We start from the raw sequence: 125,190 nt of genomic DNA on the forward strand, positions 1-125,190 counted from the left end.
AACTTTATTTTCTGATGTTTTCTTTTTGCATAATTATTCTCCTAATTACAGTAAATTTTACATTTGTAAAAAAAAAAAAAATGAACAGCTACAGAAAGAATAGGAATACATCCTACTAAATCCTGATTGTCACAGCTGGTAAACTTCAAAAATGCAATCTGGGTGTGAGGACACTTTAGAAGAACAGTATACAATATAATTATGTTTTAAACTTGGAAAAAAATGCCACAGAAACGTATGGAATGCTTCAGACTTATTTTGGACCATCTTGCATGAATCGAGCATTAGTTTTTGAGTTGCATAAGAGTTTCCAGGAAGGCAGGGAATCTGTGAAGGATGATGAGAAGCGAGAGAGGAGTAAGTAAATCAGAACAACAGTGTTGATTGGTCAAAGAAAGACTAAACATATATATGGTCTATAACACGATCAGCCGGTCACTTGTTACACTAAATGCCTTAGAAGTGGTCTCATGAAGATGTGAAGATGGCCAGTCATTAGGGTCTGTGTATCAAGAAGAAAATCATACCTGAGATGTTGCATGTGGGTGTGGCTCCTTTATTCTCTTAAGATGACCTTTTCACCCTGGTGGCATTCTGATTGGAATTTTCTTTCTTCGTCCTCCAGACCACTTCGTCGTTTGATGGAGGCATTCATGGCAGACTCAATAAAACACACAACACAACACAATCGTAATATTTATGATCAATCTTAACTATTGTATTTCTATACATAAATATATTACAATATTTTACAATGTTTTACAAAAAGGATCAAAAGCTATTAATATATCAATTTTAAAAATTATTAGACTGAGCTACATAGATAGTCCTGATGGAAAGCGGGTGTCCCCTGTCGTTCACAGAGAGACAGAAACACGCGTGCTTACCCCATATCATCCGGCCGAAAAAAAGGGTCGATCTAGAAAGGGAATTCTGGGATTGCACTTCTATATATATATTTAGCATAGATGGATACAGACGCAGTGCCATCAATAAGTTTCCAGACTGTTTTCGTATATGCACTTTTAATGATGGCTCGCAGCTGAAACTCTAGTCCACTTAGAAGTAATCTCCCCCGGCTGCAATGATCTTGTAGTACCGTTTCAACAATTTATGGAAGCACTCATAGAAGTCCTCTTGTGTGATCGTGTCAATAACCTTCGTCACAACCTCTTTTATCTCTTCAATTCTCTCATAGTGACAGCCTCAAAGGTTTTCCTTGAGCTTAGGGAATAATCAAAAAGTCACAAGAAGCAAGGTCTGGAGTATTGAGAAGGTGAGAAATTGTCTTAATGCCCATCTTGGTTAAATAGTCTGCGACAAGGATGAAGTTGTGGAGTGGTGCATTCGGGCAAATCTTCAACATTCTTAGTTCCGCGAGAATAATTTTTATGTTACAGTTCCCACACTGACATCAAACTGTGCACTAATCGTCTCTAGAGACACGCGACGGTCTTTAAACATTAAATTCTTTATCTGGGCAATCAACACTGGTTTTCTGATTTCCTTACTCCTCCCTCGCCTCTGATCATCCCTCACACTAGAAAACACACTGCAATGGAGTTCAGAAGGAGTGCGATTACTTACTAGGATTGCCAAGTGCACAAACAAAATGGCGTTTTCTATATTATAATCAAGCGTCGAGTCGCTCTTTAACAACATTTCCAAAAACATTACCTGTGTACAAGTCGACCTCCCCAAAAATAACCTTAAATCGTCTCCCAGAAATTAAAGTTGCACACAAGTATAAACGGTATTTAAAATTTCAAAAAAAGGTCTTCTCCCCTCCAAATATCTTCTTCAGAGGGGAGGATACGTACAGATTTAGGACCACGCCCGTTTTCTTTCTACTGTTACAAGGAAAGAGCCCTTTTCTTGTAGCTAAGAAAAACATTAGATAAGTAAAAATGAGATTAGGATAGACCGAGATTCGAACCTTGTAAGCAAGGTTCAGAAATAGATTCAGAAAGGAATTCGCATTGTTCAGTTTCACATAAAATAGTTTAGATATGTTGTTGTAAAAGGAATTTTTATTGTTCAATTCTTTTTATGAAAACTGAATTAAAATAAGGTCAGTTAGAGAAGAACGAGCAATAGCAAATTAAAAACGTATTGAAAAATAAGTTAGGTCGAAAAATAGGTTAGTAAGAATTCTTTATCTGCAGAAATGGTTTGGAAACATGTGCGAACCACGCATGTTTAGGCCACGTGGGTCGATCACGTTGATAGACACACGTATGACGTCGTGGCAGAAATGAATTCTCAATATAGGAGCTAGAGTCGAAGATGAGTGAGAGAGAGACGAAGATCGAAGTCAGCACAGATCCGAAAAGAGCTGACATGAGGAGCCCCCCCCCTTTAGAAGCGAAGGGTTAGAACATTAAACATGTAGAACCGACTTTGAATTCCAGAATGTCATCGTCATTTCGACCGGTCAAATGGAATAAAGAACATCTCATATTTTTGTAACTGCCGTCTTCGTGTTATCATTCTACCAAATTGAAGGTAATGTGAAATCATCGTTATTAATGAACTTTGTATAACCCATCTTAAGTAATGTGTTCCTCTTTCCATCATAAGTAATGACTGTCTCCTCTCATGTGTTAAAACAGCTGATCACCGAATCTATGTTATAAGGTCCACAGAACCGTATAAATGTCTCTCCTCTCACTTCTCCCCCTCATCAATATGAATGTCCCCATCCTATCTAATAAAAAGATCCCAGCTATGCAACAAAACATTTGAAATTTTACATAAAGGATATTCAGAGATAGGACAAGCTTTTTAATCGGTTTGGGTCGAAAATTTGAGTTACCAATATATAAATGTATGTATGTATGTATGTATGTATGTATGTTTGCATGTCTGCCTAAAACATCCTATCTAATAAAAAGACCCCAGCTATGTAACACTACTCTAATTTCCTCGAATTGCTTAAATTTGGAATTCATTCTATACTCCCTGTTTCCACAACTGTGCCAACGTGTTAATATTTTCAATGTAATGTAAATCAATACCTTGCTGCATAACTCCCCAATTAAGGTGCTCCTATTAATCTTACTCCTAATCTGGGTACCTCTTTATAGTTCAATGTCAATATGATTTAGTTGGGGTGAATAGAACTAGAGAAGAAAATGTCTTAAATTTTAATTCTTATTTGTTGAGATATTACGATTCACGCTTTAATATTGTTGGCTTTATATGTTAGTTGTGGAGTTATTCCCCTTGAAAGGATGTAATGTTGTGACCCTTTGGTTGTGATCATAGCGTAGTATCTGTGTTAACTGTGAAAGGCAAGGCCAAGGGTCAAAAGATTATTATTATTATTATTATCATTATTATTATTATTATTATTAATAATAATAATAATAATAATAATAATAATAATAATAATAATAATAATAATTGATTCGAGCGACGGCGGGTCTCTGGATCGATTATTTTGATTAGAAAAATAAACAATTAGATTGGGAAAAGGTGATTGACAGGAAATAATAATATCGCAACAAAGGAATGTGAAAATAGAAAATAGACGTAAATATGATTTTTGGTTTGCATAAACAAATAACTAGATTGAGGTTACATCAGTTGTTGGTCTGAGACACGTGATGAGATGTAGATTTGGGAAGATTCTAGTCAGTCGTTAGCTGAACATCAGAGAGAATGAACGACTCAAGGGGAGTTGGTCTCTCCATGACGCGCCGAGCGGCATTTCCTTTGGCAGCCAAAATGTGAAGACGTTGTAATCTCTGAAGATGCCGGCCGGATCATGAAAATAAATATTCGTATAAACTGTTTGTCTACAACTGTTTTGATATATCCACGTCAATTGTTTCCTGTTAGAACTGCTGCATAAATGTTAAAATATACACACTAGACGATCAACTAAATGATACGATGTATATACATACACGAAGGGGTCAAAGTTCAAAGGATTTAACTTTTGCGGTCTTAAACAAACTATTCAACCAATTTTGGGCCTAAACATTCGAAATTTTACATAAACGGTATTCAGACATGCAGCAAGCTTTTTAATCAGTTTTTGGGCGAAAAGGTTTACGTCAAAGTGGAAAGATCTCTCCTTTGCAGACTCTACCAAACACCTCCACCAATTTTGAGTCTAAACACTTGAAATTTTAAATGCAGGTTACCTGAACATGAATCAAACTTTTTAATATATGTACTAGCAGGACCTATGGGAAATCCACAGGGTACACATTCATATGTAATATATTGATGTTGGCATTCTGTAGATGTTCAGCGTAAATGGAAACGCTCTGGTATGATTGTGTCTTTTGTGTGAAAACTGCAAAAGTATTTATCTAAGCTAGCACGAACGCCTGGTAAAGCCCGGTCGTAAAGCACGCTTAAATATGATATTTTAATTATTGCTGATTTCGTATAAATTATTATAGAGTTAATGTTCTATCGATTTTTATACATTATAAAGTTGTGATTTCAAAAATAAAAAAAATATATCCAAATGACTTGGATGCATTAGTTCAAATCGAAACATAAATAAAAACTTATGAAAAAATATATGTATATATAACTTGAGTTCTTTCAGCCATAATCAAAACCGAAACCAAAATTTATGAAGAATTCTTGATAAAATTATTTATAAAAAAAATAGATGATTTAAGTGCCAACAGCTATAGTCGAAACCAAAACCAAACTTATGAAGAATTCTTGGTTAGATTATTTATAAAAAAAATAGATGATTTAAGTGCTAACAGCTATAGATGAAACCAAAACCAAAACTTATGAAGAATTCGTGGTAAAATTATTTATAAAAAAAATAGATAATTTAAGTGCCAACAGCTATAGTCGAAACCAAAACCAAAACTTATGAAGAATTCTTGGTAAAATTATTTATGAGAAGAAATAGAAGAACATAACAATCAAACGACCTGGATGTAAGCGTAACACACAAACGAACACACACGCTATCGTATTAATATATAGATATACATATGCACATAAAGTTATAAACACGTACATGAATATACAGAAAAAATATAAAACTCAACTATTCAACATGTACGTTGTTTTGGTACATATCTATATACACACACAACCTAACAAGAATACCACAACGATGACTATTTCGTATCAACGTAACATAGTGCATATGAGCGCGTAGAAAAATATCAGCAGCAGCAAAGGATGGCTGGCTTGCGAAGAGATAACCAGCAGCAGCAGCCGAAAAAAACGCATATGCAAATTAGAAAATGTGCGCGAACTGACACGACAAGAAAAGGGGAAAAAGGATTTTTCATTTATGTCTGGCTGGTGATCATCTATCGATTAAAATGGACAGTTAATTCATTTATCAATTAATACGAGACACTTTGTTTATAAAAAGAAAAAGACTTAGTTTATTTTACAATATATTTAATATACACACTTCAACAAATGACGGCGGTGGGGGTTCATGGTAGGGAACTGTGTCAATTTGTGTCCCTCAGCTGTCCTTCTCTCTGACTGTCTCCTCGATTTGTTTATCTCCTCTTTTTATTGACATCACTTCGACCTCTTAATCTATTTCCTCGCCAGCTTGTTATTGCAATTTTGCTGGTTTTCGGTCTGACCCATGACCGATTGACGTTATAGATCCAGGTGGCTACAAATACGAGGATTCCATTGTTTATTTTTGCTTGCCTAGATGTAGATTAGGTCACCTTTCCCTGGATTCCATCGTTTATTTTTATTTGCCTGGACATTAGTTTGCTCGCACCTCTCCTTAACAAGAAAACCACGTGGTTGCAGAGAAGCAAAGTGTGCGTCAAAGAAAATGGACGTGTAAGGTCGGAGACGAAAATGGGCCGGCTGTGGGCAGCATGTGCCCGGACGAAAGATGAACATCAACCAGCTTATGGTCTGAAGGAAGAGAAACGCATCCAGTAAGATGGACATGTTACAGTGAGAGACTTTTTTTTAAAGTAACGTGTATCAAAAAACTTTTTATTTATCTATTCCCTTTATTTGTTTACGTTACATCAATATGTGGTAACTTTTATTTTTGTCTTATTGTTGAACTAGCATGGATACCCGTCGTTGCCCAACATAAAGTTCCGTTTGGATACAGCTGCTATGCTAAGGATATTGAGCAGGTTTTCATCATTATGACATGTCAGCTTCATCGTTACCACCATAAATAAAAGAATAGACAAAAGCACGAAAATGTAATCTCCCCCAAAAAGAAGAAGTATGTGACCATCTCCCCACTAGATATTTCGGCAGAAAAAAGATACAAAGAGAAGTAGCTATTCTCTGGATATTGACCACTTCTTATTGCCCATACACTGCCCCCTCCCCAAAAATGAATCAAAACAACCTTTCTTTCAATCAAAATACTAGGAAGTGCCCGTGCGATGTAATTAGGATAAAAAAAGTGCTCAATATCCAAACAGAACTTCATGTCGAACCGGGCAACAAATTTACTAGCTTTGACAATCAGGCTTTAGTAGGGTGTATTCCAATTCCTGCTGTAGCCGTTCATTTGAACCTGAAATCATAAAAAATTGGTCAGTCATCTCATAAGATGTATAGCAATACCATACTGAATTTTTAGGAGTCTGCAATAATTTTAAATGCCTGTAGAAAAAAAAGTCTGGAAAAGACACCTTGTACGGGGTGGTACACATATTCGATGCCTCCGTTTAGTTTCGAAAGACAAAGGATACCCCTTGTAGGAACAGCTATGCGTGTAATTGTGAAGCAAAGGTTGTGCAACCACGCCTCTCTTAAATCGGCACGGAGAAGACCAGGACGACTGGAAACAATGCGAGAATAAGCAGAGAGCACATACAGCACCTAGAAGTCCCAACTGCTCACACATTTAGTGCTGATATGTTCAACGTTGCTTAACTTCGGCGATCCAGTAGGAACCGGTGTGTCAATGTGATTATGGCACACATATTACAGTTGCTAGAATGAGTGGCTAACACAGTTCACACAGTGTAATAACTCCATTTTTATATAAGGACTAGCAAAGGTACCCGGCGTTGCCCGGGTGTTTGGAGGTGTGTGTGTGGTGTTAGATAAAAAAGAACCCGGGGGTAGGATCGAACCTGAAGCCCTGAGGCGAAGTTTGAAAATAAAATCGGTAAGCCAGAATGAGTTAGTGAAAGATGTTTGAATTTATTTAAGTAAGAACCAAATTGACAGGTGCGTTCGAAAGTCGTCGAGCGTTACGACGATGACGATGTCAATGACCAGGTTTGTTTGTTATAAGCGAAGTAAAAAAAGAAAACAACGTTAACACTTAAGCGGGAAATAAAAACACAAAATAAACCTAACGTAAGGCAAACGAACAATGAAAACAGTAACGAACACGTGAAAAAATGGCTTAAATAAGCCTGTTTCGATATTAAAATTTAAAAAATCGGTGGGTACCCGGGTGTTTTGGGGTGTGTGGTCGGGGATGGATAAGCGAAGTAAAAGAAAAACAGAAAAACGAGCGTTTCGTGAAAATGGCTTAAATAACACTGGTTCAATATTTAAATTGAAAAAAGAGACACCTCACACCACGATTCGAACCCAAAACGTATAGATACCGAACCAACGCGCTAATCGACTGACCTAACGCGACGTACATGAAATTTGTTCCGTTTTTCAACTATTTAAAGTAAATCAGGTCATGGCGTCATCTGCGCATGCGTAGAACTGCTGGTCGTCACGAGAAGACCGTTTTTGTTGACCCCCCCTGTCGAAAATTGTCGATTTCGGGGTGGAAAAATGAACGTTTTTGGCCAATTTTTCGATATTTTTCGAGCGAAGGATGGGGCTTCGATGTGATACCGAGTTTGTGAATTTTCGTCGTGTCTGTCAAAAATTTTTAGCAGACACAAAAACATACACACATACATACATACATACATTTTCGCTTTTATATATGTAGATAATGTTTTAAACCCGAAAATGGTTGATGTTCCGTAACGGAACCGAAGTAAATAACTAAAAATATATAAACATTAATAACACGTTCATAGTATTGTTGTATTGTTGGTATCATACCGTGTGTATGATCGTCTAAATGTTGCTGTCTATTTGTGATATATTATTATCTAATTGTTCATATGCAGTTGCGTGTGTGTGTGTGTGTGTGTGTGTGTGTGTGTGTGTGTGTGTGTGTGTGTGTGTGTGTGTGTGTGTGTGGTACATGTGTTTTGGACATACCTTAACTTCGTGCGTAACCCCATTACTCTCTTGAGATGATGGGATGTGTCTCCTAGTGGCCTCGGCTGCAGGGAGACAGGGTAGTACCAGTCAAGGATTCGTCACTTGACACTCCGCCCAACAGGTGAGGGGCCGGGAACCGGCCCAGCACCTGTTGGACTGAGGTACACCGCCTGGGTAATACCTAGGAGGTCAACCCTCCCAGGCCTTGCCACCGGGCTTTCCGGTGGGGCAAGTTTATTGCTTGCTGCCTGAGGCGCCCCGACCGGGGAATGCCGACGGGGTTACTCAGGCAATTTTTTAAATTGCAGGAGTGCCCCTCCTTTAGGGGAGCCTGCGGGTATCCCACTTTCCAGGCCTTGTGCCAAATATTGCCGATGTGGGCGGCAATTAAATATAAATATATACCTTAACTTCATGCGTCGTTGATCTCGTCCACCTGGAATTCACCTTGTTCTTGGAGGGGAGACTGGAAACTTATTTTGGACGAAGATTCATTCACTCCAAGACGAAGATTAGTTTTATATAGATTTTATTCACCTTCCAGGTCTCGGTCGCAGAAGAATGGAAAGTGAATGTCTTTGCTTGCGTGGTTAATTCAAGGTCTTAATTTCAGACAGTCAGCGTCCCGCCCCAGTGAAAGGGGAGGCGACGACCTGTTAAGCCGACCGCTCTTCTTTACGTTCAAACCCCAACTCACTGACTCCAGCTAACCTGATCACGTGACTCACACGCAGATCCGATCATCTGATCCTCACTTCCGGTAAAACGTGTCTACAATATGATTAACCATATTTCTTTCTTATGTTCGACCTATTTCCTAACATTATCACGCTGCTCTCAGGGACTAAATAAAAGTTTTCGTTCGAAATTCCATCCAGATTCCCGAGATCGAGAGTCAGATTTCTAAGTTCAACAGAAAAAATTCCCGAGTTCGCCAAGATGCCCCTGAAGAAGGTCGGATGTTACATCGGCCGAAAGTTAGGGCGAATAACATTCAAGACAAGAACAGTAGTCCGAAGAATCTCAACATTTCATACGATAAATCCTCATCTAAAAATAAAATCCCGAAAACTTGTTGTCGTTCAGCAGAAGAAGCGAAAAGTTTGTTCAGCTGTTTAGGAACATTTATTTTTCAAGTGGGATCGGAAACAAATGTCCAAGAAATGTTTGTCGACTGAATCAAACGTGACAATGAAGGATGTTACGCCAACTCCAGCCTCAACCAGTTGGACAGGTTGTATTTGTCTGCTGGTCGAAACATTACCTATTGATAAAGATCCCCCTGGGGGTAGGGTTGATCACGGTCTGCAAACTAAATATTTGAACAGATAAGCTTCGCGTGCAATGAACAAACGTGTACAAACACAGGCGACACCATGTTCTGTTTGGTAGTTTTGTTTTACGGCTTATCAACCCTTTTCGGGTTATTTAATGTTGAAGAATGTAATTTTGGTAATTGTTTCAAATCTGTCTATCCATACTCCTATAAATTCGGTTTTCTTTTGTGTGCATCGATATTCATATTAAAAACCATTTTCTTATATATGGGTTGTGGAATTGCATTCACTAGCAAACGATCTAGCTAATTTGCATATTCTTTAAAAGATTCATTTTAATTAATTCCATATTAGTTTTTTCGGTTTTCTCATGAGATGATCATCTTTAGTTAACTATTACGTGTAATTATATTCATGCAGATATTCTACATGATTTATACTCGCATAATATTTGCGTAAAAAGTTTATAGTAAACACAAAATTGTTTCCATATATATTTATGTATGCGTATATATTTTTGTTTTTCTTTCTATCTATATATCTATAAAAGTGAACGTGTCTGTGTGTATATGTGTCTGTCTGTCTGTGTACATTTCCCTACACAATAACTCAGTCAATTTTTAGTCTACAGACTCGAAATTTGAAATACCGGGTATTGAGATTTGGGGAAATCGATGTGATCGGTTTTCGGCCAGAAATTTGGCTGTTAAGGGGTCGAAGTTCAACGATTTTACCTTTAAGAACTCTACCAAACTCCTCCGAAAATTTTGGGTTTAAACACTTGGAATTTTAGATATAGGTTCCTTGGACATGGGTCTAGCTTAATAACTTGATTTGAGCACAAAACAATAAATGTTAAGGGTTCATAATAGGCGTCAAATAAAAAAAAATTGACCGCTTTTTTTTTTTTTTTGCTCAGCATACATCTCCAAACATCCGGGCAACGCCGGGCTGAAATGCTAGTATATCTATAAAAGTGAACGTGTCTGCCTGTCTGTCTGTCTGTATGTATGTATGTCTGTGTACATTTCCCTACACAAAAACTCTATGAAGTTTCAGTCTACAGACTCGAAACTTGATATACAGGGTACTGAGATTTGGTAAAATCTTTGTAATCGGTTTTTGACCAGAAGTTTGGCTGTTAAGGAGTCAAAGTTTAACGATTTGACCTTTGAAAACTCTACCAAACTTCTCCGCCAATTTTGTGTCTAAACAATTGAAATTTTAGATATAGGTTCCTTGGACATGGGTCTAACTTAATAACTTGATTTGAGTCCAACCCAATAAATATTAAGGGGTCATAATAGGGGTCAAAGTTTAAAAGAATTGACTTTTTTTTTGTTTCTCGACATACACCTCAAGACGCCCGGACAACGCCGGGCTGAAATGCTAGTATATATATATATATACATATATATATATATATAAAGAGAGAGAGAGAGTGAGAGAGAGAGAGGGAGAAAGACAGACAGACAGACAGAGACAGTGAGATAGAAAGACAGATAGATAGGGTCGCCATAAGTAATTTTTGTCTTGTCAACAAAGTCCCCGTCGTTTTTATTCAAATTTAAAAGATTTAACAGACATTTTTTACCATGAATCAAACAGGTGCATTCATTTATTCATATATATATATATGTGTGTGTGTATACATATATATATATATATATAAAAGTGAAAGTGTGTGTGTGTGTGTGTGCGTGTGCGTGTGTGTGTGTGTGCGTGTGTGTGTGTGTGTGTGTGTGTGTGTGTGTGTGTGTGTGTGTGTGTGTGTGTGTGTGTGTGTGTTCGAGATTTCACTTACGGGGTATTGAGATTTGGAGAATCTTTTTAATTGGTTTTCGGCCAGAAATTTTACTGCCAAGCGATCAAGGTTCAACGATTTAAATTTTGGAAACTCTACCAAACTCCTCCGTCAATTTTGGGTCTAAACACTTGGAATTTTAGATGTAGGTTACTTTGACATGGATCAAAAAAAAAATTTGATTTGAACCCAAAACCTAAAATTAGCGGACGGTTTGGTACAGTTTTCAAAGGTCAAATCGTTGAACTTTGACCCCTTGACAGCCAAATTTCTGATCGAAAACCAATTAAAAAGATTTTCCTAATTCTGAATACCATTTATGTCAAATCTTGAGTCTGTAGGCTGAAAATTGACAGAGTAGTTTGGTAGGGAAATGTACACAGACAGACAGACAATTTCACTATATATATATATATATATATATATATATATATATATATATATATATATATATATACTCGCAGGCCAACCCGACGTTGCCCGGGATTGAATGATGATCAATGAATATTTCACACTCCTATATTTTTATTGTCATCAAAATCCGTGAAATCGCCCGGGGGAAAGATTCACATATTTCCATTCAGTAGCTTAGCCCAAAATATATGATATTCTATATATTGAACTCTGTGGAATCTACTTTTGCTTTTATAAAATTATTTTATACAAACTTCTTTCCAGTTAATAAAAAAAAAACATTAAGAAATTTACGTGCAGCGTTTGAACCTACAGAGTCCATCATAAGAAAATTGAAGAAAAAAAAAGTAACTTTCCAATCTTATAAAATTTCCAGCAGTTAATGAAAAAAAAAACAGTTAAGACATTTACGTACTGAGTTTGAACCTACAGACCACGTCATGCAAAACAAAAAATAAAAAAAAACACGCTATCAAGTTACCCACAGTATAATTTCTACAGCCCGTTATTCTATCGTTGTTGCTAAGCGACGATATGGAAAAAATGGCTTTACCGATGATAGATAAATTAAAATAACGGTTTCGATTATCGATTATCGGTAATTATCGGAGGTATTCTGAGACGAACCTCAACTAAGATCACTTCCAGACTTATACACTAAAGTTCTGTAAATTTTAAAGAAAATATGTTCAGCCGTTTCGGAGTCTATAAGGAACGAACTCACACACACAAAGTTGCATTTATATATATATATATAAATGAAAGCCCCTCCCCCTCTTTGGGTTGAGCACTTTGTAAATATATTTTCACCCGACGCGTATTTAAAAGCGATTAAGCGAAGCCCACTATTAATTTGTTTGTAAACAAGCTGATGGTTCGAGCACTGTGTGAATTTAATACACACTCTATGAGAAATATTTACGGCACTGATTCCTAGCCGAATGGTGAGAGCCGCCGACTGTCGAAGCGACGGTTGCAGGTTCAATCCACGGCTGGGGAAATGTGTTTGTCTAGCCGCACTGATGAGTTGTGATACAACGAAACAGTACTGTATGTGGATTACAATATATATATATATATAGTAGTGTTTGAATATATGGTTAAGTGACAGTTTTAGTCATTTAGAATTGCTTTAAAGCTTCACCGCTCACTCATTTTTCGACCAAATTTCAAACAATTATTACAGTTTATAGACCACCTTCTCAGCTTTATTGTGAAAATAAAAATTTCAATTTTCGTTCAGTAAAACAAAAGTTATGATTAATTTTCTGGAGTTCAAAGTCGTAAAAATATGTAAGACCGGGAGCGATGTTTTTATGACTGGCTTCCACAGCAACATCGTCCCTTCGGCGAGTACAGTCGCGAAAAGAGAAGTAACACGTGAAACGGAGAGAACGAAAGCATGAAAGGGAGATAATTAGGGGTATTTTATTGAAAGCAGACGAGTGCCGTACATTGTTATTACCTATGTGCTTATGGGGGCAAAAAATAAGACTGAAATTTAACAGTTAAAAAGAACAAGTGAATTTATTGGAAACTGGATTACAACAGAAAAAATGCGAGCATGCAAAGTAATATAGTTAAGCTTAAATATAGAAAAGTAAAAAGTAAAAGACTGGTTGTTAAAACTGGAAAAAGAAAAGGACAAGATATTCTAGTAAAAAATATAATAAATTTGTAACTTAAAATATTGCAGCATTAAGAATTTTTTTTTAAATTCAATTTATAAAATTATATAATCAATTCTTGTTGCTGCAATATTTTAAGTTATAAATTTATATTTTTACTAAAATATCTTGTCCTTTTCTTTTAGCTTGTCTTTTTTTTTTCAGTTTGAACAACTAGTCTTTTACTTTTCCATGTTTTAGCTTAACCATATTACTTTTCAGTCTCGCATTTTTGTCTATTGTAATATATATATATATATATATATATATATATATATATATATATATATATATATATATATATATATATATAGGTTCTGAATATGACTTCAAACTATATCCGAGAGTGAGGTCCCAGCTTGCGGGCTTTGGGGAGGGGGGTGGAGCAACCCTTTAATTGCCATTGCTCCCAGGTCTACTCTGACCGGAGTGGTAGTACCTGTTAGGGTCTTAACTATGGGTTAAATAGAAACCGACTTGAATATATATATATATATATATATATATATATATATATATATATATATATATATATACCGACTTGAATATATATATATATATATATATATATATATATATATATATATATATATATATAAAATGTCTTCTTTAAAATAACTGGATTCGGCATTAAATGACCTGAAAAGGGTTGATATGCCATAAAACAGAAACAACCAACAACAATCTCTATATATAGATAGAGACTACGATAGAAAGAAATGGATAGATAGATGAATAGATAGATAGATAGATAGATAGATAGATAGATAGATAGATGTGTATGCGAAAATAAAACTCAACAAAAGAACAATAGACCGAATAATCCAAATAAAACAAATTAAACAGTTTGTTTCATATATATATATATATATATATATATATATATATATATATATATATATATATATATATATATAGAGAGAGAGAGAGAGAGAGAGAGAGAGAGAGAGATATATAGATAGATAGATAGATAGATAATCCTGCACGGTACCCAAAATGGCCGACTTGTAACAACGTGGGGATGGAATGTCTTTTTCCCAAACGAAAACACATGTACAAAATTAACCTTCTGTTGGCAACATCGAATAGAAATATCATCTGACGAATTGGTGAGGAAAAGGGGTTTCTTATGAACATATAAAATCATAAAATTGCCATCCCATTAACGAAACGGCTGTAATGAAGAAATCAGATGAAATAAACAAAACTTATGAAAAAGAAAAAATGTAAGTCCTTGAATTTCAACAAAGTTTTGTACTGTATATATATATATATATATATATATATATATATATATATATATATATATATATATATATATATACATATATATAAGTACTTCATTTAATCACATCAATTAATATACAAAAGTATAAATTTATGTGTAAACTTTTAGTATTTACTTCATTAGTGATCAATACGTAGGTAGAGCTAGATAGTAAATTATAAAATATATATGCCAATTAAGCTGCACAGAATCTTCCGCGTTTCATCCACGCTAGGATTCATCAGGCTTGTGCGAGGTGTTTTGGTTGTTTCGCGTTTTTATATACGCACATTCTATTGAGTTTTTAGTTAGCCAATCAGCTTTCTAGTTTCCACCGAGCAATCCTAGCATGGATGAAACGCAGAATATTCTGTGTAGCTTAATTGCCATATATATTTTATGACTTACTATATGTATATATATATATATAGTCTTTGAAGTTTTTAACCTTTAAAACTATACAAAAAATTACTTTTTATCATTCGTTAAAAAACCATCTAGTCAGTAAGTCATTTAATCACCTGCAATCACTGCATCAACTCTCTCGAATTTACTATAATACCAATTTTTTTTATTTTTCAAGGGATCATCAGTTGTTTACCATGAAACACTGTTTCGGGGATTTAAAAACAATATATATATATATATATATATATATATATATATATATACAGAGAGAGAGAGAGAGAGAGAGAGAGAGCCTTAGAGCGGAAGAAATAGATAGATAGATAGATAGATAGATAGATAGATAGATAGATAGATAGATAGATAGATAGATAGATATGCGAAAATAACACTCCAGAAAAGTACAATAGTCGGAATAATCCAAATAAAACAAATTAAACAGTTCATTTCAAGAAACTGATTGAAGAAAGATCCACAAAGACAGAAATTGTACATAACTGAACGAGTGAATGAAGCTGAATGTAAATAATGACGAGAAGTGCAGCAAGTGTTTACAATGGGGTGAGACTGGCTGCATAAGCTCAAAAGCTGAGCGGACATATGGCTAGATTAATTATCGCGTCTTTTGTTGTTTTTCTGCATATTAAAACTATTATTTAATTCGGCCAATTAAACGTATATGCTTATGTGTGTATTTACACGCACGTTTGTAGTCGACATGAATCAATCATGACGATAATTTTTGGCGACAGCCGTCGGTGAACGTGAGTGATTTTACAAAGCGCTTCTAACGGACAACACACGCGAGACACTTAGGAAATAACAAGGGAGAACATGCCGAGCAAACGTCATTACTTCTACGTTTCCGCCTCTTTGTTCTGCCTGACCAGCCAGTGGTTATGTCATGCTGTAACAGAAGGGGTCGAACCGGTAAGGCGGAAGTCATACGCGCCCGAAAGTGGCAAAGCTACCAGAAATGCATCAGCTCCGCACGAATCAAGCACACCTCAACGCTCGAAGATCAATTCGAAACAAGAGCTAACCAATCCCGACCATGACGTTGCAAACACGGAAATAACCGGATCAGAATTCGAGAAGGTTCACCAAAAAGAGCGGGACGCTGACCGGCTTTTTTACAAGCAAAGATCAGCTCCTGGTAAACAGCTTGACCGTAAAAAATTCAAAAACCATGCCATTTCCCTGGTCAAAAGGTCGGCTCAAAACAAACTCACCACACTACTGGACAATCCGACTTTGATGTCTAACGCCACTGGCCAAAATATCTTGACCAATCTTCAGAAGAAAGAAGCGGGCGTAGCAAGAATAAATCGCGCTCTGAATACACCACCACTAGACCTGACAGTGAACGTCGCAAAGTTGGATTTGTGCGTCCTCATATGTCTGGCGCATGTGAGTTGCTTGGGAGCGATTTTCGATGTTAGAAAGTCGGTATGCAAACTGAGGAGTAGACATGGCGATCTCGCAGATCAACAGGTCCCTTCCACCGGGGTCATGATACATAATTATGACAACGACGATGTGAAATTCTTTACAGTAAACCATAAAATGCTTACGGTATGTATAAACTTAAAATATTGGGTTAGCTATTTATTTAAAACCGATATACATTAGAAGTATTTTAACTCCTTATCCTATAGGATTTCGATGTCTGCCATCTCTTCAGAGGAGAAAATATTAGCAATGGATAAAAAAAAAATCAATACGAAAAATATATAAATATCTTCTCTGTATTTATTTCCTATCTGTTGACGTGTAGGAATACAAAATGTCTTTCGAAAAAAACGTTTTCGTTTTTTTTTTCAAAAGCACAAAATTTTCGACCAATCCTTCGGTCTTCTTCAGTGTGAATGATAGAAACACGAATGCACGACAAAAGTTACTTATGGCGGACCTTAGAGTCCGCCATAATAATTTTTGTCTTGGCAACAAAGTCCCCGTCATTTTAATGCAAATTTAAAAGATTTAATAAACATTTTTTTACAACAAACATGTTACCCTGATCTTCATAGTTCTTGTTGCCTCTCCACGTTTCGGCCAAATCGTCCTCTGGTCTTCTTCAGTTGGTTAACCGCGACGGGATAGGAATGTTGATTTTCTACGGTTCCAGGTGAGCATTGTCTGAAGATAGCGGTTTCAATTCAACTCAAAGCCGGCCGGAGGCTTAGTTGGCAAAAAACGTGGTTAAACAACGACAACTATGGAAGGCAGTTATTACTGTGGATACAGTTAAGAGACTCAGCATTTCTGTCCCGTCGTGGTTAACCACCTGAAGAAGGCCAGACGATGAGTTGGCCGAAACGTGGTGAAACCACACCAACTATGAAGATGAGGATAACAATCCGCAAAAGAATTACTATACAAATTATGAAGCCTCATCTCACAGGATACCCCCCTCCCCGCCCAAAATAAAAATAACATATAAACCAAAAAGGGTATTATTTCGATTCTTCAGACTACTATTCTCAACTTGAGTGTGATTTTCACAACGTTTTGGTCGATGTAATCTCTGACCTTCTTCAAGTGTATCTTGTTCAACTTAGGGATTTGGACGGAATTTCGAGAGGAACCGTTTATTTACTTCATGGGGGGTATCATGCTCTTGTTCCGTCAGTTATGACTGGATAGAGGTCCTAAGTAATTCGCAATTGTATTTTTCGGTCGCCATACATTGAGGATTGAACCTTCAACCTCCAGGAGAATATCACTTTACAATAGAGTACTTGGAAAAATCAAATCATAAAAAGTGATATTCTCCTCCACTGACCAAGGACAGAAAAGGTGAAGCGTAGTATCAGAACAGATACTACACTTTGCTTCTAGTTAATGAGTACAATGGAATCAGCGAGACAACAGCTCAGTGACCTTTTTTATGGAAATTGGGCAGAATTGGACTATTTAATGGGACGAGATAGCAAGAAATTGGACTTGAAAACTACCATGTTGTAGTCATCAGGGAAGCAGGCCTGTGGAACAGAGTTCATCAGGCGGGCAGTTCTAGGAAAGAATCTTTGTTCATGGAACTTGCACTTAGATTTAGGCACTGATAAAGAGTGTGGGAGAATGTTGGTAGTGGTTGTAGCTTGACGAGTACCTTTTTTTAAATGTTTAGTGAGGGGAACCGTTGAATGAAGCCCAGTCGAGCACTTGCGATGTAAATAACGATAGAGCAGAGACAGGTTCACAATGTCTCTTCTGTGGGAAAGGGGTGCAGGGAGGAGAAAAAGGTATCGTTTACACTCATGAGCAAAAAAAAAAGAAGTAAGAAATCGATTTTTCAATATTTTTCCAAGAATTTTTGTTAATTTTAACTGAAAATTTCTATTTTGCAGATCATTATTATTATAGTATATAATAATAAGTGAGAAAATTAATTCTAAAAATGGTAAGACCGCATCTTGGCGAGGATATAAAAAACTGGATTGCAGGATTAAGGCAGTCCAAAATGGCTTACAAGCAGATTTTTTATATTTTAAGAAAAGAAAATATGAAACCATCTTTTTCTGTAGTGAAGCGAATTGGTCAAAGGTTCGAACTCAAATGCTTTTGAAAAGGGAAATCTAGATCTGGTCGTCCTAGAGCATCCACTTTGAAGGACGACCACAGGCTTAAATTAACTGTTTTGAAAGATTGAAAGAAAACTTATGTTGATCATTGCAAAGAATTCAAAACAGTGGCTGGAAATTCACTTTCTAGATATACAATATCTAGATGAATGAAAGAAATGGGATTTTCCCCTAAAAAGCGTGCAAAGAAGCAATTTTTATCTAAGAATATCAATGATAGAGATTTTTCTCATGTTATGGCAAGAAAGATACAGACTGGTTCAGGAATATTTTCTCGTCAGATGAATCAAGATTTTGTCTTGTTAGTGATGCTCCCAAATGGTGCAATCGAAGAACTGGAGAAAGATTTTCACCAAGTTGCATAATAAATGACAGAATGGAGGGATAATGGTATGAGAAACTTTTACTGCAGCAGGAATTGGGGAACTCATTAGATGTGGGGTCAATCAATGCACAGAAATACATTCGAATATTAGAAATAGGATTGTTACTAAGTATCCAGAAGCTGGGAATATCTCAGAACATTATTTTTCAACATGATAATGCCCCTGCACACACTGCTAAAGTCACAAAAAATGGTTTTCTGATAATTCAATTGATGTGATATTTTGGTCAGGTCAAAGCTCCGATTTAAACCCAAACGAGAATATTTGGTCCATAATATCTCGTGTATTGGCTGGAAGAACTTTTGAGAACAATGACAAACTGTGGGAAGCTGTACAAAGCGAATGGAACAGCATCTTCTCTTCACAGTGTTTCACTTTGGTTGAGAGCATGTCTAAAAGGATTGATCTTTTAAAGAAATCAAAAGGGAATGCGATTCCATTCTAAGCATTTATTAAAGTAAAGTAAGTTTCCTTGTTCAATATAGATTTCAGTACAATAAAATGTATAAAATTTGTTTGGCCCATTTTTTTTTTTTTTTTTTTTTTTTGCTCACGAGTGTACTTGTACCAGATTACAAAGCCAGTTTTGAACTCTGTCAAGGCAGGATGAGTATCTCCAGACAACTCCTCCCCTGACGTGACAACAGTACTCCTTACTCGTGCTACGAATGAATTTGCGTGTAGAAATAGGTCAGCAAGTTGAAATGATCATTTTGCATTTCAACTTGGCGGCATATTTTTGTATGCGTTGTTTATCCATCCAAACAAAGATTTCACTCGTTATAAACCATCCTTATTTTTAGTGTTAGATGATCAGGAGTTTACAATGGGGAAAGACGTGGCTGGTCACTTTTAACGCATCCAAAACCAAGCTTCTATCTTTACATCATCAACGCTCTGATCCCCATCTGGCATCAATTGAAATGGATAGCTCTCGTCTTGGGGAGACTCCATCTTTTGACAAGCTTCTGAGTTTGACCTTTACTCCTGATCTGAAATGGAACACGTACATCTAATCTGTTGCCAGGAATGCTGGGAAAATGGTGGGATCCTTCTACCGCTCCAGAAGATATCTCACTACTAATGCAATTCTCTTTCTATATAAAAGCCAAGTACGTTCCAAGGATGGAGTACTGCTGCCACATCTGGGCAGGAGCTGCTAAAAACAGCCTATCCTGCCTTGACAGAGTACAAAATAGACTTTGTGGTTTAGTGGGGGATGCCCTTTTCTCTTCCCTGCAACCTCTCTCCCACAGAAGAGACGTTGCGAGCCTGTCTTTGTTTTATCGTTATTTCCATGGCAGGTGCTCGTCTGAGCTCCAATCCCTCACACCCCCCCCTCGCCAATCTTTCACGAGAAACACCCGTCTGGCTGAAACTACTGTCAATAATTTTCCCCACTCTTTATCTGTGCCTAAATCCAAACGTAGATTCTATGAGCAAAGCTTTTTTCTTCGAACTGCATGCCAATGGAACTCTCTGCTGCTTTAGTTACCGCTTTTCGGTGTTCTTCCACCCTTACTTTAAGGGGGTGGCATGTTTCACCCTTGTAAACTTTTCTGCAACTGCATGGGATGGAGTATATGCAGTTCTTGGTCATGTTCTCCTCCATGTGGGGTTTCACTCGTACCAGGTGTCGTCTGAGTGTTGACTCACTCTTGAATACCGTTCTGATGTTGTAAGGGGCACATATTCTCTGAATCTTTTCGGAGATGCCTTGTATGTATGGTAGGCAGACCGTTGGAGGTTTTTGGGTTTCATTCTCCTCTCTTATACTATTAATACGTCTGGCAGTGAAAAGTAACATTCAAAACAGAGAATCAGCAACTATGTCCCAGAGCCTAGCTGGAGTTCGAACACGGTACCCCTGTAATAATAATAAAGGGTTGGGTTTGAGACTCCTAACAAACGGTTCCCCAGTTCGATGCGAAACACCTGATGAAGGCCGGAGGGTAAAACGGCCGAAACGTTGTGACTATAACAACCAAGATGAGGAAGTCAGTCAATATATAAATATGTTTTTTGTTTTATTCATGTTAACCCATTACAAAGCATATCGCCACTTGGACGTAAGGGGCTACTATTTGGGGCCATGTCTAGGAAAGATTAACAAGTTATTTGTTTATGTTACATTTAAACTTCTGCATATCAGTATAGCTAGGGAAGCAGGCAGCAGGAAGGGAATTCCTAAGTCTAGCTGTTCGAGGGAAGAAACTATTAGAATAGAAAGCTTTCTGGCATTTACGGACAACAATAGAGAAGGGGTTTGTCGGGGGATATGTACGTCGAGGGGGTACAAGTGAAACGAGTTCATCAGTACACATTCCATTAAAATATTTGTAAAACAGGCACAGTGATGCAACATTGCGGCGATGGGACAGAAGCTGGAGCTTAGTTGATAAAGTGGGACCGATTAGATTGGCAACTCTTTTTTGGACTTTATCTAAGAGCGAGAGACTAGTGGTAGATGCACCAGCCCAGATGTGGCAACAATACTCCATGCATGAGCGAATGGCGGCCTTGTAGAGGTACAGGATACTCTCAGGCGTGAGTAGTTTTCTAACTCGATAGAGGGAGCCCATCTTCTTTGCAGCAGCCTTTGGTTTGATATATTTTATAAGTTAATATGCTTCGTTATAGAAATAGGTTTTCCAGACCATGTACATGCAAACGGGTACATCATAGCATGTATGTGTCTATATTGCAAGAACATTCCGTTCCCATAAGCCCATTAGTTATTAGTGATGGGACGATTCCAATAAATTTTCCGATTCCCATACAATTATCGATTTCGTACCAAATTCCCGATTCTGATACAATTACCGATTCTGATTCCGATTCTTTATAAATCTCTAAATATTTAACTATAAAAGTTTTATTTTGTCCCGATTACCATAAAAACACACATGTTAAATGCGCAAATATTTTCATAAACATAAAAATATACTTGTGGGGAGACAATCTATCGATTTTAGCTTCCTTGGTGGTTTAAAATCAATAAATATTTATTATTTTATCATTATTACCAGCGATGGAAGATTTTGCGTTGAACAAAAGCAAATAAAAAAGGCAATTAAAAGAATCGTTTTGGTATCGGAAAAGCGGTACAAATTTTTTTTCTTCTATTACCGATTCCGATGCCCTCAAATGTTTGATTTTTTCAGATTTCCAATTCCAATTCCGATTAATCGTCCCAACACTATTAGTTATTATTTGAGATCAATTATGTGATTGGTTTCCGGACTTAATGCTGCTTTGCGATAATGCTTCTCGTAGGTATATATCAAAATTTTAGTTATAAGCGTGCTAGACCCAAACATTATTTTAGTCTATCATAATATAAGTCCTCAGACATACTTCGCCATCGTACAGTATATCGATACTCTATGGCTGACTGGGATAGCTTCTGTACATGAATACCAGATCTACCTCTACATTCCATGTTTAAAAAGAATGTGTCCATTAATGTATTGGACCTATTTTTCGATATTGACCCATTTTTGACCCCTTATAAACTATTTAAATCGGCTAAAGACCCATAAAAAGAACGGTTCGTTAAAAATACAATCACTGGAGGCCCCTAGCGCTGCTCTGCGACTTTTATTTTCGGGGGAGATCGACTTTGAAAATATGGAGACAGACAGACTGACAGAGAGACAGAGAGACAGTACAGGCGATTGGGCTTCGATCCTGGCTTGAGGTAGTTGCCTGTCTAGCCGCACTGATGAGCTGTGAGACCGACCCCTCATGATCATATTCCCTCTATCATAACAGCAGAAAATTATAAATATACTGCCGCATATTACCTCTCAGTTTTACAACCTTACTTAACCCTCCCCCCCCCAATTAATTAAAAAATTACCCACTCCATAGAAGATAGACACCACATAAACCGTTAAAATTAATTACCACACAGCAACAATACACCCCCTATTCAACCATAATACATATACCACTTAATCTCTATACTATGCTAAAGACAATTTTTATTCTTGTATATCATACTATATATAATAAGCTTCTCCTTATTTACTTAGAATCCACTAAAGCTTCCCCCAACACTCTATAACTCCTCTTATTCTTTTCATCCCTAACGAACCTTACGCTAGACGCCGCATCTCCCCCATGCTACCTAGCACCTTCTCTGCTCTTCTGATGAGAAGCGTTAGGCTTCGAAATGCCCTGGCATAAAGAGTCCCGTCTATCCCCCAAATTTTGCCTGTATTCCACTATTAAATAAATGATCCACTCTATATCTACCTATATATAGTTTTGTGTCTTCATTTCATACTCTTGTCTTATTATATATATATATATATATATATATATATAGAGAGAGAGAGAGAGAGAGAGAGAGAGAGAGAGAGAGAGAATGAGAGAGATGGTATAGAAGAAGAAGAAGAAGAAGAAGAAGAAGAAGAAGAAGAATAAGAAGAAGAAGAAGAAGAAGAAGAAGAATTTATGGATTACATTACGTATTCTCACTTCCGGTAAAGGATTTCAGAACGATGCAACTTCAAACGACAATACCATCTGCCGCCAAATTAGTATTCAGTCATTGTTTCATGGCGTACGTGCAACGCTTATTTCGGCGCCTATGATTAAGAGCGCTTCATAACATATATGGCCATTTTAACAGCTTTTAAAAACGTTACTTGCTTAATCGGCATGTCGGTTTTACGGGATATTAACCCTTTCGGACCTTCTCAGCATCACCATAAGCATCATCGTCATCATCATCATGGCAGACATAATGAGGACTTTTCGCAAATCAGAAAATCTTGAGGCATGATTTTCGAGAGCTTTAATGTAAAAGTCACTATTTTCTTGCTCGCGCTTCGTCCCACTCTTATCCTCCTCCTTTGCCCTTTTTATCCTGTTCCTTCTCCCCTTTTTCCTCTCGCTCCCATTCCTCAAGAACAGCAACAATAAATTCATCAACGTTTCGATCAATATAACCTTCGATCGAACCGTTAATTATAACTGATAGATAATAGACACAGCAATTAATAAACAATATAAATATTAAGATGAGATAAGACATTGGTACCGTCAGTTTCATTCAAACCTGATAATTAGGGACCGTTTTAGATACCCATATCAAGCTCTCTTAAGCCAATACTCATATATATATATATATATATATATATATATATATATATATATATATATATATATATATATATATAGTAAATTAGTGAATTGGATTAATAGTAGAAATGGTAATTAATAAAAACCTGAAGAAAGTGCTCAATACTGTTGTAGAGCAAATACTGTAATAAAAAATAAATCGTATATATATATATATATATATATATATAACTACTTCATTTACTCACACAAAATTAATATACAAAAGTATACATTTATGCGTAAACTTTAAGTATTTACTTCAAAGGTGCTCAATACGTAGGTAGAGCTAGTTAGTAAGTTATAAAATATATATGGCGATTAAGCTACACTGCGCATAAGCCTGAAGAGTCCTAGAGTGGATGAAACGCGTAATATTCAGTGTAGCTTAATCGCCATATAGGTTTTATAACTTACTATTATATATATATATATATATATATATATATATATATATATATATATATAAGAAATATAGAAATCTAATTTAATACATCGATAAATCGTATTAATAAAATATATTTAATGGGCATAGGTAATTAGTGGTAATATCGTTTTATATTTAGTTTGAAATTCGTTTTTTTTAATAAAGATACGAAAATAGGTAGATATATAAATCTTTAAAAAAATATGTAGTTTCAATTTTTTTATATAAAGATACGAAAATAAGTATATATATATAAATCTTTAAAAAATACTTTACAAAGACTGCAACAGATGTAAAGTGTTATAAGGGACATAATTACGGATAGCACCGGATACGAAACGGTGTATAAAAGAGCGTCTTGCATTGTCTTGGAGTCAGTTCAGTGGTACGCACTAGCCCGACCGTCTCGCGTCTTACACTCTCCAAGTGTAGTCAGGATTAACCAAGCTCCCAGGACGAGCGTTCCGCTCACACACGTTAAGTTACCTTTTTTTCCTTTACCTTCATTTACGCGTATATCAACTTCAAGGCGAGCAGCCATTTTGTATTGTGTATTTATTCGAAGTACGAATAAACCTTTTTGTTACGCATTCCACTCGGCGTATTTTGTCATGTTATTATATACCGTCAAAACGGGATATAACAGTTGGCGACAAGGATGATTCTTATTTCTTAACAGGGATAAATTACCGTACTAATAGGACTGTGTACTATTCAAATTTACAAGGATTTCGTTACTGAACACGTACGGCAAAGAACTATTCGAAATTGTCTTACATAAAGTACGGATTTCTCCGATATGAACTCTCGGAAAGGTAATAAAATTGTACTTGAAAGATATTGACAAGGTAAAGTGAACTTTATTTATATTTTTTGAAGAAAAAATATGTGAGGAACGCAGGCGGAATTCGAACCCGGCACCTTTGGATTACGTTTTTGGAAGAAGAAAAAAGAACTTTTACGATTTTTTGTTTCTCTAAATTAAACAGACTATTGTTATAATTTAATTTTTTTTTTCTTTCGTGCAACCGTATTTTTGTTGAAAAACAGTTTGCTCATTTTCGGGCATTATTCGTTGTGTAAATTTGAAAAGTATTATTGTGTAAAATTACGTTTAGGCAGAATTACAATTGCTAAATTGTATGAACTGTGTGGAAACATTTATTCTTGCAAGACTTGTTGCTAATTTGCGAAAAACGTATACTTACGAAATTTTGTGGAATCATTGTTGTAAATTTTAGAAAGACATTTTTTTTTAAATATGGAACAATTGGCTGAGTTGACGAAAGTGCTAACTCTTAGCGTTCAGGAACAGTCAAAAATGACACAACAATTCTTAGTGCAACAACAACAGCTGCAACAACAACAGCAAGAAATGACACAAAAAACTTTAGAGGCACAACAAGAACAAACAAAAATACTTCAACGCCAAATGTCGACTCAACAAAAGAATTTGGAAAAATGTATTCAAACCTCGACAACTGAGGAAAAAACGAATTTTTCTGCAGAAGGTATTTCAAATTCTTTGTCGGAATTTCACTACTCTCCCGAGACTGGCGTTACATTTCCAGCATACTATAGAAGGTATGAAACAGTTTTTACAAAGAGGTGTTCGGATTGGACCGACGAAGAAAAAGTCACGCTGTTGCTCCAAAAACTGGGTACTGACGAAAAAACTAAGTACGCTAACTTAATTTTACCCAAAAAACCAGAAGAAGTAACCTTTGAAGAGACAATTAATACGTTGTCTAGAATATTTGATAAAAGAGATAGCCTTTTCCACTCTAGATATAAATGTTTGAATTTACAGAAATCGGAATCTGAAGACTATTTAGAGTATGCTTGTATTGTAAATTGCTTATGTGAATCATTTAAATTAAATTAAATTTCTGCGGATTTATTTAAATGTTTAATCTTTGTACAGGGACTCACAGAACCAAGGGACAAAGATATCAGATCCCGGATCTTGACAATTATGGAGTCGGACCCAAATATAACTTTACAAAAAGTTACCGAGGAATGTCAACGTCTCATTAATATCAAGAGAGACAACACCCGCATTGAAGAAAAAAGCGTTTACAAGGTACAACATGTAAAAAGGCAAAGGACCCCTAGAACTTACAAGACCCAAGAACAAAGGACCCCTAGAATGCACAAGTACCAAAATTGTGAATGTTGCGGAAGTACGAGACACACCAAAAAGACCTGCTGGTTCAGGAATAAGATATGTTACGAATGTGGGTTCAAAGGCCACAAGGGAACGTACTGTGACCAGAAGAAAAAGCGAAGGACCGACGAAGTGAATGCGCTTCGCACAAGGAAAGAGAAAAGTTGCGAAAGGCGTAAGTATGTCAGTGTTCACATAAATGGACATCCTGTAACATTACTCCTGGATAGTGGTTCGGACATCAGCATCATAGATGAAGATATCTGGAGAAGGATCGGTCGACCCGAACTAATGGAAACCAGCAAGATGGCGAGGAGTGTGTGCGGCAAAAAGTTGGAATTTAAAGGAGAACTGAGGTGCAACGTGACATTTGATGGTCAGACACGCATGTCCAAAGTGTACGTGGTTCCAGGAAGGAACAAAAGTCTGTTTGGAGTGGATTGGTTTGTCCTGTTTAACTTATGGGAGCGACCAGTTAATTCTTTTTGTAATAGGTTGAACACAGAGAAAGCAAACCAAGTGGAAGATTTTCTGGACGATGTAAAAGCAGAATTTCCAAGGGTTTTTGCTGAAGGACTTGGACATTGTGTGAAAGTAGAAGCCAAATTTGAAGTGAAGAAAGATGCCACCCCAGTGTTCAAACCTAAAAGAAATGTACCGTTTTCATCGATGGACGCAATCGAGAAGGAGTTGGAAAGACTTCAACAGTTAGAGGTTATTGAAAAAGTTGACCATACGGATTGGGCCAGCCCGACGGTATATGTGAAGAAAAGAAATAACAAAATCAGGGTCTGTGCGGACTTCTCAACAGGCCTTAATGACTGTGTAAAGGACCACAATTATCCCCTTCCGTCGGCAGAAGATCTATTCTCAAAACTAAACGGAGGAAAAAATTTTTCCAAGATAGACCTCTCAGGCGCGTACTTGCAAATCAAGGTCAATGATGAATGTTCAAAGTACCTGTGTATTAATACGCACAAGGGTATCTTCAAGCTAAAGAGGCTTCCTTTTGGCTTAAAGGTCGCCCCTGCTTTGTTTCAACAGATAATGGATACGATGCTCGCAGGGTTGGAATTTGCGATGGCATACCTTGACGATATCTTGATAAAGAGCAGTAATTTGCAAGAGCACAAGAAGCACGTGAGAGAAGTACTTAAGAGAATAGAGGGGTTTGGTTTCAGATTGAGTCCGGAGAAATGCGATTTCTTCATGAAAAGGATCAAATACCTGGGTCAAATAATTGACGAAGATGGACGAAGGCCAGATCCACAACGGACCGAATCAATTGATAAGATGCCTGCCCCAGACTCAGTATCAAAACTACAGTCATTTCTGGGATTGGTACAATACTATGCGATATACATCCCTAATGTACATAATTTGAGAGCTCATCTTAACGAGCTACTAAAAAAAGGCAGTAGATGGAATTGGACAAAGGAATGTGAATCTGCTTTCCAGAAAATTAAGAAATGTTTATTATCAGATCTGGCATTAGCACATTTCGATCCAGAGAAAGAGATTGTACTAGCAACGGACGCCAATGATTACGGAGTTGGTGCTGCATTACTCCACAAGTATGAGGATGGAGCAACAAAAGCAATCTCTCACGCGTCAAGAACTTTGATTGCAGCTGAGAAAAACTACAGCCAGATTGAAAAGGAGGCTCTCTCAATAATATTTGGAGTCAAAAAGTTTAACCGTTTTCTCCATGGACGAAACTTCATATTACAGACGGATCATAAACCACTAATCACGATATTTGGATCGAAGAAAGGCATCCCTACGCATACTGCAAATCGACTACAGCGATGGGCTGTAACTCTCTTAAACTATCAGTTTAAGATGGAGCATGTCATCAAAAAGGTTAGGACACGCGGATGCACTGTCAAGGTTGATTCCAAAAAGAAATGAAAGTTTCGAAGAGACGGTAATTGCAGCTCTTAAAGATGAAAGCGAATGCTCAAATTCAATATGCAATATGATCCGTGAACTCCCGGTAACTCTAGAAGAGATTAAAAGAGAAGCTGCAAAAGACGTTTTTATAAAGCAAATGAAAAATCAAGTAGGACGGACGGAAAGAAATAAGATGGCAAGAGAAATTACACCTTTTTCCATTTGCGAAGATGTGCTTATGTATGCCGATAGAATCGTAATTCCACAGGTATTACGAAAAAGAATGCTAAACGAATTTCACACAGGTCATCCTGGCATTTCAAGGATGAAATCCCTAATTAGAGGTTACGTGTATTGGCCTGGTATGGATAAAGAAGTGGAAAACTGTCTCAAAGCGTGCAAAGGATGTCAGTTAGCAGCCCGAGATCCGCCTGTAAAAACGACCCCGTGGCCGAAGACGGACTTGCCCTGGTCACGACTGCATATTGATTATGCCGGACCCCTAAAAGGTTTTTTTTTTACTTAATTGTAGTGGACTCTTTCTCCAAATGGCCGGAGATATTCAAGATTAGACATCCAACAGCAAGGAATACTGTTAGTGCACTTGACGAAATTTTCAGCCGGTTTGGTGTACCAAAGACCATAGTGAGTGACAATGGTACAGCATTCACAGGTTACGAATTTAGAGAATTCTGCAACTCACTGGATATACAGCACATCACGACGCCTATTTACCATCCTAGATCGAATGGGTTGGCAGAAAAATTTGTAGACACGTTTAAGCGGGCATTAAGGAAAAACATGAACATTGACACAGATGAGCGGACAATACAAACATTTCTAGCGATCTACAGAGTAACCCCAAATCCAAACAATGATGTAAATTCATCCCCTGCAGAACTTATGTTCGCCAGAAAAATTAGATCCAATTTCGATAGACTTTTACCGGATAAAAAGAAAGTTACCAGAAAAGAAAACTTTAATGTAAAGTGCTATTCCCCAGGAGATAAAGTTTATTTTAAAAATTTTCAGAATGGAAAAAATCATTGGGTGGACGGTATTAAGAAAAGAATTGGGAACATGGTCTATACTATTCAAGGTCCCAATTTTGTCTGTAAAAGACATATTAATCAAATCCGTTCCAGAATTTCGGAAAATACAGAGGAAATCCCAATGGAAACGCTGTGCGACACATTTGACATTCCAAAACCGGTGGGTATACATGGACCCATGAATGTATCCCCTGAACATACCGCACGGGCTGAACAGAATTCTTTACCAAAGGAAACTCTGACCAAAAGGAAGAGCACACGTAAAAGGAAAGTCGTCAGGCGTTTAAGTCCTGATCCTAAACGGAAGCGATATTAAAGCTAAAATCGGGAAGATTTCAGCTTCAGGGGGAGGTGTTATAAGGGACATAATTACGGATAGCACCGGATACGAAACGGTGTATAAAAGAGCATTGTCTTGGAGTCAGTTCAGTGGTACGCACTAGCCCGACCGTCTCGCGTCTTACACTCTCCAAGTGTAGTCAGGATTAACCAAGCTCCCAGGACGAGCGTTCCGCTCACACACGTTAAGTTACCTTTTTTTTCCCTTTACCTTCATTTACGCGTATATCAACTTCAAGGCGAGCAGCCATTTTGTATTGTGTATTTATTCGAAGTACGAATAAACCTTTTTGTTACGCATTCCACTCGGCGTATTTTGTCATGTTATTATATACCGTCAAAACGGGATATAACAGTTGGCGACAAGGATGATTCTTATCTCTTAACAGAGATAAATTACCGTACTAATAGGACTGTGTACTATTCAAATTTACAAGGATTTCGTTACTGAACACGTACGGCAAAGAACTATTCGAAATTGTCTTACATAAAGTACGGATTTCTCCGATATGAACTCTCGGAAAGGTAATAAAATTGTACTTGAAAGGTAAAGTGAACTTTATATTTTTTGAAGAAAAAATATGTGAGGAACGCAGGCGGAATTCGAACCCGGCACCATTGGATTACGTTTTTGGAAGAAAAAAAAAGAACTTTTACGATTTTTTTGTTTCTCTAAATTAAACAGACTATTGTTATAATTTAATTTTTTTTTTTCTTTCGTGCAACCGTATTTTTATTGAAAAACAGTTTGCTCATTTTCGGGTATTATTCGTTGTGTAAATTTGAAAAGTATTATTGTGTAAAATTACGTTTAGGCAGAATTACTATTGCTAAATTGTATGAACTGTGTGGAAACATTTATTCTTGCAAGACTTGTTGCTAATTTGCGAAAAACGTATACTTACGAAATTTTGTGGAATCATTGTTGTAAATTTTAGAAAGACATTTTTTTTTAAATATGGAACAATTGGCTGAGTTGACGAAAGTGCTAACTCTTAGCGTTCAGGAACAGTAAAAAATGACACAACAATTCTTAGTGCAACAACAACAGCTGCAACAACAACAGCAAGAAATGACACAAAAAAACTTTAGAGGCACAACAAGAACAAACAAAAATACTTTAACGCCAAATGTCGACTCAACAAAAGAATTTGGAAAAATTAATTCAAACCTCGACAACTGAGGAAAAAACGAATTTTTCTGCAGAAGGTATTTCACATTCTTTGTCGGAATTTCACTACTCTCCCGAGACTGGCGTTACATTTCCAGCATACTATAGAAGGTATGAAACAGTTTTTACAAAGAGGTGTTCGGATTGGACCGACGAAGAAAAAGTCACGCTGTTGCTCCAAAAACTGGGTACTGACGAAAAAACTAAGTACGCTAACTTAATTTTACCCAAAAAAACAGAGGAAGTAACCTTTGAAGAGACAATTAATACGTTGTCTAGAATATTTGATAAAAGAGATAGCCTTTTCCACTCTAGATATAAATGTTTGAATTTACAGAAATCGGAATCTGAAGACTATTTAGAGTATGCTTGTATTGTAAATTGCGTATGTGAATCATTTAAATTAAATTAAATTTCTGCGGATTTATTTAAATGTTTAATCTTTGTACAGGGACTCACAGAACCAAGGGACAAAGATATCAGATCCCGGATCTTGACAATTATGGAGTCGGACCCAAATATAACTTTACAAAAAGAATTTCCCGCTTGTTTTCTTTTCCTCATAAAGGAAATGTTTCTTTCCTTAATGTTTAATTGTTAAAGTGTTTTTTATTTAATAAGTATGAAGAAAGGTTGTTCTTGTGAAAATTTTCAAACGACATATTGTTTGAATTTGTCGCAATGGTCTTGAAACAATTGTAACTAACAATGAAATACACTTTTTGTTGTTATCAACCCATTTCTTGAAGTCTTGGTTTTTGTTAAAACAGTACATAGATATATATACTTTATAATATATACTTTATAATATACAAACATTATTTGCAACTAATACGAAACTAACACTAATCGTAACATCTTTACAAGGTTGTTACGGCCATAATATAAATATAGATACTAAACTTTTTAAAAAAATTTTTACAAAAATCAATCATTGGGAAATAAAGGAATTTAGGAACCCAACAAATGGGATATATTTTTTAAAAAATTTTCTTTTTTTAAATGGTTTAGGGATCCCCGTAGAAACTTCACATAACTCTGTTCTTAAATAAGGTTACGAAAATTAGGCGATACATTAATATTTAAATGGGCTTTTCCGTGACCACAACCAAGGTAAATGTTTCTTGCATGCTTTTCCCGTAAGGGATTCCCCCCCCCCACCGCCTTTTTTTCTTTCTATTCAAAAAATGCTACATTGCTTAAAGTGTGTTTATTCATAAAGTCTGAAAAAATGCTGGTTTTTGAAAATTTTCAAACGATGTAATGCTTGAAATTGTCGAACTAGACATTGAAATAATTGTAACGTAAAATGAAATACACTTTTTGTTGCCATCAACACCTTGTCTTGAAGTCTTGATTTTGCACACACGGTATATATATATATATATATATATATATATATATATATATATATATATATATATATATATATATATATATATGAGTGATACTGACAACTAGACTAGAAATAAAATAGGTTTAAGGCTCCTAAAATTCGATCTAGAGAACCTGTGGTGCAGTGGTTAAATTACTCTCAAAATTCAATTGTAAAAATTAAGGTTGAAGGTTCAATTCTCAGTGTGGTTGATCGAAAAATCCTACTGCAAATTACTTAAGACCTTTATCTAGTCAATCTGGTTGGAGTAAATAAAGTGCCCCATTCGAAATTCAGTCCAAATTCTTCAGTTCGAACAGGAAACACCTGGAGAACGTAGGAGATTACATCGACCAAAACTTCGTGAAAATAACACTCAAGGTGAGAACAGTAGTCTTATGAATCCAAATCGTTCGAATAATTGATCCTCATCTAAAACAATTTAGAAATAGTTTGCATTCAATTATGTAGCACAATATTATTTTTGCATTGAACTATGTAGCACAATATTATTTTTGAGTAATAATTATTAACTATCGTGGGTGTCTGGCATTATCCGAGTGTTTGAAGGTGTATGTTGAGCAAAAAAAAAGTGGTAGTAGGCAGGCAGGCTCGAACCTGTGACACAAAGGCGGAAAAGAAAGTGAAAGAAAATCTGACGTCTTACCGCTACGCCATGACGCGACCGTAAGTTCGGAACGTAAAAATTTGGCAAAGTCAACCCAACCGATACGATGGCTTGCAAAAATGGCTCGCAAAAAATCGGACCCTTCTTGTAGAAAAAAAAAAGCCCAGTTGAGGGTGAAGGAATCATTGTTTTGGGCCAATTTTTAGATATTTGTCGTCCGAGACGTTGAGCTTCAAAATGATACCGATCTTTGTGAAAATCCGTCGCGTCTCTCGAAATACATACATACATACATTTAAACAGACAGGTAAGATTTATATGATGATGATGATGATGATGATGTGATCAAAAATTAAACAAAAAGAAATATACAAAAATTACTCATCTTTGTTAATAATGTGATTTTCAATTTCAGAACATAATCGGAAAATGTGCAGACCAACCTTGCAGAAACGGGACCTTCTGTTCCCATTTGAGTGACGCAAGCTACGCATGTCTTCCATTGGGTAAGTAATCACATTCTCAGATCATTCGTAGACATTTGCGCAGACGATATCACAATCAATTTTTTTTTAATTTTTTTTTTACAAAGGAGTCATCATTTATCAAGCCCTGGAGGCCACTCGAGGATAAAGGTAAATGAGCATCCAGTAATCAATGGGACAATAACATAGTAATCGTTAGTAGTGTAAATTTGGTAAATTGGATTACTTAAGGGGAACGGCTCATCAAGAACTTGTTTACATTCGACTTGAAGACGACTATATTGTAGTCAGCTGGAAAGCAGAGAAACGGAACAGAGTTGTACAGGTGTGAAGTTCTAAGAAAGAAGCTTTGTTCATGGAATCTACGGTTATGTTTAGGCACATGTAAGGAGTGAGGGAAATTATCAATAGTGATTTCAGCTAGATGAGTTTGGCAGGGGGTGGGGCAAAGATTTGAGCTCAAACGAGCACTTGCCATGAAAATAACGATCTATGGCAACACTTCAAAGACCAGCAATGACTAACATCTCTCTCTCTCTCTCTCTCTCTCTCTCTCTCTCTCTCTCTCTCTCTCTCTCTCTCTCTCTCTCTTCTGATATTGAGAACTTGGTGCAAAGGGGAAAAATGTGGCTGGTTAATTTAAATGCATGACATCACCACCTATCGACCTTGTTTCACATCTTGCTGAGGCGTGCAGAAAGTAAATATCCACCGCTTGATTACATAAAAAATATTGCAATAAAAACTTATTTACATTAGACTTGAAAATTACAAAGTTATAGTCAGCCGGGAAGCAGCTCCATGGTATCTTGCTCCACAGATGGAAGGTTGAAGGAAAAAAACCTTTGCTCATGAAATAAAAATCTTATTCACCTAAATAAACTGCAGACAATGATCATTCGTAGACCTTTATGCAAGCGACACAACGGTCTATGGCAACACTTCAAAGACCAGCAATGATCAAGATCTTTCGATTCTCTCTCTTCTGATCTTGAGCACGTGGTGCAATGTGGAAAAAGTTGGTTTATTAATTTTAATGCATTTAAAACCAAGCTTCTCTCTTTTCATTGTAATCTCTGTGACCCTCATTAAGCCCCAATTGAAAGGAATGGCTTTCATCTTGGTGAAGCACCATATCTTGACAAACTTCTGAGACTGACCTTCACTCCTGATTTTAAATGGAACACATATACTTGATTTGCTGAGATTTTATTAGCCGGTGTAATGTAAAATATTCCCCTGTAAAAATTCTTCTTTTTCATCTACAAGGCTGAATTTCTGTACAAAACATATCTAAATTACTTTTGTGTGAAATTTGCAAAAGATAGGCTCAGCCGTTTCGGAACCTATGAGGAAGGAACTCTCACACACACACACACACACACACAAATACACACAAATACACATACACACACATACACACATACACACATACACACACATATACATACACACACATACACAAACATACATACACACACATAAACAAACACACACATGCACACAAATACACACATATACACACACAAACACACACACATACACATACACATACACAAACACACAATTGGTAAAAAGAAAACTTTATTTTCAGATCACTAAAATATGTCCAAATTTGCCTACATTTATATATATATATATATATATATATATATATATATATATTATAAAGCTGTGTGTGTGTGTGTGTGTGTGTGTGTGTGTGGTCACAAATAGGCTCCTATATGGTTGACTATTTTAAAAAAAACTGATTACATATAATGATAGAAGATGTATTGAGACACAGGAATGGGTATGTTTGATCTGGCAAAACGGTGGTTCATTAAAATTGTGGGGTCTGTGTTCGCACCTAGTCCACAAAGTATGGAAATAAAAAATTTAAAAATAAAAAAAAACGTTTACAAGTGTTTTTGATATAGATGTACATACGAATACTTTGATAAGCATGTTTTAACTTAAATAGGGATGGTATAATAAAATTGTGGGGTCCGCATTCGCGCCTGGCCTCCATAGAATGGAAATAGGCGCAAACTTTAATAAAGACTTTTCATATCTATCTGTGTAAGTATACTTTGATAATTATGTTTCAGTTTGAAGAAATATGATATAATAAAATTATGGGGTGTTCGTTCGCACTTGACCTCCAAAGAATGGAAATATGTCAGAAAGTTTAACAAGGTTTTTTAATATAGATCCACAGAATATTGTGATAAGTATTTCAGTGTGAACAGGTATGGTATAATAAATTATGGGGCTTATCTATTTTATTTTTACTTTTATCATATTTTGCTTTGGTTTTGATACCCCTAAATTCAACCCAAATTTACAACCCTTCCTTTTCATAACCTATCATACTTTCATAAATCAGAGTCCATTTTCTGTAGGCTGTTTTTGAACCCAGTCAACGACGGGTACTTTTTCTAGTAAATATATATATATATATATAAGCTCGCGGTTTGTTTACAAACAAACGTTTGAGCACTTTACGAGTGGCGGACAGATGTTTATTTAAATAGATATTCGGACAGATTAATTGTGGCCACCGCTTCCGTAGTCAGGGGGTAGAACTGCCGACTGTCATCACGACGGTTCTAGGTTCGATCCTCGGCTTGGGATAGGTGTTAGTCTAGCGGCACTGATGAGTTGTGAAACAACGAAACAGGACTGTATGTCGATGACTAAAATATATATATATATATATATATATATATATATATATATATATATATATAGTGTCCTGCAGGCCTGCTTCAGCTGTCTCCCCTGTGGCGTTACTAGGTCACTAATATATTTATATATATATTTTCCAAGCTAACAATTTCATATGCTAGATAAAAACCAGCTACTATATATATATATATATATATATATATATATAGCTCTGAGTAGTCCTATCTACCACGGGAAACCGTTAAGTTGCAGAAAATTCCAGATAATCATTTTTTAAAAGTAAACATGAATTAAGTGTTGTTTTTATTTTCATAATTTCTTTACAATGGCTTCCCCACTGTGTAACACATTATTATGGGATTGCTTTCCTGTTGATTACAATCTAGTCGTCTTCAAGTTTACTGTCAACAAATACTTGTATAAATCAGTTAGCACTCCCACTAAATCGTCATCATCGTTCAGCTAGCAATTACGTCCGTCTATTCTTATCCTTGATTGGCTTTTGCCCTTGATAGGTGAGGACCCATTGGTACAAATGATGTTTAAAATTGCTTAAAACATGTTAGAGACATCACTTTCATTCTCTCTCTTTCTCAAATACATCCTGGCTGTCCCGAGCCGGCATAGTCCGAGAATATACATTGTATCTTCAATAAGTTTTCAGACCTTTTTTTTTTTGTACAGAAATTTAAAATTGTCATAGACTCTTTAATATTCAGTATGTTATGAGATGACAGACCAAGTTTCATGATTTCAGGTTCAAATGAACAGCTACAGCAGGAATTGGAATACACCCTATTAAAGCCTGATTGTCACAGCTGGTAAATTTCCAAAAATTGAATCTGGATGAGAGGACACTTAAGAACAGCCATATTTAATAAAATTCTGTTTTAAACTTGGAAAAAATGACACAGAACTTTATGGAACACTTCAGACTGCTTTTAGACCATCTTGCATGACTCAAGCATCAGTTTTTAAGTGGCATAAGAGATTCAAGGAAGGCAGATAGTTTGAGAGGGATGATAAGAGGTGTTGGATGAGTAAGAAAGCCAGAACATCAGAGTTGATTGGCCAAATAAAGAATTTCATGGATAAGAACCGATATGTTTCTATAGTCTACAGTTTGATATCAGTGTGGGAGCTGTGCACACAATTATTCGCAAGGAACTGAAGATGAGGAAGATTTGCGCAAAGTTTGTCCCAAGGGTGATCAGAGAAGATCACTGTTTGACCAAAATGAGTATTCAGACAGTTTATTCATCCTGCCTTGCCCCTTATGACTTTGGTTATTCCCTAAGCTCAAGGAAAACCTCAGAGGCTGTTGTTATGAGACAATTTAGGAGATGAAAGAGGTTGTGATGAGTCATTGACACAATAACACAAGAGGACTTCCATGGGGCCTTCCAGAAGTTGTTGGAATGGGACATGTGCCTTGCAGCAGGAGGAGATTACTTTGAAGGGGGACTAGAGTTTCATGTGTATACTATCAATAAAACTATCCATACGAAAAAGTTTGGAAACTTATGGCATCTCATACATAATTCTATTAATGTGAGACGACAACAGGAAGGTAATAGTGTCTAATACTGCTAGTCTCTTGGTTCGAGTCTCTGAAATAGTAGATCAAATGTCTAGGATCTTGTGGGGTGCTATATCCCAGCAAATACAAAAAGATAAGAATTTTTTTTTTTAAATAATTTTCAGCTTATTTAGAAATTACATCGAAAAATCTGTTCAATTTTCGTTTTTTTTGTTTTTCTTTCAGTACAATTTATTCATAGAATCCGGAAAAGAGACCTTCGACCTCAAGAAGAAGATGAAAAGGATGAAGATGAAGATGAAGAAGAAGCAGAAGAGACAGAGACTGGTAAGTAATTTGGATGCCAGTTTTGACCTCAAAACGCTATATATATATATATATATATATATATACTAATATATATATATATATATATATATATATATATATATATATATATTAGTATTTTAAAATTGCCTTCCCACTAATGAAACAGCTGTAATGGAAAAAAAATCCAGGAAATAAACGAAGGTTATAAAAAAGAAAACGTGGGTCCTTGAATTTTAAACAAAATTTTGCACTATATATATATATATATATATATATATATTGCAAACTTTTTATAACCTTCGTTTATTTCCTGGATTTTTTCCATTACAGCTGTTTCATTAATGAGTAGCAATTTTACGATTTATGTTTCCGTAAAAATATCCTATCCCCACCAACTTCTTCAGATGTTTATCCATTAGATTTTTACAACAAATGGTATATTTTTAACATGCTGGACATTGTATTCGGGTAAAAAGATTTCCACAGCCATGCTTCCTCACTTTCTCCATTTTTTTGATGTTATGTAAAGATATATATATATATATATATATATATACACTCATGAGCAAAAAAAATGGGTCAAAACTGAAATAAGGAAGAAATAGATTTTTCAATATTTTTTCAAGAATTTTTGTTAATTTTAACTGAAAATTTCTATTTTGCAGATTATTATTATTATAGCATATAATAATAATAATCTGAAAAAATGAATCCTAAAAATGGTAAGACCGCATCTTGGCGAGGATATAAAAAAACGAATTGCAAGATTAAGGCAGTCCAAAATGATTATAAGCAGATTTTTGATATTTTAAGAAAAGAAAATGTGAAAACCTCTCTTTCTGCAGTGAAGCGAATTGGTCAAAGGTTCGAAGTCGAACGCTCGGTAAAAAGGAAATCTGTATCTTGTCACCCTAGAGCATCCACTTTGAAGGATGACCACTGGCTTAAATTAAGTGTTTTGAAGGATTGAAAGAAAACTTATGTTGACCATAGCAAAGAATTCAAAACAGGGGCTGGAAATTCTCTTTCTAGATATACAATATCTAGACGAATGAAAGAAATGGCATTTTCTTCTAAAAGCTGTGAAAAAAGGCCATTTTTATATAAGAAGAACATCAATGATAGAGATTTTTTTCGTGTTATGGCAAGAAAGATACAGACTGGTTCAGGAATGTTTTCTAGTCAGATGAATCAAGATTTTGCTTTGTTATTGATGCTCCCGAATGGTGCAATCGAAGAACAGGAGAAAGATTTTTCACCAAGTTGCATAAAAACGACAGTTAAACACCGGAATGGAGAAATAATGGTATGGGGAACTTTTACTGCAGCAGGGAACTTATTAGATGTGAGAAGTCAATCAATGCAGAGGAATACATTCCAATATTAGAAACAGGACTGTTACCAAGTATCCAGAAGCTGGGAATATCTCAGAACATTATTTTTCAACACGATAATGCCCTGCACACACTGCTACAGTCACAAAAAAATGGTTTCCTGATAATTCAATTGATGTGATATTTTGGCCAGGTCAAAGCCCCAATTTAAACCCAATCGAGAATATTTGGTCCATAATATCTCGTGCATTGGATGGAAGAACCTTTTCGAATAATGACAAACTGTGGGAAGCTGTGCAAAGCGAATGGAATAGCATCTCCTCTTCACAGTGTTTCACTTTGGTTGAGAGTATGTCTAAAAGGATTGATCTTTTAAAGAAATAAAAAGGGAATGCGATTCCATTCTAAACATTTATTAAAGTAAATGTCTTGTTCCGTGTTATTAGTCTCGTTTAAGTTTCTTTGTTCAATTGTTCTTTGTTCAATATAGCTTTTAGTGCAATGAAATATATACAATTTGTTTGGCCCATTTTTTTTTGCTCACGAGTATATATATATATATATATATATATATAGATGTTGTTTGTTTTTGTTTTTGCAATACGTTTTGAATGAATTCAATTATTTACGAAAGTGCATTTTTACTTAAATGCGAGGTGGGAATAATTGTCCCTTTAACCAATTTGGTACACTGACATGGGGAGCAGCATATATATTATTTTTAAAACATAATTATCCACTGACATGTGTTTCATCGTCTACGACTCATCAGAGTGGCTGAATCTTTTTGTTTACTTGCCTTTTTTTCGGTTTTCTCATGGGATGATCATCTTTAGTTACGTGTAATTTTATTAATGCAGATATTCTGCATGATTTATATTTGCGTAATATTTGCATAAAAAGTTTATAGTAAACACTCTTTCCATATATATTTATATATATATATATATATATATATATATATATATATATATATATATTTGTTTTAAAAATTATTCCTACCAAACTCCTCCTAGAGTTTTTGGTCTACAGACATGAAACTTCATGTATAAGTTATTTGAACCCAAGTGAAACTTTATATTTGGGAAAAATCGGTACAAAAGTGTGAAAATTTTTAAAAAATTGAATTTGCCAGGTGAAGGTTGAATGCTGGCATTACGAATATGCATGCATAACGTTGTAGCTATTGGCTCATGTTTTAATTTTTAGCTCAAGCATTAACGTCCCAGGAAAAATTAAATCGTGAGCTAAATGTTTTGGTTTCAATTCTCAGTGGTGACGCACGAGTTATTTATTTTTTAAAACTTTTTAAATCATTACTATATATTGGGTGTGCGTGCGTTTGGATTCTTAATCCAGCAGGGGGGTGTGATGCGTCTAGTGTGTTAGGTATAAGATAGTGTTAAGTTCGTGCTTGCATGCCTTCTCGCTTCCAGCTAACACCGCTGGCTAACCTCGTGGTGAAAAGGGAGCAGCTATGCATAAGTCTTCCCTGCAAGTACCTAGCCTCTCCATCATCAAGACTCCTACAGTTCCTCCACATTATCCACGCACGGTAACTGGGGGCCTTGCGGTCCCAGGCTTAACTTGTAGGAGTTCTTGGAGTAGTAGGGGACCCCAAAGGTAGTGCGTTATGGCCCACCGATGTGTGGACATGCCCTGGCACACTACCAACCCCTACCCCACTGTCTTGTGGGTGCCTTTGGTTGGGCGAAAACTAGGGGAACCAACCCCAAAATTAAACACCACTGCCTTGTGGGCCTTATCACAGCAAAAGGCTAAGAGATGGGAACTCTGACTTCAAATCCTACTGCTGCCTTGCAGTTTTCCTTAAAAGGCTATGGAACCTCGTCAAGAAAAAAAAGGTGTAGTAGCGGACACGATGTGGCGACTGTTTACCTCAATGAGATTACTTTCGGCCAGAAGCTGCGGCCTCCTCTGCTGCAAGTCGTCGCGGGTTTGCTCGATGAGCATTGGAGGTTCAGAGGGTGTCTATCTGATGCGCAACAGATACTGCACCTAAACTGCGCAAGCAAGTTTGGAGCCAAGGTGGAAAGTCCTATGGTGATGGAGTGAGACTACACCAAACACCGAGGGGTAAAGACTGACGGACTGCATGATGATAGTATATTGGGTCCAATATAATATGATAATAAATACAAAAACTGTATTAATCAAAATATCGCATTTAAGTGTATTTTACGACTGGGAAATGGCGGGCGGTCTGCTAATAAAGAAGAAAGTGTCGAAGAAAGCGGGAGAGAAAATTGTTGTTGAACGTTTATGAGTGGCGACAGAGGTGTGATAAAGCGTGCTCCGGATGCTTACCGGAGGCATCAAAGCTATCGTTCAATGTAAAGATTCCCGACAAACCCGACAAGCAGCAAAATCCCACCCCTACACAGTAGAGATCCCTAGGTGTAAGAAAGCCTTCTATTCCAATAGTTTCTTCTCCAGAACTGCTAGACTTTGGAACTCCTTTCCGGGATTCTGCTTTCCAAACTGTATTGGCATGCAGAAGTTCAAGTGTAATATAAACAGACATCTTGTTGCTCAACTCCCTTCATAATATCCTTGCAACTTATGTCCCCGATAGTAGCTCCCGACTTCAAAGTGGCACTGTGCCTTGTTTGGGGTGAAAGTTGAATAATAATAAAAAAAAAGGGAGAGAAAATTAAAAAGAGAGGGAGAAGAAATGGATGGATGTTGAAGGTGAAAGAAAGGGGAAAAAGTTTAAAAGGAGAGCGGGATTCTCTGGCTAGTTCCGTTTGTTTACTTCGCTTCTCCGTCTTCTTGATGTTCATTTTGTGGTCTGTTGTGCCGGCAAAATCTACGATCTCGCAGGTTTTTCGCCCTTCCTGTTAACTATTATAACATCCGGCCTCCTTGCTTGGATTGATCCTTCCGCTTGTACCTGCATATCCCATAGAATTTTATAATTTTCATTTTCAAGTACTGCTACCTTATTGAATTTTTATTATTTGCATGGATGTCCAAGATGCAATTATTTGAATAGTTCCCAGTATACTGCCTTCCTAACCTGGTTGTGTCTATTCTTATATTGTTTTCAGACAAGTTTGCTAGATTCATTTATTAAATGGTTTATCATTTCGTCTCTTTGTCCATGGAGTTTGCATTTGTTGTTTTCTTGTCGATCTTAGCTTTGCAATATACATGGTTCAAATCGTGTTATCTTGTGCGACTGATAACAGTGATTCAGTTTCTTTGTTTAGGTGTCCTTTTCATAGCCATATCTAGGTCTTTTTTATCCCTTGCTTCTTTTTTCTTGTTGTTCATTTTTACAGTGTCTCTTGTTGCGGTGATTAGCCTTTTTTCGTTTTCTGTTATGTATAATTATAATTATTCTTATTATTGTTATCATTACGATTATTATTATTATTATTATTATTATTATTATTATTATTATTATTTTTATAATTATTATTATTATTATTATTATTTTTATAATTATTATTATTATTATTATTATTATTTTTATAATTATTATTATTATTATTATTATTATTATTATTATTATTATTGTTATTGTTATTATTATTATTTTTATTATTATTATTTTTATTATTATTTTTATTTTTATTATTATTATTAGTAGTAGTAGTAGTATTATTGTTATTATTGTTATTATTATTATTATTATTATTATTTTATTTATTATTATTTTTATTATTATTTTTTTTATTATTTTTATTACTATTATTATTATTTATCATTATTATAATTATTATTTGTATTATTTTTATTATTAGTATTATTATTATTATTTTATTATTTTTATTATTATAATTTTTATTATTATTATTTATTATTGTTATTGTTATTATTATTATTATTATTATTATTATTATTATTACTATTGGTGTTATTGTTATTATTATTGTTGTTATTATTGTTCCTATTGAGTAGCGCCCCACGAGAACAGAGTTAGACACAAGTCAGTTTTTAATGTGCAGAAAATCCAGCTCCTAGATAGGAACAAAAATAAAAATTGTCTCAGTCATGAAGGACTTCTTCTCCACTGATGAAGGTGCAAAACGATAATGATTGTTAGTATTATCATAAGTAGTATATTATTATTATTATTATTATTATTATTATTATTATTATTATTATTATTATTATTATTATTAATATTATTATTATTATTATAGTTTTTATTATTATTATTATTATTATAGTTTTTATTATTATCATTATTATTATTATTACTGTTATTATTATTGTTATTATCATTATTATTGCTATTATTATTATTATTGTTATTAATATTGTTGTTATTATTATTATTAATATTATTATTGATGTTATTATTATTATTATAATAGTTTTTATTATTGTTAAACTTATTTTTTCTATTATTATTGTAATTATTAATATTATTGGCATTATCATTAGTAAGACTTTTACTATTATTATTATTATTATTATTATTATTATTATTGATTAATTAATTAAGTAATTAACGGGCTAGTTGATTATTATTATTATTATTACTATTATTATTATTATTATTATTATTATTATTATTACTATTTAAGGGGCAACGCCAGGACATGTGTAGGCTAGTTATGTGTTGTTATTATTATTGTTATTATTATTATAATTATTATTATTATTATTATTATTATTATTATTATTATTATTGCTATTATTATTATTATTATTATTATTATTATTATTATTATTATTATTATTATTATTATTTAAGGGGCAACGCCAGGATATGTGTAGGCTAGTTGTGTGTTATTATTATTCAAGGGGCAACGCCAGGACATGTGTAGGCTAGTTGTGTGTCGTTATTATTATTATTATTATTATTATTATTATTATTATTATTATTATTATTATTATTATTATTTAAGGGGCAACGCCAGGATATGTGTAGGCTAGTTGTGTGTTATTATTATTTAAGGGGCAACGCCAGGACATGTGTAGGCTGGTTGTGTGTTATTATTATTATTATTATTATTATTATTATTATTATTATTATTATTATTATTATTAATGTTAGGTTGGTGCTAAAATAATGTCGTTTTTTGACGTATGTATATCTGATAAAAAACGTCATTATTTTTGCACCAACCAAATATATACCAGCATGCTAGGTAATAACTATGCAGTGTTCGGTTGCACTTTAGTGTTAACATAGTTGAGAGGCGAGACTGCTGCCGCAAATATGCGGTTGAAACGTTAGCCGCTGCCATGTGCAATCAGAAATGTCTTCTTTTTTTTTTTTTGCCTAGCCTAACGTAGGTTGTCAAATAGCCGGACTTATGCTCGTACCTTGGTATGTGTTCAGACAAAACGAATGTTTTTAGAAGCTGGAAAAAAATTCTGCCGCTTCGAGAGGTATTCCACTCACGACGCAATCTTGTATTAGAGTCAAATACGTCCTAAGATGAAGTACTGTTGCCACATCTTGAGAGGTGCTGCACAGAGCATCCGTTTCTGCATTGATGGGGTATAAAACAGACTTCGAAATCTAGTGGATGATGTCCTTGTCTCTTCCTCCATTACCACTTTCTCAAAGAAGAGACGTTGCTAGTCTTTCTCTCCTCTATCCTTATTTAAAATATTTACAACAAACACTGGTCTGAAACAATCTCTTATACTCTATATTTTATACTTTATATCTGCGCCTAAAACTAAATGCAAGTTCTATGAACAAAGTTTCTTTGATTGAGATTGTCGGACTAACTTCCTCATCTTGGTTGTTATAGTCACAACGTTTCGGCCGTTTTGCCCTCCGGCCTTCATTAGGTGTTTTGTATCGAACTGGGGAACCGTTTGTTAGGAGTCTCGAACCCAACCCTTTATTATTATTACGGGGGTACCGTGTTCGGACTCCAGCTAGGCTCTGGGACATAGTTGCTGATTCTCTGTTTTGAATGTTACTTTTCACTGCCTTTGTTCAGGATTGAACTCAGCACCTTTGGGTAACTGTAAACTTTTGATACAACGTCTACGACCACTCGGCCATTGTTTACCTAGGTGCTTGGTTAGACTTTACTCTATGGTCCGCCCCTGCAAAACACTCACAATAAACACCCGTCTACCTACAACCACAGTCGATAATTTTCTCTCTCTCTCTCTCTCTCTCTCTCTCTCTCTCTCTCTCTCTCTCTCTCTCTCCCTTTCTTTTTTCTCTGTCTTTCTCTCTCTCTCTCTCTGTCTTTCTATGCCTCTCTCTGCCTCTCTCTCTCACTCTCTCTCTCTGCATAAAACTAAATGAAACTTCTATAAGCAAAGTTTCTTTTCTAGAACTGCCCGTCGGTGGAATCCAATGCCGCAGGGCTGCTTCCTAGTTGATTATAACATGGTGGTTTTCAAGTCGAATGTAAACAAGTTCTTGTTGAGTCATCCTCTTAAATGATCATATTCTTCCCAATCTCCACCATTTTAAATCAGGATTGTCTCACTGTCCACCTGACAGACTCAAGGGCCTTTTATGCCTTGATAATTGGGAACTTTTTAGTGAACAAGCTGGCCTAATGGTTATCGTATTTGACTCACTGCCTTTAGGTTTTCATCTTGATCTCAGCTCGAGTAATTATTATTATTATTATTATTATTATTTTTTGCTTGCTTTAGAAAAAACATAATATTCACATATACATGTTTCAGTGTCTGTATGAATTTAAATGTAATATTTATGCATATTTTTCAACCGGGCAACGCCGGTCAGTCTGCTAGTCTATTACAGTTTTGTTTTCTGCGTGCATATCCAAATAGAGAGGAATGGGCTTGGCAAAAGAGAAAGGGGGTGTTTGGAGAAGGGAGGGGAAAGAGAGAGAAATATAGAGAGACGGATAAAGAAATAAAAGTTTTAATAGAAGTTATGTTGCACATTCTGCCCCAGGCAACGTTGGGTATCCCTGCTTGGTTATCATCTAAAAGGGCAGTTGCCAGTGTGTACACTTGTTTTGTATGTACAGCTAAAAGTAAAAACTTAGAGTACAAACACCCCCAAAGTTGGGATATTTTTGATAAGCATTGCCCTGGATGAATAATATCTCTATAACTAAAACAAAAAAGATGTTCGTTCTTTGGGGTATGGGGTCAACTAGGTCAGGTTTCGTCAAGCGTAGTTTTGTCAAGCGTAGTTTCGTCAAGCGTAGTTTCGTCAAGCGTAGTTTAGTCTTTTAACCAATTATGTGCTAATTTGGAAAGTGTTGTAGACCCGTGCTAGGGGTCACAAATGAAAGAAACCACAAGTAGTGTAAAGTGTATAAAATATAATATGTATTTATCATAAAGAATACAGGAGCCACTAAAGTGGTATGAGAGGAACGTGTTCGTAGCATGCGGTCAAACATGGTATGAATGTCCCCATTTCCTCTCTGAAACCAATGTTATTCATAGGACTGGATGATTCCACTTAGTACTCAAATAGGGGTGATTTGTACCTGCAACAGTATTTTGTATAATTTTTTAGTCTTGACTCATTTTCCCAAACTTAACATATTCAACTAAGATTCCACTCAAATAGGGGTGATTTGTACCCCACAACAGAAAGTAGTAAGAAGAAATAAAATGCCGACGTATTCCTTAACGAACATCTTATATGAGTTGTCGTAGACTCTTGAAAATTCAATACGTTATTGCTATACATCTTATGAGATGACAGACCAAGTTTTATGATTTCAGGTTCAAATGAACAGCTACAACAGGAAGAATGATCATCAATGCAGTTCCTCACCCTCCCTATGGTCCAGACTTTGCTCCTTGTGATTTTTTTTTATTCCCTAAGCTTAACAAAAACCTTAGCGGTTGTCGTTATGAGACAATTGAGGAGATGAAAGATGGGGCTTTCTAGAAGTTGTTGGAACCGTACAGCAAGTGTTATGTAGTCGGGGTACATATCGGGGACTCATATAACGGGGACTCAGAACAGAGAATGATAATGTCATCTATATACTGTTTTACATCATGACGACTGTGATGATAATTCTTTTATCATGTTATTAATCAGGAGCTTGGACATTTATACAGTTTTTGTTAACACAAAGAAGGGGCGATACTTCACTTATTGATGATGATGGCGGGGACATTACTTGGAAGGGGGTTATAAATATGTTCGTTTACAAGGTGATAAACAAAACACATTTACCTTTCAGTTGTAATGACGACGACTACAACGAAGACAAGTTTACAAATATTAGATGATTCTTCATTCACATCAGCTGGATGATTGATGATCATCAGGGATCCAAGCCTTTACGACTACATGGTCTTCTCTTCCTTCTCCCTCTAGCCACCAAAAGAGCATCAGCTCTCACTAAGTCGCTGTCCGACTCTCGTCTGCTAACTGTCTATGACTGTGACTGTGACTGATTATCTCCCAACTTTGAACCTTGTCTCAATATATTGAGAATCTCCTTTCTCGATGACATCAGAGTCATGCCTCGCCACGTGAAATTTACTCACTTAGATTTTACCTATATATGTCCAAACGCACTTTTAGTAAACAAAGAATTCCCAATTTTAATTGTCCAATATATAACATATTTGTAAATCATTATTTCTAAACTCGTATTGTCCATTCTTTTAACTGACATATTTAATCTCCAGTTATTTCTAAAAGAATGAACTATCGATTGCATTCCTAAATTAAATATCTATCTATGACATGAAGTTGGAACATTTATGTAGCGGAGAGATACATTATTGACGATGGAGGGGACACATTAAGATGATGATAAACAAAACACATTTACTTTTCCAGTTGAAATGACGACACAAAGACAAACAGTTAAAAAAATATTAACTAATTTCTTTATTCCTCAACCGGCCGATTGATGATGTCAGGAATTCAAACTTTTATAACTACATGGTCTCTCTTCTACCTTTCACATCTAATGGCATCAGCTCTCACTAAGTCACTGTTCGACTCTCGTCTGTGACTGTGACGGTGATTGTCTGATTACCTCATTCTAACCTCGAACCCCATCTCAATTTATTGAGAATCTCCTTTGTTTATGACGTCAGACTGTGGCTCTTCCACGTGAATAAATGTCATGTGGATTTTACATATGTCTGTCCAAACACATTTTGGACAAACAAAGAATTCCCAATTTTAATTGTTCAATATCTAAACTATTTTCAATTTATAAACTTGCATTGTCCATTCTTTTAACTGGCATATTTAATATCCAGTTATTTTTAAAAGAATGGACAATCGCTCTTTTTCTGACATAAATAATATTTAGTTATTTCTAAAAACATTAACAATCGACTGTATTCCTAGGATTTCAATTATCCATTATCTTTAACACTTGCTTACAGGGTTCGATTCTAGCCTTTTCCTTATATCATTTTCACTTATCTAATCTGCATTCTTACTTACATGAGAAGGGTATAGCCTTCCTTATGTAACATATATATATATATATCTTATATTATGCCCTTAACTCATCAGTTATATATATATATATATATATATATATATATATATATATAAAATAAAAATTACAATTAAATTTACCAAAATGATCCAAGATGGTAAAATTAAAGTATATTATAAATATTAAAGAAATAATATTTATAAAATTATCTCAGCCAGATATAAAAGCTCGATAAAACCAAATAGGAAATAGAGCTTATAATATGAGCAAACAGTTAATAAAATATGTTAAAAAACACTTTGAAATGAGAGTTAAAAACATATTTAATCTGAAAAGGAAACATTAGATAAATGGATAGTCCTTAATCCGCGGAGTTTCGAAGAAATACTTTCCTTCTCATCAGAGGGTAGGAATTAGCAAAATCCGGGATCGGATTTTGCATGCATAAGTATTTGATGAAACAACAAGTAAGTCAAAGATCTTACTTGAAAACAAAAAAGTGAAGCAGAAGGAATATAGTGAAGAAAATGGTGATTACACATGAATGGATAGTCTGGTGGAAAATAAAAAATCCAGTGACGGTAAAATCCAAATGCTAAACTTCAAGAAATATATATATATATATATATATATATATATATATATATATATATATATATATATATATATATATGTGTCGTGATGTTTATTGGGATAAATCTTTTGCAGTGGATTCTACCCTAATATTTCTTCTTATAATATTATAATACGGAGATGAGAGATATGATACAACAGTTCTTTTTAACACAGATAAAGGGGATATATATTATTAATGATGGCGGAAGGGGACACATAATACTTTGAAGGAGGTTATACAATAAGTTCGTTTACAAGATGATAGACTAAACACATTTACCTTTTAGTTGTAATGATGACGAGACAAGTTTACAAATATTAGCTGATTCATTATTCATTCCAGCTGATTGATTGATGATTATCAGGGATTCAAGCCTTTACGGCTACATAGTCTCCTCTTCCCCCTTCGCCTCTTAAGAGCATCAGCTTCTAGTCTGACTGATTCTCTCTGATTGTCTCTGGATGCGACTGTGATTTTGATTCTAATTCTGATTGATTCTAACTTCGAACCCTGTTTCAATATATTGAGACTCTCCTTTCTTTATGACGTCAGAGGCCTGCTGTTCCACGTGAATAAATCTAATGTGGTATGATCCACATAATCGAGAGATTCTATTTATAAACGATGCTGCTAGGAACTGATTAATCAAATTAATTCCCGTTCTGCTACTAATCAATCAGAAACCAGAATTGCTCCATAAATATTAAACCTTTTCTGTAACAACTTCGCATACGTTTTCTTTGTGTCAACACGGGAAGAATCTGTTGCTCTGTGGATTCCAACTCGAGAACTGTCTACTGAGAACCAGTCACCTCCTAGGACTTGTGTAGAACAACTAACCATCGGAAACTGTTCTGAAACTATACATGAGGCACAACCAGAGACATTATTTCTAAACTCGTATTGTCCATTCTTTTAACTGACATATTTAATATCCAGTTATTTCTAAAATAATGAACAAACAACTGTATTCATAAATTACATATCTATCTCTGACATAAATGATATTTACTTATTTGCGAGAACAATCGTTGTGCATTACTAGGATTTCAATATCTATTATCTTTTAACACTTGCCTATTGGGTTCGATTCTAACCTTTTCCTAATAACATTTTTCAAACTTATTTAGTTTTGCTTTCTTGCTCTCACTTTTCATAACACCCATGACCAGAGTCAATAGACCAAATTTACTGACGTCAACAGGTTACATGACTTTAGTTCCTTGGCCTTCTTAATATATTACGAAGGTTATTTCTAGGATTCCAATATGTATTTTAACACTTGCCTACTGAGTTAGATTCGAGCCTTCTCCTAATATCATTTTCAAACTTATTTACTTACTGGGTTGTGTCCCTTTTCATAACGCAAGCACGTTGCGGCCGGAGGAGATTACTTCGAAGATGGCTAGAGTTTCATGCTCGTATTATCAATGAAAGTGCCCATACTAAAAAAAAAAAAAATCTTATTGAAGGTATCTACACAATCAATCTTCCATTCGTCGTTGTTTGGCTCCAGTTCCAACTCCGACTCGAAGCTATCTTATGACTCCGACCGCGACTCCTTTAAACCCCCCCCCCGACACTGTAACTTGGCTTAATATCGTGCAAGATAAAACTGATTGTACATGGATGTGGTATTGTTATATCTACGATGAGTTTCTGCCAAGAAAATATGTATCCAATTAATGTTTTTATCTGCAACTCGCGTTAATATTTTGATGCCATGGAAATAAAATATGCGTCTCTGTATATTTCTTTTTCTCTCTCTCTCTCTCTCTCTCTCTCTCTCTCTCTCTCTCTCTCTCTCTATCTCTCTCTATCTCTCTCTCTCTCTCTATCTCTCTCTCTATCTATCTATCTCTCTCTATCTCTCTCTCTCTATCTATCTATCTATCTATCTATCTCCCTCTAATCCATTTAGGTAAATAAGTTCGATGGCAAACTATCACATCAAAATATTAACGCCAGTTGCAGACAAAAAATAATAATAATTATTAGATACATATTTTATTAGCAGAAATGGATTGCGTTGAGGGACGAGATGAACTCGTATTTAGATTGAAAGGGGGTCAGGACATGGAGTAAGGTTGTGAAACACCGCCTCGTCTATAATGATATAATTTATTAAGTCTTTCGTCGTGATTTCCTCCTCCTCCATCTGTGCCTGTGTGTATGTAAGTTTTGTATGTACAGCTAAAAGTAAGAATTTACAAAACAAACGCCCACAAAGTTGGTACAATCTTCTTCTTCTTCTTCTTCTTCTTCTTCTTCTTCGTTCCACATAGTTTATCTTCATTTTTTTCTTTTCCCTCACTCTCTTTAAATTTTCTCTCCCCATTTATTTTTATTTTACCTTTTTTTCGTTCTTCTTCTTCTTCTTCTTCTCCTTTTTCTTCATCATCATCATCTTCTTCTTCGTTCCACATAGTTTATCCTCATTTTTTCCGTTTCCCTCACTCTCTTTAAATTTTCTCTCCCCATTTATTTTATTTTACCTTTTTTTCGTTCTTCTTCTTCTTCTTCTTCTTCTTCTTCTTCTTCTGTGGTAGGTGAAACGATGGAATTCAAGAAATCGGTAACTGTTTGATCGACTGATTTTATCGTTGTCCACCCATGTGGATTGGATGCGACAACATTTGCACAGAATCGACAGGTGATTATAAAAAACACTCCTATGGTAGATCCATAGTGAGTTGATCCGTTTTAGTTCGTTCGTTCACTAACGTTTCTATTTTTTTTTTTTTTTTTTTTTTTTTTACACTTACAAGGACGAGTTGTCGTCGTAAGCAACAAGGCAATTCGTTGCAACTCTCAGGTAATTTTACTCAAAAGTCGCAAAGGAATTACCACACAAGATGGAGATTTCATTGTTTTTCCTTTTCACGTCGAGTTCGGGTTTTGGTGCTTCGAGGAAAGATGGGGGGGGGGATTGGACAACTTAGACAGTTGTCCAATTCCCCCGACCCCTTTTTCCTTGGGTAAACTCCGATACTTATTATTATTATTAGTAGTAGTAGTAGTTGTTGTTGTTGCTGTTGTTGTTGTTGTTGTTGTTGTATACCAAAGCCAGAGGCATTAACCGACTTCCTCTGTAGGAGGAAGTTGCATAGGAATATTAAGTTCACCAGCGGCCCCTAGTCACATGCATATCCTGTTTAAGGGACATAACGACATTAGACTTTTTGCAGTTATTGCAGTGAGGTGTCGACGTCTTCCTACATACAGTACCTGGTATTCCCAAATGGTCACCCATCTGTTACTGATTATTATTCACCCACTAGGAGTAGTCACGCAAGCCATCATCAAAGATTTTGTTCTTTGAGAACAGCTTATGGAGTCTAGGTGACAACAAGTCTCCACAGATTTTCAGTATTTCCACTTCTTTCGATAAACTTTGCAGATGAATTTGTGTTATCGCAACAGTCCATTACCATTGATATCTCATTGGCGGCGACCATTGGTCTTCACTGGAATTTGGATGGCAATAAGCCTCCCCAAGGTCCCAGTCCTCTTTGCACTTATCCAGCAGTAGTCTGGCTAGTGCTTCCTCTCGTTGGTCATTTCATCCTCAATGACCCTCCTCCATTATTTGGTGTGGTATTCCTTTGTATTTTACATCTGTGCCTGTAGGTCATGTATATTATTATCATTAATATTATTATTACTAACGGGGGAAGGGGCGCCCGGCTTTGCCCGGGCATAAAATATGCTTAAATATGATATTTTAAATTGCCCAGATTTCGTATATCTTATTATAGAGTCATGATTTCAAAAGTAAAAAAAAAAAACGTATTTAGGTGCCATCATGCAGAATCGAAACTGACACTGTAGCATTTAAAGCTCGTGACGTTACCACTGTAGCAACGTGACGTGCATACAAACCAAATAAAAATTAAAACAAACCAAATAAAATATACTAAGATGAAGGTACAAAATGTATAACGATTTTTTTCAATTTTGACCCATTTTTGACCCCTTAAAAACAAATCCAACGGACAGACAAGGTAGGACAATGTGTTGTTTCAGATGTGGTTCTATTAGGCATTTTGCCGGAGATTTTACTGGTTTTAGTCCTAGTGATATTAACACTGTTGTGGATTCAAACCATGTACACCTCTCATTAATTAATTCCGCGTCCCGTTCTCCGACATTGGTAAATGATTCCGATATAAAAATGTCCAATGAAAGAGATACTGAGCATGGCAGTGTTGGATTCTGTCTGTTCTAGAACTGTTACTGGAGAACTTTGGTTTAATGTATTTTTTGGTACATTGAATGACCGAGATAAGCGGTTAGGGAAGACTTTTAAATCCAACAGGACATTTGGTTTTTATGACTCCAACATGGAGTGCTCGTCTGACCTCCAATTTTTGGTCCCCCCCTCGCCAAACTTTCACAAGAAACACTCGTCTAGCTGAAAACTATCAATAATTTTCCTCACTCTTTATCTGTGCCTAGACCTAAACGTAGATTCCATGAACAAAGTTTCTTTCTTAGAACTGCACGCCTGTTGAACTGTCGTCCGTTTGCCTGCTTTCCAGCTGACTACAATATGGTCGTCTTCAAGTCCAACGTAAACAAGTTCTTGATGAGCCGTTCCACTTAAGTTTAAAAAATTTAACGAATTTCCATTACAAAAGATTACTATATTGTCCAATTGATTACTGTACACTCTTTAACCCTTATCCTCGAGTGGCCTCTGGGCCTTGATAAGTGGTGATGCCTATGCAAAAGAAAAACATGTAAAGGCAATTAAAGCAGTTTAATTTCCGGTAACTATAGGAGGCGTAAAAGGTGTCAGAGCAAACATAGAGGCTGATATTTTCAAAAATGGTTTACCCTTGTTGCTAAGTCATAAATCAATGAAAACTGGTGGTATTAGACTAGATTTTAAAAGTGACAGCTGTAAAATGTTAGGAAGCCCCGACAAACCCGACAAGCAGCTAAATCCCACCCCTTCACAGTAGAGATCCCTAGATGCAAGAGAGCCTACTACTCCAGTAGTTTCTTCTCCAGAACAGCTAGACTTTGGAACTCCCTTCCGGGTTCCTGCTTCCCCAACTGTACTGACATGCAAAAAATTAAGTGTAACGTGAACCGGCATCTTGCTGTCCAACTCCCTACACAGTATCCCTGATGCTTATGTCCCTGATAGTAGCCCCCTACAACAAAGTGGCTATGTGCCTTGCTTGGGGTGAAAATGTAAAAAAAAAAAAAACATCTGCACATTATAGTCTTCCATTGACAAACATGCTTTTACATGTTGGAAAGTCACCAAACATCAAAGTCAAAATATTGTGAAGATTTAAAAAATGTTTTAGAAAAGAACAAAGGTTTATAAATTACATAAACAGTTTGCTCATGCATCGAAAGAGCAATGTTTCGTTGGTGAGAGGCAGTAGGAACTTTCATGATAAGGAGTTTCTGGCTCTTATTAAAGATTTCTGTGATTCATGTTCAGTTTGTTTAAAACTAAGAAGACACCCTCTTAGTCCGGTGGAGGTATTGGCTCTTGGAAACCGGTTTAATGACACTGTATGTATTGGCTTAAAAGAATTCAGACATAATTAATACCAATTCTATTTATAACCATTTAATACCAATTCTATTTATAACCATTTAATACCAAATCTATTTATAACCATTTAATACCAATTCTATTTATAAACATTTAATACCAATTAAATTCATAACCAATTAATACCAATTCTATTTATAACCAATTAATACCAATTATATTCATTACCAATTAATACAAATTATATTTATAACCATTTCATACCAATTCTATTTATAACCAATTAATACCAATTCTATTCATAACCAATTAATACCAATTGTATTTATAACCAATTAATACCAATTCTATTCATTACCAATTAATACAAATTATATTTATAACCATTTCATACCAATTCTATTTATAACCAATTAATACCAATTCTATTCATAACCAATTAATACCAATTCTATTTATAACTAATTAATACCAATTCTATTCATTACCAATTAATACAAATTATATTTATAACCATTTCATACCAATTCTATTTATAACCAATTTTTTTTTTTTTTTACATTTTCCCCCAAACAAGTCACATTGCCACTTTGTTGTAGGGGGCTACTATAAGGGACATAGGCATCAGAGATACTGTGTAGGGAGTTGGGCAGCAAGATGTCAGTTCACGTTATACTTAAACTTCTGCATGTCAGTACAGTTGGGGAAGCAGGAACCCGGAAGGGAGTTCCAAAGTCTAACTGTTCTGGGGAAGAAACTACTGGAGTAGAAGGCTCTCTTACATCTAGGGATCTCTATTGTGAAGGGGTGGGATTTAGCTGCTTGTCAGGTTTGTCGGGGGTATTTACGTCGAGGGGGGAACAAGTGCTTGCAGTTCGTCAATGCATTCACAATTAAAGTATTTGTAGAACAGGCAGAGGGATGCAACAATTCGTCGATGGGACAGAGGCTGAAGTTTAGATGACAGTTCAGGACCTATCAGATTGGCGACTCTCTTTTTACGCTTAATTGACGCATCAGCTAGGTACTTTGCTACCAGGCTGATTAAAACCAAGAATAGTGAAGAAATTATTCGCAATATATTTTTAATGTGAATAACATATTTTTTTTTTTTTTTTACATAGGCATCACCACATTATCAAGGCCAAGAGGCCACTCAAGGATAAGGGTTAAAGAGTGTACATTAGAAATTGGACAATATAGTAATCATTAGTAATGAAAATTTGGTAAATTTGATAACTTATATGGAACGGCTCATCAAGAACTTATTTACGTTACACTTGAACACAACTATATTGTAGTCAGCCGGAAAGCAGGAAAACGGAAGACAATTCCACAGGCGTGCAGTTCTAAGAAAGAAGCTCTGTTCATGGAATCTACGTTTAGGTTTAAGCACAGATAAAGAGTGGGGGGAATTATTGATAGTGTTTACAGCTAGACGAGTGTTTCTTGTGAAAGTTTGGCGAGGGGGGACCATAGATTGAAGCTCAGTCGAACACTTTCCATGAAAATAACGATACATCAGAGACAAACTCGCAACATCTCTTCTGTGAGATAGAGGTTGCAAGGAAGAAAAAAGGACATCTCCTACGAGGCTACGAAGTCTATTTTGAACTGTATCAAGGCAGGCCAAGTCCTTTCTAGCAGCTCCTGCCCAGATGTGGAGTTCCCAAACGCTTTTTGAGTGATAATGGGGAGAATTTCATAACGATGATTACAGAGAGATGAATGAAAAACTGAATATTGAAACTTGCACTACAGCAGCTGAATGTTCATTCAGTAATGGCGCCGTGGAACTTCACAATCTAATATTGGCTGAAGCAAAATTTCCCCCACTCTTTATCTGTGCCTAAATCAAAATGTGGATTCCATGAACAAAGCTTCTTTCTTAGAACTGTACGCCTGTAGAACTCTGTTCCGTCTGCCTGCTTCCCACCTGACTAAAACCTGGATGTCTTAAAGTCCAACGTAAACAAATTCCTGATGAACCGCCCCCCCCCCTTAAGTAGACACATTATTAAATCGCCACACTAATGTACTGTACTTGCAATAACCCTTATCCCTGAGTGGCTTCCGGGCCTTGATAAGTGGTGACAACCTTGTAAAAAAAAAAAAAATAGCTTTGGCTTGGGTTGTTAGTGCCAAAAATGCTCTTCAGAATCATTCTGGACATCATAACCCAAATGAGTTTGTTTTTGGATCCAAAATAAATGCGCTGTCAGTTTTGATAGATCAGTTACCAACATTAGACGCGTCAACAACTGGTGATATGGTTAGAATAAAGGTTCATGGAGGCTGAATCAAGTGAAAAAATTCGAAGAGCACTGCAATTTAATATAAGACATTATTGTGGATAAACGATTTGTGATGGGGGAGAAAGCGTTTACTATAGAAGACAAAACTATAAAGGATGGCGTGACCCGGTTAACGTTTTGGGTAAAGAGGGTCAATGTGTATTGATCCGATATGGAGGGGCATTCTTTTTTTTTTGTTTTGTTTTTAATTACATTTTCACCCCAAACAAGGCACATTGCCACTTTGGTGTAGGGGGCTACTATCAGGGACATAAGCTACTGGGGTACTATGTAGGGAATTGGGGAGTAAGATGTCGGTTCACGTTACACTTGAACTTCTGCATGTCAGTACAGTTGGGGAAGCAGGGAGCCGGAATGGAATTCTAAAGTCTAGCGGTTCTGGAGAAGAAACTACTGAAGTAGAAAGCTCTCCCACATCTAGGGATATCCACTGTGTAGGGGTGGGATTTTGCTGCTTATCGGGTTTTTCGAGGGTATTTACGTCGTGGGGGCACAAGTGCTTGCAGTTTGTCAGAGCATTCACCATTAAAATATGTATAGAACAAGCAGAGGGATGCAAGATTTCGTCGGTGGGGCAGAGGTTGGAGCTTAGATGACAGTTCAGGACTTATCAGGTTGGCGACTCTCTTTTGAACCTTGTCTAGGCGAGAGGCTAGTAGCAGATGCATTCTACAGGATGCATCCATGTCACCTGATGAAGGTAGATAAGGACCTTGGAAGGCCAAGGAATAAAGAAAATACAATTCCCTTAAATGAGATGAATGAAGTCTTGGAAGAGGAAGTCGAAGATCAACACGATGAAAATTCCAATAGTAACAGGGAGGAACTGAAAGACAATAGTACGAGGCTGAGTAAAGGGGAAATAGTGGAATATAAAATTCTTGGAAGTAATGAGTGAAAAAGGGGAAAGATTGGAAATTATGGCCATTGGAGGAATATAGAACCAGCTGCTGAAAATGAAGGTCCAGTGTGTATCAGTTGAAATAAGGTTGCTCAGTGGCGAGAAGTTTCCCAAGTAACAGAAGAAGATCATGAAGAACATGTTTTTCTTCACACCTGCGCAAGCCAACACCGCGGGAAAAATGGTCGGATCCTTGTATCGATCCAGTAGATATCTCACTGCTGATGCAATTCTCTATCTATATAAGAGCCAGATACGTCCAAGGATAGAATACTGTTGCCACATATGGGCAGGAGCTGCTAGAAAAGACTTAATAGGGTTCAAAATAGACTTTGTGGTCTGGTGGGAGATGTCCTTTTCTCTTCGCTGCAACCTCTATCTCACAGAAGAGATGTTGCGAGTTTGTTTCTGCTTTATCGTTATTTTCATGGAAAGTGTTCGACTGAGCTTCAATCTATGGTCCCCCCCTCGCCAAACTTTCACAAGAAACACTCGTCTATCTGAAAACACTATCAATAATTCCCCCCCCACTCTTTATCTGTGCCTAAACCTAAACATAGATTCCATGAACAAAGCTTCTTTCTTAGAACTGCACGCCTGTGGAATTGTCTTCCGTTTTCCTGCTTTCCAGCTGTCTATAATATGGTTGTCTTAAAGTCCAACGTGAACAAGTTTCTGATGAGCCGTTCCACTTAAGTTAACAAATTTACCGAACTTCCATTACTATTGATTACTATATTGCCCTTTTGACTACTCTACACTCTTTAACCCTTATCCTTGAGTGGCCGATCGGCCTTGATAAGTGATGACGCCTATGTAAAAACAAACAAAAAAAACAAAAAAAACAAGGCACATTGAGTGGAATACATGAAAATGGAAGCTTCAAATTTCTCGGATTAGATAAACGGAAGATGGGATCATTATGAACCAAACCAATTATGTGTCATCTATTTCTCGAATAGATTTAAAGAAAGGAAGATCCTTAAGAAAAATGATGAGCTGAGTGAAGAGAAGAAGACAGATTTAAAAAGACTAACAGGTCAAATGATGTGGGTATCTACACAGACTCGACCTGATGTGTCATGTGTGTAGGATGAGTAAGCCAACAAGTCACTATTAAAGCTAAAATCAAAGGTTTCATACCCTTTCCACAGCTGGGAAATCCTTCAGATTTGAGTGTAGTTTGCTATTCTGATGCTACCTATGCCAGCTTGGAGAATGGTTCCTCACAGGGTGGATCTATCGTCTTTGTTTATGGTAAGATGAATAGACTGGCTCCTATATGCTGGTCATCAAAAAAACTTGACCGAGTAACAAAGAGCCCATTGGCATTCGAGACTCTTGCATTCAGTGAAGCTGCTGATGCAGGTGTATTGATAGTTGCCATGCTGCAAGAATTTTTCAGACTACCCAAGTTGCCTGAAACAAACAACGTAATTTTGGTAGAAACCTTAAAATCATTAAATCTTGTGACAGACGTTTGAGAGTTGATGCGGCCAGAGTAAAGGAAATATCGGTAAAAGAAGAAATACAAATTGAATGGATCAGGGGACAGGAACAGGTCGCAAACTGTTTGACAAAGATATAAGCCTCTACTGAAATTCTAAGAGACTTGGTGAGTTAATAAGCCGTTTTGTTTGTTTGTCTGCTTGTTTTTCTTTTTATTGAAACGTTGACTTACACCTCACACCAGAAGACACCAGCAATGTTAAAGTTGGAGTTATTGAATTTGGTGGCCTTCTTCTACATATTTAGTTATGACCCTTGTCTCGAGTGGATATTCAAGATGGCGTTCGGCCAACAGTAACACATGTTTATCCTACGTCCTAGGAAGTACTGGGTGACTTAACAACAGGGAGAAAGGTCTGGACTCTAGAGAGGGTGAGGAACTGTCTTGATGCCCATCTTGGTCAAATAGTCTTTGACAAAGATGAAGCTTCTTTGGGACAAACTTTATGCAAATCTACCAAATCTTCAGTTCCTCATGAATAATTGTCTGTACAGTTCCCACAATCAATATCAAAATGTGCATATGGTCTCTATAAACACACGACAGTCATTATCCATGAAATTCTTTATTTGGCCAATCAACTCTGATGTTCTGACTGCCTTACTCTTCCCACACCTCTCATCATCCCTCATAGACACTCTGCCTTCATTGAATCTCTTATACCACTCAATAACTGGTGCTCGATTCATGCAAAATGGTCTCAAAGCAGTCTAAAGCATTCCAAACGTTTTGTGGAATTTTTCCAAATTTAAAACAGAATTTTATTGCATATTGTTCTTTTAGAGTGTCCTCACGTCCAGGTTGCATTTTTAGAATTCACAAACTGTAACAGGCTTTAATAGGGTGTATTCCAATTCCTGTTGTAGCTGTTTATTTGAACCTTAAATAAATTAAAAAAAACTTGGTCAGTCATCTCATAAGATGGATCCAATAACATACTAAATTTTCAAGAGTCTACAATAATCTTAAATGCCTGTACAAAAAAAGTCTGGAAACTTATTGATGCAGAGAAAAAAAAAAAAAATTCTTGATATTTGATATTTCATTCAATTCGTACAAATGCAAAGAATATTGCACAAGGCGAGACCACCTTTTCATAAAATGTTTTTTTTTAAACAAGATGCAGCCGATTTCTTTGCAGCTGTGCAAACAGATGGATAAGCCATCTTGTTTGCAAAAACTTGCGGAATTGAAACGTTTTTTATACAGTCTGTCAACCTCTCCACCTTCTATATCTCCATTTTCCTCTTCCCCTTCATTTTGTTTTTCTTCTTCGTTCTCTTCTGCTCAGACATCATCATCATCATCATCATCATCATCATTATTATCATCATCTACATTATCATTCATTTTCTCTGTTAGATATTTGGCAGGTGGCCCTCAGGAAGTGAGGCATTGGATGGTTTACACACACGCAGATTGATTCCATTTCAGGAATGCAGAATTTTCCACCATTGTCTGTTTTAATGTATAATTTGATCAGAAATATATGAGCGGATATCCGTCAAAGGATTTGAGTCAATAGACAATGGGAAATATTAAACATTCAAAGGGTAACGAACGTTTATATCAATCGAGAAAGCGGACAGTCTGCCACCGAGGGAGAACAAGCTGGCACATTCTTATCCACCAAACATCCACACCATTCCCACGTGCCTTCACCAACCAGTAATGAAAATAATTCAGCACATTTGAACACCTCTTGATCTCACTCACCTACAATTTAATCCCTTAATTCTTCCACTCCTTTTCCTTCTTCATCATCTTTTTTCCTCCCTCCTTCATCACCTCCTCCTTATTCTTATTCATCATCATCATCATCATCATTGGGTGGTTAACAACGCGGGAAGTCAGTCAGAGAGGGAGAACAAGTTGACACATACTTAACTGCCAAGCATCCACACCATCCTCACGCGCTTTCGCCGATGTCAAACACCCGTCATAGACGGTAAATCCAAAAGTGTTTGCCGGCGTGAAACAAACAAAGTATTATTTTATAGATCAGCTGTGTTGTGTTTGATTCGCTGTTAGTAGACCAGTGACAAAAATAAATTTAGCAATTATATAGACTGAACACCTTTTAATTTCACTTACCTACAATTCTTCTGCTTCTTCTTTTTCTTCTTCATCATTTTTTATCCTCCCTCTTTGACCACCTACTCCTTATTCCTGTCCATCATCATCATCATCATCATCATCCCAACTTTACATCTTCATGTAGTCTCTTCCATAATCCTCGAGAAAGAATTCTGACGAGAAAAATATTGAGGAAACCGATACCAACAATAGAATCTTCGGATTGATACGACATGATGACGATCATGATGATGATCGTCATCATTATCATGCTCGGCCAACTATATATAAAATAGAGAGCATGAGTTGTACAGCGGCGCATCTCCGATCTCGCTGGTTGAACATTGTCACTTTCCGACATGATAAAAGGCTCATATCGCTCTTTGGATTTGTACACAACTCGCCAACTAGTAGACTGAATGCAACAACAAATAAAATAAAACCGATTTTCATCAAGCGGAAATGGAATCATGTTGTCTTTTCTATGGCGGCAATTTAATCGTTCCACCTCATCTTTATTATTAAAAAAAAATTGCATTTGTATAGTAACCGATAAATTTGGAAATTGATTTCCAATAGCAACAGTGCTTTTTTTTTTTTAAAACAGTTGATTTTCTATTATTTTGACACACGTGCGCACCACCGACGCCCGCACACTGAATCGGACATTTAAAACCTCAATCTTTATGAATAGCTGAAGGCGTGCCAGGCATCATCATCATCATCATCATCATCATCATCATCATCATCAATTTTCCTTCTTTCTTATCTTCTGTTTGCTTTTTTCCTCATCCTCCTATAATCTATTCACTTAATTCTTCTGCTCCTTTTCTTCATCTTTTTCCTCTTCCTTCTTATCATCATCATCATCATCATCATCATCATAATCATCATAATCATCACCACCACCACCACCACCACCACCACCACCACCACCACCACCACCATCATCATCATCATCATCATCATCATCATCATTACCACCATCACCATCATCACAAACACCACCACCAGCACCACCGTCACCACCATCATCATCAATTTCCAGATTTCTTTCTGTTTTAATAGAACGTTGCCAGCCTGTCCCTGCTTTTTTTTTTTACAAACGAGACACCACGTGTCAAGGCCTGGAGGCCACTCGAGGATAAGGATTAATGAGTATACATTAGTCAATGGGATTACAGCGTAGCAATCATAAGTAGTGGAAATTTTGTAAATTGGATTACTTGGGGGGGGGGCAGTTCAATCAAGAACTTGTTTACGTTGGACTTGAAGACAATCAGATTGTAGTCAGCTGGAAAGCAGGAAAACGGAAGAGAGTTCCACGGGCGTGTAGTTCTAAGAAAGAAACCTTTTTCATGGAATCTACATTTAGATAAAGAGAGGGGGGAAATTATTGATAGTGGTTTTTACTAGACGAGTGTTTTTTGTGAAAGTTTGGCGAGGGAGGGGCATAGATTGGAGCTCAGACGAGCACTTGCCATGAAAATAATGATAAAGCAGAGACAGGATCGCAACATCTCTTCTGTGGGAAAGAGGTGGCAGGGAAGAGAAAAGGGAACCCCCCACTAAGCTATGAAATCTATTTTGAACTCTGTCAAGGCAGGATAAACTGCTTCTAGAAGCTCCTGCCCAGATGTGGCAACAGTGTTTATCGCTATTATTATTATTATTATTATTATTATTATTATTATTATTATTATTATTATTTTATTATTATTATTATTTTATTATCATTATTATCATTATTATTATTATTATTATTATTTTATTATTATTATTATTTTATTATCATTATTATCATTATTATTATTATTATTATTATTATTTTATTATTATTATTATTATTATTATTTTATTATTATTATTATCACTGTTATTATTATTATTATTATTATTATTATTAATATTATTATTTTTTATTCTTCTTCTTATTTTCATTATTATTATAAATATTATTATTATTTTTATTATTATTATTTTATTATTATTTTCATTATTATTATTATTATTATTATTATTATTATTATTATTATCAATATTATTATTTTTTATTATTTTATTATTTTATTATAAATTATTTCTAGGGCTTCCTTTCTTTCTCCTCTACATCGTCTTCATCACCAAATTTTTCACCTCGTCTTTCATCATCATCATCCCCATCATCGTCGTCATCATCGTCGTCGTCGTCATCATCATCATCATCATCATCATCATCTCTTCCACTCCTTCCTTTCTTCTTTTACTTCATCTTCATCACCAAAACTTACACTTCGTTCTCCATCCTCCTCCTCATCGTCATCATCATCACCATCCTCCTCCTCCTCCTCCTCCCCCTCCCCCTCCCCCTCCCCCTCCTCCTCCTCCTCCCCCTTCTTTTACTTCACCAAATTTTCCACCTCATTCTCCATCATTATCTTTATCATCATCATCATCTCACCATCATCATCATCATCCGTTACCATCACACCCGCTCTCAAGATTTTCATCTGAGTTTACATTTACCTTTCGTTTTCATGCAAGTGAATTTTCCTCTTCATCACATCGCCCAACAACAGCCACATCAACCCAAACCCGAATATCTTTCTTTCTTCCTTTTTTTCTCCTAAAAAACAAATGTCAAAGTGCACTCTAGATTTGCGCAAATAAAAACGACAACCAAAATGGCCGCCTCAAGACATTTGATCTATTTCTCACGTTTCTATTTATTTGTAACAATCTCCAATCTTATTTTCTTCGGGGATGCGGCGACGGGATGATGAGATCTTGTTTCCTAACGCTGACTCCATAAGCAAACATATCGTTTCCATCCGGACTTCCTCTTTCCATTCTTGATAAGAAGCTTTTCAGTCAGTCCTAACATCCTAAGATAAAGAGCTGTTATTTTGTGGGCAATTGATATTAATTGGCCAGAATCTATTCAATGTATGTTCTTTAAAATGCTTGCAGTTAATTTTTCTTTTATGTTTACTATTAAGTAATTTGTCTCTCCTATAACATCTTATAATTCCACATTTCTCGTTAAGACATAAAAAGCAAGACGAGTTTAAAAAAATACACACACCAGTTTTATCTGTCGTTATTATATTTACCATTTAATTATTGAAGTGTTTTGTCCTTGATATACCTTCAGACACTTGTGCCCCCACGACGTAGACACCCTCGACAAACCCAACAGGCAGCTAATTCCCACCCCCACACAGTAGAGATCCCTGGATGTAAAAGATCTGTCTACTCCAGTAGTTTCTTCCTCAGAACCCCTAGACTCTGGAATTCTATTCCAGGTCCCTGCTTCCCTAACTGTACTGACATGCAGAAGTTCAAGTGTAACGTGAACCGACATCTTGCTGCCCAAATCCCACCATAGTGCCCCAGCAGTTGCTGCCCCTGATAGTAGCCCCCTACACCAAAGTGGCAATGTGCCTTGTTTGAGGTGAAAATGCAATAAAAAAAATTTTTTTTAAACTGACATGCATGATATGTCCCTGATAATAGTCCCTTACATCAAAGTGGCACTGTCTCTTGTTTGGTGTGAAAATGTTATAAAAAAACAAAATTTTAAACTGCGAATTACTACAGACTTCTACCCAGTTAGTGATGACGAAATGAGAGCATGTTACTCCCTGTGGATTAAATAAAGGATTCCTTGCACATTCTCGATTTCAACAGAGCTCGGTCAGGTACACCTGAAGAATCTCGGAGATTACATAAACTAACATATTGTGAAAATTACATGCAAGATGAGAGCAGTAGTCAAAAGTCCAAAGAAGTTATCACATTTGGCTGGTGCATCTGCTACTAGTCTCTCACTCCTTGACAGGGTTCAAAAGAGAGTCGCCAACCTGATATGTCCTGAATTGTCATCTAAGTTTCAGCCTCTGTCTCATTGACGAAATGTAGCATTCCTCTGCCTGTTTTACAAATACTTTAATGGTGAATGCTCCGACGAACTGCAAGCACTTCTACCCCCTCGACGTAAATACCCCTGACAAACCCAACAAGCAACTAAATCCCACCCCTTCACAGTAGAGATCTCTAGGTGTAAGAAAACTTTCTACTGCAATAGTTTCTTCCTCAGAACTGCTAGACTTTGGAACTCCTTTCCAGGATTCTGCTTTCCCAACTGTACTGATATGCAGAAGTTCAGGAGTAATGTGAACAGACATCTTGCTACTCATCTCCCCTCATAATACCCCCGCAACTTATGTCTCCGATAGAAGCCCCCTACTTCAAAGTGGCACTTGTTTGGGGTGAAAATTGAATTTTTAAAAATCCAAATGATATGAATTTCTGTAACGTTCGCTGGATTTTTCGATGCTATTTAACTTCGTTGTCGATTAAGTCAAATTCGTTTCAATTAATTTGGCTTTTGTATTATCTTCTCTTGTGTCCAAATCTGTCTTCTCTCCTTATCTCAAACGTATAATGTACAGATAATATTATTGAACAAGTGACAATTTAGTCTCGAATATAAACAAAGAATAAACCAAGGCAAAAAATTAAATAAACAGACCCATATCTGATACACAGTTTAATAAATGGGTTGTTATTAAAATCTACCTTATAGTCTTTAAGGACAAATCTAGGATATTTAGGCATATATATTTAGATCAGCCATTCTCAACCTTCCCTCCAATATTGACTTCTCTGCTTTATGTTTTTCTTTATTTGCCCCTTATTCCCATATAAAATGTACATAGCCATCATAAAGTGACAGAAAAACAAGAAGGTCAAAAGGAACATTGTTATTGTTTGTAACGTGATCGACTTGATGAAGCGATTTGCTCCTCATTGAAGAGGCTGAGACCCTCCCCCCCTGGGATTGAGAAAAACCAGGTAAATATGCTGTTTAATTAATCCCGGACAACAGCAGATATCGAAAATACTTAAATAGAAATATATAGATATATATATATTTTATTGTTTGAAAAGCCAGAGATATATTTTGTTGTTTAAAAATTCAATAACAGGAAACGTCAAAATAAAGTAGAAACGAGATTGTACTTGTAGACCTAGAGAACACCTTCAGACTATGGCTTTCTGAATGACACGGATTGACCCCGGGGGGTCGTGTGAACGGATGTCATTTTTGGTCCCAGATTACAAAACTGGTAATATTGGTGAAGTGCACACACGCAAATGTATCTGGGAAAAACCCAGATACGTAGCTGGCTCTGATTGGTTGAATAGGACTACCGTACCCCAACGCGTCCCGGAATATAAAAACAGGCACCCAGTTTTTTTTAGACTGATTGGAGAGAGATTGGCGCCAACCTCGAGAGAAACCAGCTACCAAACGCCTGACTCCCTCACCTCCATTTCGCCTGAGTGCCATTTACAAAGAAGAGAGATTTGTGACTTTAAAAACGTGCTAAGAACTGAACGTGTACATATCTGTAAAAAGACTTAATTTTTTGTGAAATTAATTTTTAGTGGAATAGAATTTTTATTTGTTTGTCTTCCTTCTTTCTGGCATATGCGAGCTTTGCTTTTCGCTTTCAGAAGAATTCGACACAGAGGCGCTTAGAATTTCATGTGGCGAGCTTCCGGCTGACTGGACATCATGAGCCACAGTTTCGAAGAAGACCAGAGTTCAGTTGCTGACCTCACTACGGGAGTTTGGCCACAGTTTTATACTTTTGGTTTTATATATAAAAAAAAACAGTATTATACATTCGTATTACAAAAATAAAGAAACTAAAACGTTTTCTAAATAGAAAATTATGAAGTTAATTTATTGTATTACAAAAAATAATGAACAAAAACACCAGAACACTTAACAATGGGGATACTGCTAATACATTGAGTCAATCTGTTTATGCAAGGTGTTACAATATTTTTGGAGTATAATGGGGGTATGATCCCGCATAGTTGGGAGATGCTGCTAAGAACTGACGAATCAAATTAATTCACGTTCTGCTACCAACCAATCAGAAACCAGAATTGCTCCATAAATATTAAACCTTTCTGTAGCAATTTTGCATATGTTTTCTCCGTTTCAACATGGGAAGAATCTTTTGCTCTGTGGATTCCAACTCAAGAACTGTCTACTGTAAACCAGTCACTTCTCAGGACTTGTGTAGAACAACGAACCATCAGAAACTGTTCTGAAACTAAACATGGCTTACACTTCTAGACTGTTGTTGGCACAATTCTTACAAATACTTCAAGGTTAGATCCATCATCGGTCACAACAGTCTCTTGTTTCTAATATTCATAAAGATAGTCTAATATGCTTCATGCATGCAACTGATTAAGATTTTTTTTTACAAGGGAATCCTTGCTTATCAAGACCCAAAGGCCACTCGAGGATAAGGGCTAATAATTTGCCAGGTAGATTGCGTGGCAGCATAATGATTTAAACTGGAAATAATTTGATTATTTGAGAGGATAGTTCAACAAGAATTTGTTTATATTTGACTTGAAAACAGCCACTCAACGATAAAAGTTACATGAGTGTTAAGTAGCCAATGAAATGATCAGTAATGTTAATTGTTTCTTTCTGGTAATGCTATTATCAGAGCAGCGCCAGCTTTCAGGGTGTTTCTGGTCTTTACTGCTACTAAACTTAAGAACTCTGATACACATCCCTTATTCGTTATGAGGTAGGTTCATTCCACTGTCGGATTTATGCCGCCGGTTTGTTTGATCTGTGTAAGTTAATCGGCATTCTTGTGTGTGCGGTGTGTTTGCTCAGGTTTCAAATCCCGAGTTCAGATGTGTCTAACTGATGAACCCAAATGAGGGCGAAACTCAAGTCTTGGACTTCCGGTTTGTTGGCCTTCTTGGCTCTTGTGAGCTGCTACGTTGTCTGGCTATAATCGGTAAATATTACCTTACACTGCAACTCTAATTTGGTGCTTAGAGGTCGCTGACAACGAATCTGATAACCAAACCCGTCGCAAATTTACCGTTGGCATGGTATTAACTCCTGGACCCTGGGACTATTTTGCGCCATTTCACTGCTACGTTAGTGTTTTCTTACATGATACATGCGCGTACTAAAGTGACTTATCATATCGTGGAGGAATCTTTAGCGAACATTTGACAACAGAAACAAACACTTGGAAGGCACGCTGAATAAGGAATGAGAATGAATGTGAGTTTTATCCAAAAATTGACAGAAAATTTTTTAAATTCTTCTCTAAGAGTAGCAGAAGATTGAAGATTAATCAGCCCACCTTTTATTTCTGACAATCCAGTTGCAAAATATCTTATCGATCTTTCTATTAGAACTCTTGCAAAATAGCCAGTAAATTAATTCTTTAAGATATTAAAATGGTCTGTGATGTCAATTATCCCCAGTCCAACTCAACAGCTTTCATTGCTGACGTCATCCAAATTTGGGAAATTTACAAAATTGCTTTGGTATACTCTTCATGTCCATCAGTTCAGTTTTGCCGGCAATACTGTCATCTTTTTCACTTGCTTAAGTAATGGTTACTGATCGTCCATATGAGTTGTTTATTAACTTGGTTAAGATGGGGAAATAAATCTGATAGGTACCCCCAAACAGGCGATGAACTTGAGGTCGAGTCTGCCTGCCTACTACCACTTTTTTTTTTTTTTTGCTCAACACACACCTTCAAACACCCGGGCAACGCCAGTCATCCAGGCTAGAATTATTATTATTATTATTATTATTATAACTACTCAAAAAATGTAATTCAAACCCTAATATTTTTTTTTTCAATTAAAGGGGCAAGGATCAAGGTTTCATTTAAAAAAAAAAAAAAAACTATGTGGTTTAAAAAAAAAGGTTTTAAACTTCGGACTTCAAAGGTAATTTTAAAAAAAAAAACTCTTGTTTTTGTTGTTTTAAATTTGAATATATTATTTATTGATCTTTTATCTTCAATTTGTGATATATAAAACTTCGGTAAGTAAATTAATTATTTACTTTTTAATAGACATTTCAAAATTTTCACACAGCTTTGAATTCTGGTCACAAAGAAACGATTTCACCTCAGTACGGAACTCAAAGAGCCCATGTGCAAGTTACCACACTTTAGCAGGCAGTAAAAGAATGGAATGTTCAGAGCCCATCTCATCACAAAAAAAAAGCTTTGAATAAAACAATAATTCAATGTTCGGGATCGAATGAAGTTAACAGCTTTCTGTAAATTACAATTAATGCATGTGTTGTGAAGAAAACAATGTTCTGTTGTTATATGAGATGTCTTTTGTTTCAACCCCATCATGGTTGGAGCTCCATGAGTACAGATTGAGCCAACAATGTTCTTGTAAGAAAAGCACTGTATTTTCTGTGGTATATCTATCTATATATCTATAAAAGTGAACGTGTCTGTCTGTCCGTCTGTCTGTGTGTCTGTGTGTCTGTCTGTCTGTGTGCATTTCCCTACGCAATAACTCTGTCAATTTTTAGTCTATAGACTCGAAATTTGAAATACCGGGTACTGAGATTTGGGAAAATCGATGTGACGGGTGTCAGCCAGAAATTTGGCTGTTAAGGGGTCAAATTTCAACGATTTGACCTTTAAGAACTCTACCAAACTCCTCCGACAATTTTGTGTCTAGACACTTGAAATTTTAGATATAGGTTCCTTGAACCTGGATCTAACTTAATAAAGTTATTTGAGCCCGAAACTATAAATTTTAAGGGGGTCATAATAGGGGTCAAATTAAAAAAAAATTTACTCTTTTTTTTTTTTTTTGCTCAGCATACACCTCCAAACACCCGGGCAACGCCGGGCTGAAATGCTAGTATATATATATATATATATATATATATATATATATATATATATATATTTTTTTTTTTTTTTTGAAAGAAGTCACCACTTATCAAGGCCCGAAGACCACTCTACAATAAGTGTTAATGGGTATACAATTTAGTAAATTGGATAACTTAAGGCGATGGCTCATCAAGAATTTGTTTACGTTGGACTTGAAGACAACCATATTGTAGTTAGTTGGAAAGCAGAAAAACGGAACAGAGTTCCACAGGCGTGCAGTTCTAAGAAAGAAGCTTTGTGGTTTGCTGGAGTGAGTCACAAAAGAGAAATTCACATTTTAGTTCTTTTCCACATATGTGACGGACAAAAACAAGAAGTTGTGAAAGGTTGCCAACATCACAGGTTTCATCGAGCTGCAAATATGGTACAATATAAGTCGTGAACCCGGGGAAGAGTCACTTGATTGTGAAATGATAGGCACATCCCTTACAACAAGGGGAGATAATAGGGCGTTGACTATAACAAATTAAAATATCATTATTAAACGTATTTTACGACCGGGCAAAGCCGGGCACCCCTCCCCCTCACTAGTGTGTTAATAAGAAAATTAACTGTACTTGGGAAAATATCGTTTCGTATTTATGATATAAATCTCACCTGTGTGTTTAAATGTATGTATGTATGTATTTGGTATGTATGTATGTATGTATGTATGTATGTATGTATGTATTTGGTATGTATGTATGTATGTACGTATGTATGTATGTATGTATGTATGTATGCCTAAGATTTTCACGAAATCGGTGTCGTTATCAAGCTCGACCCTTTGGACGACAAATATAAAAAAATTGGCTAAAAACATTAATTCCTTCACCCTCAACTGGGCACTTTTCTACAAGGAGGGGTCGCTTTCTTCGATGATATTTTCGAAAGTTATCCTTTCTTTTCGATTGACTAGCCTTAATTTAAACCTTCACCACTTCTGGTTTGGCGATGGACGCAATGGCAAAGCCGTCACATTTTTTTTTTCACATTCTTTTCTTCCTTCGCAGTACGGGTTCGAGCCTCCCTGCCTACTACCACTTTTTTTTTTTTTTTTTTTTTGCTCAACACACACCTTCAAACACCCGGGCAACGCCAGTCATCCAGGCTAGTATTATAGAAAGTAAAAAAGTTAAATAACAATGTCTGTTTTTTTCTCTCTCTCTCCAAAATAAATTATTTATTTATCTTAAAAAATAAACAGATTTTCGACTTCATCAGGTTATGACATTTTTTTTAATTAATATGATATTAAGAAGATTCAATGTGTTAACTGTTGAGACGATTTTTTTTTATTAAAATGGTCAAATTACACTTGCGTTTTATCTTAGTACATTTTTTGAAAGATGATCAGACTAACAATAATTATGTTCCTGAAATTTTTAGATGAATAGTGATGGTCTGTGTTATGTATAAAAGAGAAAATGTGAGTGGGAGAGGACACATCTGAACTTATATACTCAAAGAATTTTCGATCTAAAGGCTTGAAATTTGATATATATGGTATTCAGACATGTGCAAAACTTTTAAATCTGTTTTCTATCTAGAAAGGGGGCTACTAAGGAGTCAAAATTGAAAAAAAATTATTTGGAGGTCATTAGATTTTTCTGTTTGTCAACTATTTCACGGGGTTTTAAAACACTTCTTAAAGAACGTTGCTAGCTGGTATAATGGTTATCGTACTTGATTCACTGTCTTTAGATTTTGGTTTCGCTCTCAGCTCGAGTATTGATCAGTTTTGGAGCGAAAATTTGGTTGCGAAGAGGTCAATGTTTAAAGAGTTGACCTCTACCAAATCCCTCCGCCAACTTTGCGTGTAAACACTTGAAATTTTAGATGTAGGTTACCTGGACACGAGTCAAACTTTTTAAGATATACATAGGCACATAAAGTTATGAACAGTACATAGGGCCCGAGCAAAGCCAGGCTGAACTGCTAGTGTTTTAGAAAATAAAAAGCCAAATAACTATGTATGCGTTTTTTTTTTTTTCTTTAAAAAATTATTTGTTTTATTTTTATATTAATGCCCTTGCAGACATAGGAGGGCGATTGGTGAGAAAGAAGAGATCCCTGACTGAGATAGAACCCGATGCTAAACACAAGAATTCTACCCATAAGCAACCAATCAACTGCGGTCTTCCGCCCACGTTTCCAAAAGTATTGTCACTGTTCACGAAAACCACAATCGGCGCCACGACCACTTACTACTGCGAAAATGGCGTTCACACCGAGAAGGCCCACACGGTGATCATTTGTCAACCAAACGGTGAATGGAGCGAATCAAACTTCCGGTGCACCCGTAAGTACCTGTCTTACAAATAAATGAATAAAGAAGAACAAAAATTTTGTCAAACTTCCACTAGGTGTGCCAGAAACTTCGTGAAAAATATTGAATAATTCGACCCCCTGTCTTTCCAAACTTATAACTACTTGAAAAATGTAATTCAAACCCTAATATTTTTTTTTCAATTAAAGGGGCAAGGATCAAGGTTTCATTAAAAAAAAAACTACGTGGTTTAAAAAAAAAGGTTTTAAACTTCGGACTTTAAACACTTGTTTTTGTTGTTTTAAATTTGAATATATTATTTATGGATCTTTTATCTTCAATTTGTGATATATAAAACTTTGGTACATAAATTAATTATTTACTTTTTAATAGACATTTCAAAATGGGGGGGGTGAATGTAAAAAAAAAACGTTTGTCTAAAATATTATATTCGGTTTATTGGAAAGAGCATAAAATTTCACATTGACCCTGAAAATATCGTAAAAATAGAATAAATAGAAAAATTGATAGATTTTTAAAGTTTAAAAATTGAAAAATACTGAACTCGTAAAATTCAATTAATTTCATTAGTTTTGTTTTTTTTAAATAATAAAAAAAAAATATTTCTATTACTTTTTATACAACTTTAATAGTTTATTTTAGAAGTATAATCCATAAAGAAAATAAACAACCCACTTTTAAAAGAGAAATTACGAGTTTTTTATATTTTATTCGCAGTTTCGTGTTAGGGGTGTCAAAAATTCCCCCAAAATTCTAATACACCTAAACTTCCACACTTAAAAATCAACATTATTTTTAATGAGAAAAATTGATTTCCTTAAATCTTTAAAGTAATTCAGGGTGTCAAAAAAGTCACTGGAGGGTTTTGAACTTAAATAGATTCTTTATTTTTGAGTATATATTACATGTTAAAAATGGCTTTCGAAAAAAATAACGTTATTATTTCAGCGCAGTACCAAAAATACATAAGTAGCGAAAAACGTTTTAACAAACGAAACTTTTTAAATCTTTTCTTTATAATTTTCTTTGAAAAAAAAAAAAGTTTTTGAACATTAACAAAAAAAAAAAAAACTTGAAAGAAAAATGCTACTTTGAATCGTTTTAGAAACGTTTGAAAGACCAAAACATAATTTGTTTTGGAAAATAAACAACAAAGTTTTGTTTACTGAACACTAGCGAGGCGTACCCGGTGTTGAAGTACCCGTCGTTGACTGGGTTCAAAAACAGCCTACAGAAAATGGACTCTGATTTATGAAAGTACTAGCGAGGGGTACCCGGCGTTGCCCGGGTGTTTGGAGGTGGGGGAGGGTTAAAAAAAGTAAATATGAGGATCGAACCCGAACCGTTGAGGCAAAGTTATGAAAAAAAGTGCGATGTTAACAATTGCCCCACCGCGACATGCTTACGGAAACACGTTTGAATTTATTTAATTTAGCAGGTGCTTTTTTTTTTTTTTTTTTTTTTTTTTTTTTTTTCCACCCCCAAGATGTTATAGGAAAAAGGCTAACCCACATGCGGCGAGCGACAAATATTGAATATTTATCTTCTCGAAATCGAACAAATTAAATAGACAGGCGAGCTTCGTTGTTAACTGTGAGATATTACGATTTATATGTGATATAAAAAGTTTTAAAAAGTTGTGAAGCGACCGACCGCTTCTCTGAAAGAAGCCTTTTGTTGACATACAGAAAAAACGAACACACACACATACATACATACATACACACATACATACATACATTTTCGCTTTTATATTTATAGATTATTTATAAAAATAAAAATGATCCCCCCCCAAAAAAAAAATTGAATACATTAAAAAAAAATTGAATACATTAAAAAAAAATTGGATACATTAAATTCCCCTCCTCCTGCATAAAACATATGTCTGCTATGAAATATCGAGTAATCAGAATCGGGAATTTAAAAAAATTGGAATTTTTGGGGTATCAGAATCGGTATCGGATCGGAAAAATTTGCGTCTATTTTCCGATTTCAAAACCGACTCCTGTATTTATTTATTTATTTATTTATTTATTTATTTATTTATTTATTTGTTCAAAATAAAATCTTCGACTGCTAGTACTTATATTAAAATAATAAATATTTATTGATTTTAAACTACCAGTAAAACTAAGATATATAGATGGCTCTCTTCACAAGCGTATTTTTATGTTTGAGAAAATAGCGGGTACAACGATAAAGTTGTCGCCCTAGAAAAAAAAAACACTACAATTTTATTTTAAAACTTTTATTAAAAAAAATAAATTCAAGTAACTTAATTGTGTGGTAGAGCTGACATCTACTCAATGTAGCCGCCTTCAGCCTAATTCAGTGGGGGTCTAGAACTGGGAGCATGCCTTTTCCACAAGCGCCGACGGAAGGTTGGCGAATACTCGGCGGATGGCGGCAATCAGATTGGCTGTGGTGTGGGAGGTCATGTTGGTGATTTCTCGACCGATGACCAAGCGGGTTTAGGCCGGAAGAGGAAGGAAGCCAGTGAGAGAAGGATACCAAAAGTCGTAGCACTCCTTCTGAAGCCCGACCTGGACCATTTTACACTTGTGGGATAGTGCCGGGTCCTTCTGCCACACCCAGGGTTTGCCAGCGGCCAACTGATTACACCAGGGGATCACCATACCCTTCAGTGCATCCAAGTACGCTTTGGTGTTGACTTTCAAGCTGACTTCGAAGCATGATGTGGCTCTCACTTGAAACCACACCAAAGACCATAACTGTGGCTGGAAACTTTATTGAGCTTTGCCCTCAAGCATTGAACCGTCCAAATTTGCATTTTGAGGGTGCTGGCAATGGTTCTGTTCTCATAACTTGTATCGGTAGAGAGCATGAGTTGTACAGCGGCGCATCTCCGATCTCGCTTGTTGAACATTGTGTCACTTCAAGACATGATAGAAAGCTCCTATCGTTCTTGGGATTTGTACACAACTGGCCAACTAGTAGATGATTTGCAACAAAAAAAAAAAAAAAAGAAAACTGGTTTTCATCAAACGGAAATGACATAATGTCATATTTTCTAGGGTCATAATTTTACTGTTCTACCTTGTATATGCACATTTAACATGTGTTTTTACGGTAATCGTGAAATAACAACACCACAATTAAATATTTAGTGATTTATAAAGAATCGGAATCGGTAATTGTATCAGAATCTGGAATTAAGTACAGAATGGGCAATTGTATCGGAATCGGGAAAAATATTGGAATATTCCCATCACTAAAAAGTACGGTAGGTTGATGTGTTTTTATTTACTTATTTATTCGATTTCCATTTCTTTTAGTTATATATATATATATATATATATATATATATATATATTTTGTAGAAAATATATATTACCACTATCAAGGCCCATAGCCCACTCGAGGATGAGAGTTGAAAAGTGCACAGTAGTCAAATTCGGGAAAGAGGATGGAACCGCTTTAACGGGAGGATGAGTTATTTAGCGACTCCAACCTATTTTGTTATATATATATATATATATATATATATATATATATATATATATATATATTGTATAAAATATATATTACAACTTATCAAGGCCCATAGGCCACTCGAGGATGAGAGTTGAAAAGTGCACAGTAGTCAAATTCGGGAAACAGGATGGAACCGCTTTAACGGATGGATGAGTTATTCAGCGTGTCCAACCTATTTTTTTTTTCGTGCCGTTTTTAAGATTTTATCATCGACGATGTTCGGCATATTCCGGCGGTTTACGTTATGTTCCGGGCAAAGCTGAGCGAACGCTTAGATACGTCCGGTTAAATAACTGCCAAGTACTAAATAAATCACAGAAAAATATGTAGGTTATTTTAAAGAATAATTTTTGTCATTTATAATTTAAATAGATAAATTTTCCACAAGACTCGTACGTATAGTGCATAATCCAGAGGTCTAGTTTTCACAACTTTATGCATTAACTTATGCTGTGTTTCGACAATAACACGTCGAATGTTATCTTCCAAGTGATCGATTGTGCCCAGTTTATCAACGTAGACATGGAATTTACATACTCCCAAAGACTTAATTCCAGATTCTGATTCGTTATGGACGTATAGCACAGATTGGTTAGGTTTATGGTAGGGTTCAAAAGTAGAGTTTTTAACATCTAAGGTTATGTCTAAGAAATTAATTACTACTTTTGAACCCTACCATAAACCTAACCAATCTGTGCTATACGTCCATAACGAATCAAACCACCCTAAATCAATATTGAAATCAATAGTTCCCAATGACTCTCTAAGAATTTCTAGACTGTCCTCTAAAAAATCTATATTTAACAAAAACCAGAAATACTATAATGAAGCCCTTAAAAACTCAGGATACAAATCACAAATCCAATTCCTAAATAAAAATGATAGAAACAAAAACTACATTGAAAATAAATATACAAAAAGCATAATAACGTATAATATGGCCATGTCATCCTGCGGACGAATAACAAAAAATGACCAAAATGCAAAACAAATCAAAATCGAACCACCAGTATTAGTCACCAACACAAATAAACAAGAAACCAAAATCCGAAAGCGTAAAAACAGGCATAGGGACATCATATGGTTCAACCCTCCTTAATCCAAAAATCTGAAGAAAAACATGGCCAAGGAATTGTTTAAAATATTAGACAAAAACTTTAAAGCCCCTCATAGATACAATAAAATCTTCAATAAGAACACGATCAAAGTATCGTACTCAACTATGCCAAACATACATCGAAAGATAATTAGTTCGAACAATAATAAAATCAATAAAATAAAAAACACGGATACAGAAAATATAGCAGGCTGTAACTGCAGAAGAAAAAATAGTTTATAGCTGCACGGTATCACAAACCACTAATTTAAATCATGTTAATGACAACCTTAGCTCGACCACACGATCAAACAACCAATCTACCAATCAAATACAATCCAACACAGTTCAGACCAATACCACCCCTAATCGACTTGACAATAAATACATTATACAAAACGCAATCTACCTCGGCTCCACATCTGGTCTTGAATAGAATTTCAACCCATCAGCACTCTTTAAAAAAAAACCTCCCTCAAGAACCAAACCTCTCTATCTAAACATGTTTGGGAAATAGTAGGATCATATAAACCGTATAACCCAGGAAACAGATCCTTCAAGATTTTGCAATATGACGATACCAAAAACAAAAAATTCAGGGGGGGGGGCTAATATCACCATGCATTCATAAACACTGGTTTAAATTTAACAAATATAAACCACCATAGCTCATAAAAACCTTTTTTATTAATAATATATCCTAGATTTTGTAATAGAATATCTTTACTAATAAGATGTGGATCATCATTATTATTATTAACTAACTTACCATTATTCAGTATCTTAGTTAAGTCTCTATTCAAATTTAACAATTGTAGGTTATTAATTTTATTAATTCCAACAAATAAATAAATAAAATAAATAAATAAAACAATTATAATATTACTAAATTTACCCAATAAAATTATCTTATACTATACGAAAAAACAGCATAAGGACAAATTACCCCCTTTGACCATATTATTAGACAAAATAAGATTATCTCCCTTCACTTTGAATATTTATATTTTTATTTAAATCTAAATTAAACGACGATGAAATAAGCTAACCGTAGGAACTTCCCTTTTGGCGTTTCAATTTGAAATTAAGCAGTTCGAGCATGTATAAGCTACGGACAACATCTAAATGAATTGCTCTGAGGATTATTACGGCCTTCAAAGGATGAATCATTTTAAGGTTTTATATATATATATATATATATATATATATATATATATATATTATATACTTATATTTCTTTAAATCCTCGTAATAGCATCTTATTATAACATTATACATAATCTAAACCAACTTTGTAATTTTATTCTAACGTTTACTCTAAACACAGCTATGTAATTGTATTCTAACTTTTATGATTAACCAATATTACTTTACTCATCTACATCATTAATTAACTATTTTTCCTTATATTTTAATATTTTCCAGATTCATCTGCACTACTTAAATGCTAGGGTTATTTATGGTGTCTTTTATTAAAAAAAAAAAAAAACACCTAATATTTTGCTGATGAGGAGACTTTGTTTTCATAAAAATACTATACGCTAAAATTATTGTCCTTGATTCAATGTCTGTCACAATAAAAAAAAAACATCGTTTCCGAAACGACCGTACAATTTATTGGCTTTGTTGTGCTCCTTCTTATGAAACGGATTTTTAATTTTTAATTTTAATTTTGAATTATAAATTATCAAATAGAAAAGTAGCTCTACGATATTTGCCTATTGAGCTTTGATACATCGGATTTACAACGAGCATTATTCATTTCTGTATTTTAATTAAATTAGTATTTTTACTATAATATTAAAATACACTCTGCTTAATAGAAATTGCTCCAACCCCCTTTATATATATATATATATATATATATATATATATATATATATATATATATATATATATATATATATATATATATATATATTTATATATTGCACTTTTACCCAATACAAGGCACAGTGCCACTTTCATGTAGAGGGCTACTATCTGGGACATAATCTCCAGGGATACTATGTAGGGATTTGAGCAGCAAGATGTCTGTTTACATTACACTTGAAATCTGCATGTCAATGCAATCCGGGAAGCAGGAACCTAGAAAAAGAATTCCAAAGTCTAGCAATCTTAGGGAAGAAACAATTAGAGTAGAAGGTTTTCTTACGTCTAGGAATTTCTACTGTGTGGGGGTGGGATTTTGCTGCTTGTCGGGTTTGTCGGGATTATTTACGTCGAGAAAGGACAAGGACTTGTAGTTTGTTGGAGAACCTACCATTAAAATACTTGTAAAACAGGCATAGGGATGCAACATTTCGTCGTTTCGTCCTAGCTGATAGTGCGGGACCTATTAGGTTGGCAACTCTCTTTGTAACCCTATTCAAGAGTAAGAAACTAGTAGCAGATGGACCAGCCCAAATAATGGTAGCCTTGAAGAGGTACAGGATACTCTCAGGCGTAAGTAACTTTCTAGCACGGTAGAGAGAGCCCACCTTATTTGCAGCAGCCTTGGCAATGCCCTCAATATATCTGATCTAACTCATGTTCCCCGTGAACGTTAAGCTGAGGTGGCGTGATTCTTGGCAAACCCTTACACCTTACCGTTTACATTATCCAAAGCGGGGGACAACACTTTCATCCATTCTTCTGTCAACATAGTCAGAGAAACAAGTAACAGGGAAGGAATTCCAAAGTCTAGCAATTTGAGAGAACAGACTGCTAGAGTAAAAAAGTTTTCCGGCATCTAGGGACCTCTACAAATGTAGGGGTGGAATTTTGTTGCTAAATGGGTTTGTGGGGGGGGGTATGTACATCAAGAGGTACAAGTGCGATACGGGTATCATAGCACATTCCATTGAAGTACTTGTTAAACAGGCACAGGGATGCAACATTGAGGTGATGAGACAGGAGTTGGTGCTTAGTTGACAGTGTGAGGCCTATTATATTCGGTGACCCCTTTTTTTGTATCCTGTCCAAGATGCACCATCCAAGATGTGGCAACAATACTCCATACATAGGCGAATGGTGGCTTTGCTGATATAGAGGATACTGTCAGGCGTCAGAACCCTCCATTCTTTGCATTATGCTCAATGTAGGGTATTATTAGGCATGGCTATCAGTGGTTTTGTAGCAGTAAATGTTATCATCCATTTATGTCCCCCATTCCACTACGGACTGGAGGTCGTTTTATATGATTCTGCCATTGCTTGTCTTCATATTATAGAGAGATAAATCATCATCAATATGCCCATCTCCGACACAATGTAATCTCCCTTGCTGGTGTAACCTGTAAAAAGTATCCTTTTTTATCTATAAGAAAAAAAAAACTATTTTTAGAGTCAGATTTTTCCGATTTCCGATACTTATTGGATGGATTTCTGTACAAAACCTATCTAAGAACACTGCCAGACATATAAATTACCTCACACACACACACACACAAACACACACACACACACAAACACACCCACACACACACAAACACACACACACACACACACAAACACACACACACACAAACACACACAGAAACACACACACACACACAAACACACACACACACACACACAAACACACACACACAAACACACACACACACACAAACACACACACAAACACACACACACACAAACACACACACACAAACACACACAAACACACACACACACACAAACACACACACACACACACAAACACACACACACACACACACACAAACACACAAACACACACACACACACATACACAGTGACTTTATATAATAGTAGAGATTCTTGGTAAAATCATTTATTACAATAAACGGAAGGTCATAACAATTAAATGACAGTCACTCGAAAGAAAAAAAATGTAAGTGTGACACGCAAAATAACACACACGGTTTCGTATTATATATAGGTGGTTGACAGTAATTATTATGCAAAAAATGTTTAATTTGATTTTTTTTTTATTTTCGGGACTTGTTACATAAACTGCATTTTTTAAACGTTTACAAATTTATGCAAAGTTTAATGTTTTTCATAACTGAACAAAATTTTGATCGAATTTTGATCTATAGATTTTAATTTTATTGATTTTTAAAAACAACAAATATTTATCACTAGTAACACATATTGGAAATTAAGTTGAAAAATATTAAAAGAATCGTTTTTTGGAATCGGAAATTAGGCTTAATATTTTCCGATTCCGATACTTATTCTGATATCCCAAAAAGTTCCGATTTTCAAATTCCCGATTCCGATATAGATTATATTAATTTTCTGCATGTTTTATATTCATTTGAGCTCTCTGGCAATGTATTGCGTATATTTGTATTATCATTATAATTATTGTTGTTGTCATAAGAGGATATTTTCCTCCCTAAAATTTTAAGAAATTTCAATTTCTTACATAAATAATATAAAATATCAGATAAATATAAAATAAATATAATATAAAATTAATATTATAATGTATAATAATATAAATATATATTATATAAAATTAAATATATTATACAATATTAAATATATTATATAATATTAAATATATTATATAATATACAATAATATAAAACTTTTATCATTAAAATACATTACATTACAATTCGAAAATAAAAACATTCTTTTTTAAGCGTTTCTGAAGAGTTCTATAAGTAGTAGAACAAAAAGTGTTCCTTTTCTGCGGACTCCAGATAGTTCCAAGCCGAAGTGTTTCTATTTTAGAAATTCTAGAATGTTCCATCCACAAAAACTATAAATACACGCTACCTCATAACTTCAGTTATTAAATCAGCTCTGAGAAGGAACACTATTTTGGGTCAACCTTTCAACTACTTATGACTCCTTAGATAGAATCAGGTTGTAAGGAATTCCTGAAACAAGCCAATTGCAAACGCCTTCACAAAGAACTGGGCTCTTGGTAAATTTTGGTTTTTCTGATCTTATACTCTGACCAAAGTAATATATTATTATTGTTCAAACTCGGTTATTACATCGTGTAAAAGCTAGATAAGCAAAAATACGAATTTGCATCCTTTGAACCCTTTTTCTTGTAAATATTTGTTTTTGCTATTTATCTGTTCCATAAATTCTTTTATTTTTCTTTTTAACTTCTTTTAGTTTTTTTTTTTTAATATATGTTGTGTGTCTTTCTGTAAACATTTCCTTGCGTGTAACATTGTTGTTGTTGTTGTTGTTGTTGTTGTTATTGCTGCTGTTGTTGTTGTTGTTATTATTATTATTATTATTATTGTTGTTGTTGTTGTTGTTGTTATTGCTGTTGTTGTTATTGTTGTTGTTATTGTTGTTGTTATTGTTATTGTTGTTGTTGTTGTTATTGCTGTTGTTGTTGTTGTTGTTATTGTTGTTGTTATTGCTGTTGTTTTTATTGCTGTTGTTATTATTATTATTGTTGTTGTTGTTATTGTTGTTGTTATTGCTGTTGTTTTTGTTGTTGTTGTTATTGCTGTTATTGTTGTTGTTGTTACTGCTGTTGTTGTTGTTGTTGTTATTGTTGTTGTTATTGTTGTTGTTGCTGTTGTTATTGCTGTTGTTGTTATTGCTGTTGTTGTTGTTGTTGTTGTTATTGTTGTTGTTGATGTTGTTGTTGTTGTTATTGCTGTTGTTGTTATTGTTGTTGTTTTTGTTGTTATTATTGCTGTTTTTGTTGTTGTTATTGTTGTTGTTGTTATTGCTGTTGTTGTTATTGCTGTTGTTGTTGTTGTTATTGCTGTTGTTGTTATTGCTGTTGTTTTTGTTGTTATTGCTGTTGTTGTTATTGCTGTACTTGTTGTCATTGTTGTTGTTGTTGTTATTGTTGTTGTTTTTGTTGTTATTATTGCTGTTTTTGTTGTTGTTATTGTTGTTGTTGTTATTGCTGTTGTTGTTATTGCTGTTGTTGTTGTTATTGCTGTTGTTGTTATTGCTGTTGTTTTTGTTGTTATTGCTGTTGTTGTTATTGCTGTACTTGTTGTCATTGTTGTTGTTGTTGTTATTGCTGTTTTTGTTATTGTTGTTGTTATTGCTGTTGCTGTTGTTTTTACCCAGACACAATATCATGTCCCAAACCCAAGAAAATTCCGGGTACAATAATGCATGATTTCGAACAGAACGGAACGAAGGTGGTCAAGTACTTATGCAAGAATAACCCATACCTCAGTAACCAGACAATCTGCAATCGACGGAATGGCACCTGGAGTCGACTGGAAATGAACTGCAACTCTCACACAGACGGTAATTAGATTTAAAGCGCATAATTTTATTCGAATTAATCAAAACATTACAGCGTGATTAATAAGATGACATAAATAAATAACGTAAATGTAGAAGAAAAATGAAAAGATTTGCAGTAAAGATCGAATAAGACAAGAAGCGGTGGGAGAAGCGGATTAGAAACAATAGTTGTTCCTACATGAATATTGCATCAATATATGGTTGGCAGTGAAGAGCGAATAAAGTGAGAAGTGGTGGGGGAATACAGGTAGTCGTCGTCGTCGTTGTAGTAGTAGTAGTAGTAGTAGTAGTAGTAGTAGTAGTAGTAGTGTTAGAGAATGTAGAGTAAGTGGATAACTTAAATAAATGACGTAAACATAGAGGAAAATGTAAAGGAGAGTAGACATAGCAGACTATGATGAATATGTATTTTTGAGATGAGGATTTATAATTATTTTTTGTATTATTTGGACTATGATTCTCATCTGGATTGTTTGTTTTTTTTTTTTTTTTTTACAACGTTTCGTCCGATGTAACCTCCGGCCATCTTCAGGTGCTTAATGTTATTGGTGAATAGTGAAAAAATGTTTAGCAGCAGACTATGTTTTGTGGTGAAGAGCAAACGAGATCAGAGGTTGTGGAAGCAGAGGCAGTCGAGGTCCTAATAATAAGAGTAGTAGTCTTAGCAGTAGCAGCAGCTTTATCAAAGTAAGAGAACGGGGAGTAAGCCGGATGATGTAAATATATAAATCGATGATGTAAATAAAGACGAAAATGAAAAAGAAGTGTTCCTGCAGTTATCGCTTGCAGCAAAGTAGAAATTAGATGAAATGTGGCGAGAGTAGGTAAATAAAGGTTGTAATATTAATAGTGACAACAAAGTAAAGGTCACTGCTTGTCGGTGGGAGAATGTGAGTAGTAGTAGTAGTAGTAGTAGTAGTAGTAGTAGTAGTAGCTTCCCAACACCGTAGAAAAACTCTTCAGTTTGCCTCGTATTTAAAAATTCAGGCGATCGGCCATCTAATATATAAACGGCAAAACAGCCGCGCACGTTTGTGTATGTTTTTTTTTTTTCAGGAGAAGTTTTCTTATACTTTCTAGATTATAATATCTCAGATTCGCAAACGGACATCGTGTCTATCATTTCTTTTTTTTTTTGTTTTTGTTTTTTTTTTGGTCGAGTTATTAAAAATTCCCACCGTCCCGTCGTGTCGGCTGTTTGTTTGTCGTTTTCGTATAAATAAAACGATAAATTATTTGAACGCACATGCCCTCGAGCCGGGTAGTATCTGTTCTGTAATTTGTCCTTGGTCAATGTAGGGAGAAACCCTTCATACTGAGACAATTACTACTTATTTGGATACTGCAGAGTGCCCCCTTTTTTGGCCTAGCTGCTTTTCACCCTGCCCCACCCCCATTAAAAACGACCTTCGTGGAAGGTTTAAAAGCAACGCCATTTTTGTAAGCCATCTTTTTGATCGACATCGCTAAATTTGAATGCTTTAGACTTCCGGTCGCGTCATGGCGTAGTGGTAAAACGTCAGGTTTCCTTTCACTTTCTTTTCCACCTTTGCATCGCGGGTTCGAGCCTGCCTGCCTACTACCACTTTTTTTTTTTTTTTTGCCCAACACACACCTCCAAACACCCAGGCAACACGGGGCACCCAGGCTAGTCTCCCTCTTGTGCATCCTGAATAAACTATTGAGATCTGTGTTAAACAGAGAAGTGATTAAACACCTCAGCAGAAACTACCTCCTCGGTGACATGCAATATGGTTTCCTCTCATCTAGATCTACAGCTGAGGGGCCAACAGTGATATCTTACAGGAATAGTGAATCTCTCGACGTGGGCTTCGTTTCTAGGGCAATGGCTCTTGATATATCAAAGGCTTTCGATAGGGTGTTGCATAAGGGCCTGCGACACAAGATCAGATACGGAATAGCTGGAAATAATTATTAAACCATTCCTCTCTGATAGGTTTATAAGGGTAGTGGTTAATTGGTAGAAATCAGAAGCTCACAGTATTAATGCCGGCATCCCTCAGGGTTCGATCCTGGGCCCAACTCTCTTCTTGATCTTCATCAATGATCTCACAAATCACATTCTTAGATCATTCGTAGACATTTATGCAGACGACACTACCATCTATGGCAACACCTTTAAGACGTGAAATGGCCAAGATCTCTCTGATTCGCTCTCTACTGATCTTGCGCCCCTGGTCCAATGGGGAAAAAGGTTGCTTGTTAATTTTAATGCATCTAAAACCAAACTTTGTTATTTCCATCATCAACTGGCTCCTATGTAAATGAATGGCTCTCACCTCGAGGACGCTCCATGTTTAGACAAATTTCTTGGTCTGACCTTCACTCCTGATCTGAAATGGAGCACATACATCAAATCTGTTGCCAAGGTCGCTGGAAAAATGGTTGGAGCATTCTACCGCTCCAGTAGATATCTCACTGCTGAAGCTACCTATACAAGAGCCAAGTACATCCTAAAATTGAATACTGTTGCCATATCTAGGCAGGAGTTGCTCGAAGCATCCTGTCCTACTTTGACAGAGTTAAAAATACACTTCATAATCCAAAAGACGATACCCTTTTCTCTTCTCTGCAGCCTCTTTCCCACAGAAGAGATGTTGCGAGCCTGTCCCTGCTCTATCGCTATTTTCATGATTAGTGTTCAACTGAGCTCCAATCTATGGCCTCCCCTCGTCAATCCTTCACAAAAAACACTCATCTCGACAAAATCACTATTAATAAATTTTCCCCACTCTCTATCCTTGCCTAAACCTAAACATGGATCCCATGAACAAAGCTTCTTCTCATTAGGACTCCTTGCCTGTGGAACTCTGTTCCGCTGGTCTACTTTCCAACTGACTACAATAAATAAGTTTTTGCTCAGCTGTCTTCGTAAATGATCTAATTTTACCAAATTTCCCCTACAAACGATCATTATGATACTGTCCCAATGACTACAATACACATATTAACCCTTATCTTCGAGTGGCTTCCGGGCCTTAATATGTGGTGACTCCTTTGTAAAAAAAAAAAAATAGTAATAGTCATTGCAGGTGCTCGATTGAGCTTCATTCTATAGTCCCCCTCCCTGTAAAACATACGCAACAAAAACTCGCCTAACTACAACCATTGTCAATAAATCCTCTTTCTCCAACTGTGTACCTATAACTTAACTGAAATTCCATGACCAAAGTTTATTTCCAGGAACTGCCGCCTGTACAACGCATTACCATGGAGCTGAAATTGATGACAGTGGTTGTAGCTAGACGTTTTATAGGGAATGGTTCAAAGATTGAAGCTCAGTCAAGCACTTGCCGTAAAAATAACGATAGAGCCGAGGTAGACTTGCAATGTCTCTTCGGTAAGAAAGAGGTAGTTAGAAAGAAGAAAATTACATCGACCACTGGATTTCGAATTCGGTTTTGTATTGCGCCAAGGCAGAACGTGCTCTGGGCACCTCCTCTTTAAATGTGACAACAGTAGTTTATCTTAGAATGCATTTGGCTTTTATACAGAGAATTCTGCCAGGAATTAGATATTTTCTGTGATGGTATATTTTTCCAGCGACTTTGGCGACGGTTTTTATATAAGTCGCCGATTTTTCCGGTCCCAGATGCTTTAGCCTGAAGCAGTACAATTAAGATGAGCAATAGGTAAATTTCAGACACGCAGAGATTTTTTTAAAAAAAATACGCCCACGCAAATTCTGTGGGAACAAAACTTTAAATGCTTTTTGTTCGGTGGACGTAGTTGAAAGCATACCACGTGGCAAAAGAGTGCACTTTTCGACCAATCAACGCATAGAGAAAGATTTAATTTTCAAAACATTTTTTCTCACTTCGCCTGGGAGCCGATCGAAAAATACTTAAACGAATTCACTCATTCACTCACTCACTCACCCACTCTCACTCGGCGCTCGGCACTCTGCGTCCTCTTCACTCTTCGCTCAGCGCTCTTCTCACTTCTCTATTCACGTCAACGACTCTGTTGTTACGTATTCTTCCGTCAGCATGACAAAACATGATTATCCACACACACACACACACACACACACACACACACACACACGGCGAATAATGCAGATATTCCGCCGCACGCAAGATCATTTACCTTCTTTTTTCTTTCTCTTAGCACGCACAAAAATGAAGTCTGTTTTTTCTGCAAGAAAACAAAGGACACTCTCTGCTTTTTCTTGACAAAACAAAAAACAGTTTCAATAACTTTCACATTTGCAAGAACTGCCTATTCAGACACACTTTTTGAACACCGTTTATTTCACAAGTTGGATTTTATTTTATTTTATTTGTGGTGGAGAAGGGAATCTAATGAGACCTAAGTACCACTCCAGTATAGTTTCGGCTTCAGGCAGATAGATACCAAATCTCTATTATTAATAGTTTTATTTGCGCCTCCTACATTACTGTACATTTCTACGATTTCGTTCTTTGCTTCAAAATAACATTCGAACGACATAGTTAAACCCTAAACCATTAGCATTGACAATTTATATTTAATTTTACTGTTATTAACCTTTGTTTTCTCTTTTTATGTCGGCCATCTTTTTCTTTTTATTTATTTATTTAGTTTTCTTTTACTCGGTAAAAACCATCATTAAATCCGAAAGATTTGTCTGCAATTTTAAATATAACGTCTGAATAGACACAAAAAGCATTAGTTTGTACTTTAGGACGCCATTAAACAGCTGCGTCACCGGAAGTAATCAATTCTTCTTTTTCGTCGTCGTCGTCGTCGTCTTCTTCTTCTTCTTCTTCTTCTTCTTCTTCTTCTTTGCTTTTTATCTTATTTTCCTTTCTTTCTTCTGCATTTTCTTGTTCTCTTTCTTCCTATACGTCTTTTTTCTTCCTTTTTTTTATTTCATCTGCTTTTTTTCTTCTTTTCTCTTTTCTTCTGCTATGTTAGCTTATTTTTTCTTCCTCTCCTTTTTAGTGTTCGTCATATTCTTTTTTCCTTCTTTCTATCTTTTTTCTTATGTTTTTTTCTTTTCCTTCATGTCCGTTTTCTTTCTTTCCTTCTTTTCTTTTTCTTCTTTCTTCTCCCTTTGATTGTTGTTCTTCGTCCTCCATTTTTCTTTCTCCATCTTTTTGTTTTTTACTTTTTTTTCTTCTTTTCGCTGTTTTTATTTTTCCTCTTCGTTTCCTTTCTCCTCTTTCTTTTTCTTCTGTTTTCTTATTTTCTTGCTCTCATTCTTTTTTTCATCGTCTTCTTCCGTCTTTTTTTCTTTTTCTTTTTCTTCTTTTCTTTATCTTTTCCTTCTTTTTGTATTTCTTTTTTCTTTAACTTGTCTTTTCTTTGTAAAATGTAAACGTTGGTTAAAATCGCCTGTTCCTTCTTTCATCGGATTATTAAAATACAAAAAACTATCTAAGAACACTGCCAGGCACATGAAGTAGCTTCGTGTAAAATTTGTATTTCTTTTTCTTTAATTTATCTTTCCTTCTTTTCTTTTTTCTTTTCGTTTATCTGATTCTTTTTCTATTTCTTTTTTTCTTTGTCTTTTTCGTTATCTTTTTCTTTTTCTTCTTATTTTTCTACTTTTCTAGGGCAATGGCTCTTGATATATCAAAGGCTTTCGATAGGGTTTTTTCCTTTTCTTCTTCCTTTCTTTCACATTTTATTCTTTTTCTTTATCTTTTTCTTCTTTTTTATTTACCTTTTTCTTTTTTCTTTATCTTTTTTCTTTATCTTTATCTTTTTTTATATAGTTTTTTTTCATTATCTCTATCTTTTTCTTTTTCTTTTATCTTTTTTCTTTTTATCATCTTTTCCTTTTTATTTTCATCTTTTCCCTCTTTATTATCCTTTTTTTGTATATTGTTATTTTTCTTTTTCTTTGTCTTTTTTTCATTTTCAATTTCTTCTTTTCTTTCTTTTTTCACTTTTTCTTTTTGTTTTTTTTTCTTCTGTTTCTTTTTATATTTTTTCATTTTTATCTTTTTCATTTTTTTTTTATCTTTTTCTTTTCTTTTTTATCTTTTTCGTCTGCATTTATTTTTCTTTTTTTCTTTTCTTCTTCTCTTTATTTTCTGTTGTCTTTTTCTTTTCTTTACCTTTTCTTCTCTTTATTACTTTTCTTTTTTCTTCTTTTATTTATCTATTTCCTTTCCTTCTTCCTTTTACTAATTTCTTTCTTCTTTATCTTTTTTCCTTTTCTTCTTTCCTTTTCTTCTTTTGTTTTTCTTTTTTTTTATTTTTTCTATATTCTATCTTTTATCTGTTTTGCCTTTTTTCCTCGTCGTCTTTCTCGTCTTTTTCTTCTTTTTCTTCTTTTTCTTCTTTCATTGGTGGTATGTTTCTTTCTTTCTTTTCTTCTATTTTTCTCCTTTTTATCTTGTTCATCTGATTTTCTTTTAATTCTTTCATTCCTCATCTTTTCTTCTCTTTTTATTCCTCGTTTTCGTCCTTTTTATTCTTACCTTTCGTTATTTCTTCTAATTTTTCTTTTGTTCATTCCCCGTCTTTTTCCCGATTCTTCTTTTTTGTTTCTGCGTCTCTTTCCCGTTTCTTTTTTTTTTGTTTCTACGTCTTTTTCCAGTTTCTTCTTTTTTTCTACGTCTTTTTCCCGTTTCTTTTTTTTGTTTCTACGTCTTTTTACCGTTTCTTTTTTTCTACGTCTGTTTCCCGTTTCTTTTTTTCTACGTCTGTTTCCCGTTTCTTTTTTTTTGTTTCTACGTCTTTTTCCCGTTTCTTTTTTTTTCTGTGTCTTTTTCCCGTTTCTTTTTTTTGTTTCTACGTCTTTTTCCCGTTTCTTTTTTCTACGTCTTTTTCCCGTTTCTTTTTTTCTACGTCTGTTTCCCGTTTCTTTTTTTTTTGTTTCTACGTCTTTTTCCCGTTTCTTTTTTTTCTACGTCTTTTTCCAGTTTCTTTTTTTTGTTTCTACGTCTTTTTCCCGTTTCTTTTTTTCTACGTCTTTTTCCCGTTTCTTTTTTTCTACGTCTGTTTCCCGTTTCTTTTTTTTTGTTTCTACGTCTTTTTCCCGTTTCTTTTTTTTTCTGTGTCTTTTTCCCGTTTCTTTTTTTTTGTTTCTACGTCTTTTTCCCGTTTCTTTTTTTCTACGTCTTTTTCCCGTTTCTTTTTTTCTACGTCTTTTTCCCGTTTCTTTTTTTTGTTTCTACGTCTTTTTCCCGTTTCTTTTTTTCTACGTCTGTTTCCCGTTTCTTTTTTTGTTTCTACGTCTTTTTCCAGTTTCTTTTTTTGTTTCTACGTCTTTTTCCCGTTTCTTTTTTTTGTTTTTACGTCTTTTTCCCGTTTATTTTTTTTTCTACGTCTTTTTCCCCGTTTCTTTTTTTGTTTCTACGTCTTTTTCCAGTTTCATCTTTTTTTCTACGTCTTTTTTCTTCTTTAAGTTTTCTTCTTTTCTGTTAATTTTCCTTCTTCTTCTTCTTCTTCTTTGTTATTTTTTCTAATTCTTCTTATTTTATTAAGTCTATTCCCCACTTCGCCCGCACCCAACGGCAGGAGACAATCCAACGATGTAAACACCCCCCTCCTTTGCTCGCCTATTCCTTTAAGAGAAACTTTACCATTTTTCTTCTTTTCTTTTAACAAATCGCACGACATCGTTAAATTCGACACTAATCTCGGCAAATTAAAATCGAACGCCTAAAAAGAAACGCCAAAAAAAAAAAAAAAAAAGAACGATTCCGTATTTTGGGTTCGCATTGCACAGCTGCCTCTCCACTTGATTTTTTGTTGGTTTCAAAATATTTCCAAGAAAAAATGGTTATAGAATTATTCCCACAGTCAAACAACGTTGCAGCTCACAAGAGTCATGACAGTCAACAGACCGGAAGTCCAAGACTCGTTTCGCCTGCGTTTGCACTCATCTGATCAACTGATAACAATGGGCTATTTTATCGATTCCAATGACTAAAAATCAGGGAGTGTGAAATCATTCAATCCCGGGCAACGTCAGGTCACCCTACTAGTATGTATGTGTGTGTGTATGTATATATATATATATAATATATATATATATTATATATATATATATATATATATATATATTCCACAGCCAAACAACGTCACAACTCACAAGAATCATGACAGTCAACAAACCGGAAGTCCAAGACCCGTTTTGCCTGTATTTGAACTCATCTGTTGATCACATCCGAATTCGGGATTCGAAACTTAAGTCTCTTGCGTGCGAGGTGAGTACTCTGCCATTTAAGCAACCGTACGACATACAAAAACGTCTATTGCAAACCGCAGAGTAATCCGACTATTGGAAAGAACCTACTTCGTTTCGACCAAGGGATGTGGCAATCCAACCAACGAGAATCCAAACCGATATCTCTTCTCGCATGCAAAAGACGCTGGTTTTGAATCCCGGGTTCGGGTGTGTTCAACTGATGCGGCTAAATGAGGGTAAAACTCGAGTCATGGACTTCCGGTTTGTCGGCTCTTGTGTCATGACTCTTGTGAGCTGAAACGTTGTTTGGCTGGAAGTGACAAAAAAACGGGCCCCAACTCTAATTAGGCCCCGTTTCTTAGTATTTTCTCCGAATGAAATGAATCTTTGGTCGTAACTAGTTTATTATATTCAAAACATCACACCAAAACACAAGGGTCTTTGGCCTTTTTTCTCCGTTCTACAACATATGTTCTAGATGGCCTCCATTTAGCTTTTGTTTTTTTTAGGTCACCCTGTATATATATATATATATATATATATATATATATATATATATGTGTGTGTGTGTGTGTGTGTGTGTGTGTGTGTGTGTGTGTGTGTGTGTGTGTGTGTGTATACGCATAAATGTAGTAATAAAAAATATTTTAAAAATAGGAAAGAATAAGTAACTGGAAAAAATTTGAAATTATGACTAAAAAAGTAAAAATATACGAAAATAATGTTTCAAACAAGAACTTTAGTTTGCACGGTACCCAAAATGGCCGATCTGTAACAACGCGGGGATGGAATTCCTTTCCCGCAAACGAACGCACCAGGTTTATCATGTACAAAATTATCTTTTTGTTGGTAACATAGAATGGAAATCACATCTGAGGAGTTGGCGAGAAAGAAGATTTTCATGAAAACATTAAATCATAAAATTGCCATCCCATTAACAGAACGGCTGTAATGAAGGGATCCAGGATGAAATAAACAAGAGTTATAAAAAAGAAAAAAATGTAAGTCTTTGAATTTTAATAAAGTCTATATATATATATATATATATATATATATATATGTGTGTGTGTGTGTGTGTGTGTGTGTGTGTGTGTGTGTGTGTGTGTGTGTGTGTGTTGTGTAAGAGTTCGTTTCCTATGTACTCCTAAACGGCTGGACAATTTTTGAAAAAAAAAAAATATATATATATATATATATATATATATATATATATATATATATATATATATATATATCGGAGTATAAGACTGGTTTATAAACGATAAATCTGCAAATGATACACCTGCGTTGAGTCATGCAGCATCCTTCCACCTGCCTCTTCTCTCCTTTTTTATGCTAGCAGGGTGACTCGATGTTGCCCGGGATTGAATGATTTCACATTTCCATAACTAAGTTTTGTCTATGTTACACTGTAGAGAAACTTTCATTTTATAAAATTATTTTGATATAATGGCTTAAATTAAAGTTTAAAATGCAAGTCAAATATCATGCGTTAATTGTGCTCTAAATAAAAACTTTCATTTCAAATGTGCCCCTCGTCATATAAAAGAATCTACTGTTGATTTTTTTATGTCGAGCTTTACTGCTTGTGCGGTGATAACGGCTTGAATTTAAGTTTAAAATGAAAAAGTCAAATATCATTATAAAATTGTGCTTTAAACAGAAACATTCATTTCGAACACGCCCTTGTCATATCAAAGAACTTATTGTTGATTTTATATTATATCGGTTTCTATGGTAATGAAACTTCTACAATTCACTTTGGATGTTAGGCTGTGTAAGATGTAAACTTTGGTGAACATCGCCTGTTCCTTTATTTTATCGGATTATTTCGATGATTGATTACTATCTAAGAACATTGCCAGGCACATGAAGTATCATGGCGTGAAATTTCATAAAAGCCGACTCAACCGTTTTCCAGTTCATACGGAGTGAACTCACAAACACATAGACAAGTTCCTTTTACATATACACTAGCCAGGGGTACCCGGCGTTGGCCAGGTGTTTGGAGGTGTGTGGGGGGGGGGTTAAAAAAAAGAAATAAGTATGAGGATCGAACTCGAACCCTTGAGGCAAAGTTGTAAATTAAAGTGGGAAAAAAACGTGCGACATTAACGATTGCACCACCGCGAGATGCTAACGGAAACACATTTGAATTTATTTAATTACTTGGATTTGGCAGGTGCCCGTTTTAATGAGTTAATGAGGTCAAGTTTGACTGCGGTATTTTTGTTTTCCCCAATATGTTATAGGAAAAAGACTAACCCACATGCGGTGAGCGACAAATGTTGAATATTTATCTTCCCGAAATCGAACAAATTAAATAGACAGGCGAGTTTCGTTGTTAACTGTGATATATTACGATTTATATGTGATATAAAAAGTTTTAAAAAGTTGTGAAGCGACCGACCGCTTCTCTGAAAAAGCGAACACACATACAAACATACATGCATTTTCGTTTTTATATTTATACATAAACTCACGTTCACCCCAAACAAGGTATATCGCCACTTAGACGCAAGAGGCTACTATTTAGGACTATGTTGAGGGAAAATGCGCAATATGCTGGTTTACGTCGCATTTAAACTTCTGCATATCAGTACAGTCGGGGGAGTAGACAGCAGGAAGGGAATTCCAAAGTCAAGCTGTTTCGAGGGAAGAAACTGTTAAAGTAGAAAACTTTCTGGCATTCAGAGACCTCAGCAGTGAAGGGGTGTGATTTTGTTGCTAAGCGAGTTTGTCGGGGTTATATACGTTGAGGGGGGGGGGCACAAGTGCAACGAGTTCATCAGAGCACATTCTATTAAAGTATTTCATTATCAGACTATGTATGGAATGTTGTATCTATAATTTGGTTGACCATCCCCTTTCTTCTTTCTTTGCACTCTCTCGTTCTCTCTCTCTCTCTCTCTCTCTCTCTCTCTCTTTCTCTCTTTCTCTTTCTCTCTCGCTCTCTCCCTCTCTTTCTCTCTCTCCCTCTCTTTCTCTCTCTCCCTCTCTTTCTTTCTTTCTCTCTCCCTCTCTTTCTCTCTCTCCCTCTCTTTCTCTCTCTCTTTTTCTTTCTCTCTCCCTCTCTTTCTCCCTCTCTCTCTTTCTCACCTCGAGTGTTGCAGTGGGCTGCACCAAAGCCAATAGAGTATAGGCCATTCTTGCAGTGTCCGTTTCCCTGTTGACTGCAGTGTATTTTTTTTTTACTTGAGAGTCACCACTTATCAAGGCCCGAAGGCCACTCGAGGATAAGGGTTAATGAATGTAAGGTGCTAGTTTAGTAATCGCTAATGGTGTAAATTGGGTAGAATCTTATTATTTATAGGGACAGCTCAACAAAACTTGTTTACATTGGATTTGAAAACTACTATGTCGTATTCATCTGAGAAGCAGGCCAGCAGAACAGTGTTCTACAGGTGGGCAGTTCTGTGAAAGAAGCTTTTGTTCATGGAATCTGCGTTTAGATTAAAACACAGATAGAGAGTGGGGGAAATCGTATATACTCTCTTTTCATAAAACTAAAACTAAATATAGCTTATTTTACGACTTTGCAGCTGTGTTTCAAAATCTATAATGATCGGTTAATTAGTTTATAGGTAAATCCCGTACATACAAATATGTATCATTTGGATCATTCAGAATACTTTTCTAAGATTCTATTCTCACAACGTAATCACCGACCTTTTTTAGGTGCATTTTGTGGAATTCGGGGAAACTTTTTCTCTCACTCAGGAAACGGTACAAAATTTCGAACGGAGCTCGTTATTTGAAAGGGGTAGATTGTTCATGTTTTGTCAGCCATAACCGAGTAAAAGTAATAAGTAATTCGTAATGGTATCCTTCGTATCGCCTGTAAGAAGGATCTAACCTTCAACATCCAAAAGGCTGTCAATAGAACTGTAGAGCGCATACAACAGCAACAGCAGCTGTACGACAGCCAACATGTACAAATAACCAAGCCGTGTGCGAGGTGACGTCACAGCGAGGAAGAACGAAAGAAAAAGATTATAAAAAAGGGAAAAAGTGGCCCGAGAAGGATAGATGCAGACGTGTTACACACGTGGTCCGAGAGTGACAGGGAAAGACGTGTCCTAAACAAAGCCGGACAAAGAAAGAATCTTGTTAAGTACATTGGAGTACGAGAAGACTTTTAAACAAGAAACAAGGCGTTATTCTGAAAGTACCTGTAAATAAATGTCTGTTGCTCAACTGCTTGTCGGGTTTGACGGGGGTATTTACGTTGAGGAGGTACAAAGGCTTGTAGCTCGCCGAAGCATTCACCATTAAAATACTTGTAGAACAGGCAGAGGGATGCAACATTTTGTCGATGAGGCTTAGGCTGAAGCTTAGATGACAGGTCAGGACCTATCAGGTTGACGACCCTAAAAAAAATTTTCAGCGAATATGACGCCTTCATTAGGGTCGAAATTTCACTGGAAATTTTAGATTAAACAAATAAATGTTTTTTTTGTTTTTTTTTAATCTGTGGCTTTTTAAACTTAAGAATTTAACAATATTTTTTATTGTCAGGGGCGGTGAAGGAGTGTGGGTTGGTGAAAGAGAAATACGCACACACGGGGATTCGACACATGAATTTTCTCAAGCTCGTATTGCCAATCAACTGACGATATCCATTTGGGTTTTTTTTATATGACAATTCGTAACCACCTGCAAACACCGACGTTGGACTTCGCTGCTAATGTAGCTTTTTTTTTGGGGGGGGGAGTTTCCTACTGCTTCTAAACTATTTCAAATTAATAATTATTTTATTTCTAACAATTCAACATATTTTTCTTCTTATCCTTATGCCTGGCTTTAACTAAGGATACAATCGTGTCACGTTTTTATTTTCTGCACAGGAGCATATCTCAGTCAGGTTCACTTATTTCTGTCAAACAACCTTTCACTAGACCCAACGATTATATTATTTTTGACAATTAATCACATTATATTGTTTTCTTCCGTCCGGGTGCGCGTCCATACGATGTGTACCTCTTTCTATCAATTTACCTTTTCAATACACCTATCGATTATATTTTTTAATTCATCATGTTATATGGTTTTCTTCCGGCCAAGTGCATATACATTCAAAATGCACCTACGTTAGTCAAATGGCTCTTCAGAATACGTAACGATTATTTACTTTTTGACAATTAATTATGTTCTGTTGCTTTCCTCGGACCAAGACAATTTTGTTGTCTTCAAGTCCAATGTAAACAAATTCTTAATGAACCGTTCCTTTAAGTAATCCAATTTACCAAATTTCGATTACTACCGATTACTACGACATTATCCCAGACTATTGTACACTCAATAACCCTTATCCTCAAGTGGCTTCCGAGCCTTGATAAGTGGTGACTCCCTTGTAAAAAAAAGTATGTGTCCATATGAAGTACACCTATTTTTGTCGAATTGCCTTTTTCATTAATCTAACGATTATATATTTTAATTAATCATGTTATGTAGTTTTCTTCCGGCCAGGTGCGTATCCATTCGAAATGCACATATTTCTGCCAAATGACATTTCAGCACCTTCATCATATTTAACACTGATGTCACATTTTTTATCATAAGATTCTAACATTCTTATGTCTCTTCTTTCTTCTATTTTCAGGGGCGAAACCTTTGGCTTTGGAAAATAATATTGATCATTTAATTAATTGGAAACCACCTGGTAATGAACAAAACACTTCCAAGTACCTCACTCACGATGGTCAAACATCTAAGCAGAATGAAACAGAAAGCTCTCCAGGTGCTAATCAGATGAGACGGGCTGCGTTAGAGACAGTATCAAACGAGACGTCAGATGAAAATAACACAAATGATCAAAATTTCAAACAAGGGAGAAGTTTTAATACCTCGACTATGCCGATGTCGAATGAGACGTTAGACAGAAATAACACTATGGGTCAAAATTTAGAGCCAAGGGAGGGCTTTTATAACTCAGCGACGCCATTGCTGAACGGCACATCAGACAGAAATAATATAACGGATCAGGATTTGGGTCCAGGGGAGGGCTTTAATACCTCGACTATGCCGATGTCCAATGAGACGTTAGATAGAAATAACACTATGGGTCAAGATTTAGAGCCAAGGGAGGGCTTTTATAACTCAGCCACGCCATTGCTGAACAGCACATCAGACAGAAATAATATAACGGATCAGGATTTGGGTCCAGGGGAGGGCTTTAATACCTCGACTATACCGATGTCAAATGAGACGTCAAATGGAAATAGCACAACTTATCAGAGTTTAGACCAAGTGGAGAGCGTTACTACATCGACTACAGCATTATCAAATGGGATAAGCAATAATAGCACGACGGATTACGATTTAGGCCCAGGTGATGACCTTTATACCACAAAAGCACCGGAATCGACATCGGGCACTCATTATACGACACAAAACTCGGATGAGTATGAGAATGACGTGACGGTCACCTTTTCGGAAATAGCACCTCCCGAAGTAGAGAAAATACTGCCTCCCTTGGGGATTATGAGTGATAATGTTAATACAATGACAGGTATACCAGGTAAGTACTTCTACCTCTACAATTATATAAATGCAGCTTTGTCTATGTGTGTGAGTTTGTTCCTTATAGACTCCGAAACGGCTCAACAGATTTTCTTTACAATTTACAGGACTTTAGTGTATAAGTCAGGAAGTGATTTTAGTTCACTTTTGTCTCAGAATACCACCAATATTAACTGCTAATCGATAATCGAACTGTTATTTTAATTTTTCTATCATCGGTAGAGCCATTTTTCCATGTCGTCGCTTAGCAACAATGATAAAATAACGGGCCGTGAAAATTCTTCTGTGGTTAAGTTGATAGCGTGTGTTTTTTTGTTTTGTTTTTTGTTTGTTTTTGTTTTTGTTTTTGTTTTTTTGCATGACGTGGTCTGTAGGTTAAAACTCCGTACGTAAATTTCTTAATTTTTATTTCATTAACTTCAAAGAATTTTATTATACTTGAAAATTTATTGGTTTTTGTTGTTGTTTTTTGTTGTGTGTGGTTTTTTTTTGGGGGGGGGGTTGCATGACGTGGTCTGTAGGTTAAAACCCCACACGTAAATTTTTTAATGTTTATTTTTCATTAACTGGAAAGAAGTTTATATAAAATAATTTTATAAAAGAAACAGTAGGTTCTCTACAGTGCAATGTAGAATAACATATATTTTAGACTAAGTTACTGCATGGAGGCATGTGAAGCTTCCTCCCAGGCGATTTCATGGATTTCGATGACAATAAAAATATAGGAGTGTGAAATACTCGTTGATCATCATTCGATCCCGGGCAACGTCGGATTTCCCTGCTAGTATATATATATATATATATATATATATATATATATATATATATATATATTAGTGTTGGAACGATTAATCGGAATCGGAAAAATTGGATTATTTTGGGATATCGGTATCGGTATCGGATCGGAAAAAATTGTGCCTATTTTCCGATGCCAAAAATGATTCTTTTAATTAGCTTTTTTAGTTGTTTTTGTTTAAAAAAATTTTCTACTGCTGGTAGCAATAAGGAAATAATAAATATTTATTGATTTAAACTTCCAGTAAAACTGAAATCTATAAATCACACTTCCACAAGTTTGAGAAAATTTATGCACATTTAACGGGAGTTTTTACGGTAAGCATGACAAAATAACCATTTCATAGTTAAATATTTAGAGATTAATAAAAAAGCGTAATTGGAATTGGAGGATATTAAGGTATATATATATATATATATATATATATATATATATATATATATATATATATATATATATATATATTATATATATATATATATATATATATATATATATATATATATATATATATATATATATATAGAAGTGTGCGTTCTATCCCAACCATTATCTATGGACCAGAGGTCATCTCGTCAGCGTAAGACAAGGCCAAACTATTTGCAAAGAATTTGCAGCTAATTCTACCCTATGCGACGAAGGCCATCAACTCCCCATATTTCCTCCTATAACACAGAACAAGCTAGGTAACATACAAATATCCGTGCATGAGGTCGCCAAGCTAATCAAGAACCTAGATTCCAGTAAAGCAACTGGCCCTGACGGCATCCCAATTATAGTGTTAAAAAAGCTTCAACCAGAACTTGCTCCCATACTTACGAAACTATTTAAGCGCTGCCTTAAGGAGAAGTGCTTTCCGACTCCCTGGAAGACCTCATCAGTTTGTCCTGTATTTAAGAACTCAGGTGATAAGTCATCTCCCTCTCAGTACAGACCAATAAGTCTCCTGTGTGTTATGAGTAAGTTGCTGGAATTCATATTAAATAGAGAAATAGTCAACCACCTCAGCAGGAATAACTTTCTTAGTGACACACAATATGGTTTTCGCTCTGCAAGATCTACCGCAGATGTGCTGACGGTTATATCCCACAGGATTAGTGAATCTCTTGACAAAGGCTTCCTTTCTAGGGCAATTGCTCTTGACATATCAAAGGCCTTCGACAAGGTATGGCATAAGGGTCTACTTCACAAGATTTCCAGCTACGGTATAACTGGAAATGTTTTCTCAATCATTAAATCATTTCTCTCCGATAGGCTAATAAGAGTAGTGGTAGATGGACATAAATCGGAGGACTGCAATATAAATGCTGGAGTCCCTCAGGGGTCAATCCTAGGCCTAACTCTCTTCCTGATCTACATCAATGACCTCCCTAAACACATACTTAAATCATTCATTGACATCTATGCTGATGATACGACCATCTATGGCAACACATCAAAGACTGTAAATGACAAAGTTCTCCCTGATTCTCTCTCCTCTGATCTCGAGCTCGTGGTTCAGTGGGGGAAGATGTGGCTGGTTACCTTTAATGCATCTAAAACCAAACTCCTATCCTTACATCATCAACGCTCTGATCCCCATCTGGCATCAATTGGGATGGATGGCTCTCGTCTGGGTGAGGCCCCGTGTTTTGACAAGCTTTTGGGTTTGACCTTTACTCCTGATCTGAAATGGAACACGTACATCAAGTCTGTTGCCAAGGTCGCTGGAAAGATGGTGGGATCCTTCTACCGCTCCAGAATATATCTCACTACTGATGCAATTCTCTATCTATATAAAAGCCAAGTACGTCCAAGGATGGAATACTGTTGCCATATCTGGGCAGGAGCTGCTAAAAACAGCCTATCCTGCCTTGACAGAGTACAAAATAGACTTCGTGGCTTAGTGGGGGATGCCCTTTTCTCTACCCTGCAACCTCTCTCCCACAGAAGAGACGTTGCGAGCCTATCCTTGTTTTATCGTTATTTCCATGGCAGATGCTCGTCTGAACTCGAATCTCTGGTCCCCCCTCGCCAATCTTTCACAAAAAACACCCGTCTAGCTGAATCCACTGTGAAAAATTTCCCCCACTCTTTATCTGTGCCTAAATCAAAACGTGGATTCCATGAATACAGCTTCTTTCTTAGAACTGCACGCCTGTGGAACTCTGTTCCGTCTGCCTGCTTCCCACCGGACTACAATTTGGATGTCTTCAAGTCCAATGTAAACAAATTCCTAATGAACCGCCCCCTTAAGTAAACACTTCATCAAATCTCCACACTAACGTAATGTACTTGCAATAACCCTTATCCCTGAGTGGCTTCCGGGCCTTGATAAGTGGTGATCACTGTGTAAAAAAAAAAAAATATATATATATATATATATATATATATATATATATATATATATATATATATATACTCCTATAAATTTGGTTTTCTTTTGTGTGTATTGATATTCATATTAAAACCCCTCTTTTCTATATATTTAAAAAGAGAATACAATTTTTTTATATATGGCTTGTTGAATTGCATTCACTAGCAAAATATCTAGCTAATTTTCATATTCTTTTAAACATTCATTTTAATTAATTCCCTATTAGTTGCTTCGGTTTTCTTGTGGGATGATCATCTTTAGTTAACTATTACGTGTAATTATATTCATGCAGATATTCTACATGATTTATACTTGCATAATATTTGCGTAAAAAGTTTATAGTAAATACAAAATTGTTTCCATGTATATTTATGTATACGTATATATTTTTGTTTAACAAATCTATCTATATATATAAAAGTGAAAGTGTCTGTCTGTCTGTCTGTATGTCTGTCTGTCTGTGTGTCTGTGTATGTACATTTCCCTACGCACTAACTCTGTCGGACTAGAAATTCGATATGCAGGGTACTGAGATTTGGGGAAATTGATATTATCGACTTTCGGCCAGAAATTTGGCGATTAAGGCGTCAAAGTTCAACGATTTGACCTTTGAGAACTCTACTAAACTCCTCCGATAATTTTGGATCTAAACACTTAAAATTTTAGATATAGGTTCATTGGACATGGCTCTAACTTAATAACTTGATTTGAGCCAAAAACAATAAATTTTAAGGGGTCATAATAGGGGTCAAAGTTAAAAAAATTGACCACTTTTTTTTATTCAGCATACATCTCCAAATAGCCGGGCAATGCCGGGCAATGCCGGGCACCCATGCTAGTATATCTATAAAAGTGAACGTGTCTCTGTGTCTGTGTGTGTGTACATTTCCCTACACAATAACTCTGTCAATTTTAAGTCTACAGACTCGAAATTTGATATACATGGTACTGAAATTTGGGAAAATCGATGTCATCTATTTTCAGCCAGAAATGTGGCTGTTAAGGGGTCAAAGTTTAACGAGTTAACCTTTAAGAACTCTACTAAACTCCTCCGACAATTTTGGATCCAAACACTGGACATTTTAGATATAGATTCCTTGGACATGGATCTAACTTAATAACTTGATTAGAGCCTTAACAATAAATGTTAAGGGGTCATAATAGGGGCCAAAGTTTAAAAAATTGACCTTTTTCAGGATACACATCACACCCGGGCAACGCCGGGCACCCATGCTAGTATCTATATAATTATAAAACTCAAATGACCTTGTAACGATGTATGTAACCCATTTTCCGGTTTACAACATCCGGTTGCGCATGCGCTCATAACCTGCACTGAAATATTAACGTTATTATTTCGAAATTATTATTTAACATGGGAAGAGTGGGGTTTAAAATAACTTAAAAGTAATACAGAAATGAACGATGTAAAAATAAAGCAGACAGTATTAACAATTGTTTATTTGGATAATTTAAACGCGAAAAAAAAACAATTGGGACGATGAAATATTAACGTTATTATTTCGAAATTATTATTTAACATGGGAGTACAAAAATGAACGATGTAAAAAAAAAAAAAAAAAAAAAAAAAAAAAGCAGATCTATCAAAATTTGAATTTAACTATAATAAGTATTATGGTATCTGTTGAGTTCACATTTATATGGCCAACCACTTATAATTCAGTAACTGTAAAAAAAATTTTCAAAAATAATCAATTATACTAAACAGAACAACTCATAGAAATCTATCTATATTCTTTTTTTATTTTAATATAATTTTATAGAAACGTTTTTGTTATGTCAAAAAACCCCTTTTCTTTACGTCACAAGTGTCACGCTCATACATGAATTCCATAGTTAATATAACATACTGACCCAACGGGTCACAGGTAGTCTAGTATATATATATATATATATATATATATATACATATACTATAAAATGCGTTTATATAGCCATCTTTTATCATATTCTAGCTATATTTCGTAAGTTTTTCGTATTTCATTTTTAAAGAAAGACGGGGGGGTAGAATTCGAGTTGGTAAATTCTTAAATTATTGATAATAAAAAAAAACTTAAGCTTAATCATATTAGACCTTAAAATCTACCCTCGTCTGTTCGTCCGTTCCTCCGTTCGTTTCCAAAATTCTCAATAACTACGCATTACATTTTTCTGAAATTTTGCATGAAGGTACAACTACTCAAGGAGAGAAATGTAACATCGCACTGCTCGAACAAAGAAGGTGATTAAAGCTGTTTGAGAGAGGGTAAGGAGGAACCCGAAGAGATCTGCAAGACAAATGGCTAAAGACATGAATGTGAGCGTGACCTCGATGAGAACCATCGTAAAAAACGATCTCCAGTTGTCCCCCTACAAGATGAGAAAGAGACAGTACCTCACACCTGCCCAAAAGCACAAGAGACTTGAAAGAGCAAAGCTTCTTCTTGTAGAACTGAAGGCTGGCACGGCAGAGCGAGAGATCGTTTTTTCTGATGAAAAACTCTTCACAATTGAAGCGACTGTTAACAATCAGAACGACAGAGTTTACGCAAAATCTTCAGCAGACATTGATGACTCCGTGAGAATAGTTTTTCGTCGACAAAAGCCGTCTTCCTTCATGGTGTGGGCTGCAGTCTCCAAATCTTGGAAGTTGCCTCTGATTTTCGTCGAGTAGGGGGTTAAGATCAACACAGATCGCTACATTAACGATATTTTGGTTCCAGCATTTTAAGAGATGAAGAAACACTTCAAAGATCAGCCTTTCACCTTCCAAAAAGATGGAGCACCATCCCACACCTCCAGAAAAACTCAGGACTGGTGCCAACGTCATTTTCCAAGATTTTGGAGTAAGGAGATGTGGCCGCCAGCATCGCCTGATTTGAATCCCATGGATTTTTCGGTGTGGTCTCTGTTGGAGGCAAAAGTCTGTTCTGTTGCTCATCCAAGTGTTGATGCTTTGAAGACATCTCTTCTGAATGAATGGGCTAAAATACCTCAGGAAACGCTGCGTGCCTCGGTTGGTAACTTCAGACAGAGAATTGAACGTCTAACCGAAAGGAAGGGACATCACATTGAAAATAAATAATTTGAATTTATTCTTGGTTTCCTAACTTATAATTTTCATTCATGTTTAATTTATATTTTTGTAATTTTCTATTAATAAACCACTTTTGAATTGGTCCAAGGACTTTCTGTTCACCCTGTATATATTAAGGGCTATCCACTTATTTAGTGTTTCCTTTTTAAATTAAATATGTTTTTAACTCTTTTTCAAGGTGTTTTTAACATGTTTTATTAACTATCTGCTCTTATATATATATATATATATATATATTTCAACTCCCGGGTGCGGATATGTCTGATTGATGAGCCCAAATGAGGGCGAAACTCGAATCTTAGACTTCCGGTTCATTGGCTGGTTTGGCTCTTGTGGGCTGCGGCGGTCTTTGGGCTGCGGAAATAATTATATATAATCTCACACATTCTGAATATATATATATATATATATATATATATATATATATATATATATATATATATATATATATATATATGTATATATATATATACATAGGGTGACTTATAAAAGCGGGCCCCAGCTATAATTAGGCCCCGTTTCTTAGTGTTTTGTCCGAATGAAATGAAATTTTTCTCATAACTAGGTTATTATATTCAAAACATCACATCAAAACACTAGGGCCTTTTTTCTTTTGTTTTTCTCCGTTCTACAGCATATGTTCTAGATGGCCTCTTTTGTTTTTTTTTTGGGGGGGGTAACACTGTATGTATGACGTTATCATTATGGATGTGAAAAACATCTTTACCAGCCTGCTTTCTGAACATTTGGTCTACAGCGCTGAAATTTGATATATAGACCTGTACCACACACTTGATTTGGTTTTTAGCTGGTAAAATTGAAACAAAAAGCATTGAACATGTTCTAATTAAAAGTTATAGTGGGTGAAACAACGTTATTTTTGCAGGGTTTTTGTATGCGTACGGATTTATATCATACGCTAACGAATGAGGCTGAAGACCTATATGTTTTGGTTTCGATTCTAGCTTATAGCACATAAGTTATTTTTTTTTTTAACTTTTGAATTCCCTAATATATATTAGGTACAATATAATATTTAATTGGCTCTGTAATAATCCTAATTGATGCTTCCAAAGTCGTATATTTTAAACTTTTTGAAATCACTTCTATATATCAGGTACAATATAATATTAAGTGCGAATTGTCACTGAAATAATAAATACGAAATCTTCATGAATTAAAATATCATATTTAAGCGTATTTTACGACCGGGCAACGCCAGGCAGCCTGCTAGTTAAAAGAGATATCTGGACCTAAATAAGCAAACTTACCATTTAGTGTACAAACCTCGTGTAAACAAATCCATATCATCGTGCAAATCATTGTAAAATAAAATACAAGAATATTCATTTCTTTTTAAATTTATAACGCTCTACAACTATTAATTGAATATTCTTTCATTTAACTGACTAGTACTAAAATTAAAGTGAACCATATATATATATATATATATATATATATATATATATATATATATATATATGATGATTGCAACGTCTTGTCAGTTGAGTGCCACTCGCTCAGACATTTAAAATCCATGAGCCCAAATACCTGAGGGAGTATCTATACAAAGATAATGTTACAGAGTCTTAGCTTTGTACGACAGCTAAGTCTCTCTCTCGGTTCAAAATGTTGAGATCCAGCAACAAGCAAGAGCAAGATAGCCAGCAACAAGTTAAACTGCAGACCAGCTTATCGCGGGTACTGGTCTCCCGCTTTATGGTTTTTTAAATCAGAGATTTGCTTCTCCTAGAAAGGTTGCCTTCACCACGGCTTACGGGAGCCCTCTCCACCCCAGCACACACGTACATACAAACACACATGGTGCTAGTTGGCCGTTAACCCCGGAAAAGGGTTCATTCGCCCTTTGGAAGGTCTTGTTTTTAATCCTTCAGGAAGACTAGCCACCCTCCTTACCAAACAAGTCTGGTGGGGGAACCAGATTAGTTGCCGGTGACCCGACCATGAGGCAGGTAGTACTGGGTTACACGGTATCAGTAGCATATGGCATGACCTGACTATAATATATATATATATATATATATATATATATATATATATATATATATATATATATACACTAGCAGAAGTACCCGTCGTTATCTGGGTTCAAAAACAGCCTACAGAAAATGGACTGTGATTGATGAAAGTATGATAGGTTATGAAAAGGAGGGGGTTGTAAACAGATAGGTTTTGATACTCAAAATTTTTACCCTAAGCAAAATATGATGAATGTAAAGATAATTTTCGCGAAAATATATTTTTTATATCAACTTTGTTTCCATTCGTAGCCAAGAGTGACCAATAAAAAGATGTTTCCTTACAAAGAGAAAATGTTATATATATATATATATAATAATATAAATATACAAGAAATAACTGTATCATAGTTAATAAAAGTTACTTTTATAGTAGAAAAGTTCATTGGTTTGTATTTTTAAGCAGTTTGTAAAAAAAACAATTTTTTTAATTCACAAACCGGTTTAAAAAAAACAAACAAACTGGCAGCGACTTTGAAATGGAGAGCCCCGTTTTCAATTTGAAGGAGGGGCACCTGAGCATTCTGTTTAACAATTTAAGAGAGTTCCGTCTACGGATGGAATTTTTCATAAACATATTTTAATGTTTTCCGTTATTTTGTGTTTGAGGAATATTCGATTATGGCATGTGTAGTTTATATAAAAATTCATATAAGTAGTTATCACCTTAAATTTCGTTTTAATTTCGGTTCGCTGAAATTATTTCAAGTAAAGAGCATTAAAAACTATTTCAAAACAAAAAAAAACATGAAATGAAGTTTTATTGACTATGGTAACATTTATTTCTTTTGTATTTATTTTTTCGGGTAGTCGTTTGTTGGCTTTTCTTCTAAACACTCTTAGTAAAATAACCCGAAACAGCAAAATGGGATATTAAAAAAGTAAACACGTAATTACTTTAGTTTTTTAAAGCAAAGAATTGATATAAATATGAATAAGAGGAAAATGGCGCCCTTTTCAAGCAGAACAGCTTTGTTTCAGTTTTACAGTATTGAACGGTGTAGTATTGAGCCGGCGGATTCAGGGTGTACTATTGTAATGTAAAGAACACGCAGTTCAACTGAATTCCTTCTAGTACACTGACAAAAAAAGCTTAAACGGGTATATAAATAAAAATAAAAAGGTTATGTAAATGTTTTTAAAAAGACACGTAATCACGTGAGCAGGATGTTTTCCTTCTTTTGACACGATAACAAGTAGCGTTCTTATTTTTTATTATTTATCTATTTTCGAAAGAGTGCCACGTGCAAGTTGAGAAGGAAAAAAATAGAGTTATGCAAAATTTGTGTCGAGAATTGTCTAAAGTTCCGACATTTTTGGAGGCTTTCACTTTAATAAGAACGTGAATTTATGAGGTGAATTTATTCGACACAATATGAGACGACTCAAAAAAATAAATAAAAGCTAACGTGAATTAAGATTAAAGTTAAGGTGTTATTGTGAACCCTCACCCCTTTTAAAAAACTTTGTTATAAACTTTGTGACATATTTACATTCTATGGAGGTCAGGCGCGGGCGAACACCTATTAATTTTATTATACCATATTTCTTCAAACTGAAACATAATTATCAAAGTATACTTACGCAAATAGATACGAAAAGTCTTTGTTAAATTTGTGCCATATTTCCATGGAGTACAGGCGCGAATGCAGACCCCACAATTTTATTATACCATCCCTATTTAAGTTGAAACATACGTATCAAAGTATTCTTATGTACATCTATATCAAAAACCCTTGTAAACGTTTTTTATTTCATTTTTTATTTCCATACTTTGGGGGGCAGGCGCGAACGCAGACCCCACAATTTTTATGAATCACCGTTCTGCCAGATCAAACATACCCATTCCTGATTCTCGATACATCTTCTATCATTATATGTAATCAGTTTTTTTTTAAATAGTTAACCATATAGGAGCCTATTCGTGACCACACACACACACACACACGTTCAACTGAATAAAATAAAAGTGAACCCCATACATAACTGACTAGTACTAAAATAAAACTGAACCCATATATATATATAGTTATCCACATACTGTTTCACAGCTCATCAGTGCGGCTAGACAGGCAACTACTTCAAGCCAGGATTGAAACCGGATCGCCTGTACGACAGTCAAGACTCCTAACCATTACGCTAATCGGCGTGAATTAACGATTAATGAAAGAAAATTTGTTAAATAAAAAACAAAATAATTAATGAAAATTTGTTAAATAAAAAACAGGAAATGATTCAAGGTTGCGTACACAGGACGCAATATATTTCAAACCTAAAGGAAAGTGTGGAGAAATAATTTCAACAATAATTCATATAAATAGATCCAGAGTATAGCTGAAATATAATATAGTCTTTATGCCTACATTAATCTGTAGACAATAAAGAATGTGTGTTTCTTAAGAATTAATAAACGATGAATCATTAAATAAATATAATAAACGGGTAAAGGGTTAAGTAAAGAAAATAAACAATACTAAAATTAGTTAAGAGATTTAAGATAATTTTTTCTATCTATGCAATTTCGTCTATCATTTACTCTCGTATACTTAAGACAGTTAAAGGGTATAAATTAACATTGCATTTTTCCCCCATATTTATTAAATAAATTAAACAATACACAAATTAATTAAATATGAAATTTCTCTCTATATATATATATGTGTGTGCGTGCGTGTGTGTGTGTGTGTGTGTGTGTGTGTGTGTGTGTGTGTGTGTGTGTGTGTGTGTGTGTGTGTGTGTGTGTGTGTGTGTGTGTGTGTGTGTGTGTGTGTTTCAGTTGCAACTCATTATTTATGCAGGTTTGGTTAAATGGAGTTTTTCGTTTACTTGATATTCTTAGAAATTTTCTTGACGTGGCAAGTAAGCTTTTTAGTTTTAGCAAGAACTTTCGCGTCAACCTAATACATGCTCGACAATAAATGATAATTAACGGTTATTTATTCGCCAGGATTTTTTTGCTGGTATCCGAGTCCGGTGGCGTTTGCTATCGGATTTTACAGTTCACAGATTGTTGGATCGAAGATTGTTTATCAATGTCGCCGATATGCATTTTCCACGCCGATGCCTTACTGCCCGATTGTGACCTGCTTAGTACACGGGTTTTGGTCGGAGCTTTCAATTTCTTGTTCCGGTAAGATTCTCCTCTTTTTTTCTTCATCTTTCACTTTTCCTTCTCCGCCTTTTTCTTCTTCCTCCTTTTCTTCTCCAGTCTTTTTTCTTTCCTTCCTTTTTGTCTACTTCTAATTCGTCTCTTTCTTTGTTCTCTTTTTCTTTTTCTTCGTCTTTTTCCTTTTTCTTCTCCAGTCTTTCTTCTTTTTTCTTTTTTTGTCTACTTTAATTTGTCTCTTTCTGTGTTCTTTCCTTTTTCCTTTTCTTTTTTCTTTTTCACTGCCATATTCTTATTCCTGCGTTCCTTCTGCAGTCTTTTCTTCTTCTTCTTCTTCTTCTTCTTCTTCTTCTTCGTCTATTTCTTCTTCTTTTTTTCTTCTTCTTCTTCTCCCTTTAATTCGTATTTTTCTTCTTCGTCTATTTCTTCTTCTTTTTCATTTTATTCCTTTTTTTTACTCCTCCTCCTCCTCTTTCTCCCTCTTCTTCCTTTAACTTATTCAGTCTTTCTTGTTTTCCTTCTTTTTCTACTTTCTCTCGTTTTCTTTTTTTGTTCCTCTCGTCCTTTTTCTTCTTCTTTTTCTTCTTCTTCTTTTTCTTCTTCTTCTTCTTCTTCTCCCCCCTCCCCTTTAATTCGTATTTTTCTTCTTCGTCTATTTCTAAATCTTTTTCATTTTTTCACTCCTCCTCCTCCTCTTCCTCCCTCTTCTTCTGTCTTTATTCTATTCAGTCTTTCTTCTTTTCCTTGTGTTTCTACTTTCTCTCGTTTTCATTTATTTCCTCTCATCCTTCTTCTTCTTTTTCTTCTTCTTCTTCTTCTTCTTCTTCTTCTTCTTATTCTTCTAGCCATTCTTCTTTTTTTCTCTTCATCTTTTTGATTTCATATTTTTCGAAAACTTTCGTTCTACATTTCTCGATCTGTAATTTCTTATTCGCCATCTTTTATTACATTCTGCATTTGTGGCTTTCTACTTTTTTTTGTATCCAAAATTCATATTGATGTTGTAGTTTATCCTGAACATACAAATTCACAAATATATAAACATACCTAACTTTTTTTTATCTTCCATTCATTCAGAAAAAACATAATTTTTCAAAACATTTTTTTTTCAATTCCTAACCCATAGATTTTCGATGTATTCTTAGTTCAAATAATAAATTCTTGTTTTGAAAAAAATATTATTCTGAATTATCTTGCTCTATCTAGTATATTGATCTATTCCCTTTTTAGCTGGGATTGTCTTATATAAAAAAATATTTTGTAAGATTTTATAGCACAGGATTCAACAATCTGTGATCCTATTCACCTCAATATTCTGATATATATATATATATATATATATATATATATATATATATATATATGACTACTTCATTTATACGAAAGTATTATTCTATGCGTGTACTTTAAGTATTTACTTCTACAGTGCTCAATACATAGGTAGAGCTAGATATTAAGTTATCAAAATATATATGTCAATTAAGCTACACAGAATATTCCGCGTGGTATTTGAGCAAAATATATGCTTCTCTAGGTTTCAATTTGCCAACTTATCATATATATATAATATATATATATATATATATATATATATATATATATATATATATGATAAACTATCATATATATATATATATATATATTTATATATATAAACTAACATAATAAAAAAATACACATTTAACTACACCTAGGTTTAATTAAATTTACCAAAATGATCCAAGATGGTAAAATTAAAGTATAATATAAATATTAAAGAATTATTATTTATAAAGTTATCTCAGCCAGATGTAAAAGCTCGATAAAACCAAATAGGAGATAGAGCTTATAATACGAGCAAACAGTTAATAAAACATGTTACAAAAAAACTTTGAAAAAGAAGTTATAAACATATTTAATCTGAAAAGGAAACACTTGATAAGTGGATAGTCCTTAATCCGCTTTCCTTCTTATATTATAAGCTCCCGTTTGGTTCAGCTTTTTATTCTCTCGGGATATGTTTGAAAAGGAACACATTCCTCTACCTGCCAAAATATCCCTATTCCTACCTAACAAGAATATATCCACAAATTTGTTCTCGCTTTGAACACCTTCCTAAAAAAATATAAGGTGGAAGGCTTATCACCATGACTGAAGCATTAAAAATAAACTTAAAGCACCTATTTCCTCTGAAGACCAACTTCACCCAGAAATCTTAACAAATGAACTCCCTATCAACTCTCATAGAGAACAAAAGAAATTCGAAAGAATTGCTGCCAAATTTTATGGATAAAAAACTACTGCCCAACCCAAATACAACCCTTACCTCGAGGAGTTTGAGAATTCCATGTTAAATTTAGTCAAAAAATAAAATTTAAGAAACAAAAACACCATTATAATCTGGTTACTCGAAAAATAAATAATTTTGCTGAAAAAGTTTAAAAAGAATAAACATATATTCGTCCCTGCTGATAAGACAAAAATAAGACAAAAAGTTATTATAAACTTGACTATCCTACATATAAAAAACTTTTGTATAAAGAACTTAATAAATCTTATGAAATAGTCCCTCCTAAGACTTTAGATTCCATTAATTCTGAAGCTAAACTTTTACTGACCTGAAATAATTTCTCTGGGTACTCCTAGATTCACCCTCAACGATCATAAACCTAATTTCTATGACAACCCCTCCATCAGATTGATCTACCCATCTAATTCTGACTTAGGAGCTGTAAGCAAAAATATCTTAGATAGAATCATCCCTTCTATTAAAGAAAAAGTAAGTTTCCCTCTTTGGCTGAATTCAGATTCCGTAATTAATTGGTTTGTCTCCCTTAAAAATAAACACCTCCTTAACTTCATAACCTTTGACATTCAAAATTATTATCAATCAATGTCTCCGATATTTTTAAATAAGGCTCTTATCTTTGCTAAAAGAAATTCTGACTGAACTAATTTAGAAATAAAATTAATTCTCCTAGCGAAAAAGTCCCTTATACAATTTAACAATAAGCTTTGGACTAGAAAGGACATCCCTGATAATTTTGACATCTTGATGGGTCCTTCTGACTCTGCTAAAGTTACCGATTTAGTGGGACTCTTCTTACTGAAAGAACTTAAATACCACTTTAAACATATCCAAGGGGGCCTTTATAGAGACGATGCCCTTTTTAATACAACAACCAGGCCAAGAGAGTACAACAAAACTATTAAAAAATTACATAACTCCTCAATAACTCTATAATTATCGAACCAAACAAAATAACTTCAAATTTTCTAGATGTTACACTTAACAACAGCCAGGCCAAGAGAGTACAACAAAACAATGAAAAAATTACATAACTTCTTCAATAACTTTGGCCTTTCTATAATTATCGAACCAAACAAAAAAACTTCAAATTTTCTAGATGTTACACTTAATCTTAACATCGAAACTCATAGCCCCTATTATAAACCTAATATTACGCCTTTATACGTCCATAATGCTTCTAACCACCCCAACTCAATTATAAAATCTATAGTACCATCCGTCTCTAGAAGAATTTCTGCTCTTTCTGCTGATAAAAAAACTTTTATTCAAAATGCTACTTTCTTCAATAATGCCTTATGGAACTCAGGACACAAGGAAAAGATTAAATACAACAATTATGCGCCTCCTGCAGGCCGTCTTAAATCTGTAATCACACACAATATGACTCGTAAGAAACCAGTTCAAATAACAAGATCTGCCGCTATCAATAACAAAGAACCAGTCTACATATATAATCCAAACCAAAATACTAATCGCAATACCTCTAACCCACCCAGTCGCATCAGAAGAAAGAAAAATATTTGGTTTAATCCTCCATTTAGCCTAAATGTCAAAACTAATATACCTAAGGAATTCTTCAACATTGTACAAAACTCTTTCAAATACCCACACAGATCTAGTTCTATTTTCAATAGAAATTCAATCAGGATTTCATATTCAACAATGCCTAATTCAGCACAAAGAATCTTAACATCTAATAACAAAAAAAAATAAATCAGTCCAAAAAATCCCTTCCCAATTAAATCCAAAACTAACTGTAATTGTAATAACAAACATCTTTGCCAACTTAATAATGATTGCATCCATAAAGATGTTATATATCCTTGCAAAATTACTGAGCTCCCACGCAATCCTCCCATAACAGACACTAATATTTCGTCTTCAAGTTATTCTTCTTCCCATCTTCCATCTGATATAGTTACTAATCCAATACACCATTCGAGCAGCCCCTCCATCTACAATCACACCACTAGTAATAATAATAATAATAGTAATAGTAATAATAATAATAATAATAATAATAATAATAATAATAATAATAATATATCTCCTAACAGCCATCCTAACACTAACAACACTCATTATCCCCTCCAAAATAGTCCTCATACAGACATTGTTCCACCATTTGTTGAGCACTATGAACAAAATTCAAACCATTTAACTAATACAAATCAGCAAATTAATATTAATACCAGACCTCGAGCTTTTAATAAAGTACATACATATATCGGCGCTACTTCAACATTAATTAAGAAAAGAATATCAAACCACATTTCTTCTTTTAACAACCATAATTCTAATAATAACCAATGAACTTCTCTAACCACTTTAATTAAAAAACTTAACTCTAACAATACCCTCTTCTCAATCAAATGGACTATCATAAAAAGGTTAAGTATTATACTCCAGGCTCTAAATCATGTCGCCTCTGTACAACCGAAGCTATAACTATAATTACTTCCCTCAAAGTAACAATATAATAAATTCTAAAAATGGACTGATTTCTTTCTGTAAACATAAGTTCAAATTTAATTATGGCAATTTTGAAATTACATAGTTATTACTTTTACCTTTTATATAGATATATAATTTTTTCTTCAACTTTATGGTTTTTTTCTACATACTTCTTAATACTTTATAATTTAGTAATCCTTTATTTTAATTCTTTATTTCTCCTTTGCATGGCCGGTTTTTTATCTGCAATTTCTGCTTTATTCTTTAAACTTTCCTATCTATCTAATATATCAATCTACCCACACTTTCATATCTTGTATGTATATTTACTTATATTTTACTATATGCATTTACTTATTTTCTTTCTTGCTTTTTCCTGAATTTGCAGACACCGGCCATCCTCTCCCCTTACATAATTTTTATTTTTTATTTTTTATATTTCATATTTTATTTTTTATTTATTTATTTATTTATTTATTGTTTATTTATTTTCTATTAATTTATTTATTTATTTTCCATTTAGTGTCTTCTAACAACTCTTGCTGACATTTTTTAAGTGATGATCTGTACATTTCAGTTGACCTATATTATTTTGCCCTATATATTTTTTCGCGCCTTTAACATTTCCTGTCTGGGACATTTTGACATTTGTTTTTCTATTTTATATTAAATTCTATCACTATTTAATTTTTCCTCTTCTTTTTCCCTGATCTTTCTTATTTATATTTATGTCTCGGCAGTAGAGTGAAAAGCATATCTTATTTTTCTTTTATTAATATTATTGGAATTCCCCCCCCCTTTCCCCTTGTACACATTTTTGTGAATTATTCCATGGATTTCTGTTTTGGATTATTTTGGACCATCTTCCAATTACGGGATTTCCTTGGATTTTACTAATGGAAATTCAATTAACTTTCTTGAAGCTATATATTTGGATTTTACCGTCACTGGATTATTTATCTTCCACCAGACTATCCATTCACGTGTAATCACCTTTTTCTTCACCATATTCCCTCTGCTTCACTTTTTTGTTATCAAGTAGGATCTTTGACTTACTTGTTGTTTCATCAAATACTTTTGCATACAAAATCCGATCCAGCATTTTGCTAATTCCTACCCTCTGATGAGAAGGAAAGTATTCCTTCGAAACTCCACGGATTAAGGACTATCCACTTATCTAGTGTTTCCTTTTCAGATTAAATATGATTTAAACTCTTTTACAAAATGTTTTTAACATGTTTTATTAACTGTTTACTGTTTGCTCGTATATATATATATATATATATATATATATATATATATATATATATATATATATACAACGGACTACATTACACTTCTTCAGATTTGAGGAATATATTATCTATAATCAGATAAATAAAATAAATGCATATTTACTGAAAACTACTTATTTATCTCCTTAAAATAGATGAATAATTCTTGCATTGATCAACCTTTAAGCACATTCCATATATATATATATATATATATATATGTATATATATATATGTATATATATGTATATATATGTATATATATATGTATATATATATATGTATATATATATATATGTATATGTATATATATATAAAATATATATATGTATATATATATATGTATATATATATATGTATATGTATATATATATATATATATATATATATATATATATATATATATATATATATATATATATATATATATATATATACCCATCGAGTACATAACACTTTTTCAGGTGTATCTGGTCGAACTCGGGTATCTGCATGGACTTTTGAACGGAATCTTTTATTAAATCTTCGAGTCTAGCATACACTTGTTACGTCAGCTATGACAAGGTAGAAATCTTGAGTTATTCGCAATTGTATTTTTGAGTGTCGCTTCAACTGAGAATTGAATCTTCAACGTTTAGATGAGTGTAACTTACCAATGAATTTTACCAAGTATTTTATCCCTTACGCTACAGGCCCTTGTGGATTTACTCGGGATTGCTACCCAGTCATGGCTAATGGAACGAGAGAATGTTACACTGCTGGTTACATAAAGGGTTCAGTTCGAAATTCCATGCAAATTATCGATTCGATAAAAAAAAAATACCCGAAAAAATTGTCAAGTTCGACAAAATACTTCTGAAGAAGAACGGAGGTTACATCGACCGAAACGTTGTGAAAATAGCACTCAAAATGAGAACAGTGATCGGTAGAATGCAGATAATACGAATAAACAATGCTCATCTAAAAAAATTCAGAAAGAGAAAGTATATAGAACGCGTATAAAACTAAATATAACCCACATTAGCTACCCTTACGTATTTGAAATGTTTGTTTTTTTTTACTTTAATCTTTATTATATTTTTTACAGACTTGGATTGCGTTAATATTCCGAACCAATACGTTGGCAAACGGATGTGCAGTAGCTCGGGTTTCCAATGCCGAAATTGGGACGAAGTCATTAGAGATCCTTATCAACGGAGCATAGTTTCTTTTCCCGACGGCAACATCACCATGGCAAAAAATTACTGCCGGGATCCTTTGCGAAGTGGATTCCTTTGGTGTTTTACCAAGAATCCGTCTGTAGTCTGGGATTTTTGCAATGTGCCTACATGCCCTTAGGATACGCTGTTTTTTGTTTGTTTGTTTTTATTTAGTTTTAATTCTTTTTGAAATAACGTTCTAACTGGTGTTAAGATTTCAGACAGAGTCGATATTATAGACAGAGGAAAAAGACCTCTTCCTTTTTTTTTACTATTGGTTTTCCCTTTCATTTATTGGCGCACAATTTCCGTATAATAAATTGTTCATTTTTTTTTTTTTTTGTAGTTTTTTGAGAAGTAGATTCCTCAGGTGTTTTACCAAGAATCCGTCTGTAGTCTGGGATTTTTGCAATGTACTTACATGCCCTTAGATCACGCTTGTTTTTTTTTATTGTTTTCTTTTTGTTTTTTTTTGGAAATAATGTTCTAAGTTGTGTTAAGATTTCAGACAGAGGCAATCTTATAGACAGAGAAAAAATACTTCTTCTTTTTTTGCCAGTAGCTTTCCTTTTCATTTATTGGCGCACAGTTTCCGTAAAATAAATTGTGTTGTTCGTTTTTTTTTCCTAAATGCATTTCGAGTACGACACAAATTAATAATCTATAAATATAAATCTTTTTTTATGTGTAAAACATTTTTATCCTTAAATAAATAAATAAATAAATAAATAAATAAATTGTTTTGTTTTTTCTTTTGAATTCTTTATTGTTATTTTTGATTGTTTGCTAAGATCTTTTAGTCAACGACCAAAAGTAAGGAGGGATTTTTATATGTATGTATGTATGTGTCAGGTCATGTCATATGCTACTGGTACCATGTAACTCAGTACTACCTGCCTCATGGTCGGGTCACCGGTGACTAAACTGGTTCCTCCCCCAGACTTGTTTTGGTGAGGATGGTGGCTAGTCTCCCTGAAGGATTAAAAACAAGACCTTCCAAAGGACGAATGAACCCTTTTTCGGGGTCAACTGTCAACTAGCACTGTGTGTGATTGTGTGTATGTATATGTGTGTTGGGTTGGAGCGGGCTCCCGTCAGCCTTGATGAAGGCAACCTTTCTAGGAGAAGCAAATCTCTGATTTAAAAAAACATAAAGCAGGAGACCAGTACCCGCATTAAGCTAGTCTGCAGTTTAACTTGTTGCTGGCTATCTTGCTCTTGCTTGTTGCTGGATCTCAACATTTTGAACCGAGAGAGAGAGACTTAGCTGTCATACAAAGCTAAGACTCTGTAACATCATCTGTGTATAGATACTTCCTCAGGCATTTGTCTATAAAAATGGTCCTGTGGTGATGAAAAAGTTGTGACGCGTGGAAGCTTGAAATGCTGGAAGCATTTAATAATTGATCTCAATGACCGTCTTCAGGGTCATGCCTGCTTGAGCATGTGAATTCACTGGTAGGACTAAAAAAAAAGTAATTTTTGGGCTCAAGTGTCTGAGGAAGTGGCACTCGTCTGACAAGACGTTGTAACCATCATGTATGTATGTATGTATGTATGTATGTATGTATGTATGTATGTATGTCATAACCAGAGAAACATTTGGGAAGATAATGTGTCCGTTTTTCCCATTAAATGGAACAGTTGGAAATGGAAATCGCGTGCTCCTCTCAAAAGTGGCTTACAATAACCACAAAAAACACATGCCCTGAGCAGAGGAAGCAAAAAAAAAAAAAAAAACGGAGGCAGTAGTTAAACAAGTTTCAACACATAACTTTGTCTGTCATATGTGTGGCAGATTTTGCTAGTCAAATGCTGGCCTGAAAAGTCATATTCGGGCTCACGGGCGTGATTTGGGTGTCGCTGACGATTAACCTGAAAACTATGATGAGGTTGGTGGGGAGCATTGGGATGGGTAACGTTTGTAAAGACGAGCAATTGCCATATACGTATGTATGCATGTATGTATGTATGTATGTATGTATGTATGTATGTATGTACATATATATATGTGTGTGTGTATGTATGCGTGGGTGACATAGTACACATCTTTACACATGTCGGCCCAACACATTGTATGCTGTCTATGTCGCAAAAGAAGACCAAGACGAAGAATCACTCGAACTCACTCTTTCGTGTTGTAACAACGACATTTCTTCATTCTGCAGCCACACGTGACTTCTCGTTACAGCTGTTACTTCACACACGTCTCTAACGTGATCGTCTTCTCTAAAGTGATCTTTGTCTCCTTTTTATAGTCTTTTTCCTAACAGTGACTCATTTCGCATTTCATATGCATGTGTGTCCGCGTTCTGTTACATTTGTTTGTGTGTAAGAGTTTGTTCCCTGTGGATTCAAAAACGGCTTGGCCAATTTTATTGAAATTTCACATAAAGGTACTTGGTGCGTCTGGAAGTGCTCTTACGCAGGTTTTGTGTCGGGGTGCATCCGATAAGTATCGAAAATCGAAAATCGATAACCGAAAAAATCAGATTAAAGAAGGAAGTCCGATTTGGACCAATGTTAACACTTTTATGCAACTTAACGTCACTAGTGCATTTAAGAAGTTTTATCACTGCACAAGCAGAAAGGTTCAGCAACTAAAATCAACAGCAGATTATTTTATAAAACAGTCTCGAGTTTTGCAACGATTAATTACGATATTGAAACGACACTCCTTGTTATGCAAAACGCCCCATGACTCTTACTAAAAAATACCTACAACTCCAACTCTATTCGCACCTACTGAAAACCTGCCCATATATATCTATTCACCTAATTACGCATGACTCAATACTTGCTGTCTTATCCATGCTATATTGCACTTACATCTTAACCCTCCTATCATCTAAAATAGCTCGGGCACAACTCGTAGCTCAATTCTTAATACCTACTCATACTGTAACACTATACTAGACCTAAGCTAACATTAATAATATTAAAAAAAAGGGTACGACTAAAATCACATTATCTCCTCCCTAACAAGCCCTCTTACAAACATAGACGCTTACACTGCATGAACTTCACCCACCCCCTTTATCCATTAACAAGTAAATAGCATGTCCCTAAATCACTTTGAGGAGTGTAACTAATCAGTAGATATAATCCCCAACAAACTAACCCAGTAACACTAACAACGCGGGGTCACAGAAATACCTGGATTAGAACCTAGGCGCGGAGAAAACCCTCTCAGGGCTGACGGACCCAGTAGATCTTCCCAGATCATCCGTCTAGGAGAAGGAAAACTCTGAAACTAAACCAAAGGGGAGAGAGGCCTCTTCAGTCTTGGATGACAACCTTCCTAGAGCTGGTGACTCAAACAAATTCACCGGTTTGCAAACCTAAATTGCTTAAGGAGTAGATAGGCTCTGTCTATCGCCCGGCTTCCATACTCCTTCTTTGCCTATTAGTCAAGCGCAGAGACACTATCTCAGTGATCCGACAGAAACACCCAGCGGTAGATCTTGTTTCCTGGCTAGGGCAATGAACGCCGTTCTTCCCCATTCCCAGCATGCCCCACCCCTAAAACTGAACATTTGGGAGTGCTTGAGTATAAGATATGCCTGAGCAGTTAGATTGGGTTGACCTTCTCCTAAAGGGTTGAGGGTACCGGATTGACAGTTCCTGGCTGCTGTTCCCGACTGGTAGTACAGGAGCCCTAACTCTTTGGTAGCGCTTAGAGCGGCTGCTCCATCAACAGTTGAATAATATCGGGTTGTTTGCAGTGCCATGACGCGCATGGAAAGGGACCCTGCACTCATCCCCGGTGGGCTTTCCTGAGGCCACAATCCTAATTGGAGAAAGGTCAGCTGATGGTCTACTTGTGATGCATGTCTGAAGCTCCGCATAACCTCTTGCTTAGCTCCCCCTTACCGAAACTCTTAAAAAAAAATATGACGACAGTACAATCTAAAAATAAGCTTAAACCAGGATTAGGGACAAACAAATTCAACTTGCCTCCTCCCTTGAGGCTCTCATTCACAAATATCCGTGGGCTTAGAACTAACTTAGCTGATGTTGAAGCATTTCTCTTAACAAATACCCCGGATATCTTAGCACTAAGTGAGACTAACCTACACTCCTCCATTCCCTCTAACCACTTTAACATGCCTGGATATCTCCCACTCTGCCGTAAGGACTCTGACAGACATATGCACGGACTTGGAGTTTACATTCGTAATACCCTTCCCTTGACTAGAGAAACAAACCTAGAAACAGATGATCAAGCCTTTATGTGCTTTAGACTAAACGTGCAACACAGTATTAGCTACTATTATTTTCTCTACCGCTCTCCCTCGACTCAGGACTGCTCCATAATAAACAAAGTATCTGACAGCATAGACACGGCACTGTCCCTCGACACTAGCGCACAAATACATGTGTTTGGTGACTTTAATGTCCACCACAAAAACTGGCTTGGATTCTCTACTTACACAGATGCAGCGGGCAGCACAACCCATAGCTTCGCTATATCTCACTCCCTATCACAAATTGTTACGTTTCCAACCCGTTTCCCTGACCAGGAAGAACAACACGCATCACTTCTAGATCTGTTTTTGACCACAGTTCCCGATGACTGCATAGCGAAGGCCCACAGCCCACTCGGGAACGCTGATCATGCAGTGATAATGGTTGAAATCGCCCTAAAATCTAGACCCAAAACTGAAGAGCCAGTGCTCAAAACAACGCGATATTATAATAAGGCTGACTGGGAAGCCATCAGGGAACTAATTAGAGATGCTCCATGGAAAAATATTTTCTCTCTCCCTGCTGAACAGTGTGCAAACGAGACCACTGACTGGTTCAAAACTGCAATCGAAGCGCATGTTCCCATGCGGAAATTTTATAGTAAGCCCCACTCTCCCCAATGGTTTACGTCGACTTGTGCAACTGCCATTACTCAAAAGCAGCATGCATACCGTAGGTTTAACCGACATAAGTCCAGTTCAAACAGACTGAAGTATATAGAAGCTAGAAATAACGTTAAGAAAGAAATAGCGACAGCTAAGAGAGAATTTACGGAAACCACTAAAAAGCGCATCGAAGCACAAAAACTAGGAACTCGAGACTTCTGGAAAATCTACAACAGTGTAGTAAATAATGGGCAATCGACAATTCCCCCACTAACCAACAATCACGAGGTTGTCTCCTCAGCAACCGACAAGGCTAACATGCTTGCCAGTCGGTTTGCCTCAAACTCCACACTGGACCCTTCCAACCACCCCCTACCTGACTTTCCTATGCGGACAGACGCCACACTAGACGATCTGAAAACCACCCCTGCTCAGGTGCATGCTATCATAAAAACCTTGACACCTCAAAAGCATGTGGACCCGATCTTATCCCAGCTGTGCTATTAAAAAAGTGCTCAGCCGAAGTAGCTCCAGTTCTCTCCAAACTCTACAACAAATGTCTTAATGAAGCTTGCTTTCCGGGCTGTTGGAAAACTGCTTCTGTTGTACCAGTATTCAAGAATTCTGGTGAAAGGACAGACCCATCAAATTATCGCCCCATTAGCCTCCTTCCACTTTTTGCCAAAATATTTGAGACCATAATTAACCACGCTCTAATCCATCATCTTACAGATGCTAAACTACTGACTGACAAACAATATGGATTTAGACAAGCCCGTTCCACAGCAGACATCCTCACCGTGATCTCTGAACGTATATACCAATCACTGGACAAAGCGGGGGAAGGCAGAGCGGTAGCTCTAGATATATCTAAGGCTTTTGACAGGGTATGGCATGAGGGTCTCCTCAGTAAAATCAGATCATACGGTATCACTGGTAGAATACTTAACATAATTAAATCCTTCTTAGATAAGAGAAAAATCCAGGTAGTCCTCGACGGTCGCACATCTAAACAATATGATATAAATGCGGGAGTGCCCCAGGGTTCTATCCTTGGACCTCTATTGTTCCTGATATTCATAAATGACCTCCCCGACAACATTGCCTCTGAGATGGGTATATATGCTGATGACACTACACTCTATGGCAGACACGACAGGAAGACGAATGAACACATTTCTAAAGAAATGGCAGAAACACTAGAGGAAGACCTCCAATCTGTAGTGGAATGGGGACAAAAGTGGTTGGTCGCGTTCAATGCTGCCAAGACTAAACTAGTTTCATTCAATAATTACAAGAAACCCTCTCTACCACCAATAGCAATGGCCAACGACTCTTTATCTGAGAGTCCATCTTTCAAACTCCTTGGCCTAAGGTTCACAGGAAACATGAGTTGGAACAATTACATTGAAGGCATTGCCAGGGCCGCTGCAAGAAAGGTGGGCTCTCTCTACCGTGCTAGAAAACTACTAACACCCGAAAGTATCCTGTACCTCTATAAGGCCACCATTCGCCCATGTATGGAGTATTGCTGCCACATCTGGGCTGGTGCATCTGCTACTAGTCTCTCGCTCCTTGACAAGGTTCAAAAGAGAGTCGCAAATCTGATAGGCCCTGAACTGGCATCTAAGCTTCAGCCTCTGTCCCATCGACGAAATGTTGCATCCCTCTGCCTGTTCTACAAGTATTTTAGTGGTGAATGCTCTGATGAACTGCAATCACTTGTGCCCCCACGACGCGAGCACCCTCGACAAACCCGACAGGCTACTAGATCCCACCCCCACACTGTAGAGGTCCCTAGATGTAAAAGATCTTTTTACTCCAATAGTTTCTTCCCCAGAACCGCAAGACTCTGGAATTCCATTCCAGGTCCCTGCTTCCCCAACAGTACTGACGTGCAGAAGTTCAAGTGTAACGTGAACCGACACCTTGCTGCCCAAATCCCTACATAGTACCCAGTAGTTGTTGCCCCTGATAGTAGCCCCCTACACCAAAGTGGCAATTTGCCTTGTTTGGGGTGAAAATGTAATAAAAAAAAAAAAAAAAAAAAAAAGGGGCGCGTTTGAAATGAATGTTTTCGTTTACAACACAATTAACTATGATACTTGACTTGTGTATTTTAAATTTTAAGTGAAGCCATTCTTTCCAGATAATTTTAATAAAATCAACACTAGATTCTCTACAGTACAATGTAGGCTACAATGTATTTTACAGAAAATAAACAGTAGATTCTCTACAATGCACATATTCTGGACTAAGTCACTACGGGGCGGGGGCATGTAAAGCTTCCTCCCGGTACACTGCAGGGGGGGGGGCCTATGAAATAATTCAAACTGCTTTTGGACCATCTTGCATGAATCGAGCATCAGTTTTTGAGTGGCATAAGAGATTCAAGGAAGGCGAAGAGTTTGCGGGAGATAGTGAGAGGTGTGAGATGAGTAAGAAAGTCAGGTCACCAGAGTTGATTGGCCAAATAAAGAATTTCATAGATAAGGATCGTCATGTGTCTATAGGGACAATAAGTGCACAGTTTGATGTCAGTGTGGGAACTGTACACACAATTATTCGAGAGAAACTGGAGATGCGGAAGATTTTCCAAATGATGCTTAGAGAATATCAGAAAGAAAATCGTTATGGGCATCAAAACGGTTCCTCACCCTCCCTATAGTCCAGACCTTGCTCCCTGTGACTTTTGGTTATTCCCTAAGCTCAAGGAAAACCTTAGAGACTGTCGTTATGAGACAATTGAGGAGATGAGAGAGGCTGTGACGAAGGTCATTGACATGCTTACACAAGAGGACTTCCATTCTCGAAGTTGTTTAGGCAATACAGCAAGTGCATTGCAGCCGGAGGAGATTACTTCGAAGTGGACTAGAGTTTTATTTGTGTGCTATCAATAAAAGTGCCCATACGGAAAAAATCTGGAAACTGGTGCTCAATTATATATATATATATATATATATATATATATATATATATATATATATATATATATATATATTCTGGCACGTCTGATTAAACACGACAGAGTTATTCTTTTTCCCAATTTTTCTGGATATCTTTTCCATTCGCCGAGCAGTCTTTTGTCTTTTTTTTCAGCTGGCATGTTGTATAAAATGTCACCCAAAGTCGTTCAGCCATATTCTTCTCAATCGCTTTCTATCGGTGCATCCGATTATCATCAGGAGCGGTTGTTGTTGTTGTTGTTATTGTTGTTGTTGTTTGTTTGTTTGTTTATTTTTTCCCCTTTGAGGCTGGGTGTATTTATAATGCTTTTTTTTTATTGGTTATAAAGATGGGTGCAGGTAGGCTAGGGGCGAAATATTTTTATTTTTAATTTTGATTTTCTTATTTTATAGTTTATTTATTTAGTCTTTTGTTAGTTGTTAAATACTGTTATTATATTTGTCCCGGTGTTAAATGAGATCCGGTT

At 35.5% G+C, this 125,190-nt stretch overlaps 1 protein-coding gene across 2 annotated transcripts; it reads left to right on the top strand.

Moving 5' to 3' along the window:
* The first annotated feature begins 15,408 nt into the window (after positions 1–15,408).
* LOC145268691 (uncharacterized) lies at positions 15,409–117,641 on the top strand. Of its 2 annotated transcripts, XM_080124206.1 has the most exons (8): positions 15,409–16,593; positions 33,586–33,676; positions 38,091–38,192; positions 72,583–72,846; positions 83,437–83,622; positions 97,374–98,291; positions 109,529–109,711; positions 116,793–117,641. In XM_080124206.1, the coding sequence occupies exons 1-8, from the start codon at positions 15,853–15,855 to the stop codon at positions 117,041–117,043; spliced, it is 2,736 nt and encodes a 911-aa protein (XP_079980332.1). In that variant the 5' UTR covers positions 15,409–15,852; the 3' UTR covers positions 117,044–117,641. The 2 variants fall into 2 exon arrangements, with proteins under 2 accessions (XP_079980332.1, XP_079980333.1); XM_080124207.1 differs by lacking the exon at positions 83,437–83,622.
* The last annotated feature ends 7,549 nt before the right edge of the window (positions 117,642–125,190 follow it).

The sequence above is a fragment of the Euprymna scolopes genome, chromosome 44 (assembly GCF_053919585.1).
Source record: "Euprymna scolopes isolate OS-2025 chromosome 44, ASM5391958v1, whole genome shotgun sequence".
Lineage (NCBI taxonomy): Eukaryota > Metazoa > Mollusca > Cephalopoda > Sepiida > Sepiolidae > Euprymna > Euprymna scolopes.

What these genes read in the sequence shown, in the direction of transcription:
- LOC145268691 (XM_080124206.1), top strand. Translation starts at nt 15,853, where the DNA reads ATGCCGAGCAAACGTCATTACTTCTACGTTTCCGCCTCTTTGTTCTGC. An exon ending in AGCAGAAGAGACAGAGACTG is followed by an intron (nt 38,193 to 72,582) that starts GTAAGTAATTTG and finishes ATGCCCTTGCAG; the next exon opens with ACATAGGAGGGCGATTGGTG. An exon ending in CTGCAACTCTCACACAGACG is followed by an intron (nt 83,623 to 97,373) that starts GTAATTAGATTT and finishes TTCTATTTTCAG; the next exon opens with GGGCGAAACCTTTGGCTTTG.